The following is a 144,179-nucleotide window of genomic DNA, read 5'->3' as shown; positions in this document are numbered from 1 at the left end:
AATGAAAAAGATAATGATGAGTTTCATGAAAATACTCAAACAAATAATAAAGAACCATACAATGATGTTGAGATAGAACCTGCAGTTGATCTTGATAACCAACAACCCAAGAATACACGTTATGATAAAAGAGATTTTGTCGCTAGAAAGCACGGTAGAGAAAGAGAAACGTGGGTTCCAAAACCTATGCCTTTTCCACCTAAGTCAACTAAAAAGAAATATGATGAAGAATTTGATTGCTTTGCTGAAATGCTGAGGCCAGTCTTTTTGCATACTCGCTTGACTGATATCTTGAAAATACCTCCTTATGCAAAGTATATGAAAGACATCATCACCAATAAGAGAAAAATATTGAAAGCTGAAATCTCCACCATGCTTGCTAATTATACTTTTAATGATGGAGTACCTAAAAAAACTTGGAGATCCGGGAATACCAACTATACCTTGCTCCATTAAAAGAAACTATGTGAAAACTGCTTTATGTGATTTAGGAGCTGGTATTAGTGTCATGCCTTTCCCTTTATATAAAAGACTTGATTTGAATAATCTCACACCTACTAAAATATCTTTGCAAATGGCTGACAAATCAACTGCCATACCTATCGGCATCTGTGAGGATGTGCCCGTTGTTGTTGCTGATGTTACTATTTTGACTGACTTTGTTATACTTGAGATGCCCGAGGACGACAACATGTCGATTATCCTTGGTAGACCCTTCTTGAATACTGCAGTGGCTGTTATTGATTGCAATAAAAGCAAGGTCACTTTTCATATCAATGGTAATGAGCATACGGTGCACTTTCCGAAGAAACAATTCCAAGTGAATGGTATTAATGTTATTGATAAATCTCCGACAATCACTATTGGAAGTTTTCAACTACCTCTACCTACTGTTAAAAAGAAATATGAAATGCTTATTGTTGGGGACATTAATATCCCCGTTGAGGTAACTTAGTGATTTACGAAAGTTCTTCGGTTTCATGCTAATTGAAAGTGGTTGTTAATAAGACTTGATCAACCTTATTAATGGATCATTTTTGAGAGGTATGAAGTTGATGAATTTAGTAAGCACTACCTTCTGTCCCTACCTTTTGTTTTATGTTTTTATTAGTTAAATAAAATAAAATGCCATGTTTTGTCTGTTTTCTGAATTTCCCGTGCAATAAGAAAATGACCCAAAAATAAAAATTCTCAGAATGCGCTGAAAATTTAATACGATTTTTCTCTGAATATTTAAGAATTTTTGGTGCGAATAACATCGGAGGGAGGTGCACCAGGTGGGCACAACCCACCTGGGCGTGCCAGGTGCCCCAGGCGCGCCTTGGTGGGTTGTGGTCCCCACGTGGGCCCCCTCACTTATCTCTTCATCCCACATCGCCACCTACCTCCAGAAAAAATCACCATTGCTCTCTCTCTCGTGTTCTTGCTCTCAAACCCGCGGATTTCGATCTCTTTGCTCGAAGCTCCGTTTCCGAAACTGTTTCGGGGGATTGTTGCTTGGTATGTGACTCCTCCGTTTGTCCAATTAGTTTTTGCTTTAGTGGTTTATATTTTGAATAATTAGCTACTCTTGGTGTTGTTGTAGATGAGTTTGCATGTTGAATTCTTAGAGTTCTAAGTAGTTTGAATGCTTGCTATGGCCTCTATGTATCCCTTTGATAGTTGCTATCAATCTTGTAAAGTTTTGTTGAGAAAATTTTGTGGACTAAAAATTTCAGAATTTTGTTTATAGGAAAAGGATGAATAACTTTAAGAAGTTTGCTTCCAAGAAGAACTCCAAGGGAGTTATTGGGGAGTCATCTGACAGTGATCTCCAGACCCGGAGATTGGCGGAAGTACGACCGTGTGAATGGCCGCATGCCCCGTTCATGGAAGGGGCTGGAATCCTTCAAGAGTTTGCACAATATGCTGCTAATGCCGGCCTCACCGACTTCATCGCAGCCGAATGTGAACAGTATCATCTCCTCACAAACACCTTTGTTCAAAGTTTTAATTTCCTTCCTAGGAATAATCCTCCTGAGGTGCGGTTTAATTTATACGCTGAGCCCCATCAGATACCGCTTACTGAGTTCTGTGAAATATGCTTGCTTCCTTCTGATGGTGGTTTGGTAGAGCCTAGGCCTACGGAGTTTGAGGGTTTCTATCATACTCTGACAGTAGGTGATGAGAGAGGGGTATCGAGTATTACCGCCGCTGGCTTGCATTTTTCCTGTTGTTTATTATTTCACTCTTTTCATTGCAAAGTGCTTGCTTGCTAGAGAGAAGGTGGGTGCACTCAGTGCCCTAGACCTTGCTGTTTTACGTCATGCACTTGAGGGCGACAACACTTATAGCCTGGGAGCTATTCTGGCATGTCGCCTTCACATTAATAAATCCAAGGGTAAAATACATGGTGGTATTTATGCTACTCATTTGGCAGCTCGCTTTAATGTTGAGATACGCCTGCATGATTATCCTTTGCCCAAGGTTTACCTAGATCGTGCGGCCATGGAACACCACCAGTTTATTGCTACCGATTACCCTAACATCCCTATTCCATATAACCTGGTTTTCAGTGTGAGAACTCGTGATATTATTCCATTGCCTGCACCTGCTTTGTTTGATCCTGTTGCCAGGGCGGATACAGGATTATGCCTGCGGATATCATCGCCTACCGGGACAACCAGGCAGCAGCAGAGGAGGAGCCTCAATAGTGGGATCCATGGGTTCCCGCTCCTCAGCAGTTCGACTACTGACTGATTACCAAGTTAGGCCAAAAGCCTAAGCTTGGGGGAGTACGTATTCCCACCGACATTACATTCATGTCCACACATTTCATTCCAGTTGTCGGTGTCACCACTTTTTCATTGTATTATCCATGCTAAACTTATTTTCTCGCTTTCTCCTTGTGTGTTTGAAAAACCTTGAGAAAATACAAAAATATTTCCTGCCTCTTTTTGATTTTTCTTTCTAGAGTAGTTAGCTGTAGCACTAAAAAGAAAACCCAAAAAGATTTCCTTGTTCTTCTTTTGCTTGTTGGGAGCTTTCCTGTGTAAATAGTTTTTCTCGTTTTTGCTTTTCCCTTTCATTTGCTTGTTCAAGAAAACCAAAACTCCAAACATACTTTAGTGTGTTTCTTTGAATTTATTTTCTTTTTATTCGAGTCGTACCGAGGAGAAGACCACGATGAAAATGTTGAGTGGCTCTCATATGCATAATTGTTGATCTAACAAAGAGCCCATATTACCTTGTCTTCTCTTGTTGAATAAAATGTTTGCAGATTCTAGCCTAGTCCATGGCACTCTTGCAGTATTGTTATTTTCACATCGTTCGGTCATGCAAGTGAAAGGCAATAATGATGATATTTGATGAACTGGCCGTGGCAGAGAGAAACGGGTATGAAATCGACTTGTTCTGTTTTTGTAAATATGTTTAACCTAGTATCCATGATTCAACCCATTATGATTAAACATGTTTGCAATGCCAATTAGAGATTATAGTTTCTCATGCCATGCATAAGTAGCTAGGGGTGGATAATGATTTATCTTGGATATCAACATTGCGTTAAAATGATTGTGATGTAGTATGATGATATGGTATCCTCCTCTGAATGTTCGAGTGGCTTGACTTGGCACATGTTCATGTATGTAGTTGAATCAAAACTAACATAGCCTCTATGATATTTATGTTCATGGTGTTCATATCCTACTCATGCTAGTGTCCAATGTTACTTATGCATAATGCATGTTCATGACCGTTGTTGCTCTCTAGCTGGCCGCTTCCCAACCTATTTGCTAGCCTTTGCCTGTACTAAGTGGGAATTCTGCTTGTACATCAAAAACCTTGAACCCAAGTTATTCCAGATGAGTCCACCATACCTACCTATATGCGGTATTGCCCTACCGTCTAAGTAAATTTGCATGTGCCATCTCTAAAAAACATCAAATAAATATCCTTTTTATGTTCCTGGATCGTTCATGGAACGACAGGAGGTAGTCGGTATCTTCCATGCTAAGCGGGTTATTCTCAGGATGAGTGTTTATTCACTTGCCATCGCACGAGAAAAGGGCGGTAATAGGGATTCCCAGTCCCGAACTCAAAATTGCAAATAATTAAACTAAACTCCCCCGGAACGATTGATTGGTATGGACGGCACCCGTTGTTTCGGACAAGCCATGGAGTGTGATTGTTGGTGGAGGGGGAGTAAACCTTTACTTTATCGCTTTGGAACCGCCACTAGCGTGCTTAGCATGGAAGATATTGATAACTGATGGTCGTGAAGTAAAAAAGAAGGGCACATTCTCAAAATATCATTTACCTCTGTTTTAAAAATTTGAGCTCTAGCACCACTGCAAATCACTGCTTCCCTCTGCGAAGGGACTATCTATTTAGTTTTATGTTGTGTCATCACCCTCTAAAATAAGCGCCAGAACCTGAGAGCGCTGCTGTCATGCTGATGCATTGTGTGTAGCTAATTTTGGGTGCATCATAACTGGATCTTTTCTACCATGACTTACAATGTTTAGTTGCTGCTTGAACTTTGGAGGTGCTCTGCATTTATGTTTTGCGGTCTCAGAAAGGGCTAGCGAGATACCACTATTGTCATATTATATCATGGTTGTTTTGATAACGTGTTGCTGTTTGAGATATCCTATTATTGCTCGCTAGCTGATTATGTCATTGATATCAGTTAATATAATGTTTAAGAAGTTATTGTCGGCTATAATGTTGGCTGAAAACCAGAGTGCTGTTTAAGCTTATTTATGCAAATAAGAGCAAAAGAGTTCGTAAAAGTTTTTCTTTTTCACTTTCAGTTTATCAACTGAATTGCTTGAGGACAAGCAAAGGTTTAAGTTTGGGGGAGTTGATACGTCTCCAACGTATCTACTTTTCCTAACGCTTTTTTTCTTGTTTTGGACTCTAATCTGCATGATTTGAATGAAACTAACCCCGGACTGATGCTGTTTTCAGCAGAACTACCATGGTGTTGTTTTTGTGCAGAAATAAAAGTTCTCGGAATGGAACGAAACTTTGCGATGATTTTTTTATACAAGAGAATTTGTGGAGCTGAGGACCACCGGAGGGGGGCACCTGGGTGGGCACAACCCACCAGGGCAGGCGCGCCCAGGTGGGTTGTGCCCACCTGGTGGCCTCGCAGACCCTAAAACCGACGCTATAAAATCCTATTTTTCCAAAAAAATCAGGGGAAAGAATTATCGCGTTCCACGAGATGGAGCCGCCATCACCTCCTGTTCTTCATCGGGAGGCCAGATCTGGAGTTTGTTTGGGACTCCGGAGAGGGGTATCTTTGATCTTCGTCATCACCAACCCTTCTCCATCACCAATTCCATGATGCTCCCCACCGGGAGTAAGTAATTCCTTCATAGGCTCGCTGGTCAGTGAGGAGTTGGATGAGATTCATCATGTAATCTAGTTAGAATTGTTAGGGCCTGATCCCTAGTATCCACTATGTTATGAGATTGATGTTGCTATGACTTTTCCATGCTTAATGCTTGTCACTTTGGGCCCGGGTGCCATGATTTCAGATCTGAACCGTTTATGTTATCACCATTATATCCATGTTCTAGATCCGATCTTGCAAGTTATAGTCACCTACTACGTGTTATGATCCGGCAACCCCGGAGTGACAATAGTCGGGACCACTCCCGGTGATGACCGTAGTTTGAGGAGTTCATGTATTCACCGTCTGTTAATGCTTTATTCCGGTTCTCTATTAAAAGGAGGCCGTAATATCCCTTAGTTTCCAATAGGACCCCGCTGCCACGGGAGGGTAGGACAAAAGATGTCATGGAAGTTCTTTCCATAAGCACGTATGACTATTTACGGAATACATGCCTACATTATATTTATGAACTGGAGCTAGTGTCGTATCGCCCTAGGTTATGACTGTCACATGATGAATATCATCCAACAAATTATCGATCCAATGCCTACGAATTTATCTTATATTGTTCTTGCTAAGTTACTACTGCTATCGTTACTGTTGCACTTGCTACAAAACTACTGCTATCACTGTTACCGTTGCCATTGCCACTGCTACTATTATCAAAACTATCATACTACTTTGCTACTGATCACTTTGCTGCAGATAATTAATCTCTAGGTGCGGTTGGATTAACAACTCAGCTGCTAATACTTGCAAGTATTCTTTGGCTCCCCTTGTGTCGAATCTATAAATTTGGGTTGAATACTCTACCCTCGAAAACCGTTGCAATCCCATATACTTGTGGGTTATCATGCATATGTTTCTGCTAACAGACACAAGATTTCATTCTTTTAAATAGGCGAGGGCCAAACTGGATAGTCAGGACGAGCAAGGGTTGGTTGCGCTGTTCAAGCACTCATTGATGAAGTATCGTTCCTACCCGAGGCCAGTGCACTTCGATGGCAAGCCTCCAAACAAAATTTCTGTGAAGTCTCTGGTGCTACATTTATTAGACAGTGACTAGAATAATCTTGTTACACATTGGTCTCGTTTGCAGCGTAAGGTACTGTCTATGATATCACATCACAATTTGAACTACATTTCTACATCTGCCTTACCGTCTCACTTGTACGAAAACTGTTTGTAGAAGAATATTCATTCTCAAGGGACCATAGAATCTCGCAACTATACTGCACACCGCATTGCTCTTGTGAGTACCTCTGGCCCTGTATGACCATACTTACTTTCATAGCTGGTTGATTATGTAGCATCACTGCACATGTTAGCCTCCTTATCCTCCATTTGGTGGACAATATAAGATCCGTATCGACTCTTACATAAATTGAGAATCAACCCAATGCTTTTGAAGAGGTTTAGCTCTGCAGTCCTCTTGTAAGGACCAAACGTCTTCTATCACTGTACTTACATTAAAAGCTACTCCCTCCGTTCCATAATATAAGAGTGTTTTGTACAGTACACCAGTGTAGCGACCCGACCTCAGACGGTCAAGCCTCTGTGCTTAAGTGTCATCCCTGGATCGGTATGCTGACACACACAGTACTCGAGGATTTATAAGAAAGGTAAATCACATGTATTAAGTAACATAAATACTATTACCTCAATCCAAATAGCGGAAGTAATAACAAGGTTGTGGATTCCCATCAACACCAACGGCAAAGTTGAGTGTAGAAATCGTACCCTAACGTATCACTTACTCGTCGTAAGATTCCTGCAACATGAGACGTTGCAGCCACAAAGGGTCAGTACATTGAATGTACTGGCAAATTCACACCATAGGATAACGATGAATAAAGGCTATCACTACATGCATATTTGGCTAGTGGAAAAGCTTTATGGTTATAATGTTTTTGCGAAAAGCCAATTTTGCCCTACCTCAAAGGAATATATTCGTGTTTAACTATCATGGTAGTTGGAACATCATTGACAATGGCTTCCCCATCTCAATCCCATTAAACAGTATCATTAAACCCAACAAATTAATTTAGAGTGATGAGATCAATATGATAATTCAAGAACCAGATACTCAGGATTGTCCATAACCGGGGACACGACTAACCATGATTAGTTTGTACACTCTGCAGAGGTTTGCACACTTTTCCCCACAAGACTCGATCTCCTCCGTTGGATTTCTCACACTACATGATGTTTGAGAAACAGATGACCGAGACACAGTCTTTCATAAGCATTACCTCTAACCCCAGGTAGACAATACCAACCTACATCCCCTACATCTGCTAGCCTACCACTGGAAGAGGTCATGCAACTTAGTCAACTATGCTAGAGCCCATAATAGCTTGTGGCTGCACACGGAAGTTTCTAGCATGAATAACCTTATGATCCCTTTGAGCCTGGGTGGCGGACCTTAGGATGATCACACAGATGCCCCGGGATCTCCTAGGACAACACTGGATTCCCCAGGTGCCCAAACCAACAATCCACCCATATGTGTATTAAAGTAGCCACCTTAAGTTGAACCATTAAATAAACAACCTCACATCTATCATGGAATACTCTCAAAACCCAATCCACGTCTACGAGCATAGCATAGCAATATAAGCAAAACGTATAAGTAACTCCCAAGGTTTGAATGCAGGGTAATAGGTTCCTACCTCATCAACTGCTTCCAAATACCCACATGTTGTCAATCCTACTCATGCAATGTTTGAGGGTTGAAACTAATGCATAAAAACTGGGTATGAAAGGGATATGATCAAAGTGTGAACTTGCCCGTACAGTTGATGAAGATGATTCGCACTCAAAACTCTTGATAGTTCTACTCGTCACACTCCGGTCAATCTAGCGTAAGCAAGCAATAGTAACCACACATAAGCAATCACTCAAAAGATCGGAAAGAACGAAGAAAACAATTCGGAAAACATCAAAACCAAGCAAATAACTCTTGCAACATAAAACAATTTCTAACAGTACCAAAATTAAGTGAAATTTGGCCTTATCAGAAAGTTTAGGTCAAGAGCTTTAATTTGCAAAAAGAATCAACTAAATCGGAGTTATAAAACTCAAGTTACGATCAAACGAAGTTCAAATTCAAATCTGTTTAAATTCAAATTTTAAAACTTTCAAAAACATGTTTAAGTTGTTTTACTGGATAGATGAGATCATAACCAAGAAGTGGGCGTTGGTTTTGTTGGATTTGTACTAACAAGTAAAAAGTTGTAGTCATTTGAAAACCAGGGGCTGATTTGTAAATAATTTATTCACAAATGGGTCCCTGGCAGAAAACTAAAATAAAAAGAAAAATCCTATCGAACGAACGTTCGCTACAGAACCCTACAGAACGAAATCGTTCGCCACAAGAAGCTAACGAGCAAACGCTCGCTAAATTAACTAAACCTAATAAATAAACCGATCTAATAAAGAATAAAACCGAACTAAAAAGAGAAAACCGGGGCGGTTTGCGGTTTTATACCGGTCGGGGCGGTTTTTCTTCGAAAACCGGCGGTGACGGTTGGCGGCAGCGGACGACGGCGAACTCTGGAGTAGGCGCGGCTTCGCGACGAGGGGCGATGCAGCGCGGTGGTGCGGGCGGGAGGCGGCGGCGCGGCAGAGTGCGGCAGCGGCGCAAGCAGCAATAGGCGGCGGCGAGCTTCGGCGAGATGCGCGTGGAGGCGAGGCGAGGCGAGGAGAGAGAGGCGGGGGCCTGGGGCGGCGGCTTTATAGGGGAGGGGAGGAGGAGGCCTTGGAGGAGGGGCAGAGGAGGCCGGAGGCGGTACAGCGTCCATGGCGGCGCGGCGGCGGGCTCGGGAGGAGTCCCGGTCGGGGACGACGGGCGAGGCGGCGCGGAGCTGGGCCTTGGCCTGGTTCGGCTGGGCCGGCCCAGTTCGGGGGAGAAGTTTTTATTATAAATAAACATTTTTCCAGAAAAAATAATAATAAAATAAATAAAAATACTATATGGGCATATAATATATCAAAATTTTCAGAAAAAGATTTTCTACGGCATGAACATTTTTGTAAGATCAAATAAAACACACACAAATTTACATAAAACAAAGAGTAACACTGGTGCAATAAAATCCAATAAAAATCATTTAAAAAATACCAAAATAAATTCAAATTTATTTCTCTCCAATTTTCTGTTGTAGGGAATCATTTTACCCTAATTTCCATATATTTTATTTTTGGAGAAAAATAATTTGAATAAAATCCAAATAACTCCAAATTGAAAATAATTTCCAAAAGGACTTTAAATTTGATCCTTTTAAACTCCCAACTCATATTTCATATGTTTTGAAGAAGTCATTTTATCTTCTCTCATGAAAATCATTGAGTTGCTTGAAGTTTCTGAATTTGAAATATTTCCAAGTGAAATTCAAATATTTTCGAAAACCCTTTTCATTTAATTAAATGGAAGAAGTCATGTCATCTTCTCTCTAGGGTTTTCTGGTGAAAAGGATTTGAATTTATGAATGCAACATGAAAGTTTGGGAAAGTCCTTTTATTCCCTCTCATTTAACTTTCAAAAAGTTTTGAATTTCACTCAATTCACACAAGCAACCACACCACAATCAAACAATCAATAAAATCTATCTATTTATTATAACATTCCAAAATTTAGAATTTTGGGATGTTACAAACCTACCACCCTTAAAATGAATCTCGTCCTCGAGATTTGGAGAGGCTAGAAAGAAATAGGTTAAGTTTGGGGTCTTTTCAAAATCCATCGATCATCACAGGGGGTCTGGGGTGCTACCACCCTTAGAAACATGGTTACGGTTCCATCAAAACTCATATACTCCATCCTTTTTGTTGACAGGGTCGGTCTTCTCAGATTCTTGGGAAAATTCCTTCACTGGGCTCTTCCGGTAGTGGCATAAACTTTACCTCGATTCTTGTGTCCTTTTATCTTGGTAAGGTTATTCTGAGTCTGGGTCTTCTTAGCTGACGGGTCTGGCGCCAATACTAAACAAATATCGATATCTCATGGTGGTCAACAATTTGTGGTTTCTCCTGCAGGAAATGGGTCTGGGCTGAACCTCACCGTATATCCTACGATTGGCAACAGCTGCCGTGTACAAGGGAAAAAATACTTATACCATTCTAAGGTTCAAACAAGGTTTTGATCGTCATCTCTCTACTATAGGTAAGTCACTCAGATTTACCATCCCGTATAGCAAGGCGAATAATAAGAGTAAGTCTTTATGGTGATCAATCCATCCCGCACCCAAATCATTACCTTGTATACGGTTTAGCGAATCTCGCATTCTAACACTCGGTCATCCTCACAAGCATTGCAGAATTTCTCTTGTCAACGAACAAAGTTCGGATAAATCCATTGATTCTACAAGCCAAACAAACATCTATCGTTCCTTCACAACTCTCAGGTTTGCGTAAACTCCTATAACATCATCTATCGATAAAATCGTAACTTCTTCCAGGGTTTTTCCTTCAGCAAGAGTGTGCTTGTTTCTTGGCAGGTCCTGGGGCATGTGGGTTATGGGCCATCTCATCACTTGCAAACCTTGAACTCATCATCGGGGGCAACTGATCATTACTCCAACATCCAGCTTCCTTGCATTCTTAAATCCATCTAATTGTACTGTCTCTCTTCCTTCTATTGGTACCAAACTAAGACTTGATTACTCCGACTCATCATGGAGTTACAATTGCTCCATATTATCAACATTCTACCTCCTTTACACCCAATAATACTTCATCCTTCATACTCTTGGGGTATCCCACATATCGAGGTAAAACTTATACTTATGAAGTCCACACCGTGGAACATCATTATCCTTTCCAGGGGTCAAATCTCCTCATAGGGTACTACCACCTTTAAAATGCACAAATTCACCCATAGACCATGTTTCTCATATCCTCGAAAATGGCCAAAATCTTTCTTCATAGAGTAACAACTCATAAAGATTCAGCGTATGAAATCATGACACAAGAACTTTATTGATTTCATGAATTCATTACAATATCTCAAACTTCCATTCCATGAACTTTGTTGACGCGAAGTCTCTCGTGACGTCCTTTAATATTCTGGAGTTGCATTCCAAACTTCTGGGTTTCAACATCCTTGGCATGAACCACGGTCCTACTGTCCTTCAGTTCCTGATGAATCTCCTGTATCTAGAGGTTTTTTCTCCTCCAGCTTGGCTACTTTCAGCTTCTGGGTCCTAAGTTTTTCACGAAACACTTCTTTGTCAAATATGGCTTCCTGCAAGTCCATCTAAAAATTCTTGATGTAATACTCCAGATCCTGGTGATACACCAGCTACAGTTAAAACTTCATCTTTTGCTGATAGATGCTCCATCGGCCTTCTTCCATCCAATCCTTCCAAAGTAATGCATGCTTAACTCAGCACGGTGACAATAGCATAAGCGGGCGATAACTCCATGGATAGCCCTGTTTCTGCGCTTGTCATATCCATGAGCTATCATTCCATAGTTGATATCTCCTGCCTTAGGGTTTTCTTGACAAAACTTTGAGTTCTAATGCTCCATGTTTCGGTCTTTCTCCGATACACCTTGATCTCGGGTATTGACAGCTTTCATAGTCTGCCAAGTTCCATAAGGGTAACTTTCCTAGGTCACACAAATTTGGGAATTCTTCAGAGCCTTCAAATTCTCCTAGTCTTCAGAGTCTCCAACCGTTGTAGTTTCCATTATTATAATACACGGTAAAATCCTCTTCATTCCGAAGTGGTCTTAGTTGTCCGATATCTTGTACTTCTTGAAGTGGTCGCATCAATTGAATCTTCGTGCGGTCCAAAGGGGAAAGGGGTATAGTCTCACTAAAAGGGAATATTTGAATAAGCTTAGAAGAGAAGAGAGGTGTGACGCCCCCAATTCAATCGTACACTAATCATACACGCAAACGTGTACGATCAAGATCAGGGACTCACGGGAAGATATCACAACACAACTCCAAAAATAAAATAAGTCATACAAGCATCATAATACAAGCCAGGGGCCTCGAGGGCTCGAATACAAGTGCTCGATCATAGACGAGTCAGCGGAAGCAACAACATCTGAGTACAGACATAAGTTAAACAAGTTTGCCTTAAGAAGGCTAGCACAAACTGGGATATAGATCGAAAGAGGCGCAGGCCTCCTGCCTGGGATCCTCCTAAACTACTCCTGGTCGTCGTCAACGGCCTGCACGTAGTAGTGGCACCTCCAGTGTAGTAGGAGTCATCATCGACGGTGGCGTCTGGCTCCTGGGCTCCAGCATCTGGTTGCGACAACCAGGTAGAATGGAAAGCGGGAAAAGAGGGAGAAAAGCAACCGTGAGTACTCATCCAAAGTACTCGCAAGCAAGGATCTACACTACATATGCATGGGTATCTGTGTAAAGGGGCAATATCAGTGGACTGAACTGCAGAATGCCAGAATAAGAGGGGGATAGCTAATCCTATCAAAGACTATGCTTCTGGCAGCCTCCTTCTTGCAGCATGTAGAAGAGAGTAGATGGTAAGTTCACCAAGTATCATCGCATAGCATAAACCTACCCGGCGATCCTCCCCTCGTCGCCCTGTGTGAGAGCGATCACCGGGTTATATCTGGCACTTGGAAGGGTGTGTTTTATAAAGTATCCGGTTCTAGTTGTCATAAGGTCAAGGTACAACTCTGGGTCATCCTTTTACCGAGGGACACGGCTATTCGAATAGATAAACTTCCCTGCAGGGGTGCACCACATTACCCAACACGCTCGATCCCATTTGGCCGGACACACTTTCCTGGGTCATGCCCGGCCTCGGAAGATCAATACGTCGCAGCCCCACCTAGGCACAACAGAGAGGTCAGCACGCCGGTCTAAATCCTATGGCGCAGGGGTCTGGGCCCATCGCCCATTGCACACCTGCACGTTGCGAGGGCGGGCGGAAGCAGACCTAGCCTAGCAGGCGTTCCAGTCCAATCCGGCGCGCGCCGCTCAGTCGCTGACGTCACGAAGGCTTTGGCTGATACCACGACGTCGAGTGCCCATAACTGTTCCCGCGTAGTTGGTTAGTGCGTATAGGCCAGTGGCCAGACTCAGATCAAATACCAAGATCTCGTTTAGCGTATTATTTTGAAGTAATCGCGGACGCCGACTAGGGCCAGGCCCACCTCTCTCCTAGGTGGTCTCAACCTCCCTTGTCGCTCCACCACAAAGTAACAGTCGGGGGCCGTCGGGAACCCAGGCCCACATCTACCGGGATGGAGCCACCTGCCCCTTCAGCCCCCATCTCCGAACAGTATCATAAGTAATGTAACAGTATAAAGTATATAGCATATGCCCGTGATCACCTCCCGAAGTGATCACGGCCCAGTAGTATAGCATGGCAGACAGACAAGAATGTAGGGCCACTGATGGAATACTAGCATCCTATACTAAGCATTTAGGATTGCAGATAAGGGTAACAACTGTAGCAACAATGACAGGCTATGCAGTAGAATAGGATTAACGAAAGCAGTAACATGCTACACTACTCTAATGCAAGCAGTAGAGAGAAGAATAGGCGATATCTGGTGATCAAGGGGGGGGGCTTGCCTGGAAGCTCAGCCGAGAAGGAGGGGTCGTCAACACCTTAGTCATACTGGGTAGCAGCGGCGTCGGTCTCAGGGTCTACCGGAGAAGAAGAGGGGGAAGAAACAGTAAATACGGAGAAAACGAAGCATCACACAAAATATAACAAGGCAATACGGGGTGCCAGGGGTAATCTAACGCGGGGATAGGTGATACCGGCGAAGGGGGAAAACATCCGGCAAAGTATCCCCGGTGTTTCGCGTTTTTGGACAGATGAACCGGAGGGGGAAAGTTGCGTGTTCGATATGCTAGGGGTGTGTGGCGGACGAACGGGCTGCGTATCCAGATTCGTCTCGTCGTTCTGAGCAACTTTCATGTAGAAAGTATTTTCATCTGAGCTACGGTTTATTTTATATGATTTTCTAAAGTTTTAAATCATTTTTAGAATTTATTTAATTAATTTAATTCAACATTATCCAGAATAGTGCAGGTTGACGTCATCATGATGTCAGCAGTCAACAGGACGTTGACTGGGTCAAAATGACGTGTGGGTCCCAGCTGTCATAGACTGTTTAATTTAATTAGGGTTTGACTAATCTAATCACTGTTTTAATTAATTAACACTAGTTAATTAGGTTAATTAAACATAATTAATTAAGTTAATTAATCTAATTAATATCTTATTTTTATTATTATATATATTTTTAATCTTTTTCCTTTTTAACGTTCTGGGGCGCTGGGGCCCGTTTGTCATAGGCCTAGGGGGGCTAGCGGGCGACGGGCTATCGAGCGCAAGCTCCACCCGAATGGGCGTGTGCCCGTGGGCGTGCTGGGCGCGGACGCACCGGCGAGCCCGGGCGTGGTCAGACGCGGGCGAGGCCGCGGCAAGGGACGGCGGGGCCGACCGGCAATGGCGAGCGGCGAGCACGAGCAGAGGCGGCTACGAGCGTGCGGGCCAGCGAGGCCGCAGCAGCGGGCGCCGGGCGGCGGAGGAGCCTCAGGGCGCTGCGGTGAGCGCGCGGTGGCGGGGTCGGCGCGAACAGCAGCAGCCGGCAAAGGAGCGAGCAGGGCATGCGCGGGCTCGACGCGGCGGGGAGTGCGCGGGAGCGTGGCGGATGCAGTGGTGAGTGCGGCCACGAGCGGGCGCTGGAGCACGACGGAGATGGGGGAAGGGCGAGGCGTGAGGCGCGGCTTCGAGCGGCGCGACGGGTAGAGGGCCGTGACGGGCGTGACGCGTGCGTGCGCACGGTAGAGGAGGCCGGGGCGTCGCGAACGGCACCGACGACAGAGGGAAAGGGGGAGAGGAGGGGTCCTCACGGCGGGTTGTAGGGGACAAGGCAGTGGTGCTCGGGGAGGGGGACGGGGACGACGCGTCGCAGGGGAGGCAGCCGTTGTGGTGGCTCCGGGCGGCGGCGACGGTCGGCTACGGGGTGGTCCGGCGTAAGCGAGCAGCGAGGTGCGGGGCCTCGGGGGCGTCGGCTACCCCAACCGGATCCAAGCGGGGCAGAGGGTTGAGGAGGCGGGCACCGGCAAGGACGCTCCGGGCGGCGAGGCGGTCCTCCGAGCGGCGGCGGCATCGATGGAGTCGGGGGCACGGTTGCCCCGATCTCGATCCAGACGGGGGAGAGAGGGAGGAGTGAGTGGGGTTCGTGGGGGTTAGGGTTTCAGTGCCCGGGGGATAAGGGAGTGCGAGGGGGGCGGCTGGGCCTTTGCCCAGTTGGGCTGGCCAGCTGGGCCACGGCTGGCCCAGTGGGGGGGGGGTTCTGTTTTTCTTTTGTTTTATTTTATTTCTTTCCTTTTATTTATTTCTTTTACTGTTTCTCTTAGTTTCACCCTTTTATAGTTTAAATGAAATACAAAACTAGTTCCCAATTTAGTTTTAATAAATATGCCACCGCCACAAACAGTTTAGCACTGAAATAAAATAGTTTTGAAATTGTTTATTATTTTTAAAAGTATTTGAATAACTGTTTTGACACACTTTACTTATTATAGTGCATTTTAACACTTCATAAAAGTGTGGTTTCTCCATCGATATTACATATGATTTATTGTCATATTTAGAACATTTTAGTTTTGACATTTGAAAACTTTTAATGTTTGCTTGATTTCGAATCTTGAATTTGAAATGATTTCGAACTAACGCGAGATTAGCAACAAAAATCGAAGTGACATGGCATCATTAGCAGAGGGTTGCTGTAGCATAATTATCCGGGCGTCACAATTCTCCTCCACTATAAGAAATCTCGTCCTGAGATTTAAGAGGGGAAGTGGAGGGGAAGGAATTTGGTTACGAAATTCTAACGAGTTTTCTCGATCTTGGTTGCTCTTCTCGAAGCGGTCGATCCACTACGTTGATGTCTTCATTTCTCTGCTTCAGGTCATCATGATGAAGTAGGCATCCTTTCTTCGGGATCTTCATCGTACTTACGAATAGGTAACGGGGCAGATCGGTGACGATAGAATGCTATAAGGGTAATAATCTGGGATTAACCCATGAATGAGCATATGAGTACCTCTCGAGTTGAACAAATCAAACACATCAAGAGTAAAGTTTGAAGGTAAAATGAGAAGTTTCAAGCAGCCAGGCGATCGTTCAATGCCTAGTCAGAAGGTGAAAGGGTTTCAAAGCAACGGAATAATTATTGTGTCCAATGCAAGAATTGATGATCTCATCGGAAGGTGGCTCATGAATTACATACGAGTCCACGCGGGAGGAATAACTTTGGGAACAGGGGGTGTACAGGAGAGTCAGGTTTCGATCCTATGGAACTGTGGGTTATGGGCCCACCATGTGGGTTAAAAGTAGGAAGGGCGGTGACTTCTTGCACGATCATGTAAGTAAGGCATGTCAGAGGGTAGCCTATCAGTTATGTTGGCGACAACGTCGGTACCAAGGGCGAGGGATGAAGAGAACCATTTTCCTGCTCGTTGAACGAGGCGGACCAATAGGCAAAGTTCACGTGCATCGGTGGTTACCAGAATGTCATCAACAATAGTAACAGGGTCTTGCTGACAGAATTGTACAATGAGGTGTTTACATAAGCAGGGAAATATTACTGCTTATATAATATAGATCACAAGAAGGTTTAAACAAACCAATGGAAAGGAAAAGTCATTATCAGGTTTAAACAGAACAACAGAAAGGAAAATGTGGATACACACATATTTCGGGGGTATATCCTTCCCAAGGACAAGCAGAGCATGATATCCGTGGCAGGATACAATGTAGAAAACCCTTTAGGTAAGGGGAGAGAAATTTCATGACATTACCCATACCACGATGTTTGGCTAAATGAGCAAGAAACATTTAGCATTAGGCTTCAAATGTTCTTGTTGAAAATCGGAGTACCACAGACATGCTTCGAGATAGTATTGACATGGTCTTCAAGCAAAGGTCGGACTTTGGATACACAAAGGATCCATCACGATAAACTTATTAAACAAGGCATTCAATTTCCTCATGGAAAAATGGTTAACCTTGTTAAAAAGGAAACTATAACACTAGGTCCTACGGTCAAGTGTGCTAGGCATGACATCACCTTACCGGGTCATGTAGAGACCAATGTTATAACTATTGGAAATATGTCCCAACCATCATATCTGACCGAGAATCAGATCCGATTGGTGTCAGGATACCTCAGACTCAGGATGCCTGAGAAGAAAAGGTGCAACACAATTTGACGAGATGACATTGTGAGATTCTTGGAAATGATCTATGGAAGCGAGTTCCGAAACAAGAGTTCATCATTAAACCAAGGATAGGATGAGAGGGTGGCTGATGAACCAAATGACAATTCATCGAGATTTCCAAAAGATGGATTTCCACAACTATGTGAACAAGTGTTGGAGTAAATGGCCACGGGTAGCCTAACCGACTGCCCCTGGCTCTTCCAAAAAATTATCAGGCCTTTGGGCCTTCAAGCATTTCAAGCATTGGGCCGCCTTCCCGGGCCAGCTACTTCTGAAGCCGACTCTCAGAAGGCGACCCAGCCTCAGCAACCTCCCCCCAAGATAACCACGGGATGGCCGACTCCCCAGAGCCGGCCATGAAGAACGCCGACTCCCCAGAGTCGGCCACGAAGAGCGCCGACTCCAAGAAGCCGACCAAGACCGCACCCACCAAAACTACACCCACGTAATGGTGACAAGACGGGGTGTGGCCACAGTGCGGCCCACTACCCCCGAAGCCCGAGGCAGGCGTGGCCACAGGACGCCGTACGGGACGGCCGTCTCCCGTCTGGCTCAGCACTGTAGCCATGCCGGCCACAACGTCACCCACGACAGACGCCAGTACGACCCACAGGTGGCGGGCCCCTTTAGCCAGAGAGAGGCGTGAAGGCGGCCCGGCCTCCCCCAGTCGGCCAAGGGCGTAGCCGGCCCCCAGAAGCCGGCTACCCCCTTCCTCGAAGCATGTGCCACATTAAGGAGACAAGACGAGGTGAGGCTACAGTGAGAGCCCTCGAGGCGGCACACTGTAGCCACGCTTACCTCGACGAAGCCCTCGTCATCAGGGACGAGGCTACAGTAAGCAGCCGCCGACAAGACCCTAGGCAGTGGGGCCGGCCTGTCGACCAAGAGGCCGGCAGCCGGCGGGACCCACCAGTCGGCGGGCCCCAGCGGCCGGCGGAGAAGCCGGCGAGCGCAGACACTGACGACTGGGACCAGCGCCCAGCCGGATTACAATTATACCCCCGGGGGGTAGGCCTATATAAACCCCCGGGGCACCCATGCAAAGGGTTGGCTTCTTAGCATTACACACACACCATAGAGAGAGGGAAGCAAGAGCTAGCCTTGCTCTTCTTCTCCCTTGAACCGAGCAGCTCTAGGAGCATTTGTAGCTACTCTTTCTGATCTAGTGATCATGCGGAGACCCCGCAGAGCAGGACTAGGGGTGTTATCTCCTCGGAGATCCCCGAACCTGGGTAAGATTCGCCGGCGTGCATGTCTTCGCCTCATCCCGTTTCCAGGCACCGGTGACGTCTTACTGGCACCCACTATGATAAGCCATCCGTTGGCATATGTCGCACCTACCACCCGACATTTGGCGCCCACCGTGGGGCCAGGCACGGACTACCCCGAGAGCCGCCTCGTCAGCCTCCTCGACCAGCTTCACGTCTCTAGCGAGCCTGCTGTAGATGTGGAGTCGGTCGGCTCCACCGACCCGATGCTCGTCGACTCCGACACGGCATCGCTCGACGCCTACCCCTCCGACGTGGTGGTCTTCGAAGATCCTCTCCCTCGAGCTGACAGTGGCAGCAGCGCTGTCACCGAAGTGTTGGTCATCAGCCACGTCGCCAACTCGGGCGAGAACGCCCACAACGCCCTGCAAACAGCGATGCGCGACCTCTCCGTCCCCATCCCGGCCGACGCCGACGCCGAGACCCTGGAGGCACGTCGCCTCGCCCTCGTCGCGGAAGGCCAGAAGATAGCCTCCATGAGACGCCTCACCGAAGCCCACCAGCGCGAAGTCGACCGCGCCGCCTTCGGTACGCCGCCGCCTAGCGAGCCGAGCCGAGCCGGCTTCGTCCAGAAACGCGGCGCGGCTATCGGCAGCATGCTGGGGGCAGATCGCCCCGTCTACGCCACCCCGCTCGAGAATCTGCGAGCCGCTCAGGCGGCCGCCGAAGAGCTAAATGGGCTGGGAGCCGATGAGCTCCCCTACATGACAAGACGGATCCAGCAGCTGATCGACGCGGCTGCAGAACGGCACGAAGCCGGCGCCCGCGCGGATAGTCACCCCCCGCGCCGAGAGCACGCCGCAACGTCCCGCTCGCTGACTGCGAGCGGCGCCCGCCAGAAGAAAGACAAGGAGCCGGCTGCTAGCCGCAGCCGGACTCGTATCACCATCGAGCGCGACGCGGAAGGCCGCCCTCGAGCAGTGGAGCGCCAAGGAAACCTGCCTCCTCCCCCGCCTCGAAGAGAGAGACGTCTCACCCCGCCGCCCGTCACGCACCCGACTCTTGGCGACCGACTCGGCCGCCGAGAAGGAGTCGACGAGAACGACGCCCGCCACCGGATCGACCGCCTCGCTCGATCCCTGGCGTTAGAAAAAGAAGACGATGTCGGCCCGCCATGCTTTGGCCCCCGCATCCGCGACGAGCCCTTCCCCAAAGGGTTCTCGCTCCCCAGAGACACGCCCAAGTACAACTGCTCAGTGAAGCCGGAAGATTGGCTCATCGACTACTCCACTGCTGTCAGCATAGCCAACGGCAATCGACACGTCGCCGTGAAGTACGCCCCCCTCATGCTGCAAGGCACGGCGCGCACCTGGCTCAACAGCCTCAAGCCCTACAACATCAACAGCTGGCTGGACTTCACGAAAGTCTTCGTCCGCAACTTCACCAGCACGTACAAGCGACGTCCCAAGCCTCGCCAGCTCTCCCTATGCGTTCAAGGGCCCGACGAGTCGACCCGCGACTACCTCACGCGGTGGGCCGAGCTCCGCAACTCCTGCGAGGGGGTGCACGAGGTTCAGGCCATCGAGTACTTCACCGCCGGGTGCCGAGAGGGCACCCTCCTCAAGCACCGACTCCTCTGCGACGAGCCGGCTACCCTCGACGAACTCCTTATCATCGCGGACAAGTACGCCACGACCGACTCCTCAATGAAGACCGAGCTCCGAGTGGACGCCTCTGGGAAGGTGATTGCTCCGGCTCCCAAGAAGCCGGCTAGCGATTCCAATCGGCGCCCCTACCAGAACGATCACAAGCGCAAGGCCCCCATGCCGACTTCCACCAGTCGGCAGGTGGCCACAGTTGAAGATGAGCAGCCCGAAGAGCGGCCCGCTCCCAAGAAGAAGGGTGGCAGGTCGGCTTGGCAGCCGTCTTTCTCTTACGAGCAGACCCTCGACGCCCCCTGCAAGTTCCACAGCGGCGCGAAGCCGTCCAACCACACGACCCGAAAATGCCACTAGCTCACGCGAATCTCCAAGGGCGAAGGGTTGTTGCCGCCTCCGCCTCCCGGCCCGCCGCCTCCAGCCCCCCAGCAGCCGGCGGCTTGGCCGGCAGTCGGAGCCATCCAAGACGAGTTCCCTGAAGAGCACGCCGCCTACGTCGTCTTCACCAGCCAAGTCGATGACAAGCGTAGTCGGCGCCGACAGCATCAAGAGGTCAACGCAGTCGCCTCTAGCGCCCCCGAGTTCATGCACTGGTCAGAGAAGCCAATCAGCTGGAGCCAGGCCGACCACCCATAGGTGATGCCATCCCCTGGCTCCTATGCACTGGTCCTGGATGTTACCCTCGCGACGGAGAGGCGAGCTGCCCGATTCTCCCGCGTCCTGATAGATGGCGGAAGCAGTATCAATATACTGTACCGCGATACCATGGAGAAGCTGAACATCAAGGCGAAGCAGCTTATGCCAAGCCGAACCGTGTTCCATGGTATCGTCCCCGGCTTGTCTTGCTCCCCAATCGGCAAGATTAAAATGGATGTTCTCTTCGGAGACAAAGATCATTTTTGCCGAGAAGCAAGCTGGTTTGAGGTAGTGGATCTGGAGAGCCCCTATCATGCTTTGCTTGGCCGACCCGCTCTGGCCAAGTTCATGGTTGTGCCCCACTACGCCTACCGGAAGATGAAGATGCCGAGCTCGAAGGGGATCATCACGGTAGCCGGCGATTACAAGAAGTCCATCGAGTGTGCCATGGCCAGTAGCCGGCTGGCCGAGTCCCTCGTAGTGGCAGAAGAGAAGAAGATGCTGGAGCGGGTTGTGGCCATGGCCGGCAAGCAGCCGGCCCTGTCCCCCAACCCCAAAGATTGTGATGCGCAGGGCTCCTTCTAGCCTGCCAAAGAGACAAAGAAGATACCTCTGGACCCGGAGAATCCGGAGAGGTTCGCTGTCATTGGGGCAAACTTGGACAGTAAATAGGAAGGCGAGCTCGTCGACTTCCTCCGTGAGAATCGAGACATTTTTGCATGGTCCCCAAAGGACATGCCGGGTGTCCCGAAGGATTTCGCCGAGCACAAATTACATGTCCGAGCCGACGCGAAGCCGGTCAAGCAACCCCTTCGCCGACTGTCAGAAGAGAAGCGAAGAATCGTGGGAGAAGAGATAGCCTGGCTCCTTGCCGCTGGCTTTATTATGGAAGTGTTTTTTCCAGAGTGGCTTGCCAACCCAGTTCTGGTATTGAAGAAGAATAACAAGTGGCGTATGTGTATAGACTACACCAGCCTGAACAAGGCCTGTCCCAAGGATCCGTTTGCTCTGCCACGGATTGACCAAGTGATAGACTCCACAGTCGGATGCGAGCTGTTGAGTTTTTTGGATGCCTACTCAGGGTACCATCAGATCAAGTTGGACCCAGCAGACCGCCTGAAGACTGCCTTCATCACACCATTTGGAGCTTTCTGCTACCTGACTATGACATTCGGCTTGAGGAATGCCGATGCCACTTTTCAGCGTTGCATGCAGAAATGCCTCCTGAAACAACTCGGCAGAAATGCCCACGTCTATGTAGATGACATTGTGGTGAAGACAGAAAAGTGCGGCACCCTGCTGGAAGATCTCGAAGAAACATTCGCCAACTTGCGCTGATTCCAAATCAAGCTCAACCCCGAGAAGTGCGTGTTCGGAGTACCAGCCGGCCAGCTGTTAGGCTTCCTAGTCTCCGAACGCGGCATCGAGTGCAACCCTGTGAAGATCAAGGCCATCGAGAGGATGGAGATTCCCACCAAACCGCGAGATGTGCAGAAGTTCACCGGGTGCTTGGCCTCCCTGAATCGCTTTATCAGCCGACTAGGAGAGAAGGCTCTCCCCCTGTACCGACTCATGAAGAAGTCCACTCACTTCGAGTGGAATGACCAAGCCGACCAAGCCTTCCATGAGTTGAAGGAAATGCTGACCACTCCGCCTGTCCTGGCAGCGCCGACTGAAAAGGAGCCCATGCTCCTCTACATCGCCGCGACTAGCCGAGTGGTCAGTACTGTTGTTGTGGTCCAGCGCCCGGAAGAAGGCCTAGCCCAGCTAGTCCAGAGGCCGGTGTACTATCTAAGCGAAGTGCTATCCAGCTCAAAGCAGAACTACCCGCACTACCAGAAGATGTGCTATGGGGTGTACTTCGCCGCCAAGAAACTGAAGCCCTACTTCCAAGAGCACCCCATCACGGTCGTGTGCACCGCCCCGCTCGCCGAGATCATAGGCAGCCGGGATGCATCCGGCCGGGTGGCTAAATGGGCCATTGCACTGGCGCCATACACGATCTTCTACCAGCCCCGCACCGCCATCAAGTCCCAAGCATTGGCCGACTTCCTCGTCGACTGGGCCGAGACCCAGTACCTACCGCCGGCTCCCGACTCTACCCATTGGCGGATGCACTTTGACGGGTCCAAGATGCGCACCGGCTTGGGAGCCGGCATCGTCCTCACCTCTCCCAAAGGTGACAAGCTCAAGTACACGCTGCAGATCCACTTCGCCGCCTCCGACAACGTGGCCGAGTACGAGGCGCTCGTACATGGGCTCCGGCTAGCCAAAGAGCTCGGCATACGCCGGATCCTATGTTACGGCGACTCAGACTTGGTGGTCCAGCAGTCGTCTGGCGACTGGGACGCCAAGGACGCGAACATGGCGAGCTATCGATTCCTCGTCCAGCAGATCAACGGGTACTTTGAAGGGTGCGAGTTCCTTCACGTGCCAAGGGCCGACAACGACCAAGCAGATGCCCTAGACGGATCGGCTCCACCCGACAAGCCATACCGACTGGCGTCTCCCTCCAGCGCCTCCTCTAGTCGTCCATCAAGCCATCTCCAGAGTCGGACTCTATCTTCGTACCGCCTGTGCCAGATGCAGCCGGATCCGACTGGAGGAACCCCGCAGGCGGCACGGGGACTTCGACAACTGGCCCGGGGACTATCGTAGTCGCACCCAGCCCGGGGACTTCAGAACCCGGCCCGGGGACTGCAGCAGTCGGCCCGGGGACTGCAGCAACGCAAGAAGCGGTGGCCGACTCCAACTCCACGCCACCCAACCCACCCACCCGAGTCATGGTGGCTACATTAACAGAAGAAGAAGTCACAACTCCATCATGGGCCCAGCCCATCCTCAAGTTCCTAGTCAGCAGAGAGCTGCCGGCTGACGAGATCTCAGCAAGACTAGTGCAACGACGAGCCGGAGCATATGCAATAATCAACAGAGAGCTTGTCAAGCGCAGCGTCACTGGAGTCTTCCAGCGCTGTGTCGAGCCAGAAAAAGGAGTGGCAATCCTCAAGGATATCCACCAAGGCGAATGCGGCCACCACGCAGCCTCAAGATCACTTGTGGCCAAGGCTTTTCGCCACGGCTTCTTCTGGCTGACTGCCTTGGAAGATGCCAAAGAGATAGTCAAAAGCTGCAGAGGATGCCAAGTTTTTAGTTCCAAGCAACACCTGCCGGCTTCTGCACTCAAGACCATTCCCCTCACCTGGCCTTTTGCCGTCTGGGGACTGGACATGGTGGGCCCTTTCAAGACAGCCCGCGGCGGCTTGACACATCTACTTGTCGCTGTGGACAAGTTCATAAAGTGGATCGAAGCGAAGCCGATCAAGAAGCTGAACGGGCCGACTGCCGTGACATTCATCACTGACATCACTACTCGGTACGGCGTGCCGCACAGCATCATCACCGACAACGGCACGAACTTCGCCAAAGGAGCACTGGCACGTTTCTGCGCGACGCAGGGCATCCGACTGGACTTAGCGTCCGTTGCCCACCCGCAGTCAAACGGCCAGGTCGAGCGAGCAAATGGACTCATCCTCTCCGGCATCAAGCCCCGACTGGTTGTACCACTGGAGCGATCGGCCGGCTGCTGGCTCGATGAGCTGCCGGCTGTCCTCTGGAGTCTGCGCACTACACCCAACAAGTCAACCGGCTTTACTCCATTCTTCCTTGTATATGGTGCCGAGGCTGTCATCCCAACAGACATCGAGTTCGACTCGCCTCGGGTCACCATGTACACGGAGGCGGAGGCCAAGGAAGCAAGAGAAGACGGCGTCGACCTACTAGAAGAAGGCCGGCTGTTAGCACTCAGCCGGTCTGCCATCTACCAGCAAGGGCTGCGCCGCTACCACAACCGCAAGGTCAAGCCAAGATCCTTCCAAGAGGGCGACCTTGTGCTTCGGCTGATCCAGCGAACAGCCGACCAGCACAAGCTCTCGGCCCCTTGGGAAGGCCCCTTCGTCATCAACAAGGCACTAGGCAAAGACTCCTACTACTTGATCGACGCACAAAAACCAAGAGCACGCAAGAGAGATGAGTCCGGCAAGGAGTCGGAGCGACCATGGAACGCGAACCTCCTGAGAAGATTTTACAGTTGAAAGCAGTATGTATCATGCTACCCTTTTGTATTAAGTACGAACCAACAGGCCCCCTGAGCGGTACTCGGGGACTGCCTTCATTTATCTATGAATGACGAGTGTCATATCCATGAATGTACTATTACATTTCATTTATTGTCTGGCACCGGGTTCGACTAGTCGGCCCGGGGACTGGCCGCCTTGAGCTATATTAAAAGTTCTACCTGAAGTCAGACAAGTAGTGTGCCGGCTCCCGAGTCCTCTCTTGTTGAAAGTCGCAGCTCGAAGAACCGACTGTCCGACTAGCAAGAGCCAAGGCAGAAAGGATGCCCACACGAAAAATGGCTAAGGACTAACGAACTTATATAGCAAAAAGACGGCCTCCAACCACGCTTGCCGGCTGTCAGAACAGCCGGCTGGCCGGCTTCCTAAACACTTAGCTCTAATCCAACAAAGCTAGAGTACTTGCCCTCCCAATTGGCCAAGCACTCTTCCAGCCACAGATTGCAGAGCAGCTGTCTGACTGGGGAGGCGGCAACCAAGGGAGGGCGGCAAAGGAAACAGCAGAAGGATGAAAAGCAAAGAACGAGGAAAAGCCAAACGCATGCATAAGTCATATATACATATAAAGCCCCCAACAGGCCGGCAATAGACATAAGTTCGAATACACCCCCAGTGGGTGGAATTGTGCAGACTTAACAGAATATTGTTCCAAAAGTGACAAGACAGGAAAACAAAAGATAGCAGACTAGACTAAGGCGCGGTGCGGGAGCCAGGCTGGTTGGTGGAGATGGCGTCGCCAGCTGAAGGAGTGGCCAGCTGGCGGGTCTCGGCTTGGTCACCACCGGTGGCAGGCGACACACCCGCGCGTCACGTGGTGCTGGAGACGCGGTCAGGCTGTGGCCGGTCGGCCGCTCCACCATCCGGCTCGGTGTCTTCACCCTCCTCCTCGCCCTCGTCGCTGGAGTCGATCTCCTCCGCCGAGTCTTCACCGTCTGCCGGGTTCAGCCCGAACCACTCCTCCGGCTGGGCAACACCGTTGTCATCTACCTTAGGGGCGAAGACGCTGGTGTCGGTGTAGTCGGCGATCACCGAAGCCCGCCGGATGATAGCCGGCCGCGCCGGCTCCAGCTCCGTGTCGGCTTGCTGCCGCCAGGTAGCCAGCTGGTCCAGACTCAGGCCGGGGTACCAGGCCTTGACGAACTCCAGCGCCCGCCTGGCGCCGGACCGAGCTGCCGAGGCCTTCCAGGCTTCGAAGCAACCGACCGCCACCTCCAGCCAGTCGGCAGTCCGACTGGGGGTGCGGGGAACCACTACGCCGGGCCAGAGGGCGGCCAATACTTGCGCCCCGGCACGCTGAAGCCGGCAGAGCAGTTGGTGAGCCGGCTGGAGACGGGCCTGGATCGCCAAGAGCTGCTCCTCCAGCGAACGGCCAGCGCTTGGTGCAATCTCGAAGCCAGCCTGCCTTCGCGCTTGGCGGCGGGCCTCGATGATCTGGTTGGCGGCGGTAGAGTAGCCAGGGAAGTACTCTGTGCAAGAAAGAAAGAGAAAGAAGAGAAAACACCAAGTCAGAAAATGAGCCAAAAGCGGCAGACGGCAAGAAAGGACGAAGAAGTAGGCGGCTTACCGTCAACCAGATCTTCGATCTGACCATAGCCAGTGATCAGAGTCTGCCTTGCTTCAGCCCAGCCAGCCGCTTCTGTCTCGTACTCGGCCTGGAGGGCGGCTTCGCGGTCCTGCACCGCCTTCAGAGCCGCCTTGTGGCCCTCCTCCTGGTCGGCCAACTTCTTGGCCAGGCGGTCGCGTTCCTGCACCAAGGCGGCAAGCTCGGCCTCCTTGGCACGAAGGGCAGTCTGAGACTCTCCCAGCTGTGCCCTCAGACCGGCGTTGGGCGCTGCAGAGATGGCAGAAAAAGAAGAAACAATAAGAGGAAGTCGTCAAGGAAGATCCGACCCGACTGCTCAGCAGTCGGCCCGAATCTCGGGGACTACACCCAGTGGGTGCGCTGACGCGCCCCAAGTGAGATAAAGAACAAAGCACTTACCCCGGCTCTCAGTTAGGTCGGTGGTCTTCTGGGTCAGCTCCCGAGCCTGGGAGTTGAAGGCGGCCGCACGAAGATTGTGGTAGTCCTGCAAGATAGGCAGAAGATCGAAGTAAGAACAAGAATAGCAAAGCCAAATCCACTAAGAAGTTCCAAGCCGCCTGCTCAGCAGCCGACTCGGAACTCGGGGACTACACCCAGTGGGTGCGCTGACGCGCCCCCACGGAAGAAACCAAGATCAAGAAGAAGCAAGATAAGAAGCCTAACCCGGATGGCCGCCCGCGTCGCAAGGAATTTGTCGGTGTATTGCCTCAGCGCCGTAGCCTGGGCTTGGAGCCGGGTCCGGACGTCCTGCGCGGCCACGTTCATCACGGCCGTCCCTCCGCCCGGCGTCCACCCTGAGGTGGCGCTGGCCACCTCCACATCCTGGGCCGACGAGCTGGAGCCCGCGGCCGGCTACGGCTCCGACGCCGCCTTCTGTGGCTCTGACGCGGCCTTCCCCGCGCGCCGGCTCGGCGGCATCCGGACCGCCAGCTCAGTCCTCGCGGCCGGCTCGCCCCCCGCCGACTGCGCAGGCGGCAGATCAGGCCGGCCGCCTTGAGCCGCCCCAGTCGGCGGAGTCGGCACCGGCGCTCTCTCTAGGATGACGATGTCGTCATCCCTCTCCAGCCCCGGCTGGTCGCCGCCGGCCTCTTCTGGCGGGGGCTCCGGGGCCCCGGGCGCTGCGACGCGCAGTGGGGTGACCAACAAGGCCCCCTCCGCCATCGCCGCAGCTGCAACCTCCGCTTGGGCCTTGGCTGCGGCGTCGGCGCGCGCCTTCGCCGCCTCCTCCTCCTGCGCCGCCTGGGCGGCGGCCGCCTTCCGCGCCTCCGCCTCCCGCGCGTTCCGCTCCGTCGCTGCCTGAAGGTCGGCACGGGGGTCCACGCGGCGAGTGGTGCTCCCAGATCCCCTCGGCGACTCAACGACGAAGGCGGCAGCCGCCCGCTCGAGCGACAACGGAGCTCTGGTTGTTTGGAGAAAAAGACAAGGATTCAGGAACCACCAGAGAAAAGAAAAAAGAGTACACGAAGGAGTTTGAACTTACGCCGACACCGTCTGCGGTTGCTTCACCGTCTTGCGGAAGCGAGCCGCCTTCGCGGCCGCCTCCTCCCGCCTGGTCACCGCCGCCCCGCCCATGGGCTTCTTCGTCCGACTGCCGAACAAACCCTGCGCGGCCCGACGCTTTTGCCCGCCGCCCTGAGCAGGCGGTGCAGCGGAGGAACCCGCGCCGCGGCCAGACGCCGGCTGACGGCGCGGGACGACTTCGGCCTCGTCGTCGTTCGGCCAGTCGTCGAAGCCGACTCCATGCCCGGAGCCGCCTGCTTTGCCGCCGGCTTGGCCACCACCCGGCTCGGTGTTGTCGTCCATAGCGGCCGCCCCCAAGTCGGGGTCCTCCACATCGTGCTCCGTCCGGTCGGGGGCGAATCGGCACTCCGCGTCCGACCCGCCTGCAGGCCGAAGAAGAGGGCTCTGTCGAAAACAAGCCGACTAATCAGAATCGGCCAAAAGGAACTCGGCAACAAAACTGAGAGAAGAAGAAGAGACAAGGAGAACATACCATAGGCGGTGGATTGGCTCGGCAATATGGCTCCTTGCCGAACTGCCACTCTTCGGAGAGTTTGCAGTTCGCAAGGTAGTTCACCATATAGGCCACCTCGTCGTGCGGCATGTCCTTGGTACACATCCGGCTCGGATCGAGCTGGCCACTCATCTGACAGATCAGACGAGGGCGGCTCTGGAGCGGGAGTACCCGACGTGTGACAAAGGCGGCCAGCAGGTCGGACCCCGACAAGCCCTCCGACTGGGTCATCGCTCGCACTCGGGCGACGGCTGCGGTTCCAGCCGGCGTCAGCGTCACGGCCCGGTAGGACCACTGGGGCCGCCTGCCCGCCGGTGGGCCGGCTACGTAAGCCGGCAGATTGACGTAGTCGCCCTGCGGGGCGACGTTCTTCACGTAGAAGTATGACTTTTGCCATAGCTTCACCGACTGGATCAGCGTGATGATGGGGAAGGGGTTGTCGGCAGCCACCCTCCGCATCGCGATGAAGGCGCCAGTCTGAGCCGGCACGCCCTGCATGCGCGTGCCCAGCTTGGACTGGAAGAACTCCCCCCAGAGCTCGAGGGTAGGGAGGACGCCAAGGTAGCCTTCGCACAAGGTGATGAAGGCAGACAGCAGCACCACCGCGTTCGGGGTGAGGTGGTGCGGCTGGAGCTGGTAGAACTCGAGCCAAGAGCGGAAGAAGGCGCTCACGGGCAGGCCGATGCCGCGCAAGAAATGCGAGCGGAAGACCACCTGCTCGCCCTCCCGCGGCTCCGGCGTAATCTCCTTTGCCGGAGCGAGACGGACCTCCACCTTGTCCGCGCCGGGCAGCCGCCGCGTCTTGCGGAGGAATTCGACGTGATCCTCATGGACATTGGAGCCGTCTCAATCCCCGCCGTACTGCTCCGTGGCGGGAGGCATGGCGAAAATGAGCGCGGCGGCGGAGGAACGAGTGGTGGAAGAGCGCGGCGGCGAGGCGCTGTTGCAAGAAACGGCAGGAGGAAGAAGATGGTGGAAGGAGGAGGAGCGTGCGAGAGCCTGCCGCTCTCCCTCTCCCCCTACTTATAGCTTCACGAGGTGAAGCCGGGGAGGCCGGACGTGGGGTGAGACGTGGGATTAACTGCACCCACTCCCCCCACGCATCGCGATTATTACGCCCTAAAGGCGTGCCGAAACCGCCGCAGGGAGACGTGCGGGCGGTTTCGGGCTACAGAGGATCCACGCCTGGGCCCGGGCGTGGGCGTGGCGGGCCCCCGCCCTGCGGCGACGTCCCGTCGCGCGCGTGGGTTGGCAGGCTTTTTAGCCAAGAGAGGCCATGTGGTTCGCAGGCGGCAAGTGGCCAGCCCGCGGCCCGGTGCACGCGTTGGCGAGCTCCCGCCCTCCGACTCCAAATTTTTTGGCCAAGACGGCGCGCCTAACCAAAGCCGGCTCCCAGCTGCCGGCTTGTCAAGATAGGAAACTGATCGGGCTTCTCAACTCCTACCCAACCTCGAAGCCCAATCAGCTTCGGGGCCTACTGTCGGAGTAAATGGCCACGGGTAGCCTAACCGACTGCCCCTGGCTCTTCCAAAAAATTATCAGGCCTTTGGGCCTTCAAGCATTTCAAGCATTGGGCCGCCTTCCCGGGCCGGCTACTTCTGAAGCCGACTCTCAGAAGGCGACCCAGCCTCAGCAACCTCCCCCCAACATAACCACGGGATGGCCGACTCCCCAGAGCCGGCCATGAAGAACGCCGACTCCCCAGAGTCGGCCACGAAGAGCGCCGACTCCAAGAAGCCGGCCAAGACCGCACCCACCAAAACTACACCCACGTAACGGTGACAAGATGGGGTGTGGCCACAGTGCGGCCCACTACCCCCGAAGCCCGAGGCAGGCATGGCCACAGGACGCCGTATGGGATGGCCGTCTCCCGTCTGGCTCAGCACTGTAGCCATGCCGGCCTCAATGTCACCCACGACAGACGCCAGTACGGCCCACGGGCGGCGGGCCCCTTTAGCTAGAGATAGGCGCGAAGGCGGCCCGGCCTCCCCCAGTCGGCCAAGGGCGTAGCCGGCTATCCCCTTCCTCGAAGCATGTGCCACATTAAGGAGACAAGACGAGGTGAGGCTACAGTGAGAGCCCTCGAGGCGGCACACTATAGCCACGCTTACCTCGACGAAGCCCTCGTCATCAGGGACGAGGCTACAGTAAGCAGCTGCCGACAAGACCCTAGGCAGTGGGGCCGGCCTGTCGACCAAGAGGCCGGCAGCCGGCGGGACCCACCAGTCGGCGGGCCCCAGCGGCCGGCGGAGAAGCCGGCGAGCGCAGACACTGACGACTGGGAGCAGCGCCCAGCCGGATTACAATTATACCCCCGGGGGGTAGGCCTATATAAACCCCCCGGGGCACCCATGCAAAGGGTTGGCTTCTTAGCATTACACACACACCATAGAGAGAGGGAAGCAAGAGCTAGCCTTGCTCTTCTTCTCCCTTGAACCGAGCAGCTCTAGGAGCATTTGTAGCTACTCTTTCTAATCTAGTGATCATGCAGAGACCCTGCAGAGCAGGACTAGGGGTGTTATCTCCTCGGAGAGCCCCGAACCTGGGTAAGATTCGCCGGCGTGCATGTCTTCGCCTCATCCCGTTTCCAGGCACCGGCGACGTCTTACTGGCACCCACTATGATAAGCCATCCGTTGGCATATGTCGCACCTACCACCCGACAACAAGGAGATAACATTTGTCAGATCAAATGATATAATGAAATATGCTCGAGGAATACATACACAATTAAACATTGGTTGAAAGGTGCGCCCGAAATATGGGTTGGGTTGCACGACCAACGTCAGAATGGTGATTCAATAATCAATAGTCTAAGAATGAATGACCGGCCATTAACTTCAAAGCAATAGGATTGCTAGAAGGGCAGAATCCAAACAGCACCGTTCACTTGTTGGTACCCCGTTAGGAATCAACTCGAGGACCAAGAAAGAATGGTGATGGTGAGAAGTATCACTATACCAAGAATTCTTAAGAGGTGAAGCAATCCTCACAACACCCTTGTCATAAAAGACAGTAATACTTCAAGGTAGAACATCATACAAGATGGATAGCAAGTTGCATCCATAACATGAACAAGTTTGTGTTGGGGAAGGCAAGAATGTTTTCGATGATAACACAATCATCGAGGGACAAGGATGGTATTTCCCATCATGAATTTGATTGATATCCTGGAAATGCTCAGAGTATTGATTATGATCACGACACATTTGTCGAGAGGTTTCATGAAGATGTAATAGGTCAGCGATGACATCAATTCAAAGGAATGATGAAGCAAAAGGTTATTGGAACCATGGGTACGGCACAAACTTGAAATCATGTTTGCTGTTCGAGGTGAAACGATAAGACGAGGAAATCGACATAAGCTTAGCTCATTGTCGAAAGTTGTTCTCGGGGGAATAAGGACCATGTAGCACAATTAAAATTTAGCACGATAATGATATAGCCGATCAGGCTTGGGATGACTTGAAGGATTATTAAACTTGTAAGCAACGAGAATTGCTTAGAGTTATTGAATCGGAGTGCTAACTCGATTCACTATTTGGTGTTCTCGGTTGACGACAACCCAGAACCCAGGAAAATTGGAATCGGTGAGAAATAACAGTTGATGAAGAACCCATAAAAAGTTATGTAGTTCCATGATATTCTCGAGATTCCAGAGTGTAATACTTGATGGTAGTTCAAAGTAAAGGTTGTGTCCGATGCAAGAATTGGTGATCTCATCGGAAGGTGGCTCATGAATTACATACGAGTCCACGCGGGAGGAATAACTTTGGGAACAGGGGGTGTACAGGAGAGTCAGGTTTCGATCCTATGGAACTGTGGGTTATGGGCCCACCATGTGGGTTAAAAGTAGGAAGGGCGGTGACTTCTTGCATGATCATGTAAGTAAGGCATGTCAGAGGGTAGCCTATCAGTTATGTTGGCGACAATGTCGGTACCAAGGGCGAGGGATGAAGAGAACCATTTTCCTGCTCGTTGAACGAGGCGGACCAATAGGCAAAGTTCACGTGCATCGGTGGTTACCAGAATGTCATCAACAATAGTAACAGGGTCTTGCTGACAGAATTGTACAACGAGGTGTTTACATAAGCAGGGAAATATTACTTCTTATATAATATAGATCACAAGAAGGTTTAAACAAACCAATGGAAAGGAAAAGTCATTATCAGGTTTAAACAGAACAACAGAAAGGAAAATGTGGATACACACATATTTCGGGGGTATATCCTTCCCAAGGACAAGCAGAGCATGATATCCGTGGCAGGATACAATGTAGAAAACCCTTTAGGTAAGGGGAGAGAAATTTCATGACATTACCCATACCACGGTGTTTGGCTAAATGAGCAAGAAACATTTAGCATTAGGCTTCAAATGTTCTTGTTGAAAATCGGAGTACCACAGACATGCTTCGAGATAGCATTGACATGGTCTTCAAGCAAAGGTCGGACTTTGGATACACAAAGGATCCATCAGGATAAACTTATTAAACAAGGCATTCAATTTCCTCATGGAAAAATGGTTAACCTTGTTAAAAAGGAAACTATAACACTAGGTCCTACGGTCACGTGTGCTAGGCATGACATCACCTTACCGGGTCATGTAGAGACCAATGTTATAACTATTGGAAATATGTCCCAACCATCATATCTGACCGAGAATCAGATCCGATTGGTGTCAAGATACCTCAGACTCAGGATGCCTGAGAAGAAAAGGTGCAACACAATTTGACGAGATGACATTGTGAGATTCTCGGAAATGATATATGGAAGCGAGTTTCGAAACAAGAGTTCATCATTAAACCAAGGTTTGGATGAGAGGGTGGCTGATGAACCAAATGACAATTCATTGAGATTTCCAAAAGATGGATTTCCACAACTATGTGAACAAGGATATAACATTTGTCAGATCAAATGATATAATGAAATATGCTCGAGGAAAACATACACAATTAAACATTGGTTGAAAGGTGCGCCCGAAATATGGGTTGGGTTGCACGACCAACGTCAGAATGGTGATTCAATAATCAATAGTCTAAGAATGAATGACCGGCCATTAACTTCAAAGCAATAGGATTGCTAGAAGGGCAGAATCCAAACAGCACCGTTCACTTGTTGGTACCCCGTTAGGAATCAACTCGAGGACCAAGAAAGAATGGTGATGGTGAGAAGTATCACTATACCAATAATTCTTAAGAGGTGGAGCAATCCTCACAACACCCTTGTCATAAAAGACAGTAATACTTCAAGGTAGAACATCATACAAGATGGATAGCAAGTTGAATCCATAACATGAACAAGTTTGTGTTGGGGAAGGCAAGAATGTTTTCGATGATAACACAATCATCGAGGGACAAGGATGGTATTTCCCATCATGAATTTGATTGGTATCCTGGAAACGCTCAGAGTGTTGATTATGATCACGACACATTTGTCGAGAGGTTTCATGAAGATGTAATCGGTCGGCGATGACATCAAGTCAAAGGAATGATGAAGCAAAAGGTTATTGGAACCATGGGTATGACACAAACTTGAAATCATGTTTGCTGTTCGAGGTGAAACAATAAGACGAGGAAATCGACATAAGCTTAGCTCATTGTCGAAAGTTGTGCTCGGGGAATAAGGACCATGTAGCACAGTTAAAATTTAGCACGATAATGATATAGCCGATCAGGCTTGGGATGACTTGAAGGGTTATTAAACTTGTAAGCAACGAGAATTGTTTAGAGTTATTGAATCGGAGTGCTGACTCGATTCACTATTTGGTGTTCTCGGTTGACGACAACCCAGAACCCAGGAAAATTGGAATCGGTGAGAAATAACAGTTGATGAAGAACCCATAAAAAGTTATGTAGTTCCATGATATTCTCGGGATTCCAGAGTGTAATACTTGATGGTAGATCAAAGTAAAGGTTGGGCTTGGGTATTGATCCGCAGAAGACAAATGTTTAAACTTGCCCAAGAAATGGGATCAAACAAGAACAATATGGTCGAAACCATAACTACAAGGGGTCCAATTTAATGACACCGAAAGAATTACTCGAATGATTAAATATTTGGCAAGAAGCTTCCATGATAAGTTCCACATCGGGTCCATGGGCATGAACACAGAGTTCAAGGTCGACTCCCACTTCTCCAATGCATACCCTCTCATTCACTTCTCATTTTCGTCGAAGTCGTAGTGTTGAGATTTTATCTGGCATAACACCAGTAGAGTATGACCCGTAGAAGTGTCCGGGTTCACACAGATTATGGAAGGCATAGATTCAATCCATCGGGGTACCTTAGGAACATATACCATAATCTTCTGGAGTAATTAACACAAGCTTGGAAGTAGAGCATGGTTGAGGAAGCAGAGGATACAACTTACCAAAGGCATTATGTATCCGAGGAAAGGCTCACAAGGTTATTGAATATTAAGGACGATGTCGGATAAAACTCATCAAAGGATCCGGTGGTCCACGAGGGACCTGATGTGAGCAACGGTACTCAACCAGAAGAAGAAAGAATGCAAGGAGATCAGATTATAGCAACAACTGACTAATTCAAAGCTCAAATGTAATGGAATTACGATTCCCAAATAAGGGGATCAGAAGCAGAGGCTTTAACCAAAGACAAGTTGAATAGACATAGATCGACAATCAATCAAGGTTTGATTTGTCGAACACCAGCTCATGTCCAGGGTGATGTGTCAGCCAAAGGCAAGAATTCTAATTTGTGATTTATGATTGTGAGCATTCACAACATATCGAATCAAATCAAAATTACGATGTCAAAGGATGCTAATGAACATTGCTAAACATATGGTAGTAGCCATAATGTAAGCAGGTAAGGAGGAACAAGAGTAATAGGCTACTGAGGATTTTTGGATGATCAAATAGCATTCCAAAAAATTCTGTGAAACACATGAACAACTTTGGACGAACGGATACTCGGCAAGCGCGAGTAATTAACCGTAGGGGTATTCATGCGGCAAGGAACTGCAGGGCAGTAAGCATAATGAATTCTCGGAATATCGGAGAGTATTTCAGGACATCTTGTAATAACAAGAGCAACTGGGGATGGCAATATGAACGACAGGTGTAAGTAGTTATCCAGAGGGAATTATCGATGGAAGTGAACTACAAAAGCGATGGCACATAGTCTCGAGAGCACATCGTAGAGTATTTTCAGCATCTTCTGGTGCAGCAGGCAGTCATCAATAACAAGGGGCTCTCCGGGTGGAAGTGATCACGAGATCCTAATGTTAGAGTTAGCAAAATTCATTTAACCCGAATAGAAGATAGATCAGAGTCCCAGAGTATAGACAAGGAATAAAAGATCCTAATACCACCCAATGGCGACGTGGGCCCGTAAGACACACAACCATGTTAGTAAAAGTTTTGTAATGTCTAGACTCGACTTCGGCCAAGGAGTGTGGAAGGGGGATTCCTCTAGGCAGTCGGCTCTGATACCAACTTGTGACGCCCCCGATTCAATTGTACACTAATCATACACGCAAACGTGTATGATCAAGATCAGGGACTCACGGGAAGATATCACAACACAACTCTAAAAATAAAATAAGTCATACAAGCAACATAATACAAGCCAGGGGCCTCGAGGGCTTGAATACAAGTGCTCGATCATAGACGAGTCAGCGGAAGCAACAATATCTCAGTACAGACATAAGTTAAACAAGTTTGCCTTAAGAAGGCTAGCACAAACTGGGATACATATCGAAAGAGGCGCAGGCCTCCTGCCTGGGATCCTCCTAAACTACTCCTGGTCGTCGTCAGGGGCCTGCACGTAGTAGTGGCACCTCTAGTGTAGTAGGAGTCGTCGTCGACGGTGGCGTCTGGCTCCTGGGCTCCAGCATCTGGTTGCGACAACCAGGTAGAATGGAAAGGGGGAAAAGAAGGAGAAAAGCAACCGTGAGTACTCATCCAAAGTACTCGCAAGCAAGGATCTACACTACATATGCATGGGTATCTGTGTAAAGGGGCAATATCAGTGGACTGAACTGCAGAATGCCAGAATAAGAGGGGGATAGCTAATCCTATCGAAGACTACGCTTCTGGCAGCCTCCATCTTGCAGCATGTAGAAGAGAGTATATGGTAAGTTCACCAAGTATTATCGCATAGCATAAACCTACCCGGCGATCCTCCCCTCGTCGCCCTATGTGAGAGCGATCACTGGGTTATATCTGGCACTTGGAAGGGTGTGTTTTATAAAGTATCCAGCTCTAGTTGTCATAAGGTCAAGGTACAACTCCGGGTCGTCCTTTTACCGAGGGACACGGCTATTCGAATAGATAAACTTCCCTGCAGGGGTGCACCACAATACCCAACACGCTCGATCCCATTTGGCCGGACACACTTTCCTGGGTCATGCCCGGCCTCGGGAGATCAACACGTCGCAGCCCCACCTAGGCACAACAGAGAGGTCAGCACGCCGGTCTAAATCCTAAGGCACAGGGGTCCGGGCCCATCGCCCATTGCACACCTGCATGTTGCGAGGGCGGGCGGAAGCAGACCTAGCCTAGCAGGCGTTCCAGTCCAATCCGGCGCGCGCCGCTCAGTCGCTGACGTCACGAAGGCTTCGGCTGATACCACGACGTCGAGTGCCCATAACCGTTCTCGCGTAGTTGGTTAGTGCGTATAGGCCAGTGGCCAGACTCAGATCAAATACCAAGATCTCGTTTAGCGTATTATTTTGAAGTAACCGCAAACGCCGACCAGGGCCAGGCCCACCTCTCTCCTAGGTGGTCTCAACCTCCCATGTCGCTCCACCACAAAGTAACAGTCGGGGGCCGTCGGGAACCCATGCCCACCTCTACCGGGATGGAGCCACCTACCCCTTCAGCCCCCATCTCCGAACAGTATCATAAGTAATGTAACAATATAAAGTATATAGCATATGCCTGTGATCACCTCCCGAAGTGATCACGGCCCAGTAGTATAGCATGTCAGACGGACAAGAATGTAGGGCCACTGATGGAATACTAGTATCCTATACTAAGCATTTAGGATTGCAGGTAAGGGTAACAACTGTAGCAACAATGCAGGCTATGCAGCAGAATAGGATTAACGAAAGCAGTAACATGCTACACTACTCTAATGCAAGCAGTAGAGAGAAGAATAGGCGATATCTGGTGATCAAGGGGGGGGGGCTTGCCTGGAAGCTCAGCCGAGAAGGAGGGGTCGTCAACACCGTAGTCATACTGGGTAGCAGCGGCGTCGGTCTCGGGGTCTATCGGAGAAGAAGAGGGGGAAGAAACAGTAAATACGGAGAAAACGAAGCATCACACAAAATATAACAAGGCAATACGGGGTGCCAGGGGTAATCTAACGCGGGGATAGGTGATACCGGCGAAGGGGGAAAACATCCGGGAAAGTATCCCCGGTGTTTCACGTTTTCGGACAGATGAACCGGAGGGGAAAGTTGCGTATTCAATATGCTAGGGGTGTGTGGCGGACGAACGGGTTGCGTATCCGGATTCGTCTCGTTGTTCTGAGCAACTTTCATGTAGAAAGTATTTTCATCTGAGCTACGGTTTATTTTATATGATTTTCTAAAGTTTTAAATCATTTTTAGAATATTTAATTAATTTAATTCAACATTATCCAGAATAGTGCAGGCCAACATCATCATGACATCAGCAGTCAACAGCTGTCATAGACTGTTTAATTTAATTAGGGTTTAACTAATCTAATCACTGTTTAATTAATTAACACTAGTTAATTAGGTTGATTAACCATAATTAATTAAGTTAATTAATATAATTAATTAATATCTTATTTTCATTATTATATATATTTTTAATCTTTTTTCTTTTTAATGTTCTGGGGCGCTGGGGCCCGTTTGTCATAGGCCCAGGGGGCTAGCGGGCGACGGGCTATCGGGCGCAAGCGCCACCCGAATGGGCGCGTGCCCGTGGGCGCGCTGGGCGCGGACGCGCCGGCGAGCCCGGGCATGGTCAGACGCGGGCGAGGCCGCGGCAAGGGACGGCGGGGCCGAGCGACAATGGCAAGCGGCGAGCACGAGCGGAGGCGGCTGCGAGCGTGCGGGCCAGCGAGGCCGCAGTAGCGGGCGCTGGGCGGCGGAGGAGCTGCAGGGCGCTGCGGTGAGCGCGCGGTGGCGGGGTCGGAGCGAGGAGGAGCAGCCGGCAAAGGAGCGAGCAGGGCATGCGCGGGCTCGACGCGGCGGGGAGTGCGCGGGAGCGTGGCGGATGCAGTGGTGAGCGCGGCCACGAGCGGGCGCTGGAGCGCGACGGAGATGGGGGAAGGGCGAGGCGCTGCTCCGAGCAGCGCGACGAGCAGAGGACTGCGACGGGCGTGGCGCGTGCGTGCGCGCGGTAGAGGAGGCCGGGGCATCGCGAACGGCGCCGGCGACAGAGGGAAAGTGGGAGAGGAGGGGTCCTCACGGCAGGTCGTAGGGGACAAGGCAGTGTTGCTCGGGGTGGGGGACGGGGACGATGCATCGCAGGGGAGGCAGGCCGTCGTGGTGGCTCCAGGCGGCGGCGGCGGTCGGCGACGGGGTGGTCCGGCGTAAGCGAGCGGCGAGGTGCGGGGCGTCGGCTGCCCCGACCGGATCCACGCGGGGCGGAGGGTTGAGGAGGCGGGCGCCGGCGAGGACGCTCAATGCGGCAAGGTGGTCCTCCGAGCGGCGGTAGCGTCGATGGGGTCGGGGGCACGGTTGCCCCGATCTCGACCCAGACGGGGGAGAGAGGGAGGAGTGAGTGGGGTTCGTGGGGGTTAGAGTTTCGGTGCCCGGGGGAAAAGGGAGTGCGAGGGGGCGGCTGGGCCTTTGCCCAGTTGGGCTGGCCAGCTAGGCCACAGTTGGCCCAGTGGGGGGAGGGGTTATGTTTTTCTTTTGTTTTATTTTATTTCTTTCCATTTATTTATTTTCTTTTACTATTTTCTCTTAGTTTCACCCTTTTATAGTTTAAATGAAATACAAAACTAGTTCCTAATTTAGTTTTAATAAATATGCCACTGCCACAAATAGTTTAGCACTAAAATAAAATAGTTTTGAAATTGTTTATTATTTTCAAAAGTATTTGAATAACTGTTTTGACACAGTTTATTTATTATAGTGCATTTTAACACTTCATAAAAGTGTGGTTTCTCCATCGATATTACATATGATTTATTGTCATATTTAGAACATTTTAGTTTTGACATTTGAAAACTTTTAATGTTTGCTTGATTTTGAATCTTGGATTTGAAACGATTTCGAACTAACACGAGATTAGCAATAGAAATCGAAGTGACGTGGCATCATTAGCAGAGGGTTGATGTAGCTTAATTATCCGGGCGTCACAAGAGGTAAAAGATCCCTTTTGAAAGGAAAGTTGTGGAGAAAAATCTTTCCTATGGGCTTTCCAGTTTCTAGGGGTCACGTCCTACAGTCAACATGTGCTCTGATACCATCTTGTAGCGACCCGACCTCAGACGGTCAAGTCTCTGTGCTTAAGTGTCATCCCTGGATCGGTATGCTGACACACACAGTACTAGAGGATTTATGACAGAGGTAAATCACATGTATAAAGTAACATAAATACTATTACCTCAATCCAAATAGCGGAAGTAACAACAAGGTTGTGGATTCCCATCAACACCAACGGCAAAGTTGAGTGTAGAAATCGTAACCCTAACGTATCACTTACTCGTCGTAAGATTCCTGCAACATGAAACGTTGCAGCCACAAAGGGTCAGTACATTGAATGTACTGGCAAATTCACGCCATAGGATAACGATGAATAAAGGCTATCACTACATGCATATTTGGCTGGTGGAAAAGCTCTATGGTTATAATGTTTTTGCGAAAAGCCAATTTTTCCCTACCTCAAAGGAATATATTCTTGTTTAACTATCATGGTAGTTGAAACATCATTGAGAATGGCTTCCCCATCTCAATCCCATTAAACAGTATCATTAAACCCAACAAATTAATTTAGAGTGATGAGATCAATATGATAATTCAAGAACCAGATACTCAGGATTGTCCATAACCGGGGACACGACTAACCATGATTAGTTTGTACACTCTGCAGAGGTTTGCACACTTTTCCCCACAAGACTCGATCTCCTTCATTGGATTTCTCGCACTACATGGTGTTTGAGAAACGGATGACCGAGACACAGTCTTTCATAAGCATTAACTCTAACCCTGGGTAGACAGTACCAACCTACATCCCCTACATCTGCTATCCTACCACTGGAAGAGGTCACGCAACTTACTCAACTATGCTAGAGCCCATAATAGCTTGTGGCTGCACACGGAAGTTTCTAGCATGAATACCCTTATGATCCCTTTGAGCCTGGGTGGCGGACCTTAGGATGATCACACGGATGCCCCGGGATCTCCTAGGACAACACTGGATTCCCTAGGTGCCCAAACCAACAATCCACCCAGATGTGTATTAAAGTAGCCACCTTAAGTTGAACCATTAAATAAACAATCTCACATCTGTCATGGAATACTCTCAAAACCCAATCCACGTCTACGAGCATAGCATAGCAATATAAGCATAAAGTAGAAGTAACTCCCAAGGTTTGAATGCAGGGCAATAGGTTCCTACCTCATCAACTGCTTCCCAATACCCACATGTTATCAATCCTACTCATGCAATGTTTGAGGGTTGAAACTAATGCATAAAAACTGGGTATGAAAGGGATATGATCAAAGTGTGAACTTGCCCGTACTGTTGATGAAGATGATTCGCACTCAAAACTCTTGATAGTTCTACTCGTCACACTCCGGTCAATCTAGCGTAAGCAAGCAATAGTAACCACACATAAGCAATCACTCAAAAGATCGAAAAGAACGAAGAAAACAATTCGGAAAACATCAAAACCAAGAAAATAACTCTTGCAACATAAAACAATTTCTAATAGTACCAAAATTAAGTGAAATTTGGCCTTATCAAAAAGTTTAGGTCAAGAGCTTTAATTTGCAAAAAGAATCAACTAAATCGGAGTTATAAAACTCAAGTTACGATCAAACTAAGTCCAAATTCAAATCTGTTTAAATTCAAAATTTAAAACTTTCAAAAACATGTTTAAGTTTTTTTACTGGATAGATGAGATCATAACGAAGAAGTGGGCATTGGTTTTGTTGGATTTGTACTAACAAGTAAAAAGTTGTAGTCATTTGAAAACCAGGGGCTGATTTGTAAATAATTTATTCACGAACGGGTCCCTGGCAGAAAACTAAAATAAAAAGAAAAATCCTATCGAACGAACGTTCGCTACAGAACCCTACAGAACGAAATCGTTCGCCACAAAAAGCTAACGAGCGAACGCTCGCTAAATTAACTAAACCTAATAAATAAACCGATCTAATAGAGAATAAAACCAAACTAAAAAGAGAAAACCGGGGCGGTTTGCGGTTTTATACCGGTCGGGGTGGTTTTTCTTCGAAAACCGGCGGTGACGGTCGGTGGCGGCGGACGACGGCGACCTCTGGAGTAGGCGCGGGTTCGCGACGAGGGCCGATGCGGCGCGGTGGTGCGGGCGGCAGGCGGCAGCGTGGCGCGGTGGTGCGGCGGCGGCGCAGCAGAGTGCGGCGGCGGTGCGGCAGAGTGCGGCGGCGAGCTTCGGCGAGATGCGCGCGGCGGTGGCGCGTGGAGGCGAGGCGAGGCGAGGAGAGAGAGGCGGGGGCCTGGGGCGGCGGCTTTATAGGGGAGGGGAGGAGGAGGCCTTGGAGGAGGGGGCAGAGGAGGCCGGAGGCGGCACGGCGTCCATGGCGGCGCGGCGGCGGGCTCGGGAGGAGTCCCCGTCGGGGACGACGGGCGAGGCGGCGCGGAGCTTGGCCTGGTTCGGCTGGGCCGGCCCAGTTCGGGGGAGAAGTTTTTATTATAAATAAACATTTTTCCAGAAAAAACATAATAAAATAAATAAAAATATTATATAGGCATATAATATATCTAAATTTTCAGAAAAAGATTTTCTACGACATGAACATTTTTGTAAGATCAAATAAAATACACACAAATTTAAATAAAACAAAGAGTACCACTGGTGCAATAAAATCCAATAAAAATCATTTAAAAAATACCAAAATAAATTCAAATTTATTTCTCTCCAATTTTCTGTTGTAGGGAATCATTTTATACTAATTTCCATATATTTTATTTTTGGAGAAAAATAATTTGAATAAAAGCCAAATAACTCCAAATTGAAAATAATTTCCAAAAGGACTTTAAATTTGATCCTTTTAAACTCCCAACTCATTTTCATATGTTTTGGAGAAGTCATTTTATCTTCTCTCATGAAAATCATTGAGTTGCTTGAAGTTTCTGAATTTGAAATATTTCCAAGTGAAATTCAAATATTTTCAAAAACCCTTTTCATTTAATTAAATGGAAGAAGTCATGTCATCTTCTCTCTAGGGTTTTCTGGTGAAAAGGATGTGAATTTATGAATGCAACATGAAAGTTTGGGAAAGTCCTTTTATTCCCTCTCATTTAACTTTCAAAAAGTTTCGAATTTCACTCAATTCACACAAGCAACCACACCACAATCAAACAATCAATAAAATCTATCTATTTGTTATAACATTCCAAAATTTAGAATTTTGGGATGTTACAAACCTACCACCCTTAAAATGAATCTCGTCCTCGAGATTTGGAGAGGCTAGAAAGAAATAGGTTAGGTTTGGGGTCTTTTCAAAATCCATCGATCATCACAGGGGGTCTGGGGTGCTACCACCCTTAGAAACATGGTTACGGTTCCATCAAAACTCATATACTCCATCCTTTTTGTTGACAGGGTTGGTCTTCTCAGATTCTTGGGAAAATTCCTTCTCTGGGCTCTTCCGGTAGTGGCATAACCTTTACCTCGATTCTTGTGTCCTTTTATCTTGGTAAGGTTATTCTGAGTCTGGGTATTCTTAGCTGACGGGTCTGGCGCCAATACTAAACAAATATCGATATCTCATGGTGGTCAACAATTTGTGGTTTCTCCTGCAGGAAATGGGTCTGGGCTGAACCTCACCGTATATCCTACGATTGGCAACTGCTGCCGTGTACAAGGGAAAAAATACTTATACCATTCTAAGGTTCAAACAAGGTTTTGATCGTCGTCTCTCTACTATAGGTAAGTCACTTAGATTTACCATCCCGTATAGCAAGGCGAATAATAAGAGTAAGTCCGTATGGTGATCAATCCATCCCGCACCCAAATCATTACCTTGTATACATTTAGCGAATCTCGCATTCTAACACTCGGTCATCCTCACAAGCATTGCAGAATTTCTCTTGTCAACGAACAAAGTTCGGATAAATCCATTGATTCTACAAGCCAAACAAACATCTATCATTCCTTCACAACTCTCAGGTTTGCGTAAATTCCTATAACATCATCTATCGATAAAATCGTAACTTCTTCCAGGGTTTTTCCTTCAGCAAGAGTGTGCTTTCTTATTGGCAGGTCCTGGGGCCTGTGGGTTATGGGCCATCTCATCACTTGCAAACCTTGAACTCATCATCGGGGGCAACTGATCATTACTCCAACATCCAGCTTCCTTGCATTCTTAAATCCATCCAATTGTACTGTCTCTCTTCCTTCTATTGGTGCCAAACTAAGACTTGATTACTCCGACTCATCATGGAGTTACAATTGCTCCATATTATCAACATTCTACCTGCTTTACATCCAATAATACTTCATCCTTCATACTCTTGGGGTATCCCACATATCGAGGTAAAACTTATACTTATGAAGTCCACACCGTGGAACATCATTATCCTTTCCAGGGGTCAAATCTCCTCACAGGGTACTACCACCCTTAAAATGCACAAATTCACCCATAGACCATGTTTCTCATATCCTCGAAAATGGCCAAAATCTTTCTTCATAGAGTAACAACTCATAAAGATTCAGCGTATGAAATCATGACACAAGAACTTTATTGATTTCATGAATTCATTACAATATCTCAAACTTCCATTCCATAACTCACTCCATATCCCAAAAAAATGCTTCCTACTACGCTTATTACCAGTATTAAATTCTCAACTACTTAGCTCCAGCTTTCATCTTGTCGGGACATTCATTAGCATAGTGTCCTATTTCCCTGCAGCGGAAACAAATAACTTCTGTTATGTCTTTAGGCTTCTTGGAGATGGTGTCCGCCCTTTGGGCTCTTGGCTGCTTCTTTCGACATTCATTGGTGTAGTGACCGAAATCCTTGCACCTGTAACAAGTGATATGACTCAGATCCTTCTCTGCAGAAATTGGGTTGTTCCTGGAGTCCAATCTATTTCTCTTCCGGGACTTTTCCGTGCCAATCAGGGCTTCTATTTCCTGTGGGTCATACTCTACTTCCACTGTCGGGAATGCTACTAGATCTCCCTTCAGACAATTCTGGGAAAAGTGCCCTTCTTCCCCACACGAATAGCAATACTTGGTGGGGGGTTTAACTGGGTCTTTTTCGGGTGTGTCCTCCACCTCTTCCTTCATCACAGGTTCTTCTAAAATTTCCATAAGGGCTCCTTTCATTGCTTCTTTCTTCTGCTGGATGGTTCTTTGTACCATGGGGTAAATGTGACACTGAGCAGGGTAGTGGGTAGTCCCTTCACACAAGAAACAAGTGATCTGCCTAGTTGGGCATTCTTCAGTTGGGTGACTTCCTTCACAATTAGGGCATTCATCCTTGTGTTCTTTTATGGGTGTGTCCCATTTCTCCACAAATCTTACATTCACAAGGCTTCTTCTCTTTAGGTTCCCATGGCTTTCGGGTAAGACGGGACCTTAGTAGAATCATCTTGAATTCATCCCAAGCATTGGTTCCATTCCATCCTTGTATGGCTTGATGTATCTCTCGCCATTTTGCAGCACCTTGTGTGATCTTTTGTTGGGTGTATGGAACCATATACTCTCCTTCAATACCGTGCTCCTTCATGCGATCTTCCATGTTCCATATCCAGTGTGCTACCTCCGGTTGTGTCATGAATCTTGGAAATACTCGTCCATCTCCATTCGTCATCTTTTGGGATCTAAGGGTTTTGGGGTGAGATAAGAGAGGTCGAGAGGGATGCACACAATACAAACAAAAGTTTTGAAAAGGCAGATTTTATTGTGGCTGTCGGAAAAACATCAAACAAATGACAGCTCACAAACGTCGCATCTAACGTAGGTATATAACAGGGGTTTGGTCTCCTAAAGGTCAACGTCGTCAAACTCTTCAAGTCTTATTCATGCCTCCAATGGCTTCTTCCGATCGTGCTTGTCGTCTCAAGTTCTTTGACCAGATCAACTCTATTGACGCGAAGTCTCTCGTGACGTCCTTTAATATTCTGGAGTTGCATTCCAAACTTCTGGGTTTCCACATCCTTGGCATGAACCACGGTCCTACTGTCCTTCAGTTCCTGATGAATCTCCTGTATCTAGAGGTTTTTTCTCCTCCAGCTTGGCTACTTTCAGCTTCTGGGTCCTAAGTTTTTGACGAAACACTTCTTTGTCAAATACGGCTTCCTGCAAGTCCATCTAAAAATTCTTGATGTAATACTCCAGATCCTGGTGATACACCAGCTACAGTTAAAACTTCATCTTTTGCTGATAGATGCTCCATCAGCCTTCTTCCATCCAATCCTTCCAAAGTAATGCATGTTTAACTCAGCACGGTGAAAATAGCATAAGCGGGCGATAACTCCATGGATAGCCGTGTTTCTGCTCTTGTCATTTCCATGAGCTATCATTCCATAGTTGATATCTCCTGCCTTAGGGTTTTCTTGACAAAACTTTGAGTTCTAATGCTCCATGTTCCGGTCTTTCTCCGATACACCTTGATCTTGGGTATTGACAGCTTTCATAGTCTGCCAAGTTCCATAAGGGTAACTTTCCTAGGTCACACAAATCTCGGAATTCTTCAGAGCCTTCAAATTCTCCTAGTCTTCGGAGTCTCCAACCGTTGTAGTTTCCATTATTATAATACACGGTAAAATCCTCTTCATTCCGAAGTGGTCTTAGTTGTCCGATATCTTGTACTTCTTGAAGTGGTCGCATCAATTGAATCTTCGTGCGGTCCAAAGGGGAAAGGGGTATAGTCTCACTAAAAGGGAATATTTGAATAAGCTTAGAAGAGAAGAGAGGTGTGACGCCCCTGATTCAATCGTACACTAATCATACACTTAAACGTGTACGATCAAGATCAGGGACTCACGGGAAGATATCGCAACACAACTCTAAAAATAAAATAAGTCATACAAGCATCATAATACAAGCCAGGGGCCTTGAGGGCTCGAATACAAGTGCTCGATCATAGACGAGTCAGCGGAAGCAACAACATCTGAGTACAGACATAAGTTAAACAAGTTTGCCTTAAGAAGGCTAGCACAAACTGGGATACAGATCGAAAGAGGCGCAGGCCTCCTGCCTGGGATCCTCCTAAACTACTCCTGGTCGTCGTCAACGGCCTGCACGTAGTAGTGGCACCTCCAGTGTAGCAGGAGTCGTCGTCGACGGTGGCGTCTGGCTCCTGGGCTCCAGCATCTGGTTGCGACAACCAGGTAGAATGGAAAGGGGGAAAAGAGGGAGAAAAGCAACCGTGAGTACTCATCCAAAGTACTCGCAAGCAAGGATCTACACTACATATGCATGGGTATCTGTGTAAAGGGGCAATATTAGTGGACTGAACTGCAGAATGCCAGAATAAGAGGGGGATAGCTAATCCTATCAAAGACTATGCTTCTGGCAGCCTCCATCTTGCAGCATGTAGAAGAGAGTAGATGGTAAGTTCACCAAGTATCATCGCATAGCATAAACCTACCCGGCGATCCTCCCCTCGTCGCCCTGTGTGAGAGCGATCACCGGGTTATATCTGGCACTTGGAAGGGTGTGTTTTATAAAGTATCCGGTTCTAGTTGTCATAAGGTCAAGGTACAACTCTGGGTCATCCTTTTACCGAGGGACACGGCTATTCGAATAGATAAACTTCCCTGCAGGGGTGCACCACATTACCCAACATGCTCGATCCCATTTGGCCGGACACACTTTCCTGGGTCATTCCCGGCCTCGGAAGATCAATACGTCGCAGCCCCACCTAGGCACAACAGAGAGGTCAGCACGCCGGTCTAAATCCTATGGCGCAGGGGTCTGGGCCCATCGCCCATTGCACACCTGCACGTTGCGAGGGCGGCCGGAAGCAGACCTATCCTAGCAGGCGTTCTAGTCCAATCCGGCGCGCGCCGGTCAGTCGCTGACGTCACGAAGGCTTCGTCTTATACCACGACGTCGAGTGCCCATAACTGTTCCCGCGTAGTTGGTTAGTGCGTATAGGCCAGTGGCCAGACTCAGATCAAATACCAAGATCTCGTTTAGCGTATTATTTTGAAGTAACCGCGGACGCCGACCAGGGTCAGACCCACCTCTCTCCTAGGTGGTCTCAACCTCCCATGTCGCTCCACCACAAAGTAACAGTCGGGGGCCGTCGGGAACCCAGGCCCACCTCTACCGGGATGGAGCCACCTGCCCCTTCAGCCCCCATCTCCGAACAGTATCATAAGTAATGTAACATTATAAAGTATATAGCATATGCCCGTGATCACCTCCCGAAGTGATCATGGCCCAGTAGTATAGCATGGTAGACAGACAAGAATGTAGGGCCACTGATGGAATACTAGCATCCTATACTAAGCATTTAGGATTGCAGATAAGGGTAACAATTGTAGCAACAATGACAGGCTATGCAGTAGAAAAGGATTAACGAAAGCAGTAACATGCTACACTACTCTAATGCAAGCAGTAGTGTGACGCCCCAGATTTGACCGTACACTAATCATGCACGCAAATGTGTACGACCAAGATCAGGGACTCACGGGAAGATATCACAACACAACTCTAAAACATAAATAAGTCATACAAGCATCATAATACAAGCCAGGGGCCTCGAGGGCTCGAATACAAGTGCTCGATCACAGACGAGTCAGCGGAAGCAACAATATCTGAGTACAGACATAAGTTAAACAAGTTTGCCTTAAGAAGGCTGGCACAAACTGGGATACAGATCGAACGAGGCGCGGGCCTCCTGCCTGGGATCCTCCTAACTACTCCTGGTCGTCGTCAGCGGCCTGCACGTAGTAGTAGGCACCTCCAGCGTCGTAGGTGTCGTCGTCGACGGTGGCGTCTGGCTCCTGGACTCCAACATCTGGTTGTGACAACCAGATAGAAAAGAAAAGGGGAAAAAGAGGGAGAGAAGCAACCGTGAGTACTCATCCAAAGTACTCGCAAGCAAAGAGCTACACTACATATGCATGGGTATATGTGTAAAGGGGCATATCAGTGGACTGAACTGCAGAATGCCAGAATAAAAGGGGGATAGCTAGTCCTGTCGAAGACTACGCTTCTGGTCATCTCCATCTTGCAGCATGTAGAAGAGAGTAGATTGAAGTCCTCCAAGTAGCATCGCATAGCATAATCCTACCCGGCGATCCCCTCCTCGTCGCCCTGTTAGAGAGCGATCACCGGGTTGTATCTGGCACTTGGAATGGTGTATTTTATTGAGTATCCAGTTCTAGTTGTCATAAGGTCAAGGTACAACTCCGGGTCGTCCTTTTACCGAGGGACACGGCTATTCGAATAGATAAACTTCCCTGCAGGGGTGCACCACATAACCCAACACGCTCGATCCCATTTGGCCGGACACACTTTTCTGGGTCATGCCCGGCCTCGTAAGATCAACGCGTCGCAGCCCCACCTAAGCATAACAGAGCGGTCAGCATGCCGGTCTAATCCTAAGCGCGCAGGGGTCTGGGCCCATCGCCCTATGCACACCTGCACGTTGCGAACGCGGCCGCGAGCAGACCTAGCAACCCACACGATCACGGCGGTTACTTCAAAGCGGTCCAACACGGCGCGCGCCACTCAGTCGCTGACGTCACGAAGGCTTCGGCTGATACCACGACGCCGGGATACCCATAACTACTCCCGCGTAGATGGTTAGTGCGTATAGACCAAATGGCCAGACTCAGATCAAATACCAAGATCTCGTTAAGCGTGTTAAGTAACCGCGAACGCCGACCAGGGCCAGGCCCACCTCTCACCTAGGCGGTCTCAACCTGCCCTGTCACTCCGCCACAAAGATCCACTTGCGGGTACTCCTACGAGCCGACCCGACTTTAGTCAACACAGGTGTCATGTATATAGTATATAAGTATATACCCGTGATCACCGCCCAGGTGATCACGGCCCGATAGTATAGCACAGCAGACGGACAAGAATGTAGGGCCACTGATGGTAACTAGCATCCTATACTAAGCATGTAGGATTGCAGGTAAAGGTATCAGCAGTAGTAGCAAGGATAGGCTATGCATCAGGATAGGATATCGAAAAGCAGTAACATGCTACACTACTCTAATGCAAGTAGTAGAGAGTAGAGTAGGCGATATCTGGTGATCAAGGGGGCGGGCTTGCCTGGTTGCTCTGGCAAGTAGGAGGGGTCGTCAACTCCGTAGTCGAACTGGGCAGCAGCAGTGTCGGTCTCGTAGTCTACCGGAGAGAAGAGGGGGAAGAAACAGTAAATACAATGCAAACATAAGCATGACGATGCGTGACATGACAATGAACAGTGCGAGGTGTGTCCTAACGCGACAGTAGGTGGTACCGGCGAGGGGGGGGGGGACATCCGGGAAGGTACTCCCGATGTTTCGCGTTTTCGGACAGACGGACCGGAGGGGGAAAGTTGCTAGTTCGATAGGTTAGGGAGGTGTGGTGGACGAACGGACTGCGTATTCGGATTCGTATCGTCGTTCTGAGCAACTTTCATGTAGAAAACATTTTCATCCGAGTTACGGTTTAAAAGATATGAATTTTCAAAGTATATTTGAATTTCTGGAATTATTTGAATTAAGCAAAAATGAATTATGAGGTCAGCATGAGGCAATGCTGACGTCAGCAGGTCAACAGAGCGGCTGACCAGGTCAAACTGACCAGTGGGCCCTACCTGTCATAGACAGTGGGCTAACAGAAGATTAAACGAACTAATTTTTGTTAATTAGCTACTGGACCCCACCTGTCAGTGCCTAATTAGATTAATTAATTAGTTTTATTTATAAAAACATTTTTTTGTTAATTATGCGGCGGGGCCCGCATGTCAGTGGCTGGGCCTGCCCAGTCAGCACGTTGACTGGGTTGACCCAGTCAACGGGGCCTGCGGGGCCCGCTGGCAGTGACCCAGGGGTGGCCCCAGGTGTGCCAGCTCAGCAGGCCGGCGGTTGAACGCCGGCGAGCACGAAAACGCGGCGGAGGGCGCTCGGCCCCGTCGGGATTCGTCTACAGGGGGCCTACACGGGCGCGGGTGGGCGCGTTCGAACGGGGAGAGCCCGCCGCGTCGCGTGGTGAGACCGGCCGGAGCTGGAGCTGCCGGAAACGGCGCCGGCAACGAGCAAAGGCGGCGCCGTAGTTCGGGCTGGAGCGGGTGCAGCGTTAGAGCGCGCGAGCGGCCAAACTAACCAGCTAGGCGGGTGCTGCATGATGCGGCCAAGCTAACGGGCATACGCCCATGACCAATTGGTCACCGGAGACCCGCCGGCGACGAGCTCCGCGGCGCTGCGTTCGGGCGCGCGTGGGGAAGCAGCTAGGGGGCGCGCGAGAGCGAAAGGACAGGGGAGGAGGGGGAGAAGCTCACCGCGCGGCACACGGAGGCCGGTGAGAGGCTTAGGAGCAGCAGCAGTTGCCGGAGTCGAAGAAGACGGCGGCGACCCGAGGAAGAAGGCGACGTCGTTGGGGGGCGATGTAGGGGGTCCCGGCTCGAGCAGGTGGTCGGGGAGGACGGGCTCGACGCGGCGGAGCTCGGGGACACGTCGGGGAGGAGAACGGGGCTCGGTGGCCGCGTGAACGACGGAGAACGGCGGCGACCGCGTCGGGCGTGGGGAAGGAGGGAGCGGCGTGGATCTGGGGGGGGGGGAAGGGAGAGGCGCAGAGGCCGAGAGGTGAGCGGGGGCGAGTGGGAGAGGGGCCCGAGGAGGCGGGGGGCGCTGGCGTCCTTATCCTCCCCCGTCGCCGGCGAGGGGGTGCGGCGGGGACCGGCCCCTGTTCCGACCCCGGTCGGGGGAACAGGGAAGGGGAGGGCGAGTGGGAGAGGTGGGCTAGGCCGGCTGGGCCGGGGGTCGGCCCAGTTGGGCCAGGGGTCCAGTGGGGGGGGCCTTCTCCTTCTTCTTTTTTTTGTTTGTTTGTTCTGTGCTCTTTTGTATTTTCTTTTTATTTGTTTATTTTTTTTCTGTTTTATTTCATTTAAAAGTATTTAGGCATTTTATAAAAATGTGTTTTCTCCACAATAATTATCAGTGCAATATCTGGCATGGCCCGAACATTTTTGTTTAAATTTTTGAAAACTTTTATTTTCCACTTTAAATTTAATTGAAGTTTGAATTAGGAGTTTGAAAAGAAATGTGATTCAAATGTGATCAAGCCCTGTTTAGCAACATGATTAGCTTAATCACAGAGAGTTACTGTAGCATGATTCTCGGGGTGTTACAAATCTCCTCCACTACAAGAAATCTCGTCCCGAGATTTAGGAGGTAGAAGGAAACAGTGCGGGGTATTCTTCGCGCAGACGATCCTCTCGTTCCCAAGTGGCCTCATCTTCAGAATGGTGCGACCACTGGACCTTGAGAAACTTGATCGCCTTCTGACGTGTGCGGCGTTCAGCTTGGTCGAGAATGCGGACCGGATGCTCCTTATAGGAGAGGTCTTGCTGCAATTCGAGCACTTCATGATCCACAGCTCGGATTGGTCCTTGAAGCAACGGCGGAGCTGCGACACATGGAACACATCGTGAACCTGAGAAAGGTTCGGCGGTAGCTCCAGCTGGTATGCCACTTTTCCACGCCTTTCGAGAATAGTGAATGGGCCAATATAGCGAGGAGCTAGTTTGCCCTTGATCCCGAAGCGGTGAGCACCCTTCATAGGTGTGACTCGAAGATAAGCCTTTTCGCCAGGTTGATAGACCATGTCTTTATGATGACGGTCATACTGACTCTTCTGACGTGACTGAGCAGTCTTGAGATTCTCACGGATAATGCGAACTTGTTCTTCGGCATCTTGGATAATATCCGGACCGAAGAGTGGACGTTCCCAGTTTCTGACCAGTTCAGAGGGGTTCGGCACTTTCGTCCATATAACACTTCGAAGGGGGCCATCTTCAGACTAGCTTGATAGCTATTATTATAAGAGAACTCAGCATACGGGAGAGATTCCTCCCATTTCTTGCCGAAGGAAATAACGCAAGCTCGAAGCATGTCTTCGAGAACTTGGTTGACGCGTTCAACTTGTCCTTGCGATTGAGGATGAAACGCAGTACTGAATGACAGATGAGTTCCCATAGCTTCTTGGAAACTTGCCTAGAATCTTGAAGTGAATAAGCTGCCACGGTCTGAGCTGATAACCAATGGAATATCATGGAGTGAAACAATCCTGGACATATAGAGCGTTGCCAACTGGCTAGCAGTGATCGTTTCTTTGACTGCCAGAAAATGTGCAACTTTGGAAAGCCGGTCAATGACGACAAGAATAGCATCATTACCTTTCTGTGATTTGGGAAATCCAGTGACGAAGTCCATCTCGACATGGTCCCATTTCCATTCAGGAATAGAGATAGGTTGCAGAGTTCCAGCAGGCCTTTGATGTTCTGCTTTGATACGACGGCAAACGTCACATTCAGCAACATAATGAGCAATGTTTTGCTTCATATTAGACCACCAGAATCTCTGACGGATGTCTTGGTACATCTTGGTACTACCAGGGTGGATACATAGAGGCGTATCATGAGCTTCTTTCATAACTTCCTGTGTCATATCCAGGTTTTTCTCTGCACATGGCACCACTAGGCGGCCCTTGAAGTATAGGGTGCCATCTTCAGCAATGGTGAAGAATGAGGGCTTTCCTTCTGCGAGGTAGCGCTTAATCTTGTGGGCTTCAGAGTCATACTTCTATAGCCTTTTGATGCTATCCACGAGATCTGGTTTAGCAACTAGGGTATTGAGGGAACCCTGGGTAACAACGTGGAGGTTCACCTTGCCAAACTCCTTAGGGGGGGAGCGAGTGCACCCGGAGGAACAATATGGAGGTTCAGCTTCCTGAATTCTTCAACAAGCGAGGGCTGAACTTTGTGAACCTGGAGGTGGTTGCAGTAAGACTTGCGGCTCAAGGCATCAGCCATTACATTAGCCTTGCCTGGCGTATAGGAAATACCCAAGTCAAAGTCTGCAACAAGCTCCATCCATCTCTGTTGACGGAGGTTCAGATCTGGCTGAGTAAACAGATACTTCAGACTTTGGTGGTCAGTGAAGATCTCGCAACGATTACCGAGAAGGTAATGTCACCACTGCTTCAGCGCATGAATGACAGCAGCAAGTTCGAGGTCGTGAACTGGGTAGTTCTCTTCGTGAGGGCGCAATTGCCGAGAGGCATAAGCAATCACCTTGCGGTCTTGCATTAGGACAGAGCCTAATCCTTGATGGGAAGCGTCGCAGTAAATGACCAAGTCCTTCTTAGTATCAGGTGGAGCTAGAACTGGGGCAGAAGTCAACTTGTCTTTGAGTGCCTGGAAACTTTCCTGACATTTGTCTGTCCATTGGAACTTGACACCCTTATGCAACAGGTTAGTCAGAGGCCTGGCGATCTTGGAGAAGTTCTCGACAAATCGACGGCAATAGCTGGAGAGACCGAGAAAACTTCTGACTTGCTTAACGTTCTTGGGAGGAGTCCAATCAAGAATAGCCTGAACTCGCTCGGGGTTGACGGCAATACCATCCTTAGAGATGACATGCCCAAGATAGGTTACTTCCGGTAGCCAGAATTCACATTTGGAGAACTTGGCATATAGTTGATGCTCTCGTAGCTTTTCCAGCACAAGTCGAAGATGTTCAACATGTTCTTCTTCGTTCTTGGAAAATATCAGGATATCATCTAGATAAACCACGACGAACTTGTCGAGGTAATCCATGAATATATAGTTCATCAGACGAGAGAAGGTGGCTGGAGCATTGGTTAAACCGAAAGACATGACGGTGTACTCGTATGAACCATAGCGAGTCACGAAGGCGGTCTTTGGGATATCCTCTTCGCGAACACGGATCTGGTGGTAGCCCAACCTCAAGTCGAGCTTAGAGAACACTGACGAACCCGCCAGTTGATCATACAGATCATTGATCCGAGGAAGAGGGTATTTATTCTGAATGGTAGCTTGGTTTATAGGACGGTAGTCTTGAACCAATCGGTTAGTCCCATCCTTCTTCTTGACAAAGAGAGAAGGTGCTCCCCAAGGAGAGCAACTTGGGCGAATGAACCCTTTGTGAAGAGATTTGTCGATTTCCTCCTTAAGCTCAAGGAATTCATGCGGCGGCATTTTGTAGGGTCGCTTGGCTATAGGAGTGGTGCCTGGTTTCAAGTCGATGATGAATTCGACAGCTCTAGCAGGGGGAATCCCTTGAAGTTCTTCAGGGAAGACGTCGAGGAATTCACGCACGACGGGAATGTTTTCAATGCCCTCAAGTGGTGCAGCGTTCAATGCATTCAATACATAGAGCCTTGCCTCGGCATTTTGCACCAGATGGGCTTGGTAATTAACTATCTCATCTGAAGGGTGTAGCAGATGGACGGTCTTAGTGGTGCAAACGATTGAAGCAGTATGCGCTTTTAACCAATTCATTCCCAGAATGAGATCAATGCTACAGGACTTCAGTACGATGGGAGAGACAAGAAATTCCAGTCCTTCAATTTCAACAGTAACGTCGTGACTAACCATAGAGGTTTGACATTGGCCCGCAGGGGTGTGTACCACTAGCGGAGTGTTTATCTCTTCATAATTAATGCCATGCAGGAATGCAAAATCTGCTGATATGAATGAATGGGATGCTCCTGTATCAAATAAAACGGATGCAGGCTGGTCTTGAGCTTCGCTGAGATCAACGTGGTTGGCATGAGCACGACCATAAGACTTAGCATTTTTGTTGCGGGGCTGGTTGTTACCACGGCCAGCTGCTGGAAGGGCTAGTTGATTCTGGTTCTGATAGTAGTTCCTGGCAAAGTGACCCGGTTGACCACACTTGAAGCACAAACCATTATCGGGAGTGGGAACAGGAGCCCCAGGTGGGGGAGCTGGTAGCTTTGACTGCCTAGATGGTGGAGGAGGCAGACGCGGTGCAGCATAAGATTTCCTTGGAGCAGGTGCATTTGGACGATACATGCTGTTCGGGATCCATATCTTACGCTTCTGTGAGGGCGAGCCCGAAGATGAGCCCGTGTCACGGTTGCGCCTCTGAGAGCTCTGGTATTCCTGCAGACCAGTCTCGACATTGATGGCCTTATTCACCAAGGTGGCGAAATCGGCGAAGTCATGCACTAGAAGTGCGAGCTTGATGTCAGCTTGTAGTCCATCTCGGAACTTCTCCTGTCTGCGTGCATCAGTTGCAATGTCTTCTTCAGCATAGCGGGACAAGTCCAGAAACTCCCGCTGATAAGCTTCGACAGTTTTGTTGCCTTGGGTGAGGTTGCGGAACTCACGCTTCTTCCGGTCCATGACTCCTTGAGGAATGAAGCGGGCACGGAAAGCTGCTTGGAAGTCTGGCCATGTGATGATTGTTCCAGCTGGCAGAGTACGCCTGTGGCTGTCCCACCATTGAGCTGCGGGTCCCTTCAAGAAGAAGGAAGCAAAGGTGACATAGCTGGCAGGGGCTACATCAGCAGACTCCATCTCATAGGTGATGTCACGGAGCCAGTCATCAGCATCCAGAGGCTGAGTTGAGCTGCGGTAGATGGTTGGGTTGAGGCGTATGAAATCTTGAAGAGTCACTTGGGCTGGCTGCTGGTTCATATTGGGGCGAGGAAACTGAGCCATCATATTTTCCATGAACTGGCGGTTCAGTTCAAACTGTTGGATCATACCAGCCATGTACTCAGGTGGTGGTGGGGCATTGCCACCACGACCACGACTACCTGGTCTAACCATCCTGCTAATATATAACAGGGGTGTTTCAGCATTGGAAAATATTTGCAAAGACAAGAATCATTCATGATGAAACATGCATAATGAAAGGAGCACGATAGCTACTACATAGTAGTCGGCATAACTTACAAAAGGGGTCATGCATAGAGTTCAGTACATAGAGTTCAGTACATAGACTAAAACATCATAGGCGGCACACAGGCTCGCGGCGACTGCAACTAATACTTAACTAAGCAAGACTACATCAGTCCCAAGAGGTACTGTGGAGGTAATCGTAGCCCGACAGCTGGTAGTGAGGCAACGTATAGCCCTCCACGTCAGCAGACTGGGGGCCGCGGATACTCAGGTGTAGAGCCCGACGCTCAGGTGGCAGAAGAGGACCAAGTGCAGGGGAGTAGCCTCCCACCTCTGGCCAACCGACACCGTGGGGCATCACGGTCCTGGTTGGGTAGATCGCAGTACGCGGTACCTGTCCAGACCGGACAAAGGGGTGCAGCAGCGTCAGAGCACGGTAAAGGTGCTGACGGGTGGTGTACATCTCGTGGCGAAGAGCTCGGTTAGCTCGATCCAGCCCATCAGCATGTAGAACCAGGTTCTGATGGTAGAAGGGCTCTCGGGTGACAGTGGAGTAGGCAGCAGTATAGTATCCCTCCGCACCAACATCAGAGGCGATAGCAATGTGCCTGAAAGGGGAGGTGTCCAACTCCCGATACTCTCCACGAAGACGTGTTAGAGCAGCATAGGCAGCATTGTGGACAACCATATCGATGGTCACACCAACACCATGTGCGGTGTGCAGCACAGTAGTGGAGTCATACTCCCGAGAGTAGAGGTGGACAATGGCACGGTACTGCTCCTGGTTAAAGTCCTGGTACTCCTCGTAGACGGTGTACTCAGGGTGCCAGTGATAACCCAGATAGGTCATCATCTCAGCTAGCACCGCAGGTGATCCCGAGGCACCAATGGCCATCGTGTGGCGAACGACCTGCCTCATGGGTTCCATCTGAAAGCAAAGACGTTTCAAAGGAGTCAAATGACAGTGTGTGAATTGTTCAAAATACTACTCTAAGAAACAAGTATGGCTTATCCAACTTTGGGGTGAATGCGGTCACGGGATCCTAGTGTTAGAGTTAGTAAACCCGTTTAACCCGAGTAGAAGAGAGTTCAGAATCCGAGAGTAAAGGTCGAGGAGTAAAAGATCCTAGTACCACCCAATGGCGACGTGGGCCCGTAAGACACACAGCCATGTTAGTAAAAGTTTTGTAATGTCTAGACTCGACTTCGGCCAAGGAGTGTGGAAAGGGGGATTCCTACAGGCAGTCGGCTCTGATACCAACTTGTGACGCCCCAGATTTGACCGTACACTAATCATGCACGCAAATGTGTACGACCAAGATCAGGGACTCACGGGAAGATATCACAACACAACTCTAAAACATAAATAAGTCATACAAGCATCATAATACAAGCCAGGGGCCTCGAGGGCTCGAATACAAGTGCTCGATCACAGACGAGTCAGCGGAAGCAACAATATCTGAGTACAGACATAAGTTAAACAAGTTTGCCTTAAGAAGGCTAGCACAAACTGGGATACAGATCGAACGAGGCGCAGGCCTTCTGCCTGGGATCCTCCTAACTACTCCTGGTCGTCGTCAGCGGCCTGCACGTAGTAGTAGGCACCTCCAGCGTCGTAGGTGTCGTCGTCGACGGTGGCGTCTAGCTCCTGGACTCCAACATCTGGTTGTGACAACCAGATAGAAAAGAAAAGGGGAAAAAGAGGGAGAGAAGCAACCGTGAGTACTCATCCAAAGTACTCGCAAGCAAAGAGCTACACTACATATGCATGGGTATATGTGTAAAGGGGCATATCAGTGGACTGAACTGCAGAATGCCAGAATAAAAGGGGGATAGCTAGTCCTGTCGAAGACTACGCTTCTGGTCATCTCCATTTTGCAGCATGTAGAAGAGAGTAGATTGAAGTCCTCCAAGTAGCATCGCATAGCATAATCCTACCCGGCGATCCCCTCCTCGTCGCCCTGTTAGAGAGCGATCACCGGGTTGTATCTGGCACTTGGAATGGTGTATTTTATTGAGTATCCAGTTCTAGTTGTCATAAGGTCAAGGTACAACTCCGGGTCGTCCTTTTACCGAGGGACACGGCTATTCGAATAGATAAACTTCCCTGCAGGGGTGCACCACATAACCCAACACGCTCGATCCCATTTGGCCGGACACACTTTTCTGGGTCATGCCCGGCCTCGTAAGATCAACGCGTCGCAGCCCCACCTAAGCACAATAGAGCGGTCAGCACGCCGTTCTAATCCTAAGCGCGCAGGGGTCTGGGCCCATCGCCCTATGCACACCTGCACGTTGCGAACGCGGCCGCGAGCAGACCTAGCAACCCACACGATCACGGCGGTTACGTCAAAGCGGTCCAACACGGCGTGCGCCACTCAGTCGCTGACGTCACGAAGGCTTCGGCTGATACCACGACGCCGGGATACCCATAACTACTCCTGCATAGATGGTTAGTGCGTATAGACCAAATGGCCAGACTCAGATCAAATACCAAGATCTCGTTAAGCGTGTTAAGTAACCGCGAACGCCGACCAGGGCCAGGCCCACCTCTCACCTAGGCGGTCTCAACCTGCCCTGTCGCTCCGCCACAAAGATCCACTTGCGGGTACTCCTACGAGCCGACCCGACTTTAGTCAACACAGGTGTCATGTATATAGTATATAAGTATATACCCGTGATCACCGCCCAGGTGATCACGGCCCGATAGTATAGCACAGCAGACGGACAAGAATGTAGGGCCACTGATGGTAACTAGCATCCTATACTAAGCATGTAGGATTGCAGGTAAAGGTATCAGCAGTAGTAGCAAGGATAGGCTATGCATCAGGATAGGATATCGAAAAGCAGTAACATGCTACACTACTCTAATGCAAGTAGTAGAGAGTAGAGTAGGCGATATCTGGTGATCAAGGGGGGGGGGGCTTGCCTGGTTGCTCTGGCAAGTAGGAGGGGTCGTCAACTCCGTAGTCGAACTGGGCAGCAGCAGTGTCGGTCTCGTAGTCTACCGGAGAGAAGAGGGGGAAGAAACAGTAAATACAATGCAAACATAAGCATGACGATGCGTGACATGACAATGAACAGTGCGAGGTGTGTCCTAACGCGACAGTAGGTGGTACCGGCGAAGGGGGGGAACATCTGGGAAGGTACTCCCGATGTTTCGCGTTTTTCGACAGACGGACCGGAGGGGGAAAGTTGCTAGTTCGATAGGTTAGGGAGGTGTGGTGGACGAACGGACTGCGTATTCGGATTCGTATCGTCGTTCTGAGCAACTTTCATGTAGAAAACATTTTCATCCGAGTTACGGTTTAAAAGATATGAATTTTCAAAGTATATTTGAATTTCTGGAATTATTTGAATTAAGCAAAAATGAATTATGAGGTCAGCATGAGGCAATGCTGACGTCAGCAGGTCAACAGAGCGGCTGACCAGGTCAAACTGACCAGTGGGCCCTACCTGTCATAGACAGTGGGCTAACAGAAGATTAAACGAACTAATTTTTGTTAATTAGCTACTGGACCCCACCTGTCAGTGCCTAATTAGATTAATTAATTAGTTTTATTTATAAAAACATTTTTTTTGTTAATTATGCGGCGGGGCCTGCCCAGTCAGCACGTTGACTGGGTTGACCCAGTCAACGGGGCCTGCGGGGCCCGCTGGCAGTGACCAAGGGGTGGCCCCAGGTGTGCCAGCTCAGCAGGCCGGCGGTTGAACGCCGGCGAGCACGAAAACGCGGCGGAGGGCGCTCGGCCCCGTCGGGATTCGTCTACAGGGGGCCTACACGGGCGCGGGTGGGCGCGTTCGAACGGGGAGAGCCCGCCGCGTCGCGTGGTGAGACCGGCCGGAGCTGGAGCTGCCGGAAACGGCGCCGGCGACGAGCAAAGGCGGCGCCGGAGTTCGGGCTGGAGCGGGTGCGGCGTTAGAGCGCGCGAGCGGCCAAACTAACCAGCTAGGCGGGTGCTGCATGATTCGGCCAAGCTAACGGGCATACGCCCATGACCAATTGGTCACCGGAGACCCGCCGGCGACGAGCTCCGCGGCGCTGCGTTCGGGCGCGCGTGGGGAAGCAGCTAGGGGCGCGCGAGAGCGAAAGGACAGGGGAGGAGGGGGAGAAGCTCACCGCGCGACACACGGAGGCCGGTGAGAGGCTTAGGAGCAGCAGCAGTTGCCGGAGTCGAAGAAGACGGCGGCGACCCGAGGAAGAAGGCGACGGCGTTGGGGGGCGATGTAGGGGGTCCCGGCTCGAGCAGGTGGTCGGGGAGGACGGGCTCGACGCGGCGGAGCTCGGGGACACGTCGGGGAGGAGAACGGGGCTCGGTGGCCGCGTGAACGACGGAGAACGGCGGCGACCGCGTCGGGCGTGGGGAAGGAGGGAGCGGCATGGATCTGGGGGGGGGGGAAGGGAGAGGCGCAGAGGCCGAGAGGTGAGCGGGGGCGAGTGGGAGAGGGGCCCGAGGAGGCGGGGGGCGCTGGCGTCCTTATCCTTCCCCGTCGCCGGCAAGGGGGTGCGGCGAGGACCGGCCCCTGTTCCGACCCCGGTTGGGGGAACAGGGAAGGGGAGGGCGAGTGGGAGAGGTGGGCTAGGCCGGCTGGGCCGGGGGTCGGCCCAGTTGGGCCAGGGGTCCAGTGGGGGGGGGCCTTCTCCTTCTTCTTTTTTTTTGTTTGTTTGTTCTGTGCTCTTTTGTATTTTCTTTTTATTTGTTTATTTTCTTTTCTATTTTATTTCATTTAAAAGTATTTAGGCATTTTATAAAAATGTGTTTTCTCCACAATAATTATCAGTGCAATATCTGGCATGGCCCGAACATTTTTGTTTAAATTTTTGAAAACTTTTATTTTCCACTTTAAATTTAATTGAAGTTTGAATTAGGAGTTTGAAAAGAAATGTGATTCAAATGTGATCAAGCCTTGTTTAGCAACATGATTAGCTTAATCACAGAGAGTTACTGTAGCATGATTCTCGGGGTGTTACAAGTAGAGAGAAGAATAGGTGATATCTGGTGATCAAGGGGGGGGCTTGCCTGGAAACTCAGCCGAGAAGGAGGGGTCGTCAACACCGTAGTCGTACTGGGTAGCAGCGGCGTCGGTCTCAGGGTCTATCAGAGAATAAGAGGGGGAAGAAACAATAAACGGAGAAAACGAAGCATCACACAAAATATAACAAGGCAATACGGGGTGCCAGGGGTAATCTAACGCGGGCATATGTGATACCGGCGAAGGGGGAAAACATCCGGGAAAGTATCCCCGGTGTTTCGCGTTTTTGGACAGACGAACCGGAGGGGGAAAGTTGTGTGTTCGATATGCTAGGGGTGTGTGGCGGACGAATGGGTTGCGTATCCGGATTCGTCTCGTCGTTCTGAGCAACTTTCATGTAGAAAGTATTTTCATTTGAGCTACGGTTTATTTTATATGATTTTCTAAAGTTTTAAATCATTTTTAGAATTTATTTAATTAATTTAATTCAACATTATCCAGAATAGTGCAGGCTGACGTCATCATGACGTCAGCAGTCAACAGGACGTTGACTGGGTCAAAATGACGTGTGGGTCCTAGCTGTCATAGACTGTTTAATTTAATTAGGGTTTAACTAATCTAATCACTGTTTAATTAATTAACACTAGTTAATTAGGTTAATTAAACATAATTAATTAAGTTAATTAATCTAATTAATTAATATCTTATTATTATTATTATATATATTTTTAATCTTTTTCCTTTTTAAGGTTCTGGGGCGCTAGGGCCCGTTTGTCATAGGCCCACGGGGTTTAGTGGTCGACGGGCTATCGGGCGCAAGCGCTACCCGAATGGGTGCGTGCCCGTGGGCGTGTTGGGCGCGGACGCGCCGGCGAGCCTGGGCGTGGTTAGACGCGGGCGAGGCCGCGGCAAGGGACGGCAGGGCCGAGCGGCAATGGCGAGCGGCGAGCACGAGCGGAGGCGGCTGCGAGCGTGCGGGCCAGCGAGGCCGCAGCAGCGGGCGCCGGGCGGCGGAGGAGCTGCAGGGCGCTGCGGTGAGCGCGCGGTGGCGGGGTCGGCGCGAGCAGCAGCAGCCGGCAAAGGAGCGAGCAGGGCATGCGCGGGCTCGACGCGGCGGGGAGTGCGCGGGAGCGTGGCGGATGCAGTGGTGAGCGCGGCCACGAGCAGGCGCTGGAGCGCGACGGAGATTGGGGAAGGGCGAGGCGCGGCTTCGAGTGGCGCAACGAGCAGAGGGCCGCGACGGGTGTGGCGCGTGCGTGCGCACGGTAGAGGAGGCCGGGGCGTCGCGAACGGCGCCGGCGATAGAGGGAAAGGGGGAAAGGAGGGGTCCTCACGGCGGGTCGTAGGGGACAAGGCAGTGGTGCTCGGGGAGGGGGAGGGGGACGACGCGTCGCGGGGGAGGCAGGCCATCGTGGTGGCTCCGGGCGGCGGCGGCGGTCGGCGACGGGGTGGTCCGGCGTAAGCGAGCGGCGAGGTGCGGGGCGTCGGGGGCGTCGGCTGCCCCAACCGGATCCACGCGGGGCGGAGGGTTGAGGAGGCGGGCGTCGGCGAGGACGCTCCGGGCGGCGAGGCGGTCCTCCGAGCGGCGGCCGCATCGATGGGGTCGGGGGCACGGTTGCCCCGATCTCGATCCAGACGGGGGAGAGAGGGAGGAGTGAGTGGGGTTCGTGGGGGTTAGGGTTTCGGTGCCCGGGGGATAAGGGAGTGCGAGGGGGGCGACTGGGCCTTTGCCCAGTTGGGCTGGCCAGCTGGGCCACGGTTGGCCCTGTGGGGGGGGTTCTGTTTTTCTTTTGTTTTATTTTATTCCTTTCCTTTTATTTATTTTCTTTTACCGTTTTCTCTTAGTTTCACCCTTTTATAGTTTAAATGAAATACAAAACTAGTTCCTAATTTAGTTTTAATAAATATGCCACCACCACAAACTGTTTAGCACTGAAATAAAATAGTTTTGAAATTGTTTATTATTTTTAAAACTATTTGAATAACTGTTTTGACACAGTTTACTTATTATAGTGCATTTTAACACTTCATAAAAGTGTGGTTTCTCCATCGATATTACATATGATTTATTGTCATATTTAGAACATTTTAGTTTTGACATTTGAAAACTTTTAATGTTTGCTTGATTTCGAATCTTGAATTTGAAATGATTTCGAACTAACGCGAGATTAGCAACAGAAATCGAAGTGACGTGGCATCATTAGCAGAGGGTTGCTGTAGCTTAATTATCCGGGCGTCACAATTCTCCTCCACTACAAGAAATCTCGTCCTGAGATTTAAGAGGGGAAGTGGAGGGGAAGGAATTTGGTTACAAAATTCTAACGAGTTTTCTCGATCTTGGTTGCTCTTCTCGAAGAGGTCGATCCACTACGTTGATGTCTTCATTTCTCTGCTTTAGGTCATCATGATGAAGTAGGCATCCTTTCTTCGGGATCTTCATCGTACTTACGAATAGGTGACGGGGCAGATCGGCAACGACAGAATGTTATAAGGGTAATAATCTGGGATTAACCCATGAATGAGCATATGAGTACCTCTCGAGTTGAACAAATAAAACACATCGAGAGTAAAGTTTTAAGGTAAAATGAGAAGTTTCAAGCAGCCAGGCGATCGTTCAATGCCTAGTCAGAAGGTGAAAGGGTTTCAAAGTAACGGAATAATTATTGTGTCCGATGCAAGAATTGATGATCTCATCGGAAGGTGGCTCATGAATTACATACGAGTCCACGCGGGAGGAATAACTTTGGGAACAGGGGGTGTACAGGAGAGTCAGGTTTCGATCCTATGGAACTGTGGGTTATGGGCCCACCATGTGGGTTAAAAGTAGGAAGGGCGGTGACTTCTTGCACGATCATGTAAGTAAGGCATGTCAGAGGGTAGCCTGTCAGTTATGTTGGCGACAACGTCAGTACCAAGGGCGAGGGACGAAGAGAACCATTTTCCTGCTCGTTGAACGAGGCGGACCAATAGGCAAAGTTCATGTCCATCGGTGGTTACCAGAATGTCATCAACAATAGTAACAGGGTCTTGCTGACAGAATTGTACAACGAGGTGTTTACATAAGCAGGGAAATATTACTGCTTATATAATATAGATCACAAGAAGGTTTAAACAAACCAATGGAAAGGAGAAGTGATTATCAGGTTTAAACAGAACAACGGAAAGGAAAATGTGTATACACACATATTTCGGGGGTATATCCTTCCCAAGGACAAGCAGAGCATGATATCCGTGGCAGGATACAATGTAGAAAACCCTTTAGGTAAGGGGAGCGAAATTTCATGACATTACCCATACCACGGTGTTTGGCTAAATGAGCAAGAAACATTTAGCATTAGGCTTCAAATGTTCTTGTTGAAAATCGGAGTACCACAGACATGCTTCGAGATAGCATTGATATGGTCTTCAAGCAAAGGTCGGACTTTGGACACAAAGGATCCATCAGGATAAACTTATTAAACAAGGCATTCAATTTCCTCATGGAAAAATGGTTAACCTTGTTAAAAAGGAAACTATAACACTAGGTCCTACGGTCAGGTGTGCTAGGCATGACATCACCTTACCGGGTCATGTAGAGACCAATGTTATAACTATTGGAAATATGTCCCAACCATCATATCTGACCGAGAATCAGACCCGATTGGTGTCAGGATACCTCAGACTCAGGATGCCTGAGAAGAAAAGGTGCAACACAATTTGATGAGATGACATTGTGAGATTCTCGGAAATGATCTATGGAAGCGAGTTTGGAAACAAGAGTTCATCATTAAACCAAGGATAGGATGAGAGGGTGGCTGATGAACCAAATGACAATTCATCGAGATTTCCAAAAGATGGATTTCCACAACTATGTGAACAAGGATATAATATTTGTCAGATCAGATGATATAATGAAATATGCTTGAGGAAAACATACACAATTAAACATTGGTTGAAAGGTGCGCCCGAAATATGGGTTGGGTTGCACGACCAACGTCAGAATGGTGATTCAATAATCAATAGTCTAAGAATGAATGACCGGCCATTAACTTCAAAGCAATAGGATTGCTAGAAGGGCAGAATCCAAACAGCACCGTTCACTTGTTGGTACCCCGTTAGGAATCAACTCGAGGACCAAGAAAGAATGGTGATGGTGAGAAGTATCATATACCAAGAATTCTTAAGAGGTGGAGCAATCCTCACAACACCCTTGTCATAAAAGACAGTAATACTTCAAGGTAGAACATCATACAAGATGGATAGCAAGTTGCATCCATAACATGAGTAAGTTTGTGTTGGGGAAGGCAAGAATGTTTTCGATGATAACACAATCATCGAGGGACAAGGATGGTATTTCCCATCATGAATTTGATTGATATCCTGGAAACGCTCAGAGTGTTGATTATGATCACGACACATTTGTTGAGAGGTTTCATGAAGATGTAATCGGTCGGCGATGACATCAAGTCAAAGGAATGATGAAGCAAAAGGTTATTGGAACCATGGGTACGACACAAACTTGAAATCATGTTTGCTGTTCGAGGTGAAACAATAAGACGAGGAAATCGACATAAGCTTAGCTCATTGTCGAAAGTTGTGCTCGGGGAATAAGGACCATGTAGCACAGTTAAAATTTAGCACGATAATGATATAGCCGATCAGGCTTGGGAGGATTTGAAGGGTTATTAAACTTGTAAGCAACGAGAATTGCTTAGAGTTATTGAATCGGAGTGCTGACTCGATTCACTATTTGGTGTTCTCGGTTGACGACAACACAGAACCCAGGAAAATTGGAATCGGTGAGAAATAACAGTTGATGAAGAACCCATAAAAAGTTATGTAGTTCCATGATATTCTCGGGATTCCAGAGTGTAATACTTGATGGTAGATCAAAGTAAAGGTTGGGCTGGTGTATTGATCCGCAGAAGACAAATGTTTAAACTTGCCCGAGAAATGGGATCAAACAAGAACAATATGGTCGAAACCATAACTACAAGGGGTCCAATTTAATGACACCGAAAGAATTACTCGAATGATTAAATATTTGGCAAGAAGCTTCCATGATAAGTTCCACATTGGGTCCATGGGCATGAACACAGAGTTCAAGGCCGACTCCCACTTCTCCAATGCATACCCTCTCATTCACTTCTCATTTTCGTCGAAGTCGTAGTGTTGAGATTTTATTTGGCATAACACCAGTAGAGTATGACCCGTAGAAGTGTCCGGGTTCACACAGATTATGGAAGGCATAGATTCAACCCATCGGGGTACCTTAGGAACATATACCATAATCTTCTGGAGTAATTAACACAAGCTTGGAAGTAGAGCATGGTTGAGGAAGCAGAGGATACAACTTACTAAAGGCATTATGTATCCGAGGAAAGGCTCACAAGGTTATTGAATATGAAGGACGATGTCGGATAAAACTCATCAAAGGATCCGGTGGTCCATGAGGGACCTGATGTGAGCAACGGTACTCAACCAGAACAAGAAAGAATGCAAGGAGTTCAGATTATAGCAACAACTGACTAATTCAAAGCTCAAATGTAATGGAATTACGATTCCCAAATAAGGGGATCAGAAGCAGAGGCTTTAACCAAAGACAAGTTGAATAGACATAGATCGACAATCAATCAAGGTTTGATTTGTCGAACATCAGCTCATGTCCAGGGTGACGTGTCAGCCGAAGGCAAGAATTCTAATTTGTGATTTATGATTGTGAGCATTCACAACATATCGAATCAAATCAAAATTACGATGTCAAAGGATGCTAATGAACATTGCTAAACATATGGTAGTAACCATAATGTAAGCAGGTAAGGAGGAACAAGAGTAATAGGCTACTGAGGATTTTCGGAAGATCGAATAGCATTCCAAAGAATTTTGTGAAACACATGAACAACTTTGGATGAACGGATACTCGGCAAGCGCGAGTAATTAACCGTAAGGGTATTCATGCGGCAAGGAACTGCAGGGCAGTAAGCATAATGAATTCTCGGAATATCGGAGAGTATTTCAGGACATCTTGTAATAACAAGAGCAACTAGGGATGGCAATATGAACGACAGGTGTAAGTAGTTATCCAGAGGGAATTATTGATGGAAGTGAATTGCAAAAGCGATGGCACATAGTCTCAAGAGCACATCGTAGAGTATTTTCAGAATCTTCTGGTGCAGCAGGCGGTCATCGGTAACAAGGGGCTCTCCGGGTGGAAGTGATCACGAGATCCTAATGTTAGAGTTAGCAAAATTCATTTAACCTGAATAGAAGAGAGATCAGAGTCGCAGAGTATAGACGAGGAATAAAAGATCCTAATACCACCCAATGGCGACGTGGGCCCGTAAGACACACAACCATGTTAGTAAAAGTTTTGTAATGTCTAGACTCGGCTTCGGCCAAGGAGTGTGGAAGGGGGATTCCTACAGGCAGTCGGCTCTGATACCAACTTGTGACGCCCCCGATTCAATCGTACACTAATCATACACGCAAATGTGTACGATCAAGATCAGGGACTCACGGGAAGACATCACAACACAACTCTAAAAATAAAATAAGTCATACAAGCATCATAATACAAGCCAGGGGCCTCGAGGGCTCGAATACAAGTGCTCGATCATAGACGAGTCAGCAGAAGCAACAATATCTGAGTACAGACATAAGTTAAACAAGTTTGCCTTAAGAAGGCTAGCACAAACCGGGATACAGATCGAAAGAGGCGCAAGCCTCCTGGTTGGGATCCTCCTAAACTACTCTTGGTCGTCGTCAGCGGCCTGCACGTAGTAGTGGCACCTCCAGTGTAGTAGGAGTCGTCATCGACGGTTGCGTCTGGCTCCTGGGCTCCAGCATCTGGTTGCGACAACCAGGTAGAATGGAAAGGGGGAAAAGAGGGAGAAAAGCAACCGTGAGTACTCATCCAAAGTACTCGCAAGCAAGGATCTACACTACATATGCATGGGTATCTGTGTAAAGGGGCAATATCAATGGACTGAACTGCAGAATGCCAGAATAAGAGGGGGATAGCTAATCCTATCGAAGACTATGCTTCTGGCAGCCTCCATCTTGCAGCATGTAGAAGAGAGTAGATGGTAAGTTCACCAAGTATCATCGCTTAGCATAAACCTACCCGGCGATCCTCCCCTCGTTGCCCTGTGTGAGAGCGATCACCAGGTTATATCTGGCACTTGGAAGGGTGTGTTTTATAAAGTATCCGGTTCTAGTTGTCAGAAGGTCAAGGTACAACTTCGGGTCATCCTTTTACCGAGGGACACGGCTATTCGAATAGATAAACTTCCCTACAGGGGTGCACCACATTACCCAACACGCTCGATCCCATTTGGCCGGACACACTTTCCTGGGTCATGCCCGGCCTCGGAAGATCAACACGTCGCAGCCCCACCTAGGCACAACAGAGAGGTCAGCACGCCGGTCTAAATCCTATGGCGCAGGGGTCTGGGCCCATCGCCCATTGCACACCTGCATGTTGCGAGGGCGGCCGGAAGCAAACCTAGCCTAGCAGGTGTTCCAGTCCTATCCGGCGCGCGCCACTCAGTCGCTGACGTCACGAAGGCTTCGGCTGATACCACGACGTCGAGTGCCCATAACTGTTCCCGCGTAGTTGGTTAGTGCGTATAGGCCATTGGCCAGACTCAGATCAAATACCAAGATCTCGTTTAGCGTATTATTCTGAAGTAACCGCGGATGCCGACCAGGGCCAGGCCCACCTCTCTCCTAGGTGGTCTCAACCTCCCATGTCGCTCCACCACAAAGTAACAGTCGGGGGCCGTCGGGAACCCAGGCCCACCTCTACCGGGATGGAGCCACCTGCCCCTTCAGCCCCCATCTCCGAACAGTATCATAAGTAATGTAAAAGCATAAAGTATATAGCATATCCCCGTGATCACCTCCCGAAGTGATCACGGCCCAGTAGTATAGCATGTCAGACGGACAAGAATGTAGGGCCACTGATGGAATACTAGCATCCTATACTAAGCATTTAGGATTGCAGGTAAGGGTAACAACTGTAGCAACAATGCAGGCTATGCAGCAGAATAGGATTAACGAAAGCAGTAACATGCTACACTACTCTAATGCGAGCAGTAGAGAGAAGAATAGGCGATATCTGGTGATCAAGGGGGGGCTTGCCTGGAAGCTCAGCCGAGAAGGAGGGGTCGTCAACACCGTAGTCGTACTGGGTAGCAGCCGCTTCGGTCTCAGGGTCTACAGGAGAAGAAGAGGGGGAAGAAACAGTAAATACGGAGAAAACGAAGCATCACACAAAATATAACAAGGCAATACGGGTTGCCAGGGGTAATCTAACGCGGGGATAGGTGATACCGGCGAAGGGGGAAACATCCGGGAAAGTATCCCCGGTGTTTTGCGTTTTCGGACAGATGAACCGGAGGGGGAAAGTTGCGTGTTCGATATGCTAGGGGTGTGTGGCGGACGAACGGGCTGCGTATCCGGATTCGTCTCGTTGTTGTGAGCAACTTTCATGTAGAAAGTATTTTCATCTGAGCTACGGTTTATTTTATATGATTTTCTAAAGTTTTAAATCATTTTTAGAATTTATTTAATTAATTTAATTCAACATTATCCAGAATAGTGCACGCTGACATCATCATGACGTCAGCAGTCAACAGGAGGTTGACTGGGTCAAAATGACGTGTGGGTCCCAGCTGTCATAGACTGTTTAATTTAATTAGGGTTTAACTAATCTAATCACTGTTTAATTAATTAACACTAGTTAATTTGGTTATTTAAACATAATTAATTAAGTTAATTAATCTAATTAATTAATTAATTAATATCTTATTTTTATTATTATATATATTCTTTAATCTTTTTTCTTTTTAACATTCTAGGGCGCTGGGGCCCGTTTGTCATAGGCCCAGGGGGGCTAGCGGGCGACGGGCTATCGGGCGCAAGCGCCACCCGAATGGGCGCGTGCCCTTGGGCGCGCTGGGCGCGGACGCGCCGGCGAGCCCGGGCGTGGTCAGACGCGGGCGAGGCCGCGGCAAGGGACGGCGGGGCCGAGCGGCGAGCACGAGCGGAGGCGGCTGCGAGCGTGCGGGCCAGCGAGGCAGCAGCAGCGGGCGCCGGGCTGCGGAGGAGCTACAGGGCGCTGCGGTGAGCGCGTGGTGGCGGGGTCGGCGCGAGGAGCAGCAGCCGGCAAAGGAGCGAGCAGGGCATGCGCGGGCTCGACGTGGCGGGGAGTGCGCGGGAGCGTGGCGGATGCAGTGGTGAGCGCGGCCACGAGCGGGCGCTGGAGCGCGACGGAGATGGCGGAAGGGAGAGGCACAGCTTCGAGCGACGCGACGAGCAGAGGGCCACGACGGGCGTGGCGCGTGCGTGCGCGCGGTAGAGGAGGCCGGGGCGTCGCGAACGGCGCCGGCGATAGAGGGAAAGGGGGAGAGGAGGGGTCCTCACGGCGGGTTGTAGGGGACAAGGCAGTGGTGCTTGGGGAGGGGGATGGGGACGACGTGTCGCAGGGGAGGCAGGCCGTCGTGGTGGCTCCGGGCGGCGGCGGCGGTCGGCGACGGGGTGGTCCGGCGTAAGCGAGCGGCGAGGTGCGGGGTGTCGGCTGCCCCGACCGGATCCCCGCAGGGTGGAGGGTTGAGGAGGCAGGCGCCGGCGAGGACGCTCCGGGCGGCAAGGTGGTCCTCGGAGCGGCGGCAGCGTCGATGGGGTTGGGGGCACGGTTGCCCCGATCTCGATCCAGACGGGGGAGAGAGGGAGGAGTGAGTGGGGTTCGTGGGGGTTAGGGTTTCGGTGCCCGAGGGATAAGGGAGTGCGAGGGGGCGGCTGGGCCTTTGCCGAGTTGGGCTGGCCAGCTGGGCCACGATTGGCCCAGTGGGGGGGGGGTTATGTTTTTCTGTTGTTTTATTTTATTTCTTTCCTTTTATTTATTTTCTTTTACTGTTTTCTCTTAGTTTCACCCTTTTATAGTTTAAATGAAATACAAAACTAGTTCCTAATTTAGTTTTAATAAATATGCCACTGCCACAAACAGTTTAGCACTAAAATAAAATAGTTTTGAAATTGTTTATTATTTTCAGAAGTATTTGAATAACTGTTTTGACACAGTTTATTTATTATAGGGCATTTTAACACTTCATAAAAGTGTGGTTTCTCCATCGATATTACATATGATTTATTGTCATATTTAGAACATTTTAGTTTTGACATTTCAAAACTTTTAATGTTTGCTTGATTTCGAATCTTGAATTTGAAACGATTTCGAACTAACACGAGATTAGCAACAGAAATCGAAGTGACGTGGCCTCATTAGCAGAGGGTTGCTGTAGCTTAATTATCCGGGCGTCACAAGAGGTAAAAGATCCCTTTTGAAAGGAAAGTTGTGGAGAAAATTCTTTCCTATGGGCTTTCCAGTTTCTAGGGGTCACGTCCTACAGTCAACATGTGCTCTGATACCATCTTGTAGCGACCCGACCTCAGACTGTCAAGTCTCTGTGCTTAAGTGTCATCCCTGGATCGGTATGCTGACACACACAGTACTAGAGGATTTATGACAGAGGTAAATCACATGTATAAAGTAACGTAAATACTATTACCTCAATCCAAATAGCGGAAGTAACAACAAAGTTGTGGATTCCCATCAACACCAACGGCAAAGTTGAGTGTAGAAATCGTAACCCTAACGTATCACTTACTCGTCGTAAGATTCCTGCAACATGAGACGTTGCAGCCACAAAGGGTCAGTACATTGAATGTACTGGCAAATTCACACCATAGGATAACGATGAATAAAGGCTATCACTACATGCATATTTGGCCGGTGGAAAAGCTCTATGGTTATAATGTTTTTGCGAAAAGCCAATTTTTCCCTACCTCAAAGGAATATAATCTTGTTTAACTATCATGGTAGTTGAAACATCATTGAGAATGGCTTCCCCATCTCAATCCCATTAAACAGTATCATTAAACCCAACAAATTAATTTAGAGTGATGAGATCAATATTATAATTCAAGAACCAGATACTCAGGATTGTCCATAACCGGGGACACGGCTAACCATGATTAGTTTGTACACTCTGGAGAGGTTTGCGCACTTTTCCCCACAAGACTCGATCTCCTCCGTTGGATTTCTCGCACTACATGGTGTTTGAGAAACGGATGACCGAGACGCAGTCTTTCAAAAGCATTAACTCTAACCCCGGGTAGACAGTACCAACCTACATCCCCTACATCTGCTAGCCTACCACTGGAAGAGGTCACGCAACTTACTCAACTATGCTAGAGCCCATAATAGCTTGTGGCTGCACACGGAAGTTTCTAGCATGAATAACCTTATGATCCCTTTGAGCCTGGGTGGCGGACCTTAGGATGATCACACGGATGCCCCGGGATCTCCTAGGAGAACACTGGATTCCCTAGGTGCCCAAACCAACAATCCACCCAGATGTGTATGAAAGTAGCCACCTTAAGTTGAACCATTAAATAAACAATCTCACATCTGTCATGGAATACTCTCAAAACCCAATCCACGTCTACGAGCATAGCATAGCAATATAAGCATAAAGTAGAAGTAACTCCCAAGGTTTGAATGCAGGGAAATAGGTTCCTACCTCATCAACTGCTTCCCAATACCCACATGTTATCAATCCTACTCATGCAATGTTTGAGGGTTGAAACTAATGCATAAAAACTGGGTATGAAAGGGATATGATCAAAGTGTGAACTTGCCTATACTGTTGATGAAGATGATTCGCACTCAAAACTCTTGATAGTTCTACTCCTCACACTCCGGTCAATCTAGCATAAGCAAGCAATAGTAACCACACATAAGCAATCACTCAAAAGATCGGAAAGAACGAAGAAAACAATTCGGAAAACATCAAAACCAAGCAAATAACTCTTCTAACATCAAACAATTTCTAACAATACCAAAATTAAGTGAAATTTGGCCTTATCAAAATTTTTAGGTCAAGAGCTTTAATTTGCAAAAAGAATCAACTAAATTGGAGTTATAAAACTCAAGTTACGATCAAACGAAGTTCAAATTCAAATCTGTTTAAATTCAAATTTTAAAACTTTCAAAAACATGTTTAACTTGTTTTACTGGATAGATGAGATCATAACGAAGAAGTGGGCATTGGTTTTGTTGGATTTGGACTAACGAGTAAAAAGTTGTAGTCATTTGAAAACCAGGGGCTTATCTGTAAATAATTTATTCACAAACGGGTCCTTGGCAGAAAACTAAAATAAAAAGAAAAATCCTATCCAACGAACGTTCGCTACAGAACCCTACAGAACGAAATCGTTCGCTACAAAAAGCTAACGAGCGAACGCTCGCTAAATTAACTAAACCTAATAAATAAACCGATCTAATAAGAATAAAACCAAACTAAAAAGAGAAAACCGGGGCGGTTTGCGGTTTTATACCGGTCGTGGCGGTTTTTCTTCGAAAACCGGCGGCGATGGTCGGTGACAGCGGACGACGGCGAACTCCGGCGTAGGCGCGGCTTCGCGACGAGGGGCGATGCGGCGCGGTGGTGTGGGCGGCAGGCGGCGGCGCGGCAGAGTGCGGCGGTGGCAGCGCAATCAGCAACATGTGGCGGCGAGATGCGCGCGGCGGCGGCGCGTGGAGGCGAGGCGAGGCGTGGAGAGAGAGGCGGGGGCCTGGGGCGGGGGCTTTATAGGGGAGGGGAGGATGAGGCCTTGGAGGAGGGGGCAGAGGAGGCCGGAGGCGGCACGGCGTCCATGGCGGCGTGGTGGCGGACTCGGGAGGAGTCCCGGTCGGGGAGGACGGGCGAGGCGGCGCGGAGCTGGGCCTTGGCCTGGCTTCGGCCGGGCCGGCCCAGTTCAGGGGAGAAGTTTTTTTATAAATAAACATTTTTCCAGAAAAACAAAAATAATAAAATAAATAAAAATATTATATAGGCATATAATATATCAAAATTTTCTGAAAAAGATTTTCTACGAAATGAACATTTTTGTAAGATCAAATAAAATACACACAAATTTAAATGAAACAAAGAGTACCACTCGTGCAATAAAATCCAATAAAAATCATTTTAAAAAATACCAAAATAAATTCAAATTTATTTCTCTCCAATTTTCTGTTGTAGGGAATCATTTTACCCTAATTTCCATATATTTTATTTTTGGAGAAAAATAATTTGAATAAAATCGAAATAACTCCAAATTGAAAATAATTTCCAAAAGGACTTTCAATTTGATCCTTTTAAACTCCGAACTCATATTTCATATGTTTTGAAGAAGTCATTTTATCTTCTCTCATGAAAATCATTGAGTTGCTTGAAGTTTCTGAATTTGAAATATTTAGTGAAATTCAAATATTTTCAAAAATCCTTTTGATTTATTTAAATGGAAGAAGTCATGTCATCTTCTCTCTAGGGTTTTCTGGTGAAAAGGATTTGAATTTATGAATGCAACATGAAAGTTTGGGAACGTCCTTTTATTCCCTCTTATTTAACTTCCAAAAAGTTTTGAATTTCACTCAATTCACACAAGCAACCACACCACAATCAAATCTATCTATTTATTATAACATTCCAAAATTTAGAATTTTGGGATGTTACAACCAGTGTACAAAACACTCTTATATTATGGGAAGGGGGGATTGGTCAATTATGTAGCATTACTCTGCATCTTATCTCCCTCGCCCACCATTTACTAAAAATTATCAGATCTATTTTAGTCTTACCAAAAAGTTGAATACACAGACAATGCCAATGCAGAAGTGTAGCCCATTGCTCTTGTCAGTACATTTTGTCCTGTAACGCTTGTACTTACAGGGATAGGTAGTTGATTATGTAGCATCAACCTGCATCTTATCTTCATTATCCTCTATCCCTTCCAGTATTATCATACCTATAATTACTCTCTACAAAATGTAGAGTACATACAATGCTTATGAAGAAGATTCTGTGCTGAAATTCTTGAGTTATCCTTCCCTTGACATGGAGAAGGGCATTATAGAGCCAGTGTTAACTGTTAATGTAAGTCAGTCCTTCTAAGGCCTTTATACTCAACTGCTATTTAATTTGCTCATACTCCCTATCGTCAACTTCTGTTTAGTTTGTTGTTTCTATCAAATTGCATGTTCGCAACAACTGTAAGTTTCAAGTTTTAGTTGTAAAACCAAATTCCTTATTCATACCATGCACATTAGTCAATACAGATCCAATGATTTTCTTTAGCCCTGCCTGTATGCTTGTTTTTGTTGATCTATAATCCAGTGTGTGGTGAAGTAGCCCACATTTGCACCTTGTCATTTCCTTCTTTATCTTACTGATGTGGCTGATGATATGAACAACATGCCATGCACATTCACCCAAAATAGATACAATGATTGTCTTTTGCCCTTCAACTATGCTTGTTTTGTTGACATGGTAATCCAGTAGTGTGGTGAAGCTCCCCGCATTATGAACAATGCCAAATTATGATATTGACATTTTGAACTGTCTCTTTATATTCTAATTTGACAACACAGTTACCATATTTGTTTATATACTTGCAAAACCTGTGATCTCTCTGCTTGTTTCAGGGTGATATGCCTGATGGCATGCACAAGTCTGCTAAAGGCTATGAGACAAACCCAACATATATTGCAGCAAAGAAGGAAAAACATCTTGAAGATAGTGAGACAACCCCAAAGTCATGTCTTGATGCAGTGTTCAAGTTACTTGAGACTAGCAGTCACAAAAGCTCACATAATTCATTGCCTGAATAAGGTCGACTTATTCAGTCTCAAATTCAAGCAGAAAGGCATTCTGCAACTCAAGTTCGACTTGAAGTCCAATCTCTAAGGAAGATCGCGGAGAACTCCAATGAGAACCTCATTGCTAACAAGCTACGCCTGGAATCTATGACCGACATGCTAGGCCGGTCTCACAGCCTTGCTTAGCTGCTTGCGCAACAGCTCCTGTGCAAGGCTAATCTTTCTTGAACTGTCTTGGAAGTGGTCTTGGTTCAGTATTATTTTGTTACGCTGCAATGGCGCCCAGTTTTTGTAATCTGCTTCTTCGTTGCGCTTTATGATCACTGGTGGCGAACTTCGTTGCCCAGTGGATGTAATATACCATAAATCCTTTATTGTATAGTGTAGGTTTATTCTAAGTTACTATGTTGTAATTTCTTTGTTGTATAGAGTAGGTTTGCTCTTAATTCCTACTAGTTACCATATATAATGGCGAAAACCTGTTGTAGGCTATCTGGCTGAAACATTCGCCTCTAATTGGGTCGGCCCGCAACTTTCTTGGGCCTGCGCTAACTGGCCATTGGGGCGCATCAAGGACACTATGCCCAGGCCCACAACTTACTTGGGCTTTCATTGGGCCCAATGTTTAGTTGGGCCTTTAGTGGACCCAACGCTTAGTTGGTCCCATGTAGCTTCGGGCCATAACAGGTTGAATATTCTGCTAGCCTGTTATGGCCCAGAAGATACCGTGGGCATTTAGCAGGCCGAAATGCATGTTGGGCCTCAATTTTCAATACTCGTCCACGGGCCTTTAGCAGGCTGAAATGTAGACCGGGCCATTATTGGCCAAGTTAAATGACGAGCCGTTACCAGGCCGAAACATATCTCGGGCCTTAGTTGGCCCACTAATATGATGGGCCTTTAAGAGGCTGAAAGCTTAGTAGAGGCATCTGATATGTCCATTTTGCATCATGCTTTCATGTTGATATTTATTGCATTATGGGCTGTTATTACACATTATATCACAATACTTATGCATATTCTCTCTTATTTTATAAGGTTTACATGAAGAGGGAGAATGCAGGCAGCTGGAATTCTGGACTAGAAAAGGAGCAAATATTAGAGACCTATTCTGCACAATTCCAAAAGTCTTGAATCTTCACGGAGAATATTTGTGGAATATATAAAAAATCTTGGGCGAAGAAAGCACCAGAGGGGGGCCACCTGCTATCCACAAGGGTGGGGGCGCGCCCTCCGGTCTTGTGGGCCCCCTGGCAGGCCCCCGACACCCATCTTCTGCTATATGGTGTGTTTTGACCTGGAAAAAATCAGAAGGAAGCTTTCGGGACAAAGCACCGCCTTCTCGAGGCGGAACTTGGGCAGAACCAAGCTAGGGCTCCGGCGGAGCTGTTCTGCCGGGGAAACTTCCCTCCGGGAGGGGGAAATCATCGCCATCGTCATCATCAACAATCCTCTCATCGAGAGGGGGTCAATCTCCATCAACATCTTCACCAGCACCATCTCCTCTCAAACCCTAGTTCATCTCTTGTATTCGATCTTTGTCTCAGAACCTCAGATTGGTACCCGTGGGTTGCTAGTAGTGTTGATTACTCCTCGTAGTTGATGCTAGTTGCTTTATTCGATGGAAGATCATATGTTCAGATCCTTAATGATAATTAATACTCCTCTGATTATGAACATGAATATGCTTTGTGAGTAGTTACGTTTGTTCCTGAGGACATGGGAGAAGTCTTGTTATAATTAATCATGTGAATTTGGTATTCGTTCGATATTTTGATGAGATGTATGTTGTCTTTCCTCTAGTGGTGTTATGTGAACGTCGACTACATGACACTTCACCATTGTTTGGGCCTAGGGGAAGGCATTGGGAAGTAATAAGTAGATGATGGGTTGCTAGAGTGACAGAAGCTTAAACCCTAGTTTATGCGTTGCTCGTAAGGGGCTGAAAGTGCGTTATATCGACTAGAGGGGGGGTGAATAGGCGATTTTTATGAATTCTTCACTGAGGAATTTACGAGTGAGGAAATTCCTGAGTGAAGAACTACTTGCAGCGGAATAATTACTCAGAAGCAAACATAACAGAACATAAGCATGGTCATCATGATGAAATGTAAACATGCACAGAGTACATGAAGCGAAAGCACAGGATAAAACAGGATGCAGACAAACAGACAAAGGAAATTGAACTGAGGAAATTGATAAAGTCTTCAGTCAAAGTCTTCAAACAGATATGAACAAGCACGCAACAACTGTAATGAGGAAATGAAAGAGTTGAGGAAATAGAACCAGTAAGCTTGGTGAAGACAATGATTTGGTAGACCAGTTCCAACTGCTGTGACAGTTGTACGTCTGGTTGGAGCGGCTAGGTATTTAAACCTGAGGACACATAGTCCCGGACACACAGTCCTCACCGTATTCTCCTTGAGCTAAGGTCACACAAACCTTGCCCAATCACTCATGGTAAGTCTTCAGGTGACTTCCAAACCTTCACAAACTCGGTCACTCGGCAATCCACAATTTCCTCTTGGATGCTCTAGACCATGACGCCTAACCGTCTGGAAGATGCACAGTCTTCAAAGGTAACAAGCATTGGATCCACGCAGGATCAATCTCTTCAGTGATGCTCAATCACTTTGGGTTTGTAGGTGTTTGGGTTTGGGTTTCCTCACTTGATGATTTTCGCTCAAAGTCCTCGGAGGATGGGATGCTCTCAAATGACAAGTGTCAGTTTCTCTCGGAGCAGCCAACCAGCTAGTGGTTGTAGGGGGCGGCTATTTATAGCCAAGGGAGCAGCCCGACATGATAAGACATAAATGCCCTTCAATGATATGACTGTTAGGTGGGTAGATATTTTGGGACAGCTGGCGCATAGCACAACAACGGTCGGATATTTGAGGCTCAAATTCCTCAGGGCTATCATGTTCCTTACTGTGTAGGCAATCCGCACTGGCGAATTCCTAACTCCTCGGTCAGAACAAATTCCTCAGAGACCAGAAGAACTTTGTCTCTGTCACTGAAGAATATGACTGAACTGTATGAGATTTCCATTGGCTTCACTCGAAGGGATTGGTAGGTGTAGGATTTTGAGTTGAGCATCACTTGGAAATTTTTCCTTAGTATTTCCTCGACCCCCTTTTAACAGTACGGTGTTTCCTATGACTCAAGAAAGAGAAAATGAAACTATGAAAACAAAAGTCTTCACGCTTCATGTTCCTCGAATGAATGCCAAGTCTTCAAGGTCACACCAATTTCTTCACTTTCAAAGTCTTCAGAAAGTCTTCAGAAATCCAAAGTCTCCAGTCGAAGAACTTCATTTTTAGGGGTCGACTTTCTCTGTAAATATCAAACTCCTCATTGACTTATAGACCTGTGTACACTCATAAACACATTAGTCCCTTAACCTATAAGTCTTCAATACACCAAAATCACTAAGGGGCACTAGATGCACTTACAATCTCCCCCTTTTTGGTGATTGATGACAAAATAGGTTAAGTTTTCAACGGGGATAAAACATATGAAGTGTAAATACTGATATTGAGGAATTTGATTGCAAGATATACAAGAACTCCCCCTAAGATGTGCTTGCTTTTGAAGCAATGCACACTTGAAGAGTAGAATCATGGAGATCTCCCCCTATATCTTGTAATTCATACACGCATTTGACATATAGTATGAAGAATTTGAAATGCATGATGAAATATGGTGACTGATGTAATTCAGCATGCGTGCATTAACATTAACGAGGAATAAACATGCAGAAGAACACAACAAAAGTATCAGGCCACCATAGAGTTTAAGTTTACAACTCGATCAAATAAAGTCTCAGAAGAACGAGAGTTGTAACTTTGCAAAAAAACGCCCATATATGTAGACCCGCTTGAAGACTAACTCAAATTTCTCCCTCTTTGTCATCGAATGACCAAAAGGGTTGAAAATGAGGACTAACGCCCCCGAAGAATATCAAGATGATGGAGGAGCGCCAGCGTTGTTGGGGTCGTTTGTTGTTGTAGGGCCTGCCGCAGTGTCGTCCAAGTCTTCATGTTCATGGGTTTCGCGTGAGGAAGAATATGAGCTGGCCACCAAGGAAGGAACCTTGACCTTCTTGAATTTCTTCGGTGGAGGAGCAGACCAGTCAAAATCCTCCCTGAGACCCATTTGCTTCAGATCTTCTTCACCATACAGATGTGACAGAATAGCCCAGGTGTGACCGAAGACTTCATGGAGGTAGAAATGGTTTTTGTTCACTGCATTGTGTGTAGCAGTAATGTTGTGAAGAATAGAACCAAACTGACGCTTAACCCATTTATGGTTTCGATCCACCTTCTGGTGAAGACTAAGAAGAAGCTCACGGTCAGTCATCACTCTTGGAGCTGTGGCTTGAGGATTTGGCTTGGATGCATTGGCAGCAGAATCATGAGTGGCAGAGTCATTATTGGTGGAATAAGATGCAGCTTTGCGAAACTGACCATCAAATGGACGAATGCCTTCATCAATAACAGCAAGTGCCTTGCCCTTTTCATCAGCTGAGGAATATGTCCGCTTGAGGACTTCAATTGGGGGCAAGTAGCCGAGGTGATTCTGAAAATCAGCCTTGTAGTTGAGTGAAGACCTTGTTCTGAGGAATCTCATAATCCAAGGTGCGTAAGGCTTCAACTCAAATGGAGAGAGTGCAACATTGGCCAGAGTCCTCATGAAGAAATCGTGATAATTGACAGGAATGCCATGTATGATGTTGAATAGCAGATTCTTCATGATGCCAACAATTTCCTCATCAGACGAGTCGCGGCCTTTGATTGGACTCATAGTCTTCGTCAGAATGCGATAGAATGTTCTTGGCACATATAGCAATTCCTTCACGAGAAATTTGGTCCTTGGGGCTTGACCGGGCTTCAGAGGCTTCATAAGCACTTGCATGTAATGAGCAGTGAGTTCAGGCTCCTGGTACAGGCAGCGAGCTCCTTCAAGGGGTGGACTGATGGGCAGGGCGTGAAGTAATTCAGAGGCCGGTGCCTTATAATGAGTGTTTTCGGTCATCTAGTCCAACACCCAAGAGTCGATATCATCAGCATCACCTGTGATGTGCAGGGTTGCATAGAATTGAAGAATGAGTTCTTCATTCCAATCACAGATATCCGTGCAAAAGTTGAGCAGTCCTGCATCATGAAGCACACTGAGGACTGGGGTAAAGCAAGGCAGTGATTCCATGTCCACGTGAGGAATATGCTCGTGGTCGAAGACTTTGTCCTTGTTGAAGAGCAGTGAAGAATAAAAATTTCTTTGGCTGGCAGTCCAGAATCGCTTCCTTCTAAGACGAGCAGAGCCATATGGGTTGAAGTCAGTGAAGAAAATATGCTCGCCGAAGAAGTCATTAGCCTTGAATTTTTGCTACTTCGAGAAGGGATCCTTTGGCTTGGGCTGAGGAGTATCAGTCAATTGCATCACCACCTCAGGAATCGCAATCTCAGGATCCACAGGCCGAGGAATTTCAGGTTCTTCTTCAGTGACAGCCTGGGTCTTCACCTCTTCATTAACATTTTCATCAGCACTAGTGGCTGGAATTTCTTCATGGACGGACGGGGTTGCACGAGGTTCTTCAGATCCCACTTGTACTTCAGTATTGACAGGGGACTGAGGAATTTGTTGCAGTGGTGTGAACAGAGGAGAGTTGGGGTGCTGACTTTCCCAAAAGTCATCATTCAGCACTGGTGTTGTACATCCAATGTCCACATCTTCATCTTCACTCTTTTCCTCAACACCGGCCTCTTCAGCAGTGAACTGAGGCATGGGCGATGAGACTGTTGGGGTTGAAGGGATTGCATCCGCTCCAATTTCTTCATCCAACTGCTCTGACGAAGCAGCAGAAGGAATCTCTTCATCCGATTCACTTGGAATCACACATTCTTCATCAAAAGGAATAAGGTCCTTTGATGGCATGGATGAGACCGGAATAGCATCAATTGGATTTGCAAAAGAGCTGGTCAGCGGCTTCATCTTCTTCGGAGCTGAAGAATTTGATGAAGTTGATGCTTTCCTTTTCTTCACCGCTGCACGCTCTACAGCCTTGGTCTTCTTCACATCTGATGTAGATGGAAGGATCGGAGTTGGTGTAGGTGTAGGAGGAGCAGAGGAATTTGGTTCAATTACTTCAGGCACAACTGATGCAGTTGCCCTGACTTCTTCAATTTCTTCAGGCGCAACACTAGTGGTTGCCCTGGCAATTTCTTCAGCGGCTGGAATGCAGTCATCAACCTTGGTACTCTGAGTTTCTTCAGCAGCCTGATTGTCATCAGTGGTGCTGGCATTTTCTTCAGTCGGCTGAGCAGATGCCTCCGCCTGAGGATTTTCTTGTTGCGTTGGGGCTGCACCATTGGAAGTGCACTTTTCAGTCAAATTTACAAACCTGACTTTGGCTCCAAGCCAGTCAGCGCGGTATACGTCAAATTCATCACTGAGTTTCATGATCTCAGATTGAATTGTGACAAGTTCTTCAGTTGTCATAGAGACAATGTTTTTCTTCAGGAAGCGCTCCTTCTTGTACTGCGCTTTCTTGATCTGCCTGGCCTTTTCAAACTTCCATTTTTCTTCCTGAATAAAGGCAGTTAGCATATGACTTTGGCCAGGAGTCGGCTTGAAATCAGGCATAGGAGTGTTTGGGTCCTTGTGCCAGAGATCAATGTAATCAAGGATCAACTTTGGATCCAAAAGTAGAGGCACATTTGTGCCTTTGGCTCTAGCGGCCTTGAGCTGCCTGTCTCTGATGATTTCAGCAAGTTCTTCATCATCAGCTTCGTCTTCATCAGACGGCACTTGAAAGGCGACCTGCTTCTTGTGAGGACTTGGGCGAGAACCTCGTCAGCAGTGGCCTTTTTCTTCAGCAAAGAGGGGCCAGTTGATGAATTTGGTGCAACTGAGGAGCTAGCAGAAGCTCCTGAGGCAATAGAGACGCCTGTAGTCCTTTGGCACGTGGCGAGATGCACAGGTGCTGAGGATTTGGTTGGAGCAGCTAAGGACTTTGGCAGAGGAGCTGAGGACTTTGGAGGAGCTGGAGCAGCTTGAGGAGTTGGCCGTGATGCCTTTGAAGAATCTGGCCGTGAGGGCATTGCTGAGGAACTTGGTCGTGAGGGCATTGAGGGTGAGGCACTTGGCTTATGAGCAAGCTTCTTAGCCATGGCCTTCTTTGGCTTGCTTGCAGAGGCCTCAACAGTGGTAGCAGCAGCAGCAGAGTCTTCATTAAATTTCCTCACTGCTTCCTTAGCCATCTTGGCTAGCTTGGCCTGGCGCTTGGCCCATTCATCAGGATAATCCTCACCACGCTTGAGGCTGGTAGGATCAGCTACCTGGCCAGGTGCCAATTGAGGTCTTGGGCATGGAGGATTTAGAGCGAATTTCTTCATATACTTGGGAGTAACATATCTGTACTCCCTCCATTCCCGTGCCCATCTCCTCTCTATCCTTTGTATGCGCTCCTTGCGCTGATTTTTGTCCTCCTTGCCAAACTTGGCCTCATCAGGAGTGCAATAATCCTTGTATATGTCATCAGGGATCTCAAAAGCAGTATTGATTTCAGGCCTCTTTCCTCCTTTCCGTGGCTTCTTACCGTCAGCCATTTTCTTCAGCTGAGGAATATGAACAACTGAATTTTCTGAAGATGTGTGCAACTTTTCTTCAAGGAACACTGCAAATGAGTTAAGTTGATGAGAACCTAGTGATTCAGCAGCGGACATGTGTACCTGTGAACAGAGTATAGTTGCGGGGAATTTGTAGAGGTCATATAAGTTCTCAAAGGTTTTTCAAAAAGAACAAGTTTGAGGAATTTGACCAGATGAGTCTTGAAGAATTTCACTAAGCGTTCTTTGTCTTAGGTTCCAGAGTTGTACAGATAAAAAATCCACACAATTGAGGAATCTTGAAGAAAAATGTTGCTTAGAGAAAAGGATCAAGAACAGATGACATGTGAGGTGTTTAGTGTGTGAAGATTTGAAGAATAAAACACCTTTGAAGATTTTGTAGAAAACATTTGAATCAAAGAGGGCAGTAAAAGTAACTTTTAATTACCCTTGATGAAGAACACGACGAACTGGGAAGTGTAGATGTGAAGTTCGTCAGTTCAGATCTTCCATGCCCTAACTTGGCAGAGGAAGCAGCTACGGCGGCGGCGGAGTGAAGAAATCCGCAACCGGCGCGAGTACGACGGCGACGAGGTCGAGGCAGTGAAGCTCTTCCTCACCGGCGACGATGAAGTAGCGGCGGCGCTAGGGTTTGAGAAGCTCGAGCGGGAGAGATGTCGAGCGGAGTAAAAGTGAAGAGAGGTCGGGGAGGGGTATTTATAGCCGAAGTGAAAAACTGTTCGCCTGAAGAAATTGGATGAACGTGCCCCTGACCCTTCTCATTCGCTTGACATGTGTCACCGACGTACTGAGAGGTGGCGATCGTGTGAGATCGTGGGTGAATAGATAAGTATTATCGTGGAATGTGGAATGGTTTGAGCGGCAAAGCCGAAAATTTAGATAAGATAAGTTTAAAATTTCGTTTGCAAATTCTTCAGCTGACAAGGACACAGTGAAGATTTTGAACGAGTTTCAAATAGAACGCACATGAAGAATTTGTGAATAGACTGGGTTGAGTTTAGCATAGAGAGGGAAGGGTCTGATCGAACAACTGAGGAATTTCAAAAACTAAGGAAAAACTCAAATTGAAGATTCTCAACTTTTGGTGGTGGCGTGACCCACCGTATAAGAATGATGATTTCAGACACCGCGTACAATTGTTGTAGGGCTCTAAGAATCAAATTCTTCGTTAATTTCTTCACACTTAGAGTGTTAGTCTTCATTGATTGAAGAAAAACGTTTCTTCGCGTGTTGCACATCTAAGTCATCAATTTTGCATAAGTGTTAAGATGAGTGTCCTTTTCAAAGAACATTCGAAGATTCTAGGATATTTAGCTCACACCTCAACTTACTAAATCTCTTCTCATCCAAGGGCTTTGTGAAGATATCGGCTAGCTGTTCTTCAGTCTGTACATGCTCAATAGAGATGTCGCCCTTCCACACATGATCACGAAGAAAATGATGACGAATCTGAATGTGCTTTGTCTTCGAGTGCTGAACTGGGTTGTGAGCAATCTTAATTGCACTCTCATTGTCACAGTAGAGAGGCACATTCTTCATGTTGACGCCGTAGTCCTTGAGAGTTTGCTTCATCCACAGCAATTGAGCACAACAAGAACCAGCAGCAATGTACTCAGCTTCAGCAGTAGACAGTGATAGGCAATTCTGTTTCTTCGAGGACCAACAGACCAAAGATCGTCCGAGGAAATGGCATGTGCCTGATGTTGACTTTCAGAGTCTGAATATCCAATGAGATCAAAAGCCAAGCCCTTGGGGTACCATAATACAAGTGTTGGTGTGTGAGCTAGATATAGAAGAATATGCTTCACAGCCTTATGGTGTGATTCCTTCGGTGTAGCTTGAAATCGGGCACACATGCAAACACTAAGCATAATATTTGGCCTAGATGCACATAAGTACAACAAAGAACCAATCATGGAGCGGTATACCTTTTGATCGAAGTCAATACCATTTTCATTAGTGCATAGATGGCCATTTGTGGGCATAGGAATTTTGACGCCTTTGCAATCTTGCATGCCGAATTTCCTCAGTACATCCTTGAGGTATTTCTCCTGAGATATAAATATGCCATTGCTCTATTGACGAATTTGAAGACCTAAGAAGAATTTCAGTTCTCCCATCATAGACATTTGATATTCTTCACTCATCATATAGGCAAATTCATCACTGTAACGTTGGTCAGTACAGCCAAAGATAATATCATCAACATACATTTGGCACACAAACAATTCACCATCATAAGATTTAGTGAAAAGAGTTGGGTCAAGTGAACCGGGTTTGAAGCCTTTCTTCATGAGGAATTCCTTCAAGGTATCATACCATGCCCGAGGGGCCTGCTTGAGGCCATACAGGGCCTTATTGAGTCTGAAGACTTTGTCAGGATGCTTTGGATCTTCAAAACCTGGGGGTTGAGCAACATATACTTCTTCCTCAAGCTTACCATTGAGGAATGCACTTTTCACATCCATTTGATATAGAGTGATATCATGATGGTTAGCATAAGCAAGTAATATGCGAATAGCCTCAAGTCTAGCAACAGGTGCAAAAGTTTCATCGAAATCAATTCCTTCAACCTGTGTGTAGCCTTGAGCTACAAGCCGTGCCTTATTCCTCACCACAAGGCCATTTTCATCTTGCTTGTTGCGGTAGATCCACTTTGTGCCAATGATATTGTGCTTGCGAGGATCTGGACGATTGACCAGTTCCCAGACATTGTTGAGCTCGAACTGATGTAATTCTTCTTGCATAGCTTGAATCCATTCAGGCTCTAGAAATGCTTCATCTACCTTAGTGGGCTCTATGATAGAGACAAAATAAAAGTGCCCACAAAAGTTAGACAAATGTGAAGCTCCTGAGCGTGTGAGAGGACCTGGAATGTTGATGTCGCTGATGATTTTCTCAATTTGCAGTTCGTTTGCAACGCGAGGATGAGCGGGTTGTCGTTGAGGAATTTGATCAGCATTTTCTTCAGCATCATTTTATTCAGTGCATCAGCATGATGTTCTTCACGTTCTGGAATGATTTCTTCAACAGATTCTTCGGTAGGAGTGACATCCTCAGTAGCCTTGAGCTTGACAGTTTCCTCAGGTGCAAGTTCATCTATCACAGAATGTAGGTGCTCTCTTTGCGAGCATTAGTTTCATCGAACCACACATCTACAGTTTCAACAACTTTGTAAAGAACGTTGTTGAAGACTCTGTAGGTGTGCGAGTCCTTTCTGTAACCAAGCATAAAACCCTCATGTGCTTTGGGTGCAAATTTAGAGTTGTGATGAGGATCTCTAATCCAACATTTAGCACCGAAGACTTTGAAATAACTCACATTGAGTTTCTTGTCAGTGAGGAGTTCATATGCAGTCTTCTTGAAGAATTTGTGAAGATATACTATGTTGATGATGTGGCATGTAGTATCAATTGCCTCAGTCCAGAAACGACGAGGCGTCTTGTACTCATCAAGCATAGTGCGAGCCATCTCAACAAGAGTCTTGTTCTTGTGCTCCACGACGCCATTCTGCCGAGGAGTATAAGGCGCAGTTAACTCATGAGTAATACCAAGTTCATCAAGACCAGAATTCTTGAACTCAGTTCCATTGTCACTTCTGATGTGCTTGATCTTCACACCAAAGTTGGTTGAAGCCCTCAAGGAAAATCGTTTGAAGAGTTCCTGCACCTCATGTTTGTAAGTGACAATATGCACCCATGTGTAACGAGAGTAATCATCAACAATAACAAAGCCATGTAGAGATGCATCATTTGTAACTGCAGAATAATGATTAGGACCAAAGAGATCCATGTGAAGCAATTCAAATGGTCGAGTGGTAGTCATGATAGTCTTTGCTGGATGTTTGGCCTTGGTCATTTTCCCAGCTTCGCAGGCTCCACACAAGTGATCCTTGAGGAATTTGACATTCTCAATGCCAATGACATGCTTCTTCTTCGCGAGCGTGTGAAGATTCCTCATGCCAGCATGACCAAGTCGTCGATGCCATAGCCAGCCTTCTGAAGCTTTTGCAAGTAGACATACGGCTGGTTGTGGCCCTGTAGAGAAATCAACAATATACAAGTCTCCTCTCCTAAAGCCTTCGAAGACTTTGGAATTGTCAGCTTCCATGATCACAACACAACGATACTTGCCAAAGACAACAACCATATCGAGATCACAAAGCATTGAGACAGACATGAGATTGTATCCTAAGGACTCGACAAGCATGACTTTGTCCATGTGTCGATCCTTTGAGATCGCAACCTTACCTTGACCCAATACCTGACTTTTGCCTTTGTCAGCGAAGATGATATGCTTCAGATGCGATGGAGATAAGGGAACATCCATCAATAGATTCTGGTCACCAGTCATGTGATTTGTACATCCACTATCGAGGACCCACTCAATGGCTTTGGGTTGATCATCCTGCAGATGAATTAGTGCAGCTTACAAACTCATATACTTCATCAGTGAAGAATATGACATCAATTTCATCAGATCAATTCATCAAGCAATAGAACAGATAAAGCAATATGAGGACGTGAGAAATGAAAGTTCATTTCTTCATGATTAGCCTGCGTCCTTTCAGGCATTTTCAGGTCTCCAGCAAATTCTTCAGACGTTTAAGCACGTCTGGAGACCTGACCCTGCATGAGAGATTAGTTCCTTTTCTTCACCACCCACATCTGAAGGAGTGGCAAAGAGTTCATCACTCTGCGAGCTCCATACAAAAAAGGTGGCATAGAAGCCAGTCCACTTCGTTTCACATAAGAGGAGTTAGGGTAAGCATATGAGTAAGCAGAGAAATTCTTCGAGGACTTATGAACATAATGGTTAGAAGAACAATGCTCATATTCATAGCCCTTCGCTCTTCCCTGCGAAACAGAGGTGTTAGCACGATGATGTTCATATGAGGACTTTGATCCTTTTGAGGAATTTGATCCACGTGAAGACTTTGATCTGGGGTTCCTATTCTTCACAGGTGGTGTCATGATGACATTCACCTGAAGACTTTCAAGGCACCTTTTGGGAACCCAGATTTTCACAGGGGAACCGTTCCTGCAGTTAGTGCCAACATATCTAGCAAATACTTCACCATTCTGATTTTTGAACAGTTTATAGTTGGAGTCAAATGACTCATCAGTAGAATGAGGAGATTCACAAGTAAGGCCAGATAAATTAGATGGATCTACTGGAGGTCCCTTTGCAGCAACCCATGAGGTTTTGGGGTACTGCTCCGGCTTCCAATATGTTCCATCAGCATTGATTTTCCTCTCAAAGGCAATACCCTCTTTCCTAGGGTTGCTGTTGAGGATCTGCTTTTTAAGCACATCACAAAGAGTCTGATGCCCTTTGAGGCTTTGGTACATGCCTGTCATGTACAATTCCTTCAGCCCTGCATCATCAGTGATACTAGCAATGTCCTCAGGTGAGGAATTAGTGATAGCAGAGATAGGTGAAGAATTTGTAGCATTAGAAGCATTTGAACATTCAGGTGAAGAATTAGCAGATTCACGTTCAATGCACTTCAAACATGGAGGAAAAAATTCTTCCTGTGTAGCGCTGATTTGTTGAGCAAGTAATGAATCGCGCTCCTTCTGAAGATCTTCATAACTCACTCTTAGCTTTTCAAGATCTTGCTTTCTTTGAAGAAATTCATAAGAAAGCTTCTCATGATCAAATAAGAGAGTGCTATGATGACTTTGAAGGGTGTCAAACTTAGACTGAAGTCTCTGAAGACTTTCTGCCAAAGCTTCCGACTGATCCATTTCTTCACCCAACATATCATCGCTCTTATTTAGCATATATTGAACTTTTTCTAAAGCTCTTTGTTGTTTAGTGGCAAGGGAAGCAAGTTTGACATAGCTGGGTCCAAATTCATCACCAGATTCATCATCACTGGATTCAGATAGATAGCATTCAGTTACCTTTGCACCTTTTGCCATAAGGCATGGTTTAGAAGATGATGATTCTGGTTCGAATGTCATCGCTTTGAGAGATTCCTTGAAGTCCTCAAACCAAGTATCCTGACGGGTTCGATGACCTTCATAGACCTCAGAGAGACGGTCCCAGATAAGCTTTGCATGATCGAGATGCATGATGTTCCTGAATTGATTTTGAGACAGACAAGAGCAGATGACGTCCTTCGCCGTGAGGTTGAGAAGAGTGTACTTGCGAATGTCATCAGCTTCCGCCATCTTGCACAGATCGGTAAGACCAATCTCAGTGACGGTCCACAGCTCGCTGTTCATCGCCATGAGGCGCTTCTTCATCATGGCCTTCCACTTGGGATACTCGTGACCGTCAAAGATGGGGCATGACACAGTCTTCATTCCTGTGGTCGACATAACTAAAACTCCAGGCGGTTAAACCAAAATCACACAGAACAAGGGAGTACCTTGCTCTGATACCAATTGAAAGTGTGTTATATCGACTAGAGGGGGGTGAATAGGCAATTTTTATGAATTCTTCACTGAGGAATTTGCGGGTGAGGAAATTCCTGAGCGAAGAACTACTTGCAGCGGAATAAGTACTCAGAAGCAAACATAACAGAACATAAGCATGGTCATCATGATGAAATGTAAACACGCACAGAGTACAGGAAGCGAAAGCACAGGATAAAACAGGATGAAGACAAACAGACTGAAGAAATTGAACTGAGGAAATTGAGAAAGTCTTCAGTCAAAGTCTTCAAACAGATATGAACAAGCACGCAACAACTGTAATGAGGAAATGAAAGAGTTGAGGAAATAGAACCAGTAGGCTTGGTGAAGACAATGATTTGGTAGACCAGTTCCGACTGCTGTGACAGTTGTATGTTTGGTTGGAGCGGCTAGGTATTTAAACCTGAGGACACACAGTCCCGGACACACAGTCCTCACCATATTATCCTTCAGCTAAGGTCACACAGACCTCGCCCAATCACTCATGGTAAGTCTTCAGGTGACTTCCAAACCTTCACAATCTCGGTCACTCGGCGATCCACAATTTCCTCTTGGATGCTCTAGACCATGACGCCTAACCGTCTGGAAGATGCACAGTCTTCAAAGGTAACAAGCGTCGGATCCACGCAGGATCAATCTCTTCAGTGATGCTCAATCACTTTGGGTTTGTAGGTGTTTGGGTTTGGGTTTGCTCACTTGATGATTTTCGCTCAAAGTCCTCGGAGGATGGGATGCTCTCAAATGACAAGTGTCAGTTTCTCTCGGAGCAACCAACCAGCTAGTGGTTGTAGGGGGCGGCTATTTATAGCCAAGGGAGCAGCCCGACATGATAAGACATAAACGCCCTTCAATGATATGACCGTTAGGTGGGTAGATATTTTGGGACAGCTGGCGCGTAGCACAACAACGGTCGGATATTTGAGGCTCAAATTCCTCAAGGCTGTCATGTTCCTCACTGTGTAGGCAATCCGCACTAGCGAATTCTTGATTCCTCAGTCAGAACAAATTCCTCAGAGACCAGAAGAACTTCATCTCTGTCACTGAAGAATATGACTGAACGTATGAGATTTCCAATGGCTTCACTCGAAGGGATTGGTAGGTGTAGGATTTTGAGTTGAGCATCACTTGGAAATTTTTCCTTAGTATTTCCTCGACCCCCTTTTAACAGTACGGTGTTTCCTATGACTCAAGAAGAGAAAATGAAACTATGAAAACAAAAGTCTTCACGCTTCATGTTCCTCGAATGAATGTCAAGTCTTCAAGGTCACACCAATTTCTTCACTTTCAAAGTCTTCAGAAAGTCTTCAGAAATCCAAAGTCTTCAGTCGAAGAACTTCATTTTTAGGGGTCGACTTTCTCTGTAAATATCAAACTCCTCATAGACATATAGACATGTGTACACTCATAAACACATTAGTCCCTTAACCTATAAGTCTTCAATACACCAAAATCACTAAGGGGCACTAGATGCACTTACAGGGGCTGATTTGGATCCACATGTTTCATGCTATGGTTAGATTTATCTTAATTCTTCTTTCGTAGTTGCGGATGCTTGCGAGATGGGTTAATCATAAGTGGGAGGCTTGTCCAAGGAAGGGCATCACCCAAGCACCGGTCCACCCACATATCAAATTATCAATGTAACAAACGCGAATCATATGAGCATGATGAAAACTAACTTGACAACAATTCCCATGTGTCATCGGGAGCGCTTTGCTTTATATAAGAGTTCGTCCAAGCTTGTCGTTTGCTACACAAAGGACTGGGCCACCTTGCTGCACCTTTTTTACTTTTGTTACTTGTTACCCGTTACGAATTATCTTATCACACAACTATCTGTTACCGATAATTTCAGTGCTTGCAGAGAATACCTTGCTGAAAACCGCTTGTCATTTCCTTCTGCTCCTCATTGGGTTCGACACTCTTACTTATCGAAAGGACTACGATAGATTCCCTATACTTGTGGGTCATCAAGACTCTTTTCTTGCGCCATTGTCAGGGAGTGAAGCGCCTTTGGTAAGTGGAATTTGGTAAGGAAACATTTAATATAGTGTGCTGAAATTTACTATCACTTGTTACTATGGAAAATAATCCTTTGAGGGGCTTGTTCGGGGTATCTTCACCTCAACCGGAAGAGCAAAGAGTTGCTCATCAACCTACTGCACCTACTGAAAATATTTATTATGAAATTCCTTCGGGTATGATAGAGGAACTGCTAGCTAATCCTTATGCAGGAGATGGAACATTACATCCTGATATGCACCTAATCTATGTGGACGAAGTTTGTGGATTATTTAAGCTTGAAGGTATGCCGGAGGATGTTGTCAAGAAGAAGGTCTTCCCTTTATCTTTGAAGGGAAAGGCATTGACATGGTTTAAGGCTATGTGATGATATTGTATCTTGGAACTACAACCGACTGAAATTGGAATTTCATCAGAAGTTTTATCCTATGCATATGGTTCATCGTGATCGGAACTATATATAATTTTGGGCCTCGTGAAGGAGAAAGTATCGCTCAAGCTTGGGGAGGCTTAAGTCAATTTTATATTCATGCCCCAATCATGAGCTCTCAAGAGAAATTATTATTCAAAATTTTTATGCTCGGCTTTCTTATAATGATCGATCCATGCTCGATACTTCTTGTACTGGTTCTTTTATGAAGAAGGATATTGAATTCAAATGAGGTTTATTGGAAAGAATTAAACACAACTCTGAAGATTGGGAACTCGGCGAAGGTAAGGAGTCAGGTATAAACCTTAAGTTTGATTGTGTTATATCCTTTATGGATACCGATGCTTTTCGTGATTTTAGCACTAAATATGGACTTGACTCTGAGATAGTAGCTTCTTTCTGTGAATCTTTTTCTACTCATGTTGATCTCCCTAAGGAGAAGTGGTTTAAATATCATCCTTCCATTGAAGTTAAAGTAGTAGAACCTATTAAAGTTGAAGAAGAAACTATTACTTATAATGTTGATCCTATTGTTCGTACTGCTTATATTGAGAAACCACCCTTTCCTGTTAGAATAAAGGATCATGCTAAAGCTGCAACTGTGGTTCTTAAGAGTTATACTAGAACACCTACACCTCCTGAGCAAATTAAAGTTGAACCTAGTATTGCTATGGTTAAAGATCTCTTGGTTGATAATATTGAAGGGCATGTTATTTATTTCTATGATGAAGCTGCTAGAATTGCTAAACTTGATACTAAAGATAAACATAGACCTGTTGTTGGCATGCCTGTTGTTTCCGTTAAAACTGGAGATCATTGTTATCATGGCTTATGTGATGTGGGTGCTAGTGTGAGTGCAATTCCTTATACCTTGTACCAAGAAATTATGAATGATATTGCACCTGCTGAGATAGAAGATATTGATGTTACTATTAAGCTTGCCAATAGAGATACTATATCACCAATTGGGATTGTTAGAGATGTTGAAGTCTTGTGTGGGAAAATAAAATATCCTACTGATTTTCTTGTTCTTGGTTCCCCACAAGATGATTTTTGTCCCATTATATTTGGTAGACCTTTCTTGAATACTATTAATGCTAAGATAGACTGCGAGAAAGATTTTGTTACTGTTGGTTTAGGGGATATGTCTCATGATTTTAATTTCTCTAAATTTCATAGACAACCCCATGATAAAGAATTGCCTAGTAAGGATGAAATTATTGGTCTTGCTTCTATTGTCGTGCCTCCTACTGATCCTTTAGAACAATATTTACTAGACCATGAAAATGACATGTTTATGAATGAAAGAAGGGAAATAGATGAAATATTCTTTAATCAAGGGCCTGTTTTGAAACACAATTTGCCTGTTGAAATCCTTGGAGATCCTCCTCCACCCAAGGGTGATCCCGTGTTTGAGCTTAAACAATTACCTGATACATTGAAATATGTTTATCTTGATGGAAAGAAGATATATCCTGTTATTATTAGTGCTAACCTTTTAGAGCATGAAGAAAAGAAATTATTGAAAACTCTAAAGAAGCATCGTGCTGCTATTGGATATACTCTTGATGATCTTAAGGGCATTAGTCCCACTCTATGCCAACACAAAATTAATTTGGAGCATGATGCTAAACCAGTTATTGATCACCAACGACGGTTAAATCCTAAAATGAAAGAAGTGGTAAGAAATGAAATACTAAAGCTTCTGGAGGCATGTATAATTTATCCTATTGCTGATAATAGATGGGCAAGTCCCGTTCATTGTGTCCCTAAGAAGGGAGGTATTACTGTTGTTCCTAATGATAAGAATGAATCGATTCCATAAAGAATTGTTACAGGTTATAGAATGGTAATTGATTTTCGCAAATTGAGTAAAGCTACTAGAAAAGATCATTACCCTCTACCTTTTATTGATCAAATGCTAGAAATATTATCCAAATATACACATTTTTGCTTTCTAGATGGTTATTCTGGTTTTTCTCAAATACCTGTGTTACAATTGGTATTGAAGTTGATAAAGCTAAAGTTGATGCTATTGAAAAAATGTCGTGTCCTAAAGATATCAAAGGTATAAGAAGTTTCCTTGGTCATGCTGGTTTCTATAGGAGATTTATGAAAGACTTCTCTAAAATTGCTAGGCCTCTCACTAATCTTTTGCAAAAAGATGTTCCATTTGTTTTGGATGATGATTGTGTAGAAGCCTTTGAAATACTTAAGAAAGCCTTGATTTCTGCACCTATTGTTCAACCACCTGACTGGAACCTACCCTTTGAAATTATGTGTGATGCTAGTGATTATGCTGTTGGTGCTGTTCTAGGACAAAGAGTTGATAAGAAATAAAATGTTATTCATTATGCTAGTAAAACTCTAGACAGTGCTCAAAGAAATTATGGTACTACTGAAAAAGAGTTTCTAGCAGTTGTGTTTGCTTGTGATAAGTTCAGATCTTATATTGTTGATTCCAAAGTAACTGTTCACACTGATCATGCTGCTATTAAATATCTTATGGAAAAGAAAGATGCTAAACCTAGACTTATTAGATGGGTTCTCCTACTACAATAATTTGATTTGCATATTATTGATAGAAAGGGAGTTGAGAACCCCGTATCAGACAACTTGTCTAGGTTAGAAAATATGCTTGATGACCCACTACCTATTGATGATAGCTTTCCTGATGAACAATTAGCTGTCATAAATGCTTCTCGTAGTACTTCATGGTATGATGATTATGCTAATTACATTGTTGCTAAATTTATACCACTTAGTTTCACATACCAGCAAAAGAATTTTTTTCTATGATTTAAGACATTACTTTTGGGATGACCCACATCTTTATAAAGAAGGAGTATATGGTGTTATTAGACGTTGTGTACCTGAGCATGAACAGGAACAGATCCTATGCAAGTGTCACTCCGAAGCCTACGGAGGACACCATGCTGGAGATAGAACTGCACACAAGGTATTACAATCTGGTTTTTATTGGCCTACACTCTTCAAGGATGCTCGTAAGTTTGCCTTGTCTTGTGATGAATGTCAAATAATTGGTAATATTAGTAGACGTCAGGAAATGCCTATGAATTATTCACTTGTTATTGAACCATTTAATGTTTGGGGCCTTGATTATATGGGACCTTTTCCTTCCTCCAATGGGTATAAACATACTTTAGTTGTTGATTGCGTTACTAAGTGGGTAGAAGCTATTCCAACTAGTAGTACTAATCACAACACTTCTATTAAAATGCTTAAAGAAGTTATTTTCCCGAGGTTTGGAGTCCCAAGATATTTAATGACTGATGGTGGTTCACACTTTATCCATGGTGCTTTCCGTAAATTGCTTGCTAAGTATGATGTTAACCATAGAATTGAATCAGCTTATCATCCTCAGTATAGTGGTCAAGTAGAATTGAGCAATAGACAAATAAAATTGATCTTGCAAAATACTGTAAATAGATCTAGAAAGAATTGGTCTAAGAAGTTGGATGAAGCATTATGGGCTTATAGAACTGCATATAAAAATCCTATGGGTATGTCTCCATATAAAATGTTTTATGGAAAAGCATGTCACTTACCTCTTGAACTAGAACATAAAGCTTCTTGGGCAATTAAAGAGCTCAACTATGATTTCAAACTTGCGGATGAGAAGAGGTTGTTTGACATTAGCTCACTTGATGAATGGAGAACCCAAGCATACAAAAATGCCAAGTTGTTTAAACAAAAAGTTAAAAGATGGCATGACAAAAGGATACAAAAGCGTGAGTTTAATGTAGGTGATTATGTTTTGTTATACAACTCTCGTTTAAGAATTTTTGCAGGAAAGCTTCTCTCTAAATGGGAAGGTCCTTACATTATCGAGGAGGTCTATCATTCCGGTGCCATCAAAATCATCAATGCCGAAGGCACAAATCCGAAGGTGGTGAACGGTCAAAGAATCAAACAATATATCTCAGGTAATCCCATAAATGTTGAGACCAATATAATTGACACCGTAACACCGGAGGAGTACATACGAGACACTTTCCAGAATGTTTCAGACTCCTAGAAGGAATAGGTAGGTGGTACGGTAAGTAAACCGACTTGAAAACTGTTCTAATAGCAATTTTTCTCTGTTTTGGAACATTAAAAAAATCAGGAAAATTAAAAGTAGTCCGAAAGAGACACGAGGCGACCACAAGGGTGGAGGGCGCACCCCTGCCTTGTGGCCACCTCATGTGCCCTCCGGATTTTGTTTTCTTGCACAATACTTCTTTTGGTCGGTAAAAATTCATTATATAATCTCCCGAAGGTTTTGACCACTGTACCACGACAAAATCCTCTGTTTTTTGTTTTGAGCTGTTTCTGCAGGAGATTTAGAGCTAGATGTCTTCGCAAGAGTCAGTCGGGGAGAGTCGGGTATCTCACCCGACACCGGGCCCAAGAGCATACAACGAAGCTGACCACTTCGGGAAATCAACGGAGGAAGAGATGGAGGCTGACTTGAAAAGGGTGGATGCCATGGAGGAGGATCAAGAAGTTACCTCTCGTCTTCAAACTAGATTCATGCTAGAGGAACTTCAGAGCTCAGTAATACCAAATTCGGTCATTCCTCCCAATGCTAGATTTCTCTCTTATGAAGATATGAAAAAGTGTGTTGCCTTTTCTCCCGCAGCTATGAAACATCCATGGGTGAATGGAGCTCTAGCCGTCACGGGTAAACTTCGCAAGGAAGTAATGGATCTTAAGCAGCAAATTTAATAAACTCGAGGAAGAGAATCGCATCCTAAGGGGCATCATTGCCAAGAATAAAACATCACCACCTCCGAAGAAAGAGACATAACTCCATGGGTATGGGCACTCCCCTTGGCAACTGCCAAGCTTGGGGGAGGTGCCCTGGTATCGTATCACCATCACATCTTTATCTCTATCGTTTTTGTTAATTCGATCCTTTTGGTTATATCTTCATCTAGTAGAACAAAGTTTTTAGTACGATCTAGCTTTGAGTTTTGTTTCGATCTCTATCTATGCAATCGAGTCCTTGAGTTATATATAATAAAGAGTACTTTTGAGTTGAGGGCTTTGCTATTCTGCTATGATCTTGAGGGAATTAAATAAAAGAAGAGATAAAAAGAAATAAAAAGATCACATATTGATCTTATGGAGAGTAATGACTTCACATATAAAGAGTATGATGAATAAAAGTTGTTGAGAGTTGACAAACATAGTTTTGGTCATTATTGTAATTAATAGGAAGTAATAAAGAAAGAGAGGTTTCACATATAAATATACTATCTTGGGCATCTTTTGTAATTGTGAGCACTCATTAAAATATGACATGCTAAAAAGTTGATGTTGGACAAGGAAGACAACATAATGGGTTATGTTTATATCCGAATAGAAGTTATATTGTCATGGATCATCCAACATGTTGAGCTTGCCTTTCACTTTCACGCTAGCCAAATTCTTTGCACCAAGTAGAGATACTACTTGTGCTTCCAAACATCCCTTAAACCAGTTTTGCCATGAGAGTCCACCATACCCACCTATGGATTGAGTAAGATCCTTCAAGTAAGTTGTCATTGGTGCAAGCAATAAAATTGCTCTCTAAATATGTATGATCTATTAGTGTGAAGAAAATAAGCTTTATACGAACTTGTGATATGGAAGAAATAAAAGCGACGGACTACATAATAAAGTTCTTTATCACAAGCGACAAAATAAAGTGACGTTCTTTTGCATTAAGATTTTGTGCATCCAACCATAAAAGCGCATGACAACCTCTGCTTCCCTCTGCGAAGGGCCTATCTTTTACTTTTATCTTGTACCCTTATACAAGAGTCATGGTCATTTTCACCTTTACTTTTTACACTTTTCCTTTGGCAAGCACTATGCGTTGGAGAGATCCGGATATATATATCCACTCGGATGTAGGCTATCATAAAGTATTATTGTTGACATTACCCTTGAGGTAAAAGGTTGGGAGGTGAAACTATAAGCCCCTATCTTTCTATGTGTCCTATTGAAACTTTGAACCCTTAAGTATCGCGTGAGTGTTAGCAATTGTGAAAGATGAAATGATAGTTGAGCATGTGGACATGCTGAAAAGCTCTTGAATTGACTCCTTCCGATATTATGATAAATTCCAATTGCTTCAGTGACTGAGATCATAGTTTGTTAGTTTTCAATGAAGCTTCTGATTCATACTTTACTTTGTGAACGAATTGTTACTTTAGCATAAGAAATTATATGACAATATATGTTGCTGTTCTAAAGATAATCATGATGCCCTTATGTCCGTATTTTATTTTACCGACACCTCTATCTCTAAACATGTGGACATATTTTTCGATGTCGGCTTTCGCTTGAGGACAAGCGAGGTCTAAGCTTGGGGGAGTTGATACGTCCATTCTACATCATGCTTTTATGTTGATATTTATTGCATTATGGGCTGTTATTACACATTATATCACAATACTTATGCCTATTCTATCTTATTTTATAAGGTTTACATGACGAGGGAGAATGCCGGCAGCTGGAATTCTGGACTGGAAAAGGAGCAAATATTAGAGACCTATTCTGCACAACTCCAAAAGTCCTGAAACTTCACGGAGAATATTTTTGGAATATATAAAAAATATTGGGCCAAGAAAGCACCAGAGGGGGGCCACCTGCTATCCACAAGGGTGGGGGGCGTGCCCTACCCCCTGGGCGCGCCCTCCGGTCTTGTGGGCCCCGGCAGGCCCCCGATGCCCATCTTCTGCTATATGGTGTGTTCTGACCTGGAAAAAATCAGAAGGAAGCTTTCGGGATGAAGCACCGCCGTATCGAGAGAGAACTTGGGCAGAACCAATCTAGGGCTCCGGCGGAGCTGTTCTTCCGGGGAAACTTCCCACCGGGAGGGGGAAATCCTCTCCATCCTCATCACCAACGATCCTCTCATTGGGAGGGGGTGAATCTCCATCAACATCTTCACCAGCACCATCTCCTCTGAAACCCTACTTCATCTCTTGTATCCGATCTTTGTCTCAAAACCTCAGATTGGTACCTCTGGGTTGCTAGTAGTGTTGATTACTCTTTGTTGTTGATGCTAGTTGGTTTATTCGGTAGAAGATCATACGTTCAGATCCTTAATGATAATTAATACTCCTCTAATTATGAACATGAATATGCTTTGTGAGTAGTTACGTTTGTTCCTGAGGACATGGGAGAAGTCTTGTTATAAGTAATCATGTGAATTTGGTATTCGTTCGATATTTTGATGAGATGTATGTTGTCTTTCCTCTAGTGGTGTTATGTGAACGTCGACTACATGAAACTTCACCATTGTTTGGGCCTAGGGGAAGGCATCGGGAAGTAATAAGTAGATGATGAGTTGCTAGAGTGACATAAGCTTAAACCCTAGTTTATGCGTTGCTTCGTAAGGGGCTGATTTGGATCCACATGCTTGCGTTGTTAGATTTACCTTAATTCTTCTCTCGTAGTTGCGGATGCTTGCGAGAGGGGTTAATTGTAAGTGGGAGGCTTTCCAAGGAAGGGAAGCACCCAAGCACCAGTCCACCCACATATCAAATTATCAAAGTAACGAACGTGAATCATATGAGCATGATAAAAACTAACTTGACAACAATTCCCATGTGTCCTCGGGAGCACTTTTCTTTATATAGGAGTTCATCCTGGCTTGTCCTTTGCTACAAAAAGGATTGGGCCACCTTGCTGCACCTTGTTTACTTTTGTTACTTGTTACCCGTTACGAATTATCTTATCACACAACTATCTGTTACCGATAATTTCAGTGCTTGCAGAGAATACCTTGCTGAAAACCGCTTGTCATTTCCTTCCGCTCCTCGTTGGGTTTGACACTCTTACTTATCGAAAGGACTACGATAGACCCCCTATACTTGTGGGTCATCAGCATCAACGGGCCGAATTATACGATAGGCCTTTAATAGGCCGAAACTCACGTTGGGCTAAACTGTTGTCACCTTGATCACGAGCCATTAGTGGGCGGATGTCGCGTCGGACCATATATGGCCCATGGGCAGAATGGGCCATTCGCAGTCGGAAAGACACACCAGGCTGAAATGGGCCCATGTCTACATCGGGCCTCTAACAGGTCGAAATCTCGCTGGGCCGTAATTGGGCCCAAATACTCGGCGAACAATTAACGAGCCAGATATGGAGGTGGGCCATGTTTAAGCAGGCCGTTAGTGGGCTAGCCCACTAGTACCTGAGTGAATCATACGGGCCTTTGACTGGGCCGACCTTTTTAATCTATATGGGCCTTTGTTGGGCCCTGCCACGTGTCAGGGTATCATATGCACGTCTCCTCCATTGGATGGACGGCATCTGGCCCACCGCGGAGCTGACACGTGTTTCCTCCGGCGAATGAGAATTTTACATGTGGAAAATCCCCATTGGTCCCAGTTGTTAATGGGTTATCGGATCCAAACCGAAACCCGATAGCTTAATGGCGACCCATTACAGTGGATGACACGTGCCGGTTACCCTTGACGAAAGCACATCCATGATGCGCCATTTATCATCATGGAAGTGGACACTTCCATGATGATAATTTTGGTATTGTCATCGAACACTTCTACGACAGCACATGTATGACTATCTTGATTCTGTCATAAAATCGTCATGGATGTACATGCATGACAGAAAACGTGACCTATTGTGAAAAACACGTAACATCCCAGAAGTGTTTTTTTGTAGTGAGGACGAGAGGAGGAAGCAGCAGGGGAGCCGCAGCGGCCGGATGCTAGCGGCTGCACTATGCCCGCTCTGGCCACGCTGTGTGCACACATGCAGCATGTTCGACCAAATTCTAGGGTGGGCTACAGTGGTCCAATCAAGCTAAATTTTGGCAGGGTGCTGCAAGTGGGGATTACAGAGATGATGGACAAGGTGGTTTGGTCAAATGAGCAAGTGCCCAATGCAAGTCTATGAACTTGCAGATTTCTGTCATGCACATGAGGTGCTCAACAGAATGATAGGGTGACCTAGAAGATTTTGTTAGACTTGGGAATTGGCAGGATGGGGGTCTCTTTTGATGATAGAGATGATGGTAAGGTTGGTTTAACAAAATGAAATACTTGCAAGTGTATGTTTTTTGGATTTCAGTTCTGGATCAGAACTACAGGGAATAATTTGGTGGACTTGCACGATGAAGTTGGGGCTGCCCTTCTGGACTTAAGGGTTTAGTTGGAAGGACTAGGATATGGAGGAATTTCAGAATTAATTGATCAAGAAAAAAATGGGGTTGTAGTTATAACTGAAGAATTGGGCAGAATTGAAAAGAGGATGCTTTGCTCAAAAAATTTAAATGACCAAGTCGGGTTTTTGCATAAAAGTAATCTATAGGCATCAGAGGACCTCTCAAATTTTTTGTGGAATTTTGAAAGAATTATTTAAAAGGGTCTTAGTGCAACACAAGCGTTCCAGATATTGAAAATGCTATTAAAAGAATTATTTTGTGGCAATTTTTATTCTGAAAATATTTCCTACTTAATTTAAGAAGGGTGGATGAAATGATCAAGAAAACTTTCAAACCCACAATATTTTCCAAAAATGTTTGTAGGGAGGGAAGAATTTTGAAAACAGAAAATAGAAAAGATCCTGGAATTAATAAAAGACCTAATATAATTCAAAATTTTATTTTTGTCAAAATTTTACTTAATAAAAACATGGTTTAAATTTTTTGGGTGTTACAATCAAAGTACATGATCCAATCTTGGGGCGCTTCCTTGCCGGGAAGCGAGGTCTCTCGTATTTCTTTGTTTGGAGTTGGTGTCCATTCTGTAATGAACTCTGCCAAGGCTCTACTTTGGATGGTTGATGTACTTTCAAACTTCAAATCAAAGCTTGTCAACTCCAATTCCCAATCCACTACCTACCGGTTTTGAAAACAGAAAACAGAAAAGATCCTAGAATTAATAAAAGACCTAATATAATTCAAAATTTTATTTTTGTCAAAATTTTACTTAATAAAAACATGGTTTGAAATTTTTGGGTGTTACAATCAAAGTACATGATCCAATCTGGGGCGCTTCCTTGCCGGGAAGCGAGGTCTCTCATATTTCTTTGTTTGGAGTTGGTGTCCATTCTGTAATGAACTCTGCCAAGGCTCTACTTTGTATTGTTGATGTACTTTCAAACTTCAAATCAAAGCTTGTCAACTCCAATTCCCAATCCACTACCTACCGGTGGCTTCAGGTTTTCTCAAGATGCATTGCAGCGGAAAGTGAGTGACGACGGTGATGTAATGTGTCTGGAAGTAATGGCGTAGATTCCTTGAGGCCATGAGGAGGCCAAAGAGCAACTTCTGCACACCAGAGTACCTTGATCTAGCCCCTGGAGAAGGGAACTGACAAAGTAAACTGGGCGCTTGATACATCTCCAACGTATCAATAATTTATGAAGTATCCATGCCATGTTTACAACAATTCTATATGGTTTTGGTACGATTTGAATGGAACTAACCGGACTAACGTTGTTTTTAGCAAAACTACCGTGGTGTTGTTTTTTGTCCAGAAATAAAAGTTCTCCAAATGCAACAAAGCTTTTTGATGATTTTTTTGGAAGAAATGAGAAATAATGGAGAAAAGAACCACCGGAGGGGGCCCCTGCTGCCCACAAGACACCAGGGCGCGCCAGCCCCCCTGGCGCGCCCTGGTGGGTTGTGGGCCCCCTGAGGCCCATCATCGCGTGATTCCAACACTGAAAAATCCTATATATACATAAACCTCCAGAAATAACCCTAGATTAGAAGTTCCACCACCGCAAGACTCTGTAGCCACGAAAAACCAATCTAGACCTTATTCCGGCACCTTGCCGAAGGGGGAAATCATCAACGGCGACCATCTTCATCATCCCGACGGCCACCATGATGAGGCAGGAGTAGTCCACCCTCGGGTTGAGGGTTTGTACTAGTAGCTATTGTTTACTCTCTCTCTCTCGTGTTCTTGATTTGGCACGATCTTGATGTATCACGAGCTTTGTTAATATAGTTGGATCATATGGTGTTTCTCCCTCTCTATCTTGTTGTGATGTATTGAGTTTTCCCTTTGAGATTTCATTATTATTGGATTGAATACTTTTATGGATTTGAGAACACTTGATGCATGTCTTGCTATGAATACCCGTGATGACAATGGGGGATCATATGGATTCACTTGATGTGTGTTTTGGCACTCAACTCGCGGATTCCCGAGGTGACATTGGGGTAATCTATGCATAGGGGTTGATGCATGTTCTCGTCTTTGTTTCTCTGGTAGAAATCTTGGGGCACTCTTTGAGGTTCTTTGTGTTGGATTGAGTATTATGAATCTGAAATTGTTTGATGCATATCGTATAATCAACTCACGGATACTCATGGTGACATTGGAGTATCTAGGTGACATTAGAGTTGGTTGATGTGTAACATATGGTGTTATTTTAGTACGAACTCTTAGATAGATCGATCGAAAAGGATAACTTGGTGTTATTTTAGTACGAATTCTTGGATAGATCGGTCGGAAATGATAACTTTGAGGTGGTTTCGTACCCTACAAACAATTTCTTCTTATAGTCTCTGCTAGATAAGAACTTTGGAGTGATTCTTCATCGCACGTTGAGGGATGGTTATATGATCCAATTATATCAGCATTGTTGAGAGATTGCACTAGCGAAAGTACGCACCCTAGGCCTCATTTTCAAGCATTGCTATATTGTTTGTGCTCACTTTTGTTACTTGCTACCTTGATGTTTTTTATTGTTCCTATTACAAAAATCAATATCTACTATCATTACTACACTTGTATCACCATCTCTTTGCCGAACTAGTGCACCTATACAATTTACCATTGTATTTGGTGTGTTGGGGACACAAGAGACTATTTGTTATTTGGTTGCTGGGTTATTTGAGAGAGACCAACTTCATGCTACGCCTCCCATGGATTGATAAACCTTAGGTCATCCACTTGAGGGAAAATTGCTACTGTCCTACAAAACTATGCACTTGGAGGGCCAACAAGAGTGTACAAGAACAAGTTGTGCAGCATCAAGCTCTTTTCTGGCGCCGTTGCCGGGGCGGTGAGTGCTTGAAGGTATATCTTCACATCTTGCAATTGAATCTTTTAGTTTCTTGTTTTATCACTAGTTTGGTTTATAAAAAAGAAAAGTACAAAAAAATGGAATTGAGGTGGCCTCATATTATTTGAATTTATCATGTCTTCCGTGAAAATGATGAAAAGGAAAATTGTGCTCAATTGATAGAAGAAGAATTCTATAAAATGTTTGATAAAAAATCTTTGAATGATGAGCATGATTGCAATGTTGTTGGTATGAAATCTTTGAATACCCATGATGCTAACGATTTGCAAAGCCATAAGCTTGGGGATGCTATGTTTGATGGAGATGATATTTTTAGTCCCCCAAGTTTTGATGAGAAAATTTATTATGATGATTGCATGCCTCCTATTTATGATGATTATATTGATGAAAGTGGATTTGGAGAGGTCATGACTTTATTTAATGATGAATCCACTATTTTGGAAGAGGTTTCAATTGGTTATGACAACAAAGTTCCTACCTTCCTGTTTTTTATTGTTCCTATTACAAAAATCAATATCTACTATCATTATTACACTTGTATCACCATCTCTTTGCCGAACTAGTGCACCTATACAATTTACCGTTGTATTTGGTGTGTTGGGGACACAAGAGTGTAGCGCCCAAGATGCGATTCTATCCCAATCACGTGATGAATTCATGATTGGGGCACAACCGCATTTCGAGCGCATATCAAGGTGGATATCATTACAACATACCATGTACTGGATAGATGAGAATACAAGATAAAGGCTTACACTCGCCACAAGCTACAACATGAATACAACAGTTCATCAATACATAGCAATCATCATACAGAAGAGCAGGATCCGACTACGGATGAAATCAAACGAAAAAGAAGAACGACATCCACCCTACTAGTCCGAGGCTCACGACCCGGAACCTATCCCTTGATCGAAGAAGAAGCAGAAGAAGAACTCCAAACAATCAAGCATCGCTCTCATGTTAGAGCATCGCTTTACCTGCACCTGCAACTATTGTTGTAGTAATATGTGAGCCACGAGGACTCAGGAATCCCATTACCATGGGTATCAAGACTAGAAAAGCTTAATGGGTATGGAAAGGAATAAGTGGTGAGGTTGCAGCAGCACTAAGCATTGTATGGTGGCTAACTTACAAGTACAAGAATAAGATGAGAAACTATGCAACGGTCGCAAACTAGTAATGATCAAGTAGTGATCCTGAACTACTTACGTTCAAACATAACCCAACCGTGTTCTCTTCCCGAACTTCGTCAAAAAGAGACAATCACGGTTAGACACGCGGTTGGTGTATTTTATTTCGGATCTGGTGTCAAGTTTTCTACAACCGGATATTAAAAATTCCCATCTGCCAGATAACCGCGGGCACGGCTCTCGAAAGTTTAAACCCTGTAGGGGTGTCCCAACATAGCCCATGATAAGCTCACGATCCACGGAGAGAATCCTCCATCTCGGAACACCCGATCAAACTCGGGATCCCGGTGCACAAGACATTTCGACAATGGTAAAACAAAACCAGCAAGACCTCCTGACGTGCCGACACCCTGATAGTAGCTGCGCGTATCTCGTCTCAGGCCACGACGGATGAGCGAAGCTTACGGTTGGTTGAGACCCAAGTTGCCAAGGGGGTGCCGCAAGGTGCTCTGTTTTGGACCAGCACTCATGAGGAGCACTGGCCCGGGTTGTTGATTAAGAAACCTCGGGTGCTTGCCGGTCCCTATGCAAGTTTTAGTTGTTATTAGGCAAATGGTAAAACCAAAGTTGGGCCTTGCTGGAAGAGTTTTATTCAAAGCGAACTGTCAAGAGGGGCCCATAAACCATCACCATGTTAGGGACGCAAAATCAAGAAACATAACACCGGTATGACGGAAACTAAGGCGACAAGACTGGAACAAAACACCAGGCAAAAGGCCGAGCCTTCCACCCTTTACCAAGTATATATGTGCATTAATTAAATAAGAGGTATTGTGATATCCCATGGTATCCATGATATCCATGTCCCAACATGGAACAACCTGCAACTACACCTGCAACTAGCAATGCTATAAGAGGGGCTGAGCAAAGCGGTAACATAGCCAAACAATCGTTTGCTAGGATGGTGGAAAAGGTTAGAGGTTGTCATGGCAATTTGGGAGGCTTGATAAACAAGTGGTAGGTAACGCGACATAGCGATAGCATCGAGACAACTAGCAAAGAAAAGATAGTAGTGGTATCCAGGGTAACGGTCATCTTGCCTGAAATCCCACTAGGAAGAAGACCGAGTCCATGAAGTAGACGAACGGGCATAGTTAACCGAATCCTCACAATCGCAACGTAACCGGAACTATTGAGAAGAAGCGCAACTGGAAAGAAGCAAGCAACATGGTAAACAACCATCACATAAACATGGCATGATGCACAATCAAGTATGATGCATGTCCGGTTTAAAGAGGCATGGCATGGCAAAGTGCAACAAACAATACTACAAATTAAGTGGAGCTCAATATGCAACGAGTTGCATATTGACGAAACACCACACTTAATTATTTAGTTCGCTCTGGTTTATGAACAAGATAAGATTAAATGTTGGTTAACATGGCAAGAGGTGAAGCATAAGTAAACTAACTATTTAGGCAAGTTTAAATGAGGCCGGAAACATCAAACAATAATTCTGGAAAATACCCACATGAAATTTAGCAATTTAATGCAAACAACAATTTTAAACATTTTAAATGTTGTTATCATGATGCGGATAACATATACAAGTTTTATGCAATTTTATGAAATGTTGACATGAGCATGTTATGAAGAATTTGGTCACCATGGCGGAATGAGAGGGGTGCCATGCAACGATAATGGAAATGGTGCCACGGCAACATTCCGATGATCCGACAACTCATTGAGATACCAGTGTAAAAGAACAGGTGTGCGGAAGTGCGAAACATGCAAAAGATGGTGGGGTGATCCCGGTTACCAGGTTCCCATGGGTCGACGGCATGGCAAACGAGGAGGAACATGCAACGTACAATTCGGTCATGAGCATCGCATACAACATGCATTCGTTCTCGAAGGGTCGTCTCGACGGTTATACCTATGAAGCGTGCATTTCCGGAACGGATCAAGTTCATCGAGGGAAGTATAAGTTCTCGAGAGGGTCGTAGGGGAAGTAGTGGTACTATCGGTCCTCGACGACGGTAGTGGTGCACGTTTCGTAGATGTTCGGGGTCGTCGGTAGTTGTACACACTCGTTGTTGGACTTGACGGATCTGAGGTCTCCGGGCGTAGTGGTACTTGGCGTCTCATCGTGTAGTCGTTGGTCATAGTCGGACTTGACAAAAATGCACACCAGTTGTAGTCGTGGTACTTGGCGGCAGAAAACACATGGCGTGGGTGCACGAACTTGGCGTAGGTATGTTCTTCGGGGACGGCCTTGGAGCTTGCCAGCGTGGTTGCGGGCTACTGTAGGCGAAGCAGGGGGCGGCTGGGCCTGGCGCTGCGCCGTGTGCGGTCAACGCACGGGGCGGGACGACGTGGGCGAGCTAGACGAGCGCCCCGGCTCGATGCAGGGGAGTTGCAGGCAGCGAACTTGGTGCAGAGGTGACCTCTGGCAACACGCGTATGGTGGGGATGAGAGGATCCGACCCAGGTCGGCCGGATCTGGCGGTCTACGGTGACGTACATAGCAGGGCGGCGACGGGAGCCGGCGGGGTGGAGGCGAGGTCGCGGGGCAGTGATACGTCTCCATCGTATCTACTTTTCCAAACACTTTTGCCCTTGTTTTGCACTCTAACTTGCATGATTTGAATGGAACTAACCCGGACTGACGCTGTTTTCAGCAGACTTTCCATGGTGTTATTTATGTGCAGAAACAAAAGTTCTTGGAATGACCTGAAACTCCACGGAACATCTATTTGGAAAATAAGAAAAATACTGGAAGAAAAATCCACGTTAGGGGGCCCACACCCTGCCCACGAGGGTGGGGGCGCGCCCCCTACCTCGTGGGCCCCCTGACGCTCCACCGACCTCAACTCCAACTCCATATATTCACTTTCGGGGAGAGAAAAAAACAGAGAGAAGGATTCATCGCGTTTTACGATACAAAGCCGCCGCCAAGCCCTAAAACCTCTCAGGAGGGCTGATCTGGAGTCCGTTCGGGGCTCCGGAGAGGGGGATTCGTCGTCGTTGTCATCATCAACCATCCTCCATCACCAATTTCATGATGCTCACCGCCGTGCGTGAGTAATTCCATCGTAGGCTTGCTGGACGGTGATGGGTTGGATGAGATCTATCATGTAATCGAGTTAGTTTTGTTAGGGTTTGATCCCTAGTATCCACTATGTTCTGAGATTGATGTTGCTATGACTTTTCTATGCTTAATGCTTGTCACTAGGGCCCGAGTGCCATGATTTCAGATCTGAACCTATTATGTTTTCATGAATATATGTGAGTTCTTGATCCTATCTTGCAAGTCTATAGTCACCTACTATGTGTTATGATCCGGCAACCCCGAAGTGACAATAATCGGGACCACTCCCGGTGATGACCATAGTTTGAGGAGTTCATGTATTCACTATGTGCTAATGCTTTGTTCTGGTACTCTATTAAAAGGAGGCCTTTATATCCCTTAGTTTCCATTAGGACCCCGCTGCCACGGGAGGGTAGGACAAAAGATGTCATGCAAGTTCTTTTCCATAAGCACGTATGACTATATTCGGAATACATGCCTACATTACATTGATGAATTGGAGCTAGTTCTGTGTCACCCTATGTTATGACTGTTACATGATGAACCGCATCCGGCATAATTCTCCATCACCGATCCAATGCCTACGAGCTTTTCACATATTGTTCTTCGCTTATTTACTTTTCCGTTGCTACTGTTACAATCACTACAAAACACCAAAGATATTACTTTTGTTACCGTTACCACTACTATCATATTACTTTGCTACTAAATACTTTGCTGCAGATATTAAGTTATCCAAGTGTGGTTGAATTGACAACTCAACTGCTAATACTTGAGAATATTCTTTGGCTCCCCATGTGTCGAATCAATAAATTTGGGTTGAATACTCTACCCTCGAAAACGGTTGCGATCCCCTATACTTGTGGGTTATCAAGACTATTTTCTGGCGCCGTTGCCGGGGAGCATAGCTCTATTCTTTGAGTCACTTGGGATTTATATCTGCTGATCACTATGAAGAATTTGAAAGACGCTAAGACAACAATTTATCCCTCAACTACGAGGGGAGGTAAGGAACTGCCATCTAGCTCTGCACTTGATTCACGTTCTGTTTTGAGTAAGCTTGCGACACCTAAACCCGCTTCCGCTATTCGTTCTGATATGTCGCATGTTATTGATGATGCCACTTCTGCTATGCATGATACTTATGATGAAACTACTTCTATGCTTGATACTACTGTGCCACTTAGTAAATTTCTTGATGAACAAATTGCTAGGGTTAGAGAGAAAGAAATTATTGAAACTGATTATATAGATGAAAGTGATGATGAAGACTCGCCTGTTATTCCTGAGGGTTATGTTTTTGAAAAAGAAGCTGCTTTAGCTATTTTAGCTTGCAAAGATAGATATGAACTCAAGAGGTTATTAGCTAAATGGAGCAGCAATCTCTTAATGCTAGAATGAAACCTGACCCTGCTTTTGCTACTTCACCTATCTGTGTTATTGATAAGGATTATGAATTCTCTGTTGATCCTGATATAATTACTTTGGTTGAATCTGATCCTTTTCATGGCTATGAATCTGAAACTGTTGTGGCACATCTTACTAAATTAAATGATATAGCCACCCTGTTCACTAATGATGAGAGATCTCGCTATCTTTATATCCTTAAAATATTTCCGTTCTCATTAAAGGGTGATGCTAAGATATGGTTTAATTCTCTTGATCCTAGTTATGTGCGTAGTCCCTAGGATATGATTTATTACTTCTCTGCTCATAAGAAACAAGCTGCTTTGAGGGAAATATACAATTTTGTGCAAATTGAAGAAGAGAGTCTCCCACAAGCTTGGGGGAGGCTTCTCAAGTTACTTATTGCTTTGCCTGATCATCCTCTCAAGAAAAATGAAATACTTGAATACTTCTATAATGGACTAACCGATGCTTCCAGAGATTACCTGGATAGTTGTGCTGGTTCTGTTTTCAGGGAAAGAACACCGGATGAAGCTGAAATTCTATTGAATAATATGTTGACAAATGAAAATAATTGGACACTTCCTGAGCCAGCTCCTGAGCCTATTCCTAAACCAACTCCGAAGAAAAGAGGTGTTCTATTTCTCAGTCCTGAAGATATGCAAGAGGCAAAGAAATCTATGAAAGAAAAGGGTATTAAAGCTGAAGATGTTAAGAATTTACCTCCTATTGAAGAAATACATGGTCTTCATCTACCGCCTGTTGAAGAAACATATGATCTTAATCCATTACCTATTGAAGAACCTCATGGTCATGATAACCCGACACAGGTAGTAAAGGCAAATTCTCTCTATAGATATGATAAAGCTGAAATCCCTCCTACTAAAATTGCTAGCCAATGCTTGGATGAGTTTGATAAATTTATGGTTAAGCAAGAGGATTTCAATGCTTATTTTGGTAGACAATTAAAACAAAATGCTTATATGATTGAGCACTTGGGTGATTATATGGCTATGTTAAAGGTGAACTTAAACTCATTAGTAAACATGCTTCTATGGTTACCACTCAAGTAGAACAAGTACTTAAGGCTCAAAATGATTTGCTCAATGAAATGAATAGTAAGAATAATGATTATGTTGTTAGAGTGGCTACTAGAACTGGTAAGATGACTCAAGAACCTTTGTATCCTGAAGGCCACCCTAAGAGAATTGAGCAAGATTCTCAGAGAAATAATATTGATGCACCTAGTCCTTCTAAAAAGAAGAAAAATAAAAATGATAGGACTTTGCATGCTTCTAGTGAACCTATTGCTGAACCACCTGAGAATCCAAATGATATATCTATTTCTGATGCTGAAACAGAATTTGGTAATGAACATGAACCTAGTGAAAATGCTAATGATGATGTTCATGATGATGCTCAACCTAGTAATGATAATGATGTAGAAATTGAACCTGCTGTTGATCTTGATAACCCACAATCAAAGAATCAACGTTATGATAAGAGAGACTTTGTTGCTAGGAAACATGGTAAAGAAAGGGAACCTTGGGTTCAGAAACCCATGCCTTTTCCTCCCAAACCATCCAAGAAAAAGGATGATGGGGATTTTGAGCGCTTTGCTGAAATGATTAGACCTATCTTTTTGCGTATGCGATTAACTGATATGCTCAAAATGAATCCTTATGCTAAGTATATGAAAGAAATTGTTACAAATAAAAGAAAGATACTGGAAGCTGAAATTTCCACCATGCTTGCTAATTATACTTTTATGGGTGGAATACCAAAGAAACTTGGAGATCCAGGAGTACCTACTATACCATGCTCCATTAAAAGAAACTATGTTAGAACTGCTTTATGTGATCTTGGAGCCGGTGTTAGTGTTATGCCTCTCTCTTTATATCATAGACTTGACTTGAATAAGTTGACACCTACTGAAATATCTTTGCAAATGGCTGATAAATCAACTGCTATACCTGTTGGTATTTGTGAGGATGTGCCTGTTGTGGTTGCAAACGTTACTATTTTAACGGACTTTGTTATTCTTGATATTCCCGAGGACGATAGTATGTCTATTATTCTTGGAAGACCTTTTTTGAATACTGCAGGGGCTGTTATTGATTGCAACAAAGGCAATGTCACTTTTCATGTTAATGGTAATGAGCATACGGTACACTTTCCGAGGAAACAACCTCAAGTTCACAGTATCAATTCTATTGGAAAAATTCCATCGATTATTTTTGGAGGTTTTGAATTTCCTCTTCCTACTGTCAAGAAGAATTATGATATTCTTATTGTTGGGGATGTGCATATCCCGGTTGAGGTAACATAGAGTTATTCAAAATTTCTCCGGTTCCATGTTATTCGGAATGAGTTTGTTAACAAGACTTGATCAACCTTGTTAGTGGATTCCTTTTGATGAGCATGAGATGGATGAAACTAGAAGGCACAACCTTCTGTACCCTCTTTCTACTTTCTGTTATTTAGTTCAAATAAAGTAAAAATAGTATTTTTCTGTCTGTTTTCTGATTTATCCGTGCAATATAAAATACCCCGAAAATAAAAGTTCTCCAAATGCCCTGAAAATGGAATATGATTTTTTCTGGAATATTTGAGAATATCTGGCACTTAGAACACAGCAGGAGGGGCAAGCACCTGGCCACGAGGGTGGAGGGCGCGCCCCCCTGCCTCGTGGGCCCATGGTGGCTCCCCTCCACTTATTCCTGCACCCACACACTCCTTCCTCCCACAAACACCAATATCTAGCTCAAGCACGAGTTCTAGCTCATTTTGCTGCGATTTTCGATCTCCTTGCTCAAAGCACCTCTCACAAAACTGCTTGGGGAGATTGTTCCTTGGTATGTGACTCCTCCATTGGTCCAATTAGTTTTTGTTCTAGTGCTTTATTCATTGAAAATTTGTGCTGCCTAGGTGACCATGTTCCTGAGCTTGCATGTCAAATTTATATGGTTCCAAGTAGTTCTAATGCATGTTATAGGCTCTAGTCACTTGTAGGAGTAGTTGCTATCAATTTTGTTGAGTTTGGTTTACTTTTATTTGAAGTTACTAAAATTTTCAGAAATTTTCAGAAAATAATGAAGAGATTTTTGAGGGGCTCATCGAGCCGAAGCTCGAAGGAAAAGCAAAATGAAGAAGCACAGAGGCCCAAATATAATTTGCCTCGCACCGCGGAGGTCCGGCCGTGTGAATGGCCTTCCGATGATTTCTTGAGAGAAGCCGGGATTTATGATGATTTCTATTCACTGGCTGAGAATGCTGGCCTCAGCGACTTCCTCCGCGACCAACGACATCAGTATCTCTTACTCACCAATACTTTTGTGCAAAACTTCTACTATTATCCTAAGGAAACACCTCCTTCAGTAGAGTTTCATTTATATGATGTTGTTAAGAAGATGCCACTAGATGAATTTTGCAAGGTTTGCAAAATACCCTTCGAGGGTACTTAGATGAACCACATCGTAAATATGTGGACGTGTTTATTGACACCATTACTGTGGGGGAAACCAGGAAGGTTTCCGATGCAAGAATCACTAGCATACATTTTCCTATTTTACGCTACTTTGCCATATTTGCTAGTCGTTGCTTGATTGGTCGCGGAAACTGTGGAAACCTTAGTGTTCCTGATATTATCATTTTGTTCCATGGTTTATTTTCCGATAACACTGTTAGTATGGGCGGTATTATTGCTAAACGGTTAAGTCTGAACCGTACTAAGGGTCCCATCTTTGGAGGTATTTACGCTTCACGCCTTGCTGCATATTATAATATACCTATTAGGCACTATGAAAAAGAAGAAAAATTGCTGCCCACTGCTTATTTAGATTATAAGAGTATGGTAGCGCATGATTTCATTATTAAGAATAAGGAAGGGGCGCTTAAATACAAATTGTTCTTTGATCAGCATCATCCTGAGACTATTATCTTGCCTGCTCCTTCCTTGTATAATTTATCTGCAGGCCCGTATCTCGTTCCGTGGGCGGCCATTTACGCCTACAGGAACCCTACACCAGCCACGGAGCCGGAACCACAATTTGAGCCTCCACGACAGTCTAATTACTTTTGGGATCCGGAGATGACTGCCAGCCAGTGGTAGTCAGAGTCTTCTTCATCTCAGTATGACCCCAACTACAACTACGGATATCCGCCAGGCCATCCGTGGCAATGAACCAACTTAGGCCAAAAGCCTAAGCTTGGGGGAGTACGTATTTCCCACCGACATTACATTTATGTTCACACACACTCATTGCTAGATGTCGGTGCTCATACTCTTTCACTGTAATATCCATGCTAGTTTATTTTTCTTTTTCCTGCTTTCTTCTTGTCTGTTTGATAAACCTTAAGAAAAACCAAAAAAAAATAGTTGTAGCTTTTAGCTAGTTTACCTTTTTGCTGTAGTAGTAATAATTAAAAGAAAACCCAAAAAGATTTCACGTTCTTCTTTTGTTTGTTGGGAGCTTTCCCGCGCAAATAGCTTTCATTTATTTTGTTTTCTTTGGGGGTCGATAGGAGAAGACCATGATTAAATTGTTGAAGTGGCTCTTATATGCATTATTGTTGATTTAACCAAGAGTCCATATTGCCTTGTCTTCTCCTGTTTATTGAATGCTCGCAGATTCCAGCTTAGTCCAATGCACGTGCACTCCTATTATTATTCACATCGTTCGGTCGTGCAAGTGAAAGGCAATTATGATGATATATGATGGACTGACTGAGATGAGAAAAGCTGGTATGAACTCGACCTCTCTTGTTTTTGTAAATATGATTAGTTCATCGTTCCTGATTCAGCCTATTATGAATAAACATGTTTGCAATGACAATTAGAGATCATAGTTGCTCGTGCCATGCTTGATTAGCTATGAGTTATAATGGTTTACCTTGCATGCCAACATGCTATTAAAATGGTTGTGATGTGGTTTAGTGGGGTGGTATCCCCCTTTGAATGATTTAAGTGACTCGACTTGGCACATGTTCACACATGTAGTTGAAAACAAATCAACATAGCCTTCACGATATTTATGTTCATGGTGGATTATATCCTACTCATGCGTGTACTCAATGTTTATTAATTTTAATGCATGTTCATGACTGTTGTCGCTCTCTAGTTGGTCGCTTCCTAGTCTTTTGCTAGCCTTCACTTGTACTAAGCGGGAATACTCCTTGTGCATCCAATCCCTTAAACCCCAAAGTTATTCCATATGAGTCCACTATACCTTCCTATATGCGGTATCTACCTGCCGTTCCAAGTAAATTTGTATGTGCCAAACTCTAAACCTTCAAATAAACATTCTGTTTTGTATGCTCGAATAGCTCATGTATCAACTAGGGCTGCCCTTATCTTCCATGCTAGGTGGGTTATTCTCAAGAGGAGTGGACTCCGCTCCTCATTCACGAGAAAATGGCTGGTCACCGGGATGCCCAGTCCCATGCTTTATGCAAACTAAATCAAAATAATTGCAAACAAAACTCCCCCTGGGACTGTTGCTTGTTGGAGGCACTCGTTGTTTCGAGCAAGCCATGGATTGATGCTTGTTGGTGGAGCGGGAGTATAAACTTTACCATTCTGTTTGGGAACCGCCTATAATGTGTGTAGCATGGAAGATATCGCCATCTCTTGGTTGTTATGTTGACAATGAAAGTATGCCGCTCAAAATATTATTTGTCTCTATTTCAAAACTGAGCTCTGGCACCTCTACAAATCCCTGCTTCCCTCTATGAAGGGCCTATCTATTTACTTTTATGTTGAGTCATCACCCTCTTATTAAAGAGCACTAGCTGGAGAGCGCAGCTGTCATTTGCATCCATTACTATTAATTTATATTGGGTATGACTATGATTGGATCTCTTTTACCATGAATTACAATGTCTAGTCAGTCCTTGATCTTTAAAGGTGCTCTGCATTTATGTTTTGCAGTCTGAGAAAGGGCTAGCGAGATACCATCTTGTTATATCATATTATGATTGTTTTGAGAAAGTGTTGTCATCCGAGATTTATTATTATGGCTCGCTAGTTGATTATGCTATTGATATGAGTAAACATGAGACCTAAGAGTTATTGTGAATGTGGTGAGTCATAATCTTTGCTGAAAACTTGAATGTTGTCTTTACATATTTACAACAACAATAGCAAACAGAGTTTGTAAAAGTTTTTCTTTATCACTTTCAGTTTGTCAACTGAATTGCTTGAGGACAAGCAAAGGTTTAAGCTTGGGGGAGTTGATACGTCTCCGTCGTATCTAATTTTCCAAACACTTTTGCCCTTGTTTTGGACTCTAACTTGCATGATTTGAATGGAACTAACTCGGACTGATGCTGTTTTCAGCAGACTTTCCATGGTGTTATTTATGTGCAGAAACAAAAGTTCTCGGAATGACATGAAACTCCACAGAACATCTATTTGGAAAATAAGAAAAATACTGGAAGAAAAATCCACGTCAAGGGGCCCACACCCTGCCCACGAGGGTGGGGGCGCGCCCCCCTACCTCATGGGCCCCCTGACGCTCCACCGACCTCAACTCCAACTCCATATATTCACTTTCGGGGAGAAAAAATCAGAGAGAAGGATTCATCGCGTTTTACGATACGGAGCCGCCGCCAAGCCCTAAAACCTCTCGGGAGGGCTGATCTGGAGTCCGTTCGGGGCTCTGGAGAGGGGGATTCGTTGCCTTCGTCATCATCAACCATCCTCCATCACCAATTTCATGATGCTCACCGCCGTGCGTGAGTAATTCCATCGTAGGCTTGCTGGACGGTGATGGGTTGGATAAGATCTATCATGTAATCGAGTTAGTTTTGTTAGGGTTTGATCCCTAGTATCCACTATGTTCTGAGATTGATGTTGCTATGACTTTGCTATGCTTAATGCTTGTCACTAGGGCCCGAGTGCCATGATTTCGGATCTGAACCTATTATGTTTTCATGAATATATGTGAGTTCTTGATCCTATCTTGCAAGTCTATAGTCACCTACTATGTGTTATGATCCGGCAACCCCGAAGTGACAATAATCGGGACCACTCCCGGTGATGACCATAGTTTGAGGAGTTCATGTATTCACTATGTGCTAATGCTTTGTTCCGGTACTCTATTAAAAGGAGGCCTTAATATCCCTTAGTTTCCATTAGGACCCCGCTGCCATGGGAGGGTAGGACAAAAGATGTCATGCAAGTTCTTTTCCATAAGCACGTATGACTATATTCGGAATACATGCCTACATTACATTGATGAATTGGAGCTAGTTCTGTGTCACCCTATGTTATGACTGTTACATGATGAACCGCATCCGGCATAATTCTCCATCACCGATCCAATGCCTACGAGCTTTTCACATATTGTTCTTCGCTTATTTACTTTTCCGTTGCTACTATTACAATCACTACAAAACACCAAAAATGTTACTTTTGTTACCGTTACCACTACTATCATATTACTTTGCTACTAAATACTTTGTTGCAGATATTAAGTTATCCAGGTGTGGTTGAATTGACAACTCAACTGCTAATACTTGAGAATATTCTTTGGCTCCCCTTGTGTCGAATCAATAAATTTGGGTTGAATACTCTACCCTCGAAAACTGTTGCGATCCCCTATACTTGTGGGTTATCAGGCAGTGACGGTGGCCAAAGGCAGGGACGTGGGGTCGCGATGGCGGCGGCGGGCTGACTCGAGTGGAGATGGCGAGGGGCTTGGGGCGGCCATGGTGGTCCTGGACGGCGGCGGCTCACTTGCTGGTCGGAGCATGGGCGGCAGAGCGGAGCACAACAGAAGCTCGGATGGCGAGGCGAGGAGAAGCAGAGGACGGGGAGGCCGACGTGGCTTTGGACGTTCGGGCATGGAAGCAAGAGGCGCACGGGGCTGGGCGCTTCCCTCTCCCTGTGCGTGACGCGCTTGGGAGGGAGATGGGGATCGAGGACGAGAGAGAGATGGCGGCGCAGAGGGAACGATGGAGGGGATCAGCTGAGCAATCGAGGCTAGGTTTAGAAGGGGTTGGCTGGGCTGCTCGAATGGATGGGCTTAGAGGCCGGCCCAATTACTGCTGCTGGTTGGAGGCCCGGATGGGCTGTAGGAAGGCTAGGAAGAGAGAAGGAGATGGGCCAGACGGAAAAACTGAATCGGTCTTCCATTTAAAAAAAATGAAGCAGAACTTTGGAGAAAAGAAAGAGAGAGTTAGAAAAAGAATTAGACCAACGGAGAGAACTGGGAGATCGGACAAATATGAGCGAATGCAAGTTTTGAAAAACATGCAGATGAAATGCACATGATGACATGATGCAATGCAACAAAGAAAATAGAACGCACGACGAACACGAAATATATGGAAGGCTTTTGGAGCATCGGTCTCGGGTCGTCACAAAGAGACTCTTTGTTATTTGGTTGCAGGGTTGTTTGAGAGAGAGCATTTTCATCCTACGCCTCCCACGGATTGATAAACCTTAGGTCATCCACTTGAGGGAAAATTGCTACTGTCCTACAAAACTCTGCGCTTTGAGGCCCAACACGAGTCTACAAGAATAAAGTTGCGTAGTAGACATCAAGCTCTTTTCTGGCACCGTTGCCAGGGAGGTGAGTGCTTGAAGGTATATCTTTAGATCTTGCAATGAATATTTTAGTTTCTTGTTTTATCACTAGTTTGGTTTTGTAAAACAAAACTACAAAAAAATGGAATTGAGGTGGTCTCATATTATTCATCTTTATCATGTCTTTATTGAAAATGATGGAAAGGAAAATTGTGCTCAGTTGATAGAATAAGAATTCAAGAAAATGTTTGGCATAGGATCTTTGAATGATGATCATGATTGCAATGATGTTAGTATGAATTCTATGAATATCCATGATGCTAATGATATGCAAAGCCATAAGCTTGGGGATGCTATGTTTGATGAACATGATATTTTTAGTCCCCTAGTTTTGATGATCAAATTTATTATGATGATTGCATGCCTCCTATTTATGATGATTATAATGATGAAAGTGGGTTTGGATGAGTGTCAACTCTTGGTAGTAATGATCCCACTATTTTGGAGGTGTTGAATCTTATTGTAATAATTATGAAAGTGGATTTGGAGATGTCATGACTTTATTTATTGATGAATCCACTATTTCGGAAGAGGTTTCAATTGATTTTGACAACAAAGTTTCTATATAGGATGATTATGGTGATGACATGTATGCTATATTGAATAATGATAAATGAAACTTGTCATCATGATATTAATTTCCAATCACATGATAGTTATTTTGTTGAGTTTGCTCCCACTACTATTCATGAGAACAAATTTGCTTATGTGGAGAGCAGTAAAATGTCTATGCTTATGTATCATGAAAAGAATGCTTTATGTGATAACTATATTGTTGAATTCATTCATGATGCTACTGAAAATTATTATGAGAGAGGAACATATGCTTGTAGGTACCTCAATAATATGAAGTTTCCTCTCTTTATGTTGAAAATTTGGAAGTTATACTTGTTTTGCCTTTGCTAGTTGATTCTTGCTCCCTTAAATTGTTTTCTCACAAAATCCCTATGCATAGTAAGTGGGTTAGACTTAAATGTGCTTGCCATGTGATTTATGATGCTCTTGTTATGTTTCAATTCTTATCTTTTATGTGAGCATCATTGACATCATCATGCCTAGCTAAAAAGGCATTAAAGAAAAGCGCTTGTTGGGACACAACCCAACATTGTTACCTAATGTATTTACGTGTTTCAATGATTAAGATATTGTAGTAATCATGTTTTATAGCTTTTGTTTCAATGAAGTGCCAAGTAAAGCCTTTGGGATAGTGTGGATGATAGTTGATTTGATTATGTGCAAAAACAGAAACATTTCGCCCAGTTCTGTAATTTTGTAAATTCACAGAAACGTGCTTTTGCTCTGAATTGTTTACAATGATTTTACACAAATTGCCCATATTGTCCTAATTGTTTGGAATTTTAGATTTGCAAAGTATGGTCATTATTTAGATCATTACAGGTTGTTCAGTTTTTGACAGACTCTGTTTTCATTGCATATAGTTTGCTTGTTGTAGTGTTTCCATAACTTATATTAAGTGATATAGTTGTGGAAATGATAAGGTACAGTAGGCATTATGTGTAAATAATTATAAATCTTGTCTTTGACAGTACGAAAGTGAATGGTTTGCTCTTTATCATACTAACCCATCTCACAAAGTTCCATTAAGTTTTGTGTGATTGAAGTTTTCATGTTTTGGGTGAGATATCAATATGAGGAGAATAAGGAGTGGCAAGACCCTAAGCTTGGGGATGCCCAAGGAACCCCAAGGTAATATTCAAGGAAGACCCAAGCAACTAAGCTTGGGGATGCCCTGGAAGGCATCCTCTCTTTCGTCTCCAACATTATCGGTAACCTCACTTGGAGCTATGTTTTTATTTGTCACATGATATGTGTTTTGCTTGGAGCATAATTTTATTTTGTTAGGATTTGTTTTCTCATATTTAGATAATGTTTTGCATCTTCTATTTCAGTAAAAATGTCAATTATAGCCTTTACCATGCTTATTTTGCAAGTCTGTATGTGGTTGTTTGAAAACAAAAAGTTGCACGCTAGTGCGTGAATTCTTGAGAAAATTCAAAATGTGATAAAATGTTGATTTTTTTTTTGCACAATAAGCTATGATAAATTTACTACAATTTGGTAAGTTTTCAGAATTTGTAAAGTTGGATAAGTATGAATCTTCTTGCATTCTTTTCAAACTGTCCTATTTGACAGATTGCTCTTATGTTTGCATATGTTTCCTTGTTTAATGATTCTATTTTAGAATAGGAGTATTAAATATGTAGAGGAATTTAGTATGCAATGTTAAATTATAATTTTAGTGATTTGTTATAGTAGAGAATGATAAGGTTTTGCATTAATTTATACTAACTTATCTGACGAGGTCTTGTTGAGTTTTGTGTGGATGAAGTTTTTAAGATTTAGGTAAACCGTGATATAAAAGGAATTAAGGAGACACAAAAGCTCAAGCTTGGGGATTCCCAAGGCATCCCAAGATAATATTTCAAGAAGTCTCAAGCATCTAAACGCGGGGATGCCCCGGTAGGCATCCCACCGTTCTTCTTCAACAATTATCGGTTGAGCCTAAGTTTTTGCTTCTTCACATGATGCGTGATATCTTCGAATGTCATTTTATTTTGTTTTGTTTGCCGTTTGAATAAAATACTTAGATCTGTAAGTTTTTAAATGGGAGAGAGTCCTCACATAGCTACCTATTTACTTAACTACTAGCTTGATATTCACTTATATCTTTTTGGAGTAGTTTGTTGAACACTCTCATGCTTCACTTATTTTATTTTGAGAGTTTATACTAGTGATGACAATTTGCACAAGCTATGAAGTTGCTCCTAATATGATGGATATTCAATAAGGATATAACAAAAACTTTCATATAGATCATTGGAAATGATAAGTTTGATTCCTTGCAAGAGTTTTGCGATACGGAGATAATAATATGTGAGTCATGTTGGTGAGTAATTGTGCTTTAGTAGGAATTTTGGTGTTAAAGTTTGTGATTCCCTATGCAAGCACGTAAAGTCAATAGTTATGCAATGAAGTTATATCCTGCTAGTGGTGCATTATTCGGTGTTAGTTATGTTCATTGCTCGTTTATGATCGTTTTTGTTTCTTGGTTGGTCGCTTCTCAATCTATTTGCTAGCCTTCATTTGTACTAAGTGGGAATACTGCTTGTGCATCCAAACTCCTTAAACCAAGTTGTGCCAAATGAGTCCACCATACCTACCTATATGCGGTATTTCCATGCTGTTCCAAGTAAATTTTTATGTGCCACCTCTAATTTTCAAAATGAATTTCCTTTTTGTGTGCCCGTACCGCTCATGAAGCAGCAGGGGGTGGCCAATATTTTCCATGCTAGATGTGTTATTCTCAAGATGAGTGTTTATTTACTTGTCATTGCACGAGAGTGTGGCAGGTAATAGGGATTCCCAGTCCCGAAATGAAAAGAAATTTTATTTATGTTGTCAACAATAAATTCCTTGGAAAGTGTTGGTATGGAAGGCACCCGTGGATACGGCTAGCCATGGATTGTGAATGAATGGTGGAAAAAGGAACAAACTTTATTTTATGTTTGGGAACCGCCTATGATGTATCTAGCATGGAAAGAATTGGGAATTCACGGTCATTTTCGTTGACAGGAAAAGCATGCCTCTCAAAACAATTGTATCTCCCAATTTAAGCTTTGAGTTCTGGCACCTCTACAAATATATGCTTCCCTCTGTGAAGGGTCTATCTATTTACTTTACGCAATTGTATCTCCCAACTAGGGAACACTATTGTCATACTTGTGCATTGGGCATAGTTAATATTCGAGTGTGTTTCATGAATGGATCAATGATTGAGCATAATGGGCTAGGGATAGCTTTATTTAGTGTCGATATTTTGAAAGACATGATTGCTTGTTGATATGCTTGAGTATTGATGTCCTCATGTCAAATTATATACTATTGCTTTGAATCATGCAAGTCCAAATGTCCATGCTATAAAAGAAAAGAGCATATGAGGAAAATGATAGGTAGCATTCCACATCAAAAATTCCGTTTTCAACTGCTACTTTATCATGATGAGTTTTATGAGAAAGAGTTGCTCCTATGATGCTAGGAAAAGTGATTGAAATTATCATTGATCAAACTTATGCACTATGCTAGCATTCATACTTCATAAATTATTTATTCTATCATTTATCTACTCGAGGACGAGTAGGAATTAAGCTTGGGGATACTGATACGTCTCCAACGTATCTATAGTTTATGAAGTATTCATGCCATGTTTACAACAATTCTATATGGTTTTGGTATGATTTGAATGGAACTAACCCGGTCTGACACAGTTTTCAGCAGAACTACAGTGGTGTTGTTTTTTGTGCAGAAATAAAAGTTCTCCAAATGCAACGAAACTTTTTGACGATTATTTTGGAAGAAAAGATAAATAGTGGAGCAAAGAACCACCAGAGGGGCCCCCTACTGCCCACAAGACACCAGGGCATGCCAGCCCCCCTGGCGCGCCTTGGTGGGGTGGTGGGCCCCCTGAGGACCATCTTCGTGTGATTCTAAGGCTGAAAAATCCTATATATACATAAACCTCCAGAAATAACACTAGATCAGAAATTCCGCCGTCGCAAGCCTCTCTAGCCACGAAAAACCAATCTAGACCCTGTTCCGGCACCCTGCCAAAGGGGGAAATCATCACCGGCGGCCATCTTCATCATCCCGGTGACTACCATGATGAAGAGGGAGTAGTCCACCCTCCGAGCTGTGGGTTTGTACCAATAGCTATGTGTTTAATCTCTCTCTCTCCCTCTCTCTCTGTCTCTCTTGTGTTCTTGATTTGGCACGATCTTGATGTATCACGAGCTTTGTTAATACAGTTGGATCATTGGTGTTTCTCCCTCTCTATCTTGTTGTGATGAATTGCATTTTCCCTTTGAGATTTCGTTATTATTGGATTGAATACTTTTATGGATTTGAGAACACTTGATATATGTCTTGCTATGAATACCCGTGATGGCAATGGGGGATCATATTGATTCACTTGATGTGTGTCTTGGCACTCAACTCGCGGATTCCTGAGGTGACATCGGGGTAATCTATGCATAAGGGTTGATGCACGTTCTCGTCTTTGTTTCTCTGGTAGAAATCTTGGGGCACTCTTTGAGGTTCTTTGTGTTGGATTGAGTATTATGAATCTGAAATTGTTTGATGCATATCGTATAATCAACTCACAGATACTCGTGGTGACATTGGAGTATCTAGGTGACATTAGAGTTGGTTGATGTGTAACATATATTGTTATTTTAGTACGGCCCTTAGATAGATCGACCGGAAAGGATAACTTGGTGTTATTTTAGTACGAACTCTTGGATAGATCGATCGAAAAGGATAACTTTGAGGTGGTTTCATACCCTACAAACAATTCTTCTTATGTTCTCTGCTAGATAAGAACTTTGGAGTGATTCTTCATCGCACGTTGAGGGATGGTTATATGATCCAATTATATTAGCATTGTTGAAAGATTGCACTAGCGAAAGTACGCACCCTAGGCCTCATTTTCAAGCATTGCTATATTGTTTGTGCTCACTTTCGTTACTTGCTACCTTGATATTTTTTATTGTCCCTATTACAAAAATCAATATCTACTATCATTACTACACTTGTATCACCATCTCTTTGCCGAACTAGTGCACCTATACAATTTACCATTGTATTTGGTGTGTTGGGGACACAAGAGCTCTTTGTTATTTGGTTGCAGGGTTATTTGAGAGAGACCATCTTCATCCTATGCCTCCCATGGATTGATAAACCTTAGGTCATCCACTTGAGGGAAAATTGCTACTGTCTACAAAACTTTGCGCTTGGAGGCTCAACACAAGTGTACAAGAATAAAGTTGCGTAGTAGACATCAGCACCGCACCATCTTCTTCTTAAAAACTTGTTGTTCTGTCCCATTTGACTGTGTTGAACTTGGGTTGTCCGCATCTCACCTGTTGGGGAACGTAGTATTTCAAAAAAAATCCTACAATCACGCAAGATCTATCTAGGAGAAGCATAGCAACGAGCGGGGAGAGTGTGTCCATGTACCCTTGTAGACCGAAAGTGGAAGTGTTTAGTAACGCGGTTGATGTAGTCGAACGTCTTCGCGATCCAACCGATCCAAGTACCAAACGCATGGCACCTCCATGATCAGCACACGTTCAGCTCAGTGACGTCTCTCGAACTATGGATCCAGCTGAGGCCGAGGGAGAGTTTCGTTAGCACGACGGCGTGGTGACAGTGATGATGAAGTTACCGGCGTAGGGCTTCGCCTAAGCACTACGACGATATGACCGAGGTGTAAAACTGTGGAGGGGGGCACCACACACGGCTAAGAGATTGTCCGTTGTGCCTTTGGGTGCCCCCTCCCCACATATATAAAGGAGGGAGGGAGGAGGTGGCCGGCCAGGAGGAGGCGCGCCCAAGGGGGGGGGAGTCCTACTCCAAGTAGGATTCGCCCCCCTTTCCTACTTCGACAAGGATAAGGGGGGAAGGAGAGGGAGAAGAGAAGGAAAGGGGGGACGGCCCCCCTAGCCCTAGTCCAATTCGGTTTGGGCTAGGGGGGGCGCCACACCTTGGCCTGCCTCCTCTCTTCCACCACTAGGCCCATGAGGCCCAATATCTTCCAGGGGGGAGGGTTCCGGTAACCCCCAGTACTCCGAAACTTATCCGAAACGACCCGAACCATTCCGGTGTCCAAATGTAACCTGACAATATATGAATCTTTATGTCTCGACCATTCCGAGACTCCTCTTCATGTCCGTGATCTCATCCGGGACTCCGAACAACCTTTGGCACATCAAATCACATAAACTCATAATACGAATCATCATCGAACGTTAAGCGTGCGGACCCTATGGGTTCGAGAACTATGTAGACATGACCGAGACACATCTCCGGTCAATAACCAGTAGCAGAACCTGGATGCTCATATTGGCTCATACATATTCTACGAAGATCTTTATCGGTCAAACCGCATAACAACATACATTGTTTCCTTTGTCATCTGTATGTTACTTGCCCGAGATTCGATCGTCGGTATCACCATACCTAGTTCAATCTTGTTACCGGCAAGTATCTTTACTCGTTCCGTAATGCATCATCCTGCAATTAACTCATTAGTCACATTGCTTGCAAGGCTTATAGTGATGTTCATTACCGAGAGGGCCCAGAGATACCTCTCCGACAATCGGAGTGACAAATCCTAATCTCGATCTATGCCAACTAAACAAACACCAATGGAGACACCTGTAGAGCATCTTTATAATCACCCAGTTACGTTGTGACGTTTGATAGCACACTAAGTGTTCCTCCGGTATTCGGGAGTTGCATAATCTCATAGTCAGAGGAACATTTATAAGTCATGAAGAAAGCAATAGCAATAAACTAAACGATCATGGTGCTAAGCTAACGGATGGTTATTGTCCATCACATCATTCTCTACTGATGTGATCCCGTTCATCAAATGACAACACATGTCTATGGCTAGGAAACATAACCATCTTTGATAAACAAGGTAGTCAAGTAGAGGCATACTAGGGACACTCTATTTGTCTATGTATTCACACATGTACTAAGTTTCCGGTTAATACAATTCTGGCATGAATAATAAACATTTATCATGATATAAGGAAATGTAAATAACAACTTTATTATTGCCTCTAGGGCACATTTCCTTCAGTCCCCCACTTGCACTAGAGTCAATAATCTAGATTATATAGTAATGATTCTAACACCCATGGAGTCTTGGTGCTGATCATGTTTTGCTCGTGAGAGAGGCTTAGTCAACGGGTCTGCAACATTCAAATCCGTATGTATCTTGCAAACCTCTATGTCCCTTCCGACACTTGATGATGGATGGAATCGAAGCGTCTCTTGATGTGCTTGGTCTTCTTGTGAAATCTAGATTCCTTTGCCAAGGCAATTGCACCAGTATTGTCACAATAAATTTCATTGGACCTGATGCACTAGGTATGACACCTAGATCGGATATGAACTCCTTCATCCAAACTCCTTCATTTGCTGCTTCCGAAGCAGCTATGTACTCCGCTTCACACGTAGATCCCGCCACGACGCTCTGTTTGGAACTGCACCAACGAACAGCTCCACCATTCAATATAAACACGTATCCGGTTTGTGACTTAGAGTCATCCGGATCAGTGTCAAAGCTTGCATCGGCGTAACCGTTTACGACGAGCTCTTTGTCACCTCCATAAACAAGAAACATATCCTTAGTCCTTTTCAGGTATTTCAGGATGTTCTTGACCACTGTCCAGTGATCCACTCCTGGATTACTTTGGTACCTCCCTACTATGCTTATAGCAAGGCACACATCAGGTCTGGTACACATCATTGCATACATGATAGAACCTATGGCTGAGGCATAGGGAATGACTTTCATTTTCTCTCTATCTTCTGAAGTGGTCGGGCATTGAGTCTCACTCAACTTCACACCTTGTAACACAGGTAAGAACCCTTTCTTTGACTGATCCATTTTGAACTTCTTCAAAAATTTATCAAGGTATGTGCTTTGTGAAAGTCCAATTAAGCGTCTTGATCTATCTCTATAGATCTTAATGCCCAATATGTAAGCAGCTTCACCGAGGTATTTCATAGAAAAACTCTTATTCAAGTATCCTTTTATGCTATCCAGAAATTCTATATCATCTCCAATCAACAATATGTCATCTACATATAATAATAGAAATGCTACAGAGCTCCCACTCACTATCTTGTAAATATAGGGTTCTCCAAAAGTCTGTATAAAACCTTATGCTATGATCACACTATCAAAACGTTTATTCCAACTCCGAGAGGCTTGCACCAGTCCATAAATGGATCGCTGGAGCTTGCACACTTTGTTAGCACCCTTTGGATCGACAAAACCTTATGGTTGCATCATATACAACTCTTCTTCTAGAAATCCATTCAGGAATGCAGTTTTGACGTCCATTTGCAAAATTTCATAATCATAAAATGCGGCAATTGCTAACATGATTTGGACAGACTTAAGCATGGCTACGGGTGAGAAAGTCTCATCGTAGTCAACTCCTTGAACTTGTCGAAAACCTTTCGCAACAAGTCGAGCTTTGTAGACAGTAACATTACCTTCAGTGTCAGTCTTCTTCTTGAAGATCCATTTATTCTCTATGGCTTGCCGATCATCGGGCAAGTCAACCAAAGTCCACACTTTGTTTTCATACATGGATCCCATCTCCGATTTCATGGCCTCAAGCCATTTCACGGAATCTGGGCTCACCATTGCTTCCTCATAGTTCATAGATTCATCATGGTCAAGTAACATGATGTCCAGAACAGGATTACCGTACCACTCTGTTGTGGATCTTACTCTAGTTGACCTACGAGGTTCGGTAGTAACTTGATCAGAAGCTTCATGATCATCATCATTAGCTTCCTCACTAATTCGTGTAGGAATCACTAGAACTGATTTTTGTGATGAACTACTTTCCAATAAGGGAGTAGGTACAATTACCTCATCAAGTTCTACTCTCCTCCCACTCACTTCTTTTGAGAGGAACTCCTTCTCTAGAAAGGATCCATTCTTAGCAACGAATATTTTGCCTTTGGACCTGTGATAGAAGGTGTACCCAACAGTCTCCTTTGGGTATCCTATGAAGACACATTTCTCCGACTTGGGTTCGAGCTTATCAGGTTGAAGCTTTTTCACATAAGCATCGCAGCCCCAAACTTTAAGAAACGACAACTTGGGTTTCTTGCCAAACCACAGTTCATATGGCGTCGTCTCAACAGATTTAGATGGTGCCCTATTTAACGTGAATGCAGTTGTCTCTAAAGCATAACCCCAAAATGATAGCGGTAAATCAGTAAGAGACATCATAGATCGCACCATATCTAATAAAGTGCGGTTACGACGTTCGGACACACCATTACGCTATGGTGTTCCGGGTGGCGTGAGTTGCGAAACTATTTCGCATTGTTTCAAATGAAGACCAAACTCAAATATTCACCTCCACGATCAGATCGTAGAAACTTTATTTTCTTGTTACGATGATTCTCCACTTCACTCTGAAATTCTTTGAACTTTTCAAATGTTTCTGACTTATGTTTCATCAAGTAGATATACCCATATCTGCTCAAATCATCTGTGAAGGTAAGAAAATAACGATACCCGTCGCGACCCTCAACACTCATTGGACCGCATACATCAGTATGTATTATTTCCAACAAGTCTGTTGCTCGCTCCATTGTTCCATAGAACGGAGTCTTAGTCATCTTGCCCATGAGGCATGGTTTGCAAGCATCAAGTGATTCCAAAAACCCATCAGCATGGAGTTTCTTCATGCACTTTACACCAATATGACCCAAACAGCAGTGCCACAAGTAAGTTGCACTATCATTATTGAACTTATATCTTTCGGCTTCAATACTATGAATATGTGTATCACTACTATCGAGATTCAATAAAAATAGACCACTCATCAAGGGTGCATGACCATAAAAGATATTACTCATATAAATAGAACAACCATTATTCTCTGATTTAAATGAATAGCCGTCTCGCATCAAACAAGATCCAGATATAATGTTCATGCTTAACGCTGGCACCAAATAACAATTATTCAGGTCTAAAACTAATCCCGAAGGTAGATGTAGAGGTAGCGTGCCGACGGCAATCACATCGACTTTGGAACCATTTCCCATGTGCATCATCACCTCGTCCTTAGCCAATCTTCGCTTAATCCGTAGCCCCTGTTTCGAGTTGAAAATAAGAGCAACAGAACCAACATCAAATACCCAGGTGCTACTACGAGCATTAGTAAGGTACACATCAATAACATGTATATCAAATATACCTTTCACTTTGCCATCCTTCTTATCCGCCAAATACTTGGGGCAGTTCCGCTTCCATTGACCAGTCCCTTTGCAGTAGAAGCACTCAGTTTCAGGCTTAGGTCCGGACTTGGGCTTCGTCACTTGAGTAGCAACTTGCTTGCCGTTCTTCTTGAAGTTCCCCTTCTTCCCTTTGCCCTTCTTCTTGAAACTAGTGGTCTTGTTGACCATCAACACTTGATGCTCCTTCTTGATTTCTACCTCCGCAGCCTTTAGCATCGCGAAGAGCTCGGGAATTGTCTTATCCATCCCTTGCATATTATAGTTCATCACGAAGCTTTTGTAGCTTGGTGGTAGTGATTGAAGAACTCTGACAATGACACTATCAGCCGGAAGATTAACTCCCAGTTGAGTGAAGTGATTATGATACCTAGACATTTTGAGTATATGTTCATTGACAGAACTATTCTCCTCCATTTTACATCTGTAGAACTTATTGGAGACTTCATATCTCTCAATCCGGTCATTTGCTTGAAATATTAACTTCAACTCCTGGAACATCTCATATGCTCCATGACGTTCAAAACGTCGTTGAAGTCCCGGTTCTAAGCCGTAAAGCATGGCACACTGAACTATTGAGCAGTCATCAGCTTTGCTCTGCCAGGCGTTCACAACGTCTGGCGTTGCTCCTGCAGCGGGTCTTGCACCTAGCGGTGCTTCGTGGACGTAATTCTTCTGTGCAGCAATGAGGATAATCCTCAAGTTACGGACCCAGTCCGTGTAGTTGCTACCATCATCTTTCAACTTAGCTTTCTCAAGGAACGCATTAAAATTCAACGGAACAGTAGCACGGGCCATTTATCTACAACAACATAGACATGCAAAATACTATCAGGTACTAAGTTCATGATAAATGAAAGTTCAATTAATCATATTACTTAAGAACTCCCACTTAGATAGACATCCCTCTAATCATCTAAGTGATCACGTGATCCATATCGGCTAAACCATGTCCGATTATCACGTGAAATGGAGTAGTTTTCAATGGTGAACATCACTATGTTGATCATATCTACTATATGATTCACTCTCGACCTTTCGGTCTCAATGTTCCGAGGCCATATCTGCATATGCTAGGCTCGTCAAGTTTAACCCGAGTATTCTGCGTGTGCAAAACTGGCTTGCACCCGTTGTATGTGAACGTATAGCTTACCCCACCCGATCATCACGTGGTGTCTCGTCACGACGAACTGTCGCAACGGTGCATACTCAGGGAGAACACTTGTACCTTGAAATTTAGTGAGAGATCATCTTATAATGCTACCGCCAAACTAAGCAAAATAAGATGCATAAAGATAAACATCACATGCAATCAAAATAAGTGATATGATATGGTCATCATCATGTTGTGCCTTTGATCTCCATCTCCAAAGCACCGTCATGATCACCATCGTCACCGGCTTGACACCTTGATCTCCATCGAAGCATCGTTATCGTCTCGCCAACTATTGCTTCTATGACTATCGCTACCGCTTAGTGATAAAGTAAAGCAATTACATGGCGATTGCATTTCATACAATAAAGCGACAACCATATGGCTCCTGCCAGTTGCCGATAACTGTTACAAAACATGATCATCTCATGCAACAATTTATATATCATCACGTCTTGACCATATCACATCACAGCAAGCCATGCAAAAACAAGTTAGACGTCCTCTACTTTGTTGTTGCAAGTTTTACGTGCCTGCTACGGGATTAGCAAGAACCGTTCTTACCTACGCATCAAAACCACAATGATATTTCATCAAGTGTGTTGTTTTAACCTTCAACAAGGACCGGGCATAGTCACACTCGATTCAACTAAAGTTGGAGAAACAGACACCCACTAGCCACCTGTGTGCAAAGCACGACGGTAGAACCAGTCTCATGAACGCGGTCATGTAATGTCGGTCTGGGCCGCTTCATCCAACAATACCGCCGAATCAAAGTATGACATGCTAGTAAGCAGTATGACTATTATCGCCAACAACTCTTTGTGTTCTACTCGTGCATATAACATCTACGCATAGACCTGGCTCGGATGCCACTGTTGGGGAATGTAGTATTTCAAAAAAATTCTTACGATCACGCAAGATCTATCTAGGATAAGCATAGCAACGAGCGGGGAGAGTGTGTCCAAGTACCCTCGTAGGCCGAAAGCGGAAGCGTTTAGTAACGCGGTTGATGTAGTCGAACGTCTTCGCGATCCAACCGATCCAAGTACCGAATGCACGGCACCTCCGCGATCTGCACACGTTCAGCTCGGTGACGTCTCTCGAACTCTTGATCCAGCTAAGGCCGAGGGAGAGTTTCATCACCACGACAGCGTGGTGACGGTGATGATGAAGTTACCGGCGCAGGGCTTCGCCTAAGCACTACGACGATATGACGGAGGTGTAAAACTGTGGAGGGGGACACCGCACATGGCTAAGAGATTGTCTGTTGTGCCTTTGGGTGCCCCCTCCCCCGTATATAAAGGAGGGAGGGAGGTGGAGGCCGGCCAGGAGGAGGCGCGCCCAAGGGCGGAGTCCTACTCCAAGTAGGATTCGCCCCCCCCCCTTTCCTACTTCCACAAGGAGAAGGGGGGAACGAGAGGGAGAAGAGAAGGAAAGGGGGGCTAGCCCTAGTCCAATTCGGTTTGGGCTAGGAAGGTGCGCCACACCTTGGCCTGCCTCCTCTCTTCCACCACTAGGCCCATGAGGCCCAATAACCTCCCAGGAGGGGGGGTCCGGTAACCCCCGGTACTCCGAAACTTATCCGAAATGACCCGAGCCATTCCGGTGTCCGAATGTAACCTTCCAATATATGAATCTTTATGCCTCGACCATTCCGAGACTCCTCGTCATGTCCGTGATCTCATCCGGGACTCCGAACGACCTTCAGTACATCAAATCACATAAACTCATAATACGAATCGTCATCGAACGTTAAGCGTGTGGACCCTACGGGTTCGAGAACTATGTAGACATGACCGAGACACATCTCCGGTCAATAACCAATAGCGGAACCTGGATGCTCATATTGGCTCCTACATATTATACAAAGATCTTTATCGGTCAAACCGCATAACAACATACGTTGTTCCCTTTGTCATCGGTATGTTACTTGCCCGAGATTCGATCGTCGGTATCACCATACCTAGTTCAATCTCGTTACCGGCAAGTCTCTTTACTCATTCCGTAATGCATCATCCCGCAACCAACTCATTAGTCACATTGCTTGCAAGGCTTATAGTGATGTGATGTCTACTACACAACCTTGTTCTTGTAGACATTGTTGGGCCTCCAAGTGCAGAGGTTTGTAGGACAGTAGAAAATTTCCCTCAAGTGGATGACCTAAGGTTTATCAATCTGTGGGAGGCGTAGGATGAAGATGGTCTCTCTCAAACAACCCTGCAACCAAATAACAAAGAGTCTCTTGTGTCCCCAACACACCCAATACAATGGTAAATTGTATAGGTGCACTAGTTCGGCGAAGAGATGGTGATACAAGTGAAATATAGATGGTAGATATAGGTTTTTGTAATCTGAAAATATAAAAACAGCAAGGTAACTAATGATAAAAGTGAGCACAAACGACATTGCAATGCGTTGAAACAAGGCCTAGGGTTCATACTTTCACTAGTGCAAGTTCTCTCAACAATAATAACATAATTGGATCATATAACTATCCCTCAACATGCAACAAAGAGTCACTCCAAAGTCACTAATAGCGGAGAACAAACGAAGAGATTATGGTAGGGTACGAAACCACCTCAAAGTTATTCTTTCTGATCGATCTATTCAAGAGTTCGTAGTAAAATAACATGAAGCTATTCTTTCCGTTCGATCTATCGTAGAGTTCGTACTAGAATAACACCTTAAGACGCAAATCAACCAAACCCTAATGTCACCTAGATACTCCAATGTCACCTCAAGTATTCACGGGTATGATTGTACGATATGCATCACACAATCTCAGATTCATCTATTCAACCAACACAAAGAACTTCAAAGAGTGCCCCAAAGTTTGTACCGGAGAGTCAAGACCGAAACGTGTGCCAACCCCTATGCATAGGTTCATGGGCGGAACCCGCAAGTTGATCACCAAAACATACATCAAGTGGATCACGTGATATCCCATTGTCACCACAGATAAGCACGGCAAGACATACATCAAGTGTTCTCAAATCCTTAAAGACTCAATCCGATAAGATAACTTCAAAGGGAAAACTCAATCCATTACAAGAGAGTAGAGGGGGAGAAACATCATAAGATCCAACTATAATAGCAAAGCTCTCGATACATCAAGATCGTATCACCTCAAGAACACGAGAGAGAGAGAGAGAGAGAGAGAGAGAGATCAAACACATAGCTATTGGTACATACCCTCAGCCCCGAGGGTGAACTACTCCCTCCTCGTCATGGAGAGCGCCAGGATGATGAAGATGGCCACCGGTGAGGGATCCCCAATAGGGTCCCGATTGGTTTTTGGTGGCTACAGAGGCTTGTGGTGGCGGAACTCCCGATCTATTCTGTTCCCCGATGTTTTTAGGGTATATGGACATATATAGGCGAAAGAAGTCGGTCAGGGGAGCCACGAGGGGCCCACGAGGGTGGGGGGCGCGCCCAGGGGCAGGCGCGCCTCCCTGCCTCGGGGCCACCTTGTTGCTTCCCTGACGTACACTTCAAGTCTCCTGGATTGCTTCCATTCCAAAAATAACTCTCCCGAAGGTTTCATTCCGTTTGGACTCCGTTTGATATTCCTTTTCTGCGAAACACTGAAACAAGGGGAAAAACAGAAACTGGCACTGGGCTCTGGGTCAATAGGTTAGTCCCAAAAATAATATAAAAGTGTTTAATAAAGCCCATAAACATCCAAAACAGATAATATAATAGCATGGAACAATCAAAAATTATAGATACGTTGCAGACGTATCATGATGTGCATTACCGAGAGGGCCCAGAGATACCTCTCCGACAATCGGAGTAACAAATCCTAATCTCGATCTATGGCAACTCAACAAACACCATCGGAGACACCTGTAGAGCATCTTTATAATCACCCAGTTACGTTGTGACGTTTGATAGCACACTAAGTGTTCCTCCGGTATTCGGGAGTTGCATAATCTCATAGTCAGAGGAACATGTATAAGTCATGAAGAAAGCAGTAGCAATAAACTAAACTATCATAGTGATAAGCTAACGGATGGGTCTTGTCCATCACATCATTCTCTAATGATGTGATTCCATTCATCAAATGACAACACATGTCTATGGCTAGGAAACATAACCATCTTTGATAAACAAGCTAGTCAAGTATAGGCATACTAGGGACACTCTGTTTGTCTATGTATTCACACATGTACTAAGTTTCCGGCTAATACAATTCTAGCATGAATAATAAACATTCATCATGATATAAGGAAATGTAAATAACAACTTTATTATTGCCTCTAGGGCACATTTCCTTCATCACCTTGCCGGAAAAGATTCTGGCTTGTCGGCTTGAGGCTCTGTAGTTGCTACTCTTTATCTTTTGCTTCCCTCTCGGTCACTAGTGCAACGCTGACCACTTGATTGGTTGCCGCTAAGTACAACAGCAACGGCTCTCGTGGTATTGGCGCAAATAGTACTGGTGGAGCGGAGAGGCACTCCTTCAAGTCTTGAAGCGCAACACCTACCTCAGGGGTCCATTGCATTGGACCTGCCTTTTTCAAGGTTTTGAAAAACGGGAAGGCGCTCAGCTGACTTGGAGATGCACCTTCTTAGAGCTGCTACACAACCAGGAAGACGCCTTACATCCTTGATGCGCTTCATTGCCTCCAACTACTCAACCGCCTTGATCTTGTCGGGGTTGGCTTCAACTCCACGCTGAGATACGAAGAACTCAAGAAGCTTGCCGGATGGAACACCGAACACGCACTTCTCAAGGTTGAGCTTCATGTTTGCAAATGTCTCTTCTAAATCTTGGATCAGGGAAGCCTTGCCTGGTTTTGACCACTATATCCTCCATATAGGCTTCCACATTTCTGTGTAGCTGAGAGCCAAAACCAACTTGCACAACCCTTACAAATGTTGCTATCGCACTCTTTAATCTGAAAGGCATGCACACAAAGCAGTATGTACCGCATGCAGTATTTGTCAGGACCCCGATCCTAAGTCACACCGATCTAGCAGGTAACACATCATATCACTTTGCAGCCTCATGCATGGTATCCCCATGGCTGTAGCCTTACCTTGGCAAGACCATTTGCGCCTTTTGGCTCACGTATATGATTGTGTCGCTAGCATCCATATGACAGAGAACCCGGGCCGACATGACTAGTCGTAAACCAATGTGGCACAAACTTATAGGGACATGCATACATGACCCAGAAGCAATGCACATGTCGGTCAACATCGAGTGTAACCGAGTCGTAGCGAGGCTACAAAGGACTCGAGTAAACACCACGACATTTCCCTGGACAAACACATGAGCAAAGAAGGACACATGTCGGTCAATCCATGTGTTCCGGAGCAGTAGCAAACTACCATGGCTCAATGGAAGCACTAGGAGGCATTTCCCCATAAGGAAGGCTACCAAGAATAAACAACTAGGTGTCGGATCCCACACATATCAAGCATTTCAATAACATACACACAATATGCCCGATATGTGTAGATACAACATGGCATCACAACATAACTCTATGACTCAAGTATTTATTTAAAAGGCTCCAAGGAGCCATACATAGCATGGTATTACAAACATGGGTCTCATGACCCAACATACAGAGTCATACAAGCAACAAGCACATGCGGAAGCTTATCTTGTCTGAGTATAGACAGCTGAAAAGCAAGAAGGCTAGAAAGGTTGTCTATCTACAAGACCCTCCATAGGAGCCAGACCTCTATCTGGGATTCCCAAGCTAATCGGTCAATGTTGAACTCATTGCAGGAATCTAAAGTGAGATTGAGGTCTCCTCTGCAAAAACATAAATTAAGCAAACATGAGTACAAATGTACTCATCAAGACTTACATCAGAACTAGCTACATATGCATCAGTATCAACAAAGGGGATTGTAGAGTTTAACTGCAGTAAGCTAGCTTTGACTCGGTGGCTATCATGTACTACGACTACTAGTATTTGCTTTGAGGTGAGAAAACACACACGAGTCCACATATTCACATATCAATACACCACTATGGATCCGCTCCCATCTCCCTATGAGAAGGCCATCCATAGCACTCACGCTTATCTTGCGCATTTTAGAGTATCCACATCTAGTTATCTATGAACCATATAAGCTTTCCAAGTAGTCCATATCCGCGGACGCGGCTATTCGAATAGATCTTCTATAACCCTGCAGGGGTGTACTTCTTAACACACACTCTCACCACTTACCACCATGTACACGTCATGTATCTCGGCAACCTTCAAGCGGAAGCCCGACGAGGGTGTCGGCCACGACCTGACTAACCACACAAGTCTCTAGTCCAGGTTTATCACCTATTTGAGTTCCACCCACAAGGAAGTCCGGCCGAGGTTTCCACTACGGCCCCAAATGATGAGAGCAGGATTCCCAAGAGCACCGTTCAGGTGTCATCCTAGTACACCGTGCCTCGGTGTCTATACCGCATCATAGCCCACCCCTAGGGTCAGCGCTATGCACAGCCACCAACACATATCCTACAAACACCTAAAACTAGTTGCAACTCCTGGACAGAGATCAAGGCGATTAATAAGTTGAGAGGGTCCATGGGTTTCGGGCCCAATGTATGGTAGTAGCTGTTCCTGGATCACAAACACAGAACTTAGTTCCTGAGGATGGTCCCAATGAGACAACCCACCATGTACTCCTACATGGCCTCTCATTGCTACCCTTACCAAATCGTGTTCACCCACTTAGCTCTCAACAATAGGGCATGTTCACCACCATTCCAATCCATCCCAGATGAATCAGACCTGACACAACTCTAAGCATAGTAGGCATAACCAACAAGCATGAATGAGTAGGCACATCATGGCTCAAACAACTCCTACTCATGCTAGTGGGTTTTAGCTATTTACTGTAGCAAAGACAGGTCATGCAGAGGAATGGGTTCAACTACCACAACATGTAACAGTTGAATCGTTGTTGTCCTAATGCAATAAAAGAGAGCAGGAGCGAGAGAGTGGGATTATATCAGAGTGATCAATGGGGTGGGGGGTCGCTTGCCCGGTACTTCTGAAGATAGTATCGCTCTTCATCGGTGTTAATGATCACGATGTTGGAAAACAACTACTGAGAGGGAACAAACACCGGCAACAGAGAATGAACACAATCGATGCAATGCAACAATATGATGCATGATCATGACATGGCAATATTCTGGTGTTTGAGCTAGTGCAAAGTGCTACCATGTTAGTTGAAGTTCATTTGAATCATAGATTAAAATTCAAACTCCAAAAGAAGCATTTAAAATACCCTTTAATTGATTTGACAAGATCAGTAGATATAAGTTTCTTTAGCATGCATGAATATACCATAAATAGATTCTTCATATTTTTCTAATCATTTTTCATATATAATTTATTTCATTTGGAGTTGCAGTTGAATTGCTATGATTTTTCAAAGTTTAGTCAAATCTGGAATTTATAAATCATTTAAGACTTATTTAAAATCCAGAAATATTTATGACGTCAACACTACATCAGCACGATGCCAGCAAGTCAACAGAGATCAGCCAGGTCAAACCTGACTAGTGGGTCCCACTGGTCAGTGGCTCAGCTAATTAACCTGGTTAATTAGAGTTAAATTAATTCTAACTAAAGTGTGAGTGGGGTGGTGATGACCCACAAGTATAGGGGGTCTATCGCGGTCCTTTCGATAAGTAAGAGTGTCGAACCCAACGAGGAGCAGAAGGAAATGATAAGCGGTTTTCAGCAAGGTATTTTCTGCAAGCACTCAAATAATAGGTAACAGATAGTTTTGTGATAAGATAATTTGTAACGAGCAACAAGTAACAAAAGTAAATAAAGTGCAGCAAGGTGGCCAATCCTTTTTGTAGCAAAGGACAAGCCTGGACAAACTCTTATATAGAGAAAAGCGCTCCCGAGGACACATGGGAATTATCGTCAAGGTAGTTTTCATCACGTTTATATGATTCGCGTTTTCGGTACTTTGATAATTTGATATGTGGGTGGACCGGTGCTTGGGTGCTGCCCTTACTTGGACAAGCATCCCACTTATTATTAACCTCTATTGCAAGCATCCGCAACTAGAACAAAAGTATTAAGGTAAACCTAACCATAGCATGAAACATATGGATCCAAATCAGCCCCTTACGAAGCAACGCATAAACTAGGGTTTAAGCTTCTGTCACTCTAGCAACCCATCATCTACTTATTACTTCCCAATGCCTTCCTCTAGGCCCAAATAATGGTGAAGTGTCATGTAGTCGACGTTCACATAACACCACTAGAGTATAGACAACATACATCTCATCAAAATATCGAACGAATACCAAATTCACATGACTACTAATAGCAAGACTTCTCCCATGTCCTCAGGAACAAACGTAACAACTCACAAAGCATATTCATGTTCATAATCAGAGGAGTATTAATATGCATAAAGGATCCGAACATATGATCTTCCACCAAATAAACCAACTAGCATCAACTACAAGGAGTAATCAACACTACTAGCAACCTACAAGTACCAATCCCAGACTATGAGACAAGAATTGGATACAAGAGATGAACTAGGGTTTGAGAGGAGATGGTGCTGGTGAAGATGTTGATGGAGATTGCCCTCTCCCGATGAGAGGAGCGTTGTAGATGACGATGGCGATGATTTCCCCCTCCCGGAGGGAAGTGTCCCCGGCAGTACAGCTCTACCGGAGCCCTATATTGGTTCCGCCAAGGTTCCGCCTCGTGGCGGTGGAGTCTCGTCCCGAAAGCTTGCTTATGATTTTTCTTCGGACGAAAGACTTCATATAGCAGAAGATGGGCACCGGAGGGCCAACAGGGGGCCCACGAGGCAGGGGGCGTGCCCAGGGGGTAGGGCGCGCCCCCACCCTCGTGGACAGGTGGAGGCCCCCCTAACGTGGATTCATCTTCCAGTATTTTTTATTATTTCCAAAAATAACTTTCATGAAGTTTCGGGACTTTTGGAGTTGTGCAGAATAGGTCTCTAATATTTGCTCCTTTTCCAGCCCAGAATTCCAGCTGCCGGCATTCTCCCTCCTTATGTAAACCTTGTAAAATAAGAGAGAATAGGCATAAGTATTGTGACATAATGTGTAATAACAGCCCATAATGCAATAAATATCGATATAAAAGCATGATGCAAAATGGACGTATCAGGTGGGGGCCCGCTGTAGGATCGAAAGTATGTCTAGAGGGGGGGTGATTAGACTACTTGACCAAATAAAAATCTAGCCTTTTCCCAATTTTAAGTCTTTGCAGATTTTAGCAACTTGGCACAAGTCAAGTAAACAACCTACAAATGCAAGTCTAAGAGTATAGCAGCGGAATGTAAAACATTGCACATGTAGGTAAAGGGAGGAGTTTGGAGGGAGCAAACGCAATGTAGACACGGAGATTTTTGGCGTGGTTCCAATAGGTGGTGCTATCGTACATCCACGTTGATGGAGACTTCAACCCACGAAGGGTAACGGTTGCGCGAGTCCACGGAGGGCTCCACCCACGAAGGGTCCACGAAGAAGCAACCTTGTATATCCCACCATGGCTATCGCCCACGAAGGACTTGCCTCACTAGGGTAGATCTTCACGAAGTAGGCGATCTCCTTGCCCGTACAAACTCCTTGGTTCAACTCCACAATCTTGACGGAGGCTCCCAAGTGACACCTAACCAATCTAGGAAACACCACTCTCCAAAAGGTAATAGATGGTGTGTTGATGATGAACTCCTTGCTCTTGTGCTTCAAATGATAGTCTCCCCAACACTCAACTCTCTCTCACGGATTTGGATTTGGTGGAAAGATGATTTGAGTGGAAAGCAACTTGGAGAAGGCTAGAGATCAAGATTCATATGGTTGGAATGGAATATCTTGATCTCAACACATGAGTAGGTGGTTCTCTCTCAGAAAATGTATGATGGAAGTTTAGGCATGTTCTGATGGCTCTCCTCACGAATGAAGAGTGGGTGGAGGGGTATATATAGCCTCCACACAAAATCTAACCGTTACACACAATTCACCAAACTTGGTGGGACCAAATAATGAAACTCGGTCAGACCTATTTAGTTCAAAATGTGAACGTTAGGCTTTTCGGTGGGACCGACATGTCAACTCGGTGAGACCGATTTCATTAGGGTTAGGGCATAACATAATCTCAGTGAGACCGATTACACAAACCCGGTGGGACCGATTTTGGTAATAAGCTAACCAGAGAGTTGGTCAGGCAAACTCGGTGGGACCGATTCACTCATCTCGATGAGACCAAAACGTTACGAAAGGGAAACAGAGAGTATGCATTGCGAACTCGGTGGGACCGATCACTCATCTCGGTTGGACCGAAACGTTACGAAGGGAAATAGAGAGTTTGCAATCCCATCTCGGTGAGACCGAGATCCCTATCGGTAAGACCGAAGTGACTAGGGTTTTGTGGCAGTGGCTATGTCAACTGAACTCGGTGGCGCCGGATAGAAAGTTTCGGTGGGGCTGAGTTTGACTTTTGGTTTGGGACATATGTGGATATGAGAAAGTGGTTGAGGGTTTTGGAGCATATCACTAAGCATTTTGAGCAAGCAAGCCATTAAGCAACACCTCATCCCCTTTTAATAGTATTGGCTTTTCCTATGGACTCAATGTGATCTTGGATCACTGAAAGTAAAATGTAGAGTCTTGAGCTTTAGAGCTTGAGCCAATATTTTGTCCTTAGCATTTTGAGGGGTCCACATTCCTAATCCATGCCATGCCAATCATTGAGCTTTCCTGAAATATTTATCTTGAAGTAGAATTAGCTCAATGAGCTATATGTTGTTAATAATTACCAAAACCACCCAGGGATAGTTGCACTTTCAATCTCCCCCTTTTTGGTAATTGATGACAACATATAGATCAAAGCTTCGACAAATGATGATAAAATTGAAATACATCATCGCTTTGAGAAGTATGTGATAAGCAAGAGGTCCCCCTAAATTTGTGCATTATTTAAGATTTGCTTTTGAATGCAAATGCACAATCGATTAGGATCATGGGTCACTCTTCCATGTCACATACATCTTGGTGGAGCGCTCAAAATGATAGAAAATTAAAAGCATGCACTCATCACCAAGCAAAGTGAATGATCATATAAGGGATATAAGAGATAATTTCATCCAAGCAAGCATTAAAGTAGCATATGATCAAACACATGATCAAATAAGTATCTCACACAAACATAGAGTATCAACCAAGCACACAAAAAGTTCAACCAAAAGCAAGAGAGATAAAAGGCAAAACACACTCTCTCGAAGCCTATGATCTATACATATTTCTCCCCCTTTGGCAACAAGTTACCAAAAAGTTTGAAAATGCATAGTGCTATGCGTCTCTCAGGCTTGGTCTTCGGGAGGTGGTGTAGAGAGAACTCCGAGAACGAAGGCATCTGTTGATGTAGTTGGAGCTCGTGGAGTGGCTGCTGGAGGTGGCACTGAAGCTGTAGCTGCTCGTGCTGAGGCTGTAGCTCTAGAGTCAGGTACATGCACTACAGCAGACCTCTGTCCTCTAGGCACTCGCTGAAAAGCATCAGTAGTTGCCTTCCCTCTCCTCTCTTCTGCTTCCTCCTGGAGCTGGTCGACTGTTGTTTGGATCTCAGTTACCTTTAGATCAAGATCATAAAATTTTGTCTCTATGATCCTCTCCAGACTCTCCTGGTTTTGAGTCAGGGTGGCCAAGCCCTTCTAATCCTCAGTGTAGACTGGATCAGATATGCAAGCTGATCTTGCTTGCTCTTCAGGAAAACTTGAGATGCTTCCTCAACACTTGGCATCTTGGCAGCTTTCTCAGCCTTAGCTTTGGCTCTCTTCTCTTTTGCTTGAGCTGATGAAGGTTCATCCTCATTCATCACAACTTTGTTGTCTTAAAATTCAGGATAGAGAGTTAGATGCTCCTTGTCCAACAAGTATGTTCCTGTTGCCATCTTAGCATTGATGAGCTCCTGAATATGTGGAGCATACCCACAACTTCTCATTTGGTCAGCAGCTGTCCTCTTGATTGTCTCTACAATCAGACTCATGACCTTGAACTTCTGAGGGACATCAAAAAGCTGTAGCGGGTTGATAGAATGTCCTCTGATCATCTTATGATCTCCTGACTTGGGTAGAAAAGTGTGCCTAAGGATTGTGTTGATGGTAGGCAGACCGACAACAAGTAATGTACTGATCCAAGCTTGTGAGTCTCCAAAGCTTTATCTGGGATCTCTTTGTACATGTTTGCCATGGAGTTGTGGTCTTTCTTCTTCTTTGCATACACATCCAAGTCATCTTCATGTTCCTCTAGGGCATTGATCAATTTAGCCCGTTCTTCAACAATGGATTGGTACCTAGTACCTTCAGACATCCATATGATCTTCCCATCTGGGTAAAAGTGAGCAGTGGAGTAAAACTGCATGATTAGCTCATCATTCCACTTTGTGAGCTTCTGCCCAACAAACTTATCTACTCCACAAGCTTTGAAGCTGTCATAAACTCCTGGGAAGTGGTCTTCTTTCTCCTTGATGTACTCCCAGTCAACCCATCTCATGTCACATACAATTGGCTTCTTGTCAAGCAAAATTGTTTCATAGAAGTCTTGTTGTTCTTTTGTATGAAACCTGTAGTCAACTGCAGTCCTCCTCCTCACAGCATAGGGATCAGACTGTCTCCACAATCTCAGTACAGCATTCTTTCTGATGTGCATGTCCTCAGCCACTGGATGAGCATCATTGTGATCTGGAATCTTGGGTTTCAGATTTCTCAAAACAAGAGACTCATCATCCTCTTCTTCAGCTTGAGGCACTGGGGCCTTGTTCTTCTCTTCTGCAGGAATGCTCCTGGTGTTCCTCTTGGGCTTTGTGGGCTTTTGAGCTTGAGCTTTGGGAGCAGTCTTGG

This window comes from Aegilops tauschii, chromosome 3 (genome assembly GCF_002575655.3).
Source record: "Aegilops tauschii subsp. strangulata cultivar AL8/78 chromosome 3, Aet v6.0, whole genome shotgun sequence".
Classification (NCBI taxonomy): Eukaryota; Viridiplantae; Streptophyta; class Magnoliopsida; order Poales; family Poaceae; genus Aegilops; species Aegilops tauschii.
The sequence above is the reverse complement of the archived record's forward strand: the minus strand, read 5'-3'. Positions refer to the sequence as shown.